Source organism: Mesocricetus auratus, unplaced genomic scaffold (assembly GCF_017639785.1).
Source record: "Mesocricetus auratus isolate SY011 unplaced genomic scaffold, BCM_Maur_2.0 Super-Scaffold_100004, whole genome shotgun sequence".
Lineage (NCBI taxonomy): Eukaryota > Metazoa > Chordata > Mammalia > Rodentia > Cricetidae > Mesocricetus > Mesocricetus auratus.
Genome location: NW_024429189.1, coordinates 54,237,863 through 54,382,041, shown reverse-complemented (window position 1 = coordinate 54,382,041; position 144,179 = coordinate 54,237,863). Strand labels below are relative to the sequence as shown.

Here is a 144,179-nt window from a genome sequence, read left to right as displayed (position 1 = left end):
AAGAAACATTACTAAAACTTAAACCACATATAAAGCCCCACACACTTATTGTGGGAGACTTCAACACCCCACTTTCACCACTAGATGGGAATACCAAACAGAAACTCAAGAAAGTAGCAAAGGTTCTAATAGAAGTTATGACCCAATTGCGATTAACAGACATCTATAGAATATTTCATCAACAAAAAATGGATGAACCCCTGGATAGCTATCACTTGCCAAAATTAAACCAAGAACAGATAAGCAATTTAAATAGACCTATAACCCCTATGGAAATAGAAGAAATCATAAAAAAATCTCCCAACCAAAAAAAAACCCTAGGTCCAGATGGCCTCAGTTCAGAATTCTACCAGAAATTCAAAGAAGAGCTTATAGAAATTATTCTCAAAGTATTCCATGCAATAGAAGCAGAAGGGACTTTGCCAAACTCTTTCTATGAGGCTTCAATAACCTTGATCCCCTTGAGCCACACAAAGACACAACTAAGAAAGAAAACTTCAGACCAATATCCCTCATGAACATAGATGCAAAAATACTCAACAAAATACTGGCAAATTGGATCCAAGAGCATATCAAAACAATAATTCACCATGATCAAATAGGTTTCATACCAGGGATGCAGGGATGGTTCAACATACGAAAATCCATCAATGCAATCCACCATATAAACAAGCTGAAAAACAAAAGTCACATGATCATCTCACTAGATGCAGAAAAAAGCCTTTGACAAAATCTAACACCCCTTCATGATAAATGTCTTGGAGAGATCTGGGATAACAGGAACATACCTAAACATAATAAACGCTTTATTCAGCAAACCAACAACCAATATCAAACTAAATGGACAGATCCTCAATGCAATTCCTATAAATCAGGAACAAGACAAGGCTGTCCACTCTCTCCATACCTTTTCAATATTGTTCTTGAAGTTCTAGCCAGAGCCATACAACAACAAAAGGAGATCAAGGGGATACAAATTGGAAAGGAAGAGGTTAAACTTTCACTATTTGCAAATGATATGATAATTTACATAAATGACCCAAAGAACTGTACTAGGGAATTTCTTACAGCTGATTAATACCTTCAGCAAAGTGGTAGGCTACAAGATCAACTTAAGAAAAGTAGTAGCCCTACTATATACAGATGATAAATGAGCTGAGAAAGAAATCAGAGAAACATCACCATTTACAATTGACACAAACAACATAAGATAACTTGGGGTACCGCTAACCAAACAAAAGAAAGAACTTGTATCACAAGAAATTTGAGTCTTTAAAGAAAGAAATTAAAGAAGCCCTCATGGAAAAATCTCCCATGCTCTTGGATAGGTAGGATCAATGTAGTAAAAATGGCAATCCTGCCAAAAGCAATCTATAAATTCAATGCAATGCCCATTAAAATGCCAGTACAATTCTTCACAGACCTTGAAAGAAGAATAATCAATTTTGCATGGAAAAACAAAAGACCCAGGATAGGCAAAACAACCTTAGTCAACAATGCAACATCTGCAGGCATCACCATCCCCGACCTCAAGCTGTATTATAGAGCTGTAGTCCTGAAAACAGTTTGGTATTGGCACAAAAATAGACAGGTAGACCAATGTGTTAGAATCGAACACGCTGATATTAACCCATACATCTATGAACATCTGATCTTAGACAAAGAAGCTAAAAATATACAATGGAAAAAAGAAAGCATGTTTAACAAATGGTGCTGGCATAACTGGATGCTGGCATGTAGAAGAATCCAGATCAATCCATGTCTATCATAGTGCATGAAACTTAAGTCCAAATGGATCAATGACCTCAACATAAATCCACCCACACTGAACCTCTTAGAAGAGAAAGTGGGTAGTACCCTTGAATGAATTGGTACAGGAGACTGCTTCCTGAACATAACACCAGTAGCAAAGACAGGGAGATCAACAATTAATAACTGGGACCTCCTGAAACTGAGAAGCTTCTGTAAGGCAAAGGACACAGTCAGCAAGGTAAAAAGAGAACCCACAAAATGGGAAAATATATTCAAAACCCCACATCTGACAGAGGGCTCATCTCCAATATTTACCAAAACTCAAAAAGCAAGTCTCCAAAACACCAAAGGATCTAATTAAAAAGTGGGCTTAGAGCTAAATAGACTTCTCAATAGAGGAGTCTAAAATGTCTGAGAGGCACTTGAAAAAGTGCTCAACATCCTTAGCCATTCAGGAAATGCAAATCAAAACAACTCTAAGATACCATCTTAATCCTGTCATAATGGCTAAAATCAAAAACACCAATGACAATTTATGCTGGAGAGGTTGTGGTGAAACGGGAACACTCCTCCATTGCTGATGGGAGTGCCAATTTGTACAGCCACTTTGGAAATCAGTATGGAGATTTCTCAGGAAAATGGGACTCTGTCTACCACAAGACCCAGCAACCCCACTCTTAGGCATATATCCAAAAGATGCACATTCATACAACAAGGATGTCTGTTCCACTATGTTCACAGCAGCATTATTGGTAATAGCCAGAACTTGGAAGCAACTGATATGCCCCTCAGCTGAAGAGTGGATAGAGAAAATGTGGTACATTTACACAATGGAGTATTTTTCAGCAGAAAAATAACAATGGAATCCTGAAATTTGCAGGCAAATGGATGGCACTAGAAGAAACCATCCTGAGTGAGGCAACCTAGCCACAAAAAGAGAAACATGGCATTTACTCTCTCTTATATGGATATTAGACATAGATCTGGGGAGTGCCATCCTACAATTCCATGGCCAGAGAGTTGGGGAAACAGAACCTTCATTTAGTGGCTGATGGAAGAAGATACAGACTCCCACAGCTAAGCACTGAGCTGAACTCAAGAAATTCAGTGACAGAGAGGGAGGACTGATGATCAAAGGGGTTAAGACTGGGCTGTTTTAACCCCCAGAAACAGCTGACCTGACAAGGGTTAGCACTTGAATCCCAAACTGATGCCTAGGAATCCAGCATGGGACTGATCAAGACCCCCAGAATTTGGGTGTCAGTGAGGAGGCCTAGGTAATCTATTGATCCTTGGGTAGTAGATCAGTATTTATCCTGGTTATACAAATGGACTTTGGGCTCTCATCCAACAGTGAGAGATGCACTCTCACCCTGGATGAAATGACAGACTATGGACACCCCCATGGAGGGCCTCATCCTCCTTGTGCAAATGAGGAGATATTGGGGGGCTTGGTGGAATGGCATGGGAGGAGGGGAGGGCGCGGGAGAGGGACCTGGTATTGACCTGTGAAGCAACCTTGTTTCTAATTTAAATTTAAATTTAAAATTTAAAATATAATAAAAAGACAAGAACTTATTTGGACCCATTTTTAAGAAGGTATATAGTTACCATGGAAGGAAGGCAGAAAGGTCAAAAGAGGCAGCTTGGTCATAGTGTGTTCACAATCAAAAGCGTGAGTTGAATGGCTTTGTCTCTGCCTTCCTCTGTGTTCATTTTTATCAGCTCATGACTGCAGTAAAAGGGATGATTGTGTTTCTTTTCAACAATGTATACTTTTTCATCAGGACAACCTCTGCAGAAGAGATCTACAGGCAGAGGAAGACATGAACCCCTTAACTGATTTTCAAGATAATCAAGCTGAATATGAACATTGAATATCACTGACCCAGGAAGTACAGGCTGCAAATTGGGACAGAAAATAAGGCCAGAAGACTTCTTTCAAAACATATAACTTCCAACTAGGACACCAAAAATATGGCCACAGAGAATGTTAAAAGGTCGTGTAAATACAAATGTTATTTGTCACAAAGCTATAGTTGCAGCTTATTGAAAAGATCAGGCATCATTGCTGTACTGATAACTTTTTACCTGAGGACTGTCTTCAAGGCCTGCTTTACATCTTTATTCCTCAGGCTATATATTAGTGGATTCAGCATTGGACTTACAAAAGTATAGAAGACAGCTATTACTTTGGATTCCTCAACAGTCTTGTCAGTGGGTGGTCTTACATACATGCAGAAGAGAGTACCATAAAACAATGTGACAGCCATCATGTGAGAACCACAGGTAGAGAATGCTTTGTGCCTTCCTTCAGCTGATTTGATCCTTAAAATGGCAGCAATAATGAGGGCATAAGACACCAGGATGATTGTGAGGGAACTGGAGAGGTTGAACCCAGCTGATATTAACATGGCATGTTCTTTTATATAAGTATCAGAACAAGACAGCTTAATGAGTGGTGGGTCAGCACAGTAGAAGTGGTTGATGACATTGGATTTACAGAAGGTCATGCTGAAGGTCAGGATGGCTTGGAATAAACCATCTGAGAAGCCATAAACATAAGGACATAGGGCCAAGCAGATGCAGACTCGTCTGGACATTTTCACACTGTAACGCAGAGGATTACATATGGCCACATAGCGGTCATAGGCCATGGCTGCCAGAATATAAAACTCTGTGAGGAGAAGTGCAATGAAAAGGTAGCACTGGATAAAGCAGCCAGTGAAGGAAATGGTCTTCTTGTCTGATAAGAAATTAGTTAACGTCTGTGGGGTCGCAGTTGAGGTGTAACACAGATCCACAAATGCCAAATTACTGAGGAAGAAGTACATGGGTGTGTGAAGGCGGGAGTTCAGGCTTATCAGGGCCACCATGCCCATGTTGCCTAAGACAGTGACAAGGTAAACAAACAGAAACAGCACAAAGAGGAGTGGCTGGAGTTCTGGGCGATCTGTGAGCCCCAGTAAAATGAATTCTGTAAATTCAGTGCTGTTTGTGAGTGGCATCTCCTGAGAGCTGGGTCTGTGATTCAGTCAGAAAACAAGGCGGCCATGGAGGTAGATAAAAATTTACAGTTAAAATCTAATGCAAATAATAAAATAATCCTTTTTGTATTTCTACTAAGCCCCTTCCACTTTTTTTCCTCTCAATTGTGTTTTGAAATATATAGTATACTTATCCATAGATCTACAAATAAATCTTTATAAATCTGATTTTTCTTTTTGCTTCCCAGTCTATTTATCCCGCAAATCTAAGCAGGCTAATGTTTCTTTGCGAGTCATTTCTCACATATTTCCCTCATATGTGAAACTTACAGTCTTTTTATTTTCATGATTCCAGGAGACCCCATAAACCTACATATTCACTTCCAGTTTTCATATTAGCATCATAGGCTAAGAGCAAAGTGTTGCTAATTACAGTACCATGAGCACTCAAAATGTATTTAAACTCTGGTAATAAGACAAAAAAAAACAAGCAAAAATATTTCTAAGAAGTAAGAAATACTACCAATTAAAAAATAATATTGGCTTTGGTTATGTATACAGTGCAGAAACAATTAAGAATTCTATGTACAATGGAATTTATTAGAAAGCTTATATTTTAATTAAATTCATAGTCATTTCAAAATGGTTAGCTGAAACCCTGTGCTCTTTGATGGCATTTTATTTCATCACATGGAAGGATTAAGTCATGTAGAATTTTTATGTAAAGAAAAATGAGCCAAATCAAGAGAAACAAAAGTAGCATGCAGATAATACTCTCTTCCAATCACTTAGAGATACGACTTTTCCATTACCACAGTAGTTTTAACAGAATAAATAAAATCTTAAGCTATTTTTTTCGTGATATTTTGATAGAAATATTCTGTGGGCACCAAGGAAAAAGTGCATGTGTGTGTGTACTCTTTCAACTGAAATTATTATGACAATACCAGCAGTCTGAGTAATTATAGTGTCTCTCCCTGCATGCTTATTTAGTGTATATTTTTAGTTCTTGACTGAATAATGAAAGATGTGAGTATAGTTATATGATTATTACAAATGCATAACTTTAATGAACTTTTAGCATTTTATGACTAATCTAAATTCTAAGCACATATTTATTGTATCTAGAAAATATCCAGGGCTAACATTAACACAGCTCTATTGATAAATATCCAAAATAATATAAAAGCAAAAGTGTGAACAAAGATGTCTTAATTTTATGCCTACCTTCCCTAGGAAAAATTCTTTCAGAGACACTAGTAACCTAATAAAGAAGCTGCCTTAAATTATTTATATTCAGTTCATAACATGGATATTTTACCTCCAAAATTATCTCTTCACATACCCCAAAGAATTAATTAAGGAAAAAGTAGTAATTGATGTAGATATTCACTCACTAGAACCTTGGGATTTGAACAATGGAATTGTTTATCACTGTAATCACCCTCATCTGGATGTTTCATGGATTTTTGTTTTATAAGTTAGTATTTCTTACAAGAAGACAAGTTGAAAAATCAGTCATGGTATAACATTATGACATAGTCCATGGACTTTGATGTTTTAGAGATTTCTCCCAAGTTTAAACGTGTGATCTAAAAACATCTCCAAAATAGCTTGGGCTAAGCTGTTAAATTATAAATGCAGAGTAAAATTATTGCTATATGGATGACACTATGCATGCAGTTATATTAAAATTAGTTTAATGCAATGATTCTTAATGTTCCTAATGCTGTGACCCATTAGTATAGTTCCTCATGCTGCCGTGACCAACCAACCTTAACATTATTTTCGTTGCTGCCTCATAAGTGTAATTTTGCTACTCTCATGAATTATAAATATCTAATATGTAGGATATCTGTTACTGGACAACCATGAAAGGTCATTCTACCCCAAAGAGTTCATGATTCACAGGTAGAGAACTATAGGTTTCATGTGTTAGGCTTTACATGTAGAGAATTCATATTATTTGAACAACAAAGGAGGAATAAAATTAGAAACATGTAATAAATAGAGTAATAGATGTAGAATGAATACATATCCCCTTCTTTATGGAGACTAGTATAATTCTTTTTTTTACTGTTTTTATTTTATTTTAGAAACTCTTATTTACATATTCATCCTCCTATTCCCTCAAATGCCCATGCACTCATGATTCCCACCAAACCCCCAACTTACCCCCCACCTACTCCCAGGGATAGTGAGGCCCTCTGTATGGATCATTAAAATCCATAACATCATTTGGGGGAGGGTCCAGGCCCTCCTTTCTGCATCTGGGCTGATATAGTAGCTTTGCATTGGGAATGGGCTCCCAAAGTCCATTTGTGACCTAGGAATAAATACTGGTTCCATAGACTGCCTTGGCCTCATAGCTGGCACCCACATTCAGAGGACTTGGTTCCTTTTAATGCTGGTTCCCCCACTTTAAGACTAGGGTTTGTCTGCATTCATTAGGTCAGCTCAACTGTTTCTGCAGGTATCTCCAGTACAGTCTTGGTTCGTTTGCTCATCTCTCCTCCCTCTCTGCAACTGGATTCTGGGAGTATGACTCAGTGTTTACTGTGGGTGCCTATTTCTGCTTCAATCAGCTAGTGGGTCAAGACTCTAGGAACAGTTGCTTTCCTGGGCAGATACCCAAAGAGTTCACATACATACAACAAGGACATATGTTCACCTCTTTTTCTAGCAGTATTGTTTGTAATAGCCAGAACCTGAAAGCAACCTAGATGTCCTTCAACTGAAGAATGGATAGAGAAAATGTGATAAACGTACACAATGGAGAACTACTCAGTGAAAAAAAATGGAATCCTGAAATTCACAGGCAAATGGACAGAACTAGAATAAATCATCCTGAGCTAGGTTAACCCAGTCACAAAAAGACAAACATGGTATTTACTCACTCATATATGGTTTTTAGACATAGAGCAAAGGATTACAAGCCTAGAATTCACACCACCAGAGGAGCTAGGAAACAAGGATGACCCCAAGAAAATAATGCAGGGTCCCCCAAAGAAGGGGAGGGGGACAAGAACCCCTGTGCAAATTGGGAGTAGGAGGGGAGAGAAGGGAGATGGAAAGGGGAGGGGGAAAAGGGGGCAGGAGTACAGGAGGACTGAGACAGGGGAGGAATGGAGAATCCAAGAAAGGAGATGCCTCGATAAAGGGAGCCAGTGCAGGTTTGGAGAGTGGTCTGGCGCAGAGGAAATGGTAGGGGATCCACAGGGATAACCCCAACTAAGAATCTAGGTAGTGGTAGAGAGGCTGTCTTCGATGTCCTTCCCCTATCATGAGATTGAGACTAGTGTAATTCTAACATTAAAACTAAAAACATGCTTACAACTAATGGAATTAATAGCCCATATACCTCCTACTGTACATAAAAATCTATTGTAAGTAAGTTTTCAAGACATGGTTAACGTCATTCTACTACTGGAAACTCAGGGAAGTTTCATAAGAGTTGCTGTATAAGCATCTTCTCTTATGGTTCTTATTCTCATTAATTTAAGTACATAAGAATAAACTTAATTAGAAATTTGAGGACAATTTTATGAAAGTTAACATAAAAAACAACCCAAGGACAGGCCAGCTCTAAATCCTAGCAGCTCCTTTGGGAAGGAGAACAAAAAGGAAAGGAGAAAAGGTCATGCTGTTTTAGTCATTCTATCATTTAAGCCAGCCACATGGTGCACAAACAGCCACGAAATAGGGAACGGAGCTCTAGAGAAAGAGAAAAAAATCTCCAGAGCAGCAGAAAAAGCAGGGTTGGCCTCTATCTCATCTCTACAAGAATATATGAAAGAAAAATAAGGAAAATGTACACTTTTCTGACTCAGAAAGGGGATCAGACACAAAAGGACTTCATAGAAGATTTTAGGGGTTTTAGTAGGGGCAGAAATTCTAGGGAGGAAAAGTACATTTTCTCATTAAGATATTAATTATTTCTACCATTTATTTAGAATTGCTAAGGTCACCAGTCTTTCCCGATCAATGACAATTCAATGCTACTATAATAATTTGCATTTGATTTTATATCACGAAGGCAAAATATATTAATTTTAACAGGGAGGTAAGCAATACTGTCAATGTACATCAACAATTTTACAAAAATGCCCTTTGTAACACAATATATTATGAACAATGAAAATATATAATAAATGATTTTTAAGTGTATATAGCATAGATAATGTGTGGCTATATAGTAAATATGAACCAACCATGACGAGGAATGAGAAATGTCAATCTGTCTTCTTCTCAACATTGTGTAATCACTCTAAAGATGTTCAATGGGGTAGGATAAAGATATGAAACCAATAAATGTGAAAAATGGATGAAAGCACACTCACAAGTGACAATGACAAATGTTAAGGCATCTAGAAAAATAAAAGTGCTTAGCAGAATTAGTAAGGAAGACTTCCTCATGTGAATGACAAAAGAAGTTTGTATTTAAGTGCACCTCTTATGATTCTAGTGTATAGTCATAGTTACCTAAGGTCTCAAATGATCTTAGATTCTTTTTTATATGTTTCTATTTAAATTAGAAACAATTCCATTTTACATACCAATCCTAGGTCCCTCTCCTTCCCATTGTCCCAAGTATCCCAACAACCCTCTATCCAACCCCCCATCCACTCCTCAGGGAGGATGAGGCCTACCATGAGGGATCATCAAAGTTGGTCATGTCACTTGGGGCAGGGCCCAGGTCTTTCCCCATGCATCCAGACTGAAAGAGCAACCCTGCATAGGGGATGGATTCCCAAAGTTCATTTGTGTACTAGGGATAAACACTGTTTCCACTGCCAGAGGTTCCATAGACCACCCAGGCCCCCTAAGTGACACCCACATTCAGGGTATTTGGCTGGTTCCCTCGCTGTTTCCCCAGCCGTCAGACAGGATTCTTGATTTTTATTTTAGCACTGCTTGACAATAATTCTGAAAAATGTTACCATATATTTGGGATGAATTCCCTGTTTCCTTCAGTCCAAATTGTAAACAAACAATATCAACAAAATCCACAGAGCTCTTAGCAATATAACAATTAATAAGCAAGGAGAAAGTATTAAATGAAGGTATTATTTTATCTTATGTTAAATACAGTGTCCTTTTGAATATATTTAGCACATTTGAACAGTAAGATATTTTGTGAAACTGATCTGTGTCTTTGCCTTGATTAATTTAGGCTAAAACATCAAAACGAAACAGTACAAATTTGTCTTCAGAAATTTTAACAAATTTGTACAGTTTAGTTTTGAAATTTATTTTTAGGCAAAGAAAAGTATTCCCTTGCTTGTGTAGTCTGCAAATACCATACTATATATAAGCATGACATGTGTTGTGTGTACTTATGAAAGATAAAACAAGAATTCTTACCCTAAATATAGTTTGGCATGGAAGAAATAGTAAATTCAAATCAATCACTATCTGTTATAACATTTGATTATTCAGTTTCTGTATTTACTCCTTTCTGATTTTAGTCTTTATTCCAAGGTCAACCTTCTCTAAATTGTGATATGAACCCAAAGTGATTATGCCAGCCTTGGGTCTTCAGAGAAAGCAGGCTTATAAAATACAGAGACAGCCGGGCGGTGGTGGTGCACGCCTTTAATCCCAGCACTCGGGAGGCAGAGGTAGGTGGATCTCTGTGAATTCTAGGCCGGGCTGGACTGACAGCTTCCAAAATAATACAGAGAAACCCTGTCTCGTAAAAACCAAAAAAAAAAAAAAAAAAAAAAAGACAGAGACTAGGACCAACAGTCTTACAACTACAAAAGCATAATCCATCAGTTCCATGCTTCTTAAATGACACCCTCTTTACTCAAGTACATCAAAAAGAAACAGAAAGGCACCATCAGGATCCATTTCTTCATTTTAACCAGTAAGCAGTTGGGTGAGTCCAGATGTTACCAATTTTTTTAAGTGTCCTTCATCAGAAAGGCTTATGACTCTATCAGTGGAAGGAACTGAACTAAGAGTTAAAGTTAACTCTTGTAAACCATTGTCCAGGAGGGTTGCAGGCAGACCCTTTGGCATAGCACTTGGAAGATTTCACTTAAACGAGTTATTCTCTAATTCTGATGTGTGCATCAGTCTCCTTGGGATCTGTCTACAATACAAATTTGAAATGTGAATGAAAATTTAACAGCTGCTTTTGTAATATCTATGTAACTAGTTTGTATCAACCACTGTGATGTTTTATGTGAGAAAATGCAGACACAAGGGAAGAAGGTCTTATTTGCACTCATGGTTTAAGGGGGTACCTATACCCCATGATGGAAAGCCACAGAGGCAGTGGAGAGGTGGGTAGGTCACTTTGTGTTCACATTCACTTAAGCTGAATGACTGTGTACATTCTTCCGTCTGTTTCTTTGCATTAAGTTCAGGATCTCAAGCCATTGGATAGGGCTGCCATCTCCTAGATATGTATTCTTGTCTCAGTTTAATTTCTCTGGAAACACCTAAAACTGGTAGACCAATAGGTGTTACTCTAAGGTGAGTCTCACTCTACACAAACAAAATATGTACACAGACTATCACTGATCTGTGAATAATATGGTTAAGATCAGCACAAAATAAGGAAATATAAATATTTTCCAAATAGCTATCTCTCAAGTTTTGCGTGTGTGTGTATATGTATGTAATATTATTTTGAAAATGACATGGGGGATTATGTAGGGAGCAGGTGAAAATAGGGGTTCGTGTAAAACTACTACATTGTATACATACAGAAAAATTTTAAAAAGACAACAAAAGATCTAAGCATAAAAATTACTTTTGACATAAAATTATAGTTGTGCTTTATTGGAAAATGGAGGCAGCACTCCTATGCTGATAACATTTTGCCTGAGGACTGTCTTCAAGGACTGCTTTACATCTTTATTCCTCAGGCTATATATTAGTGGATTCAGCATTGGGCTTACAAAAGTATAGAAGACAGCTATTATTTTGGATTCCTCAACAGTCTTGTCAGTGGGTGGTCTTACATACATGCAGAAGAGAGTACCATAAAACAATGTGACAGCCATCATGTGAGAACCACAGGTAGAGAATGCTTTGTGCCTTCCTTCAGCTGATTTGATCCTTAAAATGGCAGCAATAATGAGGGCATAAGACACCAGGATGATTGTGAGGGAACTGGAGAGGTTAAAGCTTGCTGATATTAACATGGCATGTTCTTTTATATAAGTATCAGAGCAAGACAGCTTAATGAGTGGTGGGTCAGCACAGTAGAAGTGGTTGATGACATTGGATTTACAGAAGGTCATGCTGAAGGTCAGGATGGCTTGGAATAAACCATCTGAGAAGCCATAAACATAAGGACATAGGGCCAAGCAGATGCAGACTCGTCTGGACATTTTCACACTGTAACGCAGAGGATTACATATGGCCACATAGCGGTCATAGGCCATGGCTGCCAGAATATAAAACTCTGTGAGGAGAAGTGCAATGAAAAGGTAGCACTGGATAAAGCAGCCAGTGAAGGAAATGGTCTTCTTGTCTGATAAGAAATTAGTTAACATCTGTGGGGTCGCAGTTGAGGTGTAACACAGATCCACAAATGCCAAATTACTGAGGAAGAAGTACATGGGTGTGTGAAGGCGGGAGTTCAGGCTTATCAGGGCCACCATGCCCATGTTGCCTAAGACAGTGACAAGGTAAACAAACAGAAACAGCACAAAGAGGAGTGGCTGGAGTTCTGGGCGATCTGTGAGCCCCAGTAAAATGAATTCTGTAAATTCAGTGCTGTTTGTGAGTGGCATCTCCTGAGAGCTGGGTCTATAATTCAACCTGTGAAAACCAAGCAGATATGGAGATACTTTTTTTTTCATTTTACATAGCAATCCCCCAGTTCTCCCTTCTTTCCCTTCTTGTGCCCGACCTCCTCTCCCATCCCACTTTCCCATGCACTACTCAGAGGAGTAAGGCCTCCTTTTGGCAGTCAACAGAGTCTGGCATACCAAGTTGAGCCAGGACCGTGCCCCTTCCCCTTGAATGGAAGCTGAGCAAGGTATCCCACCATAGGAAATAGGCTTCAGAATACCAGTTCATGCTCCTGCGATAAGTCCTGAGCCCACTGCTAGGTGCTCCCACAACAGATCAAGCCACATTACTGTCACTCATATCAGAGGGACTATTTGGTTCCCATACAGGTTCCTCTGCTGTCAATCTGGAGTCCCTGAGCTCAGGTCAGTTGTCTCCGGAGTTTCCCCAACCATAATCTTGTCTCCTCACTGACACCCCTGCTCAACCCTGTTCTAAGAAATACTGGAAACTAGCAAATGCTAAGAAGGGGAGAAATCATCTTTAACCTTGTTATAGCACATCAATTGGTTTTCTAAACCTGAAATCATAAATGCGATGCCATGTTACAGACTGAGGGAGCTATACATATGAATACAGCAAAGACACACATGCAGACCAGACACATCCACATGTATCCACATATGCATGCTCATACACATATGCTTTTAACAGTAATTTATGAAAAAAAGAGTCCATGAATTTCAAAAAAAGGTAGGAGGAATACATGATAGGTTCACTGAAGAAGAAAAGAAAGAAAGACATAGTATAATTGCCTTATAATCTAAAAAACTTAAAAAATTATTTTAAAAATAAATATTTTTAAAAGAAAATTTTAATGACAGATGAGACAAGTTTTTCTAAAGATTATGCCATCTATAATAGATTATATTTTATTTGTTCCAACACAAAACCCATGTTCACACTTATAATATTTATATCATACTTCATCTCTTTAGTGTTAGGAATTAAATTTTGTTAATTATTACACCATGAGAATTCTGAATACATATAATATATATTTTTAATTATGAAAAAGAAAATAATAATAGAATGTAATATTAATAATACAAAGCCATAGAGAGTTTGTGGTTTTATTTCCTGTAAAAAAAACCAATTCCATTTATGTAAATTATTTGTACAAAAGGACTGCTTGGAAACCTTAATATTCAGTTAAATTTGCCTACCACTTCAAAATACATTAGCATATTGGATTGATGAAGAAATTTTATTTTGTTATATTTAGGAAAAAAACATGCCTTTGGAAGACAAATAGTTTACACTAATGATCATATGTTATACGAAATGAGCCAAATGCTACAAAATTGTATCAGGCTTTCTCTCATATTTGTACACTTAAAATGATGGCGTGGAAATAGAGGGTTAACTTTTTGTGTGAAGAGAACATTGAATGAAGAATAGAGAGGAAGCATAAGATAACAAGTCCATGGAGTATATGTGGTAAAAACACAAAATATACATGTGTGTAAGTGCCCTTGTGAAATCCATAAAATTAAAAAAATAGTGTGATCAAAATAACCCACAAGAAATGCAAAAAATTACCCTGAAAAATCTACTAACAAATATTTGCAGAACAGACCTATAAAAGTCAAGGCCCTAGTGTCAAAATTCAGCTGCAATTAAGTCAGCAGTATAAGACTGGTATAGCATATATAATCATGTATGATACCCCAACTGTAATTCTCAGCACTTGCATTCTGCCATGTAGATATGTGTATGTATACATGTATAATATATATGCACATAACATATCAAATGAATTAATAGTAGTTTCTACTGTATGAGCGATAACATCATATTTTTAAGATAATTCCAAGAATAATAACTAGTACTTACAAAGAAGGAAAATTACAGTTCTTTCTGTAGCTAATATTTACAAAGTTGAGATGTTGTGTACTCAAATTTACTTTAAATTTCTCCTCCTATTACAACCAACAAACACTGAATTTCCTATTCATTTCATTTTACCTTCATACTCAGTACACTTTTTTAAATTAAAATTTTTATTTACTTTAGTGTGTGTGTGTGTGTGTGTTTGTGTGTGGTGTCTGCCTGTTTGTCTGTCTGTCTGTGTGTAGTAAAACAAGTTTTGGTGAGAGGACAACTCTGATCTTAAAAAATGCAATTCAGGTCATTAGGCTTGGTTGACTTTGCCCTTACCCACTGAGCCATCTTTCCAGCCCTCATACTTAAATATTTTATTGAAAAATTTTCACAAATCATGTTTCATCATAAAATTAGGGACCTCACATCACTATGTATTTAGAAAGTTGATAATCAACTAAGCTTCCTGTTCATTTACCCCAAAGTTCATGTATTTAATAGGTGCTGTTTGTATAGATTAGTGGCAGCAATAATGCTCCCATGCACTTTAAGCCAACACCAAGTTATTATTTTAAGCTATTTCTCTGCATATGATAACAGTTCTCACACCCACAAAATTCTCCTGGGTAAATACAAATGCAATCCTTCTGTTAGTCTTAGGAAAATTGAGATAATTGAGAGAACATATACCAGAGATTAGGATGCAATGTAAGAACACAAACTTATCTTGGTTTTTAAATCTCCATTATTAGATGCTATTCTGTAACCTGGGCCACATTATGAAACTCGAGATATATGTTGTGATATCCAGAAAATTCAAGTGCAAATCTTTGTAGAGGACAGGAACAGCCACAGCATTCGTATGTAGTCAACAAGGGAAAGAATTGTGTGGACATTTCCCTTAAGCACAAACATGCTTGATCATGGGACTATTTTGCGTCCTTCATTAATCTAGCCCTAATGTATCTCATGTAATTTTATAAACCACAACAAACTGGGGCTTTTGCCTCAATTCCTACAGCAGTTCTTACTCCCTCACAAACACAGACATAGCCATCTGAGATGTTGTGACAAGCTAGTTAGCAGACTTCTTTGTGCCATGTTTTTCACTTGGGGAAGTGAGTTTATATCAAAGGGAATATTGATGGTCACATTTTCTGTTCCTCAATAAGTACTCTGGTTCAGATTGTGTTATTAATTAATCAATTTCATCATGTAACTATAAAAAGATACTGACTTGAGCCCAATATGGCCTAACTTTGTCTTTTACAAGTTTTTCTGATGTGCTGGAGCCTAAACTCTCTTCAGAGCTTCCCAACATGTCCTTTTATATGCCCATGAGGCTAAAAGTTAGATAATAAACTTCTTATCATTATATATTATATCAAACGTAGAGAATATAACTGTGATTGACACCGGAGTGTGTGGGAATCTGCCTAAAATGTTGCTTCTTAAGCCTAAGGTCACAGCTGGATGAGTCACAATTTTCCCCAAATTTCAGGGTGCAAATGTTGCACAGAATAAGAGGTTCACAGGAAGGAAGCTGGGGAACAGCACCCCAAAAAGAGTCTCATTAAGAAAGTTTTAGGCTCAAGGTCATAAACACCTTTAAGATGCTGAAGTGGGAGAGTATTAGAAGAGAAAGATACCATGTTAACACGATTGGATCCTGGAAAGCAACAGCCCACCATTCAGTAAACAGAGTTTCCTGACTCTCCCAGGTTTTAAGGGTTGCAGGAGCTACATTTCACTAGTGGGTCTGTGGACTAGCATAAAGAGTGGTATCTGTCTCCTCTGTAATAAGACGGATTATGGACTGAAGAACTGAAATGAACATCTCTTTAAAAATTCATGCTTTTTCACAGCCTATCTAGTGGATAGAAATTTATAGGATTCTGAATAAATGAAAGTTCCTTCAAGTAGTCAAAAACAAGCTTAAGAAAATCGATCCTGTTTAAAGCCAGATGAAAGCAGGAGACAGTGGGGTACTTTAGGCAGAGCTTTCTAGGAAGGGGGATGAAATGGCAGAAATGCTGTTTACTTTCTTTAGCAGGGTTAGTGTTGTCACTGTACTTCAGCTTACAACCTTTGCACCACACCATGTTCGACCACTTATCATGAATAAGCCAATTTAAGATGTTAAATTTATAGTGGAAATCAGAAAAAGGAAATTTATTCACTACAGCCACTTTGAGAAGAAGAACAAGGAGTTACAATGAACACCCTAAATTTTCGTGGGGATGGTGAAATACAATTAAAGTTTAAACAGAGGGCCAAGGACATGCATATCTGAGCAGTCCTGGTCAAGATGTAGTCCTGCTCACCAATGAGCCATCCTTGTCTGGGATTCAGTCTCATCTGATAACGTAGTCTGATAAGCTGTAATAACTGTGTGAATCCCTTTACTAAAAACAAGTACCTCTCAGGTTAGGACATTTTTCTTCTCCCAGAATGAAATTCTTGGGAAAAATTCCCATTTCTTTGGGGTCCATTATTTCAGTATTCTGAGAACCAGGTTGAGAGACATGTATGTTTCTTTAGAATGTCTTAATTTCTCCCATTTAGAGTTTGAGCTTTGATTGCATAAAAGCAGATGTGGAAAATGTTAATTGAGTGTTTCCAGGAAGTAGAAGCACTTAGTCCCTAAAAGGTTGACAATTCTTTTCAGTTAACATACTAAATTTAAAGTCTGCCCTGGAAGCTGTAGAGTGGCCTTAATATGCTTTTAGATGACAATTCATTAAAGTTAAATTAGTCTGAGAGATCTGCAGGGGGAAAGACAATTGTGCCATTCTGTGCTCTTAAAAGAAGAGTTAAAGTTATGTTTCAGGTGAAAAAAAGAAACATAACTAGCTCCTCTTGAACAATCATTGTTAAGGTGGCCTAAAATCTGAATAGTCAGCACATAATAACTGTTGTTAGAAACACACTTTATACTGTTCAGAGCTAGTCTCCTTTCTAGACTTCTTTAGGTATGCCTTAATCCCAGTAAATGCCAAGACTCCTGTTTTCTACTGATTTGCCAATTAAAGAAAACCCTGTCTATCAAGGAATTAAAATTAATAGACATGAGTTATTGGCCTGAATTAGAGACCAGCTATTTTCACTTGAATAAACAGAGGGAGTAAAAACTCAAGACTTACTTGTGACACTGACATTCACCTTTGTTCTTGGTCTCTGTAGAAATTTCTTAATGCTTCTATAAACTAAAAAATATGCCCCCACTTATACTTGCATGAGGGAACTGGGCCACTGAAAGTCAACCTGCAGAGGGAGTGAGGGTTAGGAAGACAAGCTTCACACTGGGGACCACTTTAATAGGAGCATTTTGGGATCCAGAAACTAATTAGCCACCTCAGCCATCATATTTTATGCACTTTCATATTTAAAAGTACCTTTCCTCTGCACTCTGCAGAGGACATGGTTTGTTTTGATTGTCTTTTTTAATATGCTTAACATAAATGAGGTGATCTCAGTAATTGCTGTCAATATCTAAGAAAATATGAAATCCTAGGATTTGATAATTCCAAATAAGCAACAAAAAAGAACATTCAATATTGATTAAAATTCGAACAAACACAAAAACAATTATAATAATAGGTAACAATAGTGTACTATGTATGAGATGCTCAGCATGTGAAAGCACCTGCCTTCAATCCTGATGATCTGATTCTGATCCCTGGAACTCACAGAAGAAGGAGAGAACAGGCTTCTCAATGTTGTCCTCTGATTACAACAAACACCCCATGGCATGTATATGCCTATACATATCTACCCCATGTACATAAGTAAGTCTAATTAGAAATGTAAAATAAAATGACTAATTCAAAAACTGCAACCCTTCTTTAACACTCTTTGCTCTCCTCTTTATATGTATATACTTATTCAGAGATTAATTATTATTTCACTTGAATAAACAAAGGGAGTTTGTTCATTCAAATATATATATGTATATCATGAAAACACTCCCCGATACGATATATTATGTAATAAATATATACAAACACACACACATTTAAATATATGCATACATGCAAAAAAATCTAAATATATAACAGACATAAATGAAATAAACTTTATATAATATGTTTCTACATGTGTACAATATGTGAGTATGTAAAAGGAGTAAATATTGTATTGTTTTAGAGCTTCTTTTATATTGATTTTGTGTTGTATTTTGTCTAAACATGTCATTACAAGTTTAACTAGGTTCATGAAAGTCATAGCCATGTCTTACTAAGTTAAATAATACCATTGCTAAATATTAAGTCTGTTGAAAGTGAATGCACCTAAATTCTCAAGATTATGTCACTGCATGCAGGGGGCCCTGAATAGCTTTAACAGAATGTAAGCATGAGTATAGCATAACACTCTCCCTATATTTGCCCTTAGCATTTTTGCAAGCTCTGAAATCTGCAAGGTAAATGTTTTACAACCACAGTATCTAGTTGATGCTTAATGGTCCTGTAGATAATATAATAAAGCTTATTATACAGTTTAATTTGAAATTTTTCTTTCTGGCTAAAATTACCATCTATGAAACACTTAAGCACAACATTTCTGACTTATTTACACCCTTCGAAACCATAAAGGCTAATGAGTGTGTCAAAGATGAGCAACATTAGCAGTTGTTTTAGACTGAAGGAGGACAGAAGTCTTACCTATGTCCTTCCAGGGAGGCATGCCCTCCCTTCTCCCCCGACCTGACACAGAAGTCCAAATGGAGCTATGAGGTGGTCTTTATGTTTGCATGCAGAAATGAATGCAAAGTTTGGTTTAATATATCAGTACATTCCAGAAATTCCCCTTATTTTCCCATTTATTGTACAAAATCAATAATCATGCATACTACTGATTATATTATTTCTTTCTATTCATCCCCTTTTCTTCTCTCTTCTCTTTTCTCCCTCCCAATATCCTCTCTCTGCTTGCTGTTTTCATTCTCATCCTAGAACTCCACAATCTGCCCAACAGTAGATATAATAACATTTCTATTTAAATATACCATTAAGACTTTTCCATATTTCTTTTTGCTTTCTTAATAAATCAGTTGGAAACTCCTTCAAGATTAAGGGGCTAGAAGTATCTTTTTTCAAAATTTTATTTTTTATCTTTAATTATGTGTAGGCACTTGTGTCTGCATATGATCATGTGCACATGAGAACAGATGTTTTGGGATGTCCAGATACATGAGACATCCTGGAACTGAAGTTACAGTGTGAATCATCTGATGTGGGTCCTGGGAAACAATCTTTGGTGCTCTAGAAGAGCAGAAAGTATTCTTAACTGCTGAGCCATCTGTCAAGCCCAGCATCTTTTTTCAAACCAAACAAATTCCAAAATTCATTCCAACAAGCTTCTTTAATCCTGTGTGTTCAGATGCCTTACATTTTTAATTGAAAGATAAAATAATGCAGATGCTATTTGTTTATTAATAATTCATTTAATCTCTGAAATATGGAGACGTCAAGTGCCAGGTGTGAGTCATATCCCTTGAAGTTGTTGTTTTTGGAGAATTTACAGAACTTCAAAACAATATACATTTAGTTATACACTAGAACATGATTGTAAGATCCTGTTGTGGAAGAAATCACACACTGGGATCACAGGACATGGAGAAGTCAAGTTGATACTTACCTGGAAGTTTCTTCCTATTCTCCAGTTTTCATAGTGCCAGGAGGTATTATATATGCTGTAGATGGAGAAACTCACAAATAGTCTGACTCTGAGATGAACATTACAACCAATGTTAGCAATCGCCCTGGCTAGATACACATCTTGCAATGAATGTTATAAGGAATCAACTTCTGCCTTAATATAAGTCTTACTCCAAAGGACAGAACTCACACCTGATACTGTAAATGGATCCAATAGCCTATAACAAGATAAAAGTCATAGGCCCTAGGGAAGAATCTATTACTATTATTTGATAAATATACATAACATCAAAATATCTTCTAAATACACATCTTTACACTCATTAGTACATATCTCAATATTATTCATAGAAGCTGCCTCTTTGCAGTGGATGACATTTTATACAGTCTTGTAACTACATAAAGCCATCACCCATTTTTTTTTTTGGTTTTTATGAGACAGGGTTTCTCTGTATTGTTTTGGAGGCTATCGGTCCAGCCCAGCCTCGAACTCACAGAGATCCGCCTGCCTCTGCCTCCCGAGTGCTGGGATTAAAGGCGTGCGCCACCACCGCCCGGCACCATCACCCATTAATGTATGTGCTTTTCCAACAAATGCTTGATCAGTGTAAGCTATGAAATATGTACTATGTCTTGCACTTGTCAAAACACCAACAGAACCAATATCATGTCTTCATTTACCATGGTTAAAGTCTGTGTTTGGAGGAAGATGTTAATTATATCTTCCACTTACCTCCAAACACCTTCCCAATTGAAAATATTGTCTTCTGGTTCACACATGTTTATAGGCTAGACATTCATTTAGCAAATATTTGTCTCCTTTCTATCCAGAAGCAGTCCTTTTTTCCCTCTGTGACAAGACACCCTTCTCCCTTTCCCTTGTCCTCTTTCCCTTCTCCCATTGTCCCTCTTTCCTTTACCACATCATCCTAGCCTATTCTAACACAGGCCTCCCCTTTTTCTTCTCTTAAAATTGCACCTGCAAGGTCATTTTCTGCTGCTTTCTGCCTGAGTCAGAAAGCAGCCACTTTAACTTTTCTTCCCTGCTTAATAAAGGGTTTCTCTGTGAAAAGAGGTTTTTGGGTGTGGTTTATACCCAATCTTGTGAAGGAACCCTTGTTTTTGGGAGTTCCTCTTCACTTAATGTTCTTCCACAAATACTCTTATGGCTCTACTCTGACCTTGATCAAGTGTTATTTCCACTGAGAGCTGTAATATGATTACATCCAACACCTTCTTTGTCTTTTTGCAGTAAACCCTAACACTGTGAGAAACATACATCTCTTGTGGCTTAGGAACTGACTCTGGTTGGCTAGGAAAGAGCATGACCAAGGCACTCAGCAAGTATAGGACTACCTACTCAATAAATTATTACACATGCAGGGAATTCTGTGGTGGTGGCTATTAAAATAAACATGAGGACACAAGCTAAATTTAGGCTTCAATTCAGTTGTTATTCTCATTTTCTTATCTTCACTGCTATAAAAATGAAGTTGGAAGGATGTATTGAAGAAACAATGCCAATCAATCCTAAGACAACCCAGATGCTTCAATGCATTTTAAAGATGATTTCTTCCATGGACAGTTTTTTTTTAATTTCATATGAAATTCTAGATAGGGGTTGTAAAATCTGTTTTTGTTTTAAGATGACTTTTAGTAGTCAAGAGATTGACACAATACTGATACTACACAATAATGATACTACAATAAAGACCTTATGAGGAGACTGGCACACACATGGACACATGATGCATGAAAGGCTTTTCAAATTTAACTGTTTAGACAGCCATGTTAGTGAGAATATATGGGTGTAACCTCACAGAAAACTCCCTCGTCTCCTTGCTTTTACAACGTTCTGTCTACTCTTCCACAAAGATAAAATCAATAGACATGACAATGTAGACAAGGAAAAGCCCAAAGGGCCTCAACCTTACATAAAAAGAACTATAGGCAACTAAAGAATTCTGAGAGTAGGAGAAATAGTTTTTACTAGGTAAGAGCACACCAATTATGTATCTAATATCAAATGTCCAGGCCTGAAAATATACACACTAGTAAAATTATACAAACTGAACAGGTTAAATTGAGGACGGTATATGCATGCATATATACATATAGATATATGCAAACAATAACAATGAAAAAGAAGCCATTTGGAAGAGAGAAAGGACAGGGTATATAAGAGAGCTAAGGGGAAGGAAAAGGAAAGAAAAAATGTAATTATATTATAACATCAAAAAATTCAAGACACTTAAAATTTTACTTAAATATAAGAAATGTAGAACTATAAAAATGTTAATTTTGTTAAATATTAGAATCATATTCTGTTGTATAAGTATTGCAATAGCATGAAGTATAAAATCCTAAGTATATGCATATATATCTTTCCAAGAGGACATTTTTAGAGGAATTGAGAGAGGAAATTTGGAAATAAAGCTAAACAGGCAGGCATCTCCAGAAGCAGAATTGTTCTTTAATCTGAACAACTGAAAGGCCACAGTGTCTCTGAGGAGTAGAGGCTATGCATGCACACATGGATTGAGGGTCTTGAGGTCTTATAGAATGGAAAAGGAAGAAGTCTGGAGATGGAAGAGTACCCTGAAATTGGTAGACACCAGCAAGTTTGGTATTTGGACCTCCTTATCAGATGCTTCCATAGATGTCATCAGTCATGTCAACTCTCCTGTCCAAAGTTTCTCAGGTCACCAGTAGCTTTAGGTCATTAGACCCTTAGACACAATTGTTAGTCAGCATATAAAAGTGCCACTAAACAGAACAGTGAGATTGAACTCTGTTCAAATGAATACATTTCACCAATAAATTGCATCATGTAAAAAATGCAATATAAGTTGTGAAGAGTTTGTAAACATAACATTAAAATATCAATACTAAGTACAGTATATTGAGAAACTATTACAAATGAAGTAAACACAATAATATAACTGTCTGAAAAGTAGGCAAAGAGCATGAATAGCTAATTAAAACAAGACACAACTTGAATTAACACAAAAATATTAAAAAGTGTGTAACTTCATTTGTTATAATAATACAAAGAAATGAGAATGTAGATTTATTTAATCTTCCCAAGTGGAGGATATTTATGAAATTTGAAAACACCTGTGATTTCTGGAATGCTGTAGAAGAACATTTGCATATTCCTACTAGAATTCCGACGGTGAAGCACTTGAAGAACCATACATGAATTTGTCCTATGATGCAAAGTTAGCACTCACCTAAAAGAAAATCTATTCCTAGGGCATATTTAGACTTAAATAATTCAATTTATTATTTCTTTTACATATAATCAATAATGTGGAGAATGGATACATATATCATGTCTTGTATTGTCATAGGCTATATCAATGAAAACTAATGTTATATGAATCAATATGGATATGCCTAACAGTTTTAATTCAAAATAAAACAGTTTTCAGAGACACAGAATTATTTCATATCATCAAGATTTATCTAGCCAAATAACACTGTGTAATTATATAGATACATAAATAACTCACAACTGCAGTGACTCTACATAATGATAAGATACATTAAGTTATAAGAAACATTTATACAGAACTCTGAGTTTTTCATATCAAAATATATTAAATCAATGTGACATCACATAAAGATTAGATAGTGATAACAAAGGGCTCATTACCTTATTTCATATTTTGGTTAACGTTAAAAATTGTTCTTCTAAACAATTAATAAATTTCTAAAATTAATATAATAATATATGTAATAAAAATTCATTGCATTTAGGAAGCAATCTAACTCCTGAAGCCCAAACAATGAACCAATATAACAATATAACTTATTTGATAATACTCAATAATAAAAAGCCTTTCAAAATAAGACAATAAATGAGTTAAAATGGATACTATGCACATTTATAACTAAGTAATAAGAAAATGATAATATTTAGGATAAAAAATCTAAAATAAATTTAATAATATATAAATATAATAATAATAAACAGGCAAAACAATGCCTTAGACTTTATCACAAAAGAAACTGAAACAAGCAATGAGTAGGTTAAACTGTGATCATGAGGTCTGAATTTCACAGATACACAGGACTGGTAAGGTTAAAACTTTAAAAGCTGCTATTCACAAAGAACAGGCCAGGGCAAGTAACTGTCATGGCAGGAATGAAGATGTTCTAAAGAAACAGTTCTGCTCTCTTTGTTATCACTCTACTGAAACAGTGGATCACTGCCACTCCCACCCCCAGCCCCAATTAGATACTCTGTAGGAATCTCATGTTGGGTAAAGGAAAAAACCTAAGAATCTGGGGTCCAGCAGAAGAGGAGATTGTACCTTTATAAGTGACTGACAACTTAGTTCATTTTGAAGGAGAGACTAAAACTGAGTCGTTGAAGATTGACAGGTTTACACAGCACCTTGACCAAGATTTCACAAGAATGCATAACTTCTACATTGTATTTAAATTTAATACTCATTTTAAGATCACAAAGAAGGACTTGGAAAGCCACTTAACACTTTCATTCTTCTTCAAAATATGGCCTTATTGAATAAGTGGTGTTGCTTTTGATTGTTTGTTTTCTCTGCATTCCATTGATAGTTGTGTTTTAATTGAGCTACTGAGGTTGAGTTTACAAGTCTTGTTTATTAGAGTTGCCAGGATGCTCAGGCACAAACACCTTCTATAACTCTAATGAAGGAATGGAGAAGTTACAAATTGAGGGTCATAAACAACTATAAATAACATGTAGTACATCCAACAAAACTTGTATTTCAAATGAACATCCACATCCAATGATGTCTTTGGTTCAGTAATATCATTTCAAAGACACATTTTCAAGAAATGATATGATTAGCTACATATATATATGTATATATATCAAAAACATATTATCTTTCAATTTGTACTAAAATAAGCAAAAAATCTTTGCATGGATGAAAAAATATGCAAAAACTGAAGTAATCATAGCAGTGGATAATTACTTATTTTGCAACACCAAGTTAATATGAATACTATGGATTCAATCATGTTCTTTATTGATTAAAATAAGCACCATTCTGCTCCAGTCTCTGAATACTATGCTACAAAAAAATCACTGAGATTACTCTTTAATCCCCAGCTAACAAATTAATACAAATTCATAAATTCTACATGTCAGTTAATACATAAAAATAATCAGTAGCAGATAAAGGTTTGTTCATTTAAAACACACAGCACTTTGTCAGATATTAATAAGAATATTTTACAGAGCTGTGACCATGTCAACTTTACCCAACAATCATTTCAGCATAACTTTCCTTATTGCATTTTTCACATCTTTGTTCCTCAGACTGTAGATGAATGGGTTTAACATAGGACTTACAAAAATATAAAAAACAGCTACAATTTTCCCTTGTTCTACAGATGTCTCTGAAGGGGGTCTCAGATGCATGCAGAACAATGTTCCATAAAAGATGGTTACAGCTGTCAGATGGGACCCACAAGTGGAGAAGGCCTTGTGCCTCCCCTCTGCAGAGCGAATTCGCAGGATGGCTGAGAAGATGAAAATGTAGGAGATGAGGATGATGGTGAGAGAACAGGTGAGGTTGGATCCAGCCACCACAAACATGGCAGTTTTTTTAACATAGGTGTCTGAACAGGCAAGGACCATGAGAGGGGGGTCTGCACAGTAGAAGTGATTGATCTCATTGGGTCCACAAAAAGTCAAACGAAGCATCAGGACAGTCTGCACCAGACCATTTACAAAGCCATAAATGTACTGTGCAGTCACAAGGGAGAAACAGACACCTCTGGACATTTTGCTAGTGTATAACAAGGGTTTACATATGGCTACATAGCGGTCATAAGCCATCACTGCAAGCATGTAATAATCTGTGATCACTAGGGCAATAAAAAAGTGGAATTGAATAATGCAGCCAATAAAAGAAATGCTTTTTCTCTTGGATAAAAAGTTAACTAGCATCTGAGGGGCAACTGTGGTGGCATAACAGAGATCTACAAAGGAGAGATGGCTGAGGAAGAAGTACATGGGAGTGTGAAGCTTGGTGTCGCTTCTGATTAAGAAAATCATGGTCACATTGCCAACCACTGTGATGAGGTAGATGAGTAGGAAAACCACAAAGAGCACAGGCTGCAGCTCTGCTCGATCTGTCAGTCCTAGGAAAATAAACTCAGTCACTGCTGTGTAGTTTTTCTTTAGCATTTTGTTTTCTTAGCTCCAGACAAGGTCTAAGGAGAAAGAAATTTAAAGTATATGATTATTGTTGTACTAAATGCAGCATATCATCATTCTGTGTGCTACTGAGTCCTCTTCAGAGGTGACCAGTCCTTATTGCTCTTGAAGAATATTGGCTTCAGTTCCCAGCATCCATATAGTATGTCACACCCATCTCCAACTTCAGTGCCAAAGACTACAGTGCCCTTTTCTGGTCTCTGCAGGTGCAAGGTACACACATGCTGCACGTACAGGCATGCAAGCAAAATATAACGATACACAAAATAAAATGAATAAATCTAAAACAAATTAAAACAAAGTGGCTTAGGAATGTGTATTTAATGTTTTAAAACTCCACCAAATTAATATGGAGCTCTGTGTGTGTGTGTGTGTGTGTGAGTGTGTGTGTGTGTGTCCAGTCGTCTCCATCCATGTATACTGTTACCCCTGAACATGATATCTTTTTCCCTAAAAATGATTTTACCTAAAATGATCATTTTTTCCAAATACACTTTTGGGTGTGCTTCACAAAGTGTTAGCCATCGAAGTTTACCTCATTTTCCCTAACTAATTAAGTTGGGGACCTAAAATGAATCATGCAGATAGCCACGAAAGAATAAGATCTCTCTACAAACTTTTCTGAACCCAAGTATCTTCCAAGCCATTCCCTCATTCTTCAACTGAAGTTTCTCATCCCAAGTAGCCTACCTCATGAAGCTCTCATATCAACAAAACCCTTTTAAAAAACGAGCTCAGTGTCTGCATTTTTTTTTTGGTCTGGGTAGGAAATAATTGTTTTGGGGGAGACAGCACAAGTCATTATTAGGTATTTAAGTATACAAAATACTAATACATAAACATGAATGGCACACATGAGGGAATTAAACGCTGTATATATACATATACCTGTGTGCATAAATGTACATGTGCTTACATTGGTGGTGTCACATGCTCATGAGAGGCATTGAAAATTTCCTCCTAGTATGGCAGGAGATAATAGAAAAAATGAGAAACAAATCCTCAGACCATAAAAATTTGCTATATATTTATTTCTGTCTAACATTTGTAGAAAGTTTCAATCATGCTGAAACACAAATTTTATACAGGTCTTTAAAAGCATAAATTCTATATTCTTTTATAGTTTGCTGAAGCAATAATCATGTTATAAGTATACCTGAGGTGATACTTCTGGTGTTACTTCATAAATAAGGATCTCACAGACGCTATATCATGGAACACATACATTCTCCTTTGATGACGTTAGTCCACATATATAAGGATTGTAACCTGGCTTATTCATGATAAGAACAGTACCACTTACAGAAAGAAGTTACTTAGGCAGCCCATAAAGGCATCTTGTACGCTGCATTTTGTTGCTCTACAAATTAGGACTAAGGTTCTATTGGATACTGTATTAAAATTCAAAAGAAAAGTAATATTGGTAAATGAAGACTTACTTTGAGAAATATAGTAGAGTTTCAGTGGTGATGTTACCAAGACATTAGCGTAGAATTCAGGTCAACTTACTTTTATATATTAAAATGTGTATCTCTAGATTCTAAAACTAAGGAAGGATGATTGCTACTTCCACCTGTGAAAGGAGAATAACTTTGCAATGGCAGCACCAATGGGAAGAAGCTGAATTTTGTATAAGAGCAAGTTGTCATAGACCCAATTCCCTATAGTTTAATTATCACTTGCAGTAAATTGTTTGGATTATGAATAATCTCTAGCTTCTTGTTCTAAAACTCTAAATCCATTGAGAGCAGTTTTGCTCATTCTCCACAGTCATCAGAGATTCAAATCTTCCAAGAGTGGTAAACCAAAGAACACCTTGCTTATTTCACTTGTGCTAAACAACTTTATTGTTAATTGTTAATATACTAATGACTGCTGATAGGGGGACAAGCCCCCATTGTTTATCTAATACTAAGTGATCAGTCCTGAAGACACACACATATATATATACAAGCAACACTAAATTAACTCAGAAGGTTGCATTTGTATATTTCTGTTTAAATATTCATAAATAACAATAGTGATTAAGGTACAGGATGCCATTAATTGGAAAAGGAGTAATATGGCTCTCAGAGAGGGAGTTGAAAAGAGGAAATGGAAGAGTGGAAATTTATTTACTTTTATTATTTGTTTTTGATACAGAGCCCTGGCTACATAGCTCTGGCTCTCCTGAAGCTCCCTGTGAAGACCAGACTGGCATACCTCTCCTTAGAGTGCTGGGATAAGGGCATGCAGCATCACACCTGACCTGTAGTTATCATTAAAATAAAGATTAACAGATAAATACATTTTAAAAGTATATTTTTAACATATAAGGCTGCCCCCCCTATCTCCATACCTCATCAATATTTTACTTGAAGTTCTAGCTAGAGCAATAAGACAACAAAAGGAGATCAAGGGGATACAAATTAGAAAAAAAGAAGTAAATCATTCACTATTTGCAGATGATATGATAGTTTAAATAAGTGACCTGAAAAACTCTATCAGTTAACTCCTACAGCTGATAATCACCTTCAGAAAAGTGGCAGTATACAAGATTAGCTCAAAGAAAATGTAGCCGTACTATATTCAGACAATAAATGGGCTGAGAAACAAATCAGAGAAACATCAACCTTTGCAATTGCCTCACACAACATAAAATATCTTGGGGTAACGCTAACCAAACAAGGGAAAGGCATGTATAGCAAGAAATTTGAGTCTCTAAAGAAAGAAATTAAAGAGGATACCAGAAAATGGAAAGATCTCTCGTGCTCTTGAAGAAAAATAGAAACAACGCAGTAAAAATGACAATCTTGCCAAAAGCAGTCTATAAATTCAATGCAATCCCTATCAAAATCTGAGCATAAATATGCACACACCTTGAAAGGACAATTCTCAACTTTATATGGAAAACAAAAGGCCCAGGATAGCCAAAAACAACCCTGTACAATAAAGGAGTGTACAGAGGCATAACCATTCTTTTTTATTTATTTTTCTTCTTTTTTATTATTTATTTTTAAATTTAAATTTAAATTGGAAACAAGGTTGCTTCACAAGTCAGTTCTAGGTCCCTCTCTGTTTCCCTCCCCTCCTCCCGTGCCCTACCCCCAAACCCCCCAATATCCTCTCATTTCCCCAGGGAAGGTGAGGCCCTCCATGGGGGTGTCCATAGTCTGTCATTTCATCCAGGGCCGGGCCTAGACCCTCCCCCAAGAGTTCAGTGTGAGAGTGTATTTCACATTGTTAGATGGGAGTCCAAAGTCCGTGTGTATACTCGGGATGAGTACTGATCTGCTGCCCAAGGTTCAATAGATTACCTAGGCCTCCTCACTAACAGCCCTATTCAGGGGGGTCCCATGCTGGATTCCCAGGTATCAGCCTGGATTCAAGAGTTAACCCTTGTCAGGTCAGCTGTTTCTGAGGGTTAAACCAGCTCAGTCTTAATCCATTTGGTCATCAGTCCTCCCTCTCTGTTACTGGCTTTCTTGAGTTCAGCTTGGTGCTTAGCCATGGGAGTCTGCCTCTGCTTCCATCAGCCACTGAATGAAGGTTCTGTTTTCCAGACTCTCTGACAATGGGATTATAGGCTGGCACTCCCCAGATCTATGTCTAAATTCCATATATGAGAGAGTACATACCATGTTTCTCTTTTTGTGACTGGGTTACCTCACTCAGGATGGTTTCTTCTAGTATCATCCATTTCCCTGCAAATCTCAGGATTCCATTGTTTTTTTCTACTGAATAGTACTCCATTGTATAAATGTACCACATGTTCTCTAACCACTCTTCAGTTGAGGGGCATCTAGGTTGCTTCCAAGTTCTGGCTGTTACAAATAATGCTGCTATGAACATAGTGGAACAGACATCCTTGTTGTATGAATGTGCATCTTTTAGATATATGCCTAAGAGTGGAGTTGCTGGGTCTTGTGGTAGGTTTATTCCCATTTTTCTGAGGAATCTCCATACTGATTTTCAAAGTGGCAGAACAAGTTGGCACTCCCACCAGTAATGGAGGAGTGTTCCCCTTTTACCACATCGTCTCCAGCAAAAATTGTCATTGGTGTGTTTGATTTTAGCCATTCTGACAAGAGTGAGATGGTATCTCATAGTTGATTTGATTTGCATTTCCTGGATGGCTAAGAATGTTGGACACTTTCTCAAGTGCTTCTCAGGCATTTTAGACTCTCTATTGAAAATTCTCTATTTAGTTCTGCAGCCCACTTTTTAACTGGATCCTTTGGTGTTTTGGAGACTTGTTTCTTGAGTTCTTTGTAAATTTTGGAGATCAACCCTCTGTCAGATGTGGGGTTAGTGAATATTTTTTCCCATTCTGTGGGTTGCCTTTTTGTCTAGCTGACTGTGTCCTTTGCCTTACAGAAGCATCTCCATTTCAGGACGTCCCAGTTATTAATTGTTGATCTCACTGTATGTGCTACTGGTGTTATGTTCAGGAAGCTGTCTCCTGAACCAATTCGTTCAAGGGTACCACCCACTTTCTCTTCTAATAGGTTCAGTGTGGCTGGATTTATGTTGAGGTCTTTGATCCATTTGGACTTAAGTTTTGTGCATGGCAATAAACATGGATCGATCCGCATTCTTCTACATGCCAGCCTCCAGTTATGCCAGCATCATTTGTTGAAGGTGCTTTCTTTTTTCCATTCTATATTTTTAGATTCTTTGTCAAAGATCAGATGTTCATACATGTGTGGGTTAATATCAGGGTTTTCAATTCGATTCCGTTGGTCTATCTGTGTATTTTTGTGTCAATACCAAGCTGTTTTCAGGACTATAGCTCTATAATAGAGCTTGAAGTTAGGAATGGGAGGCATCACCATTCTTGACTTCAAGCTCTATTGTAGAGCTATACTACTGCAAACAGCTTGGTAAATCAATGGAATCAAACTGAAAACCCTGATATTAACCCACACACCTATGAACACCTGATTATTGACAAAGAAGCTAAAATTATACAATGGAAAAATCTTCAACAAATGGTGTTGGCATAACTGCATCCTGGCATGTGGAAGACTGCAGATAGATCCATATCTACCACCAGGTACAAAACTTAAGTCCAAATGGATTAAAGGTCTCAACATAAATCCAGTCACACTGAAGCTCTTACAAAAGAAAATAGGTGAGAGGTTACCTTAAATTCCCTTCCCTGAAAATGATATTGATGACTATCTTATATGCCATCCTAGAGCCTTTATCCAGTAGCTGGTGGAAGCAGAAGCAGACTAACTACAGTTAAATACTGAGGCAAACTTCTGGAAACCAGTTGCAGAGAGGGAAGAGTGATGAGAAAAGGGGTCAAGACCAGGTTAGAGAAACCCACAGAAACAGCTGACCTGAACAAGGGGGAGCTCATGGAACTCAGTCTGATAGCTGGGAAACCAGCATAGGACTGAACCAGTCCCCCTGAATGTGGGTGTCAGTGAGGAGGCCTCTGCAATCTATGGATCCTCTGGTAGTAGTTCAGTATTAATTCCTAGTATATGAATGAACTTTGGGAGCCCATTCCACATAGAGGAATACTCTCTCAGCCTAGATACATGGAGGAGGGCCTAGGTCCTGTTCCAAATGATATGACAGATTTGAAGATCCCCCATGGAAGTTCTCATGCTTCCTGGGGAAAAGAAAGAGGATGGGATAGGGAGCTAGTGGGGAGCAGGAGAGGAGTGGAGGGAGAGGTGACTGGGATTGACAAGAAAAACAAGCTTGTTTCTAATTTAATTTTAAAAATCTGAAAAAAAGAGTAGAGATGTTAATATATCTTAAACTCAAAATCAGCAGCACTTTATCAGAGATACATAATTATCATTGCATTAAGTATGTCAGCAGGATTTCATATCAACAGGAAAGCATAAATATAGAATTGTTCCTTCAGAAGAGAACAGAACAGATGCACATGCTGTAAATAAACACTATATAGACGTACTATATGAGTGAAAAATGCAACAAGATAAATTAGTGTAAGTCTAGTCATGTTAGTGAAAATACAATCAAAAAGAGAAGTGACCAGTTTCCTTGTTTGACATTGTAACTCTAGCAAAACCATGCTATAGTAACCCATGAATATATATAAACAACTAGCTACTGAGGTGATTCTACAGAGGATCTATAAACTTTCAAGTATTTCCTGTAATAAATGAGGACAGAAACAGAAACCATCAGGGAGAACTTCTACTTCAAATACCAAAAAGAACCGTGACATCATATGAAAATCTGATAAAATGCCTTAATTTACAAGGGGAGAAATTATAACATAGTTTTGGCTGTTAATGAGCTATAAATATGTTATTTCAAATTAAAAATGCAATGTTAAAATAATGGAACATTATCGGTGAATATCACCTTAATCATATGTGGACTACAATTTCTGAGGGACAAAAATGTAATAATATCACATATGAACCTGCTATATATGGAAAGTAGCAATACATTTGGCTGGAAAGATGCCTCAGCAGTTAATAGACTGATACTCATCCTGAGGACCTGAACACAATTCCTATCATTCACATGGCAGCCAACAGCCATCTATTAACTCCAGTTCCAGGGGATTCTTCTCTGGCCTGCACAGGATATACATACACCTGTTGCACAAACACCTATGTAGGTAAAGCACTCATTTACATAACATAACAAATAGATCTCAAAAAATTAAACCTTTAAAAATCATGCTAACACTTCAACATTATGACAGAAAGGATACAATGAAAACCTATGCCCTTGTGTAGAAAATATTTAGATATATAAGTAGGAGAAGAAATTGTTTAATAACTAATAATTTAAAATTAATAGATGTAGAGTGTAGTATTTTCCTTGCCAGCCGCTTTGGTTTTCCCCCCGCCAGCTGCCTGGGCCTAAATGACACACAAGACACTGTATTAATTATGAAGCTGTTGGCTGTTTACTTGGTTTCTTACTGGCTATCTCTGACTTAAGTATTTAACCCAAAATTGTTAACCTAAGTATTTCTCATACTGGAGAAAAGGATCCGGAACTCTTACCCCTATGGTGGCTACATCGTTGCTGACTCTGTCTCTCTTTGCCAGAGTCATCCTTGACTTCTAGGACCACCTATCTTGCTTCCCTATTGGCCAACAGTGCTTTATTGACATATGCACAGGACTTCCCCATCAAATAGGAAAATTAAGAATATTATATTATTAACATAATCAAAGGATGGAGACATGCCACAAGAGAAATCTAAAATAGACACACAAATGAGAATGTTAAAATCTGATGTGTTTTATGAATAATATGGCTATACATCAATATGACTAAAGAATCAAATTGCTGTTTATTTGCAATCACTAGACAATTGAGTAGAAGGAAGCAGAGGCACACTGAAGGGAATGCTTGCTCAATACCAGAAGAATACCAAGCTCCGCTAAGGGAAATTTGGCATTTCCATCAAGATCATGGGTATAAAGATTCCATCAGATCAAAAATATAATTTGAAACATCTACTTGCAGTAATAATCTGATATATATCACTGAAAATTTTATGAGTTATCATATAAAACAATCTTTAAAGGGAATAACTGACCTAGTATAGTTAGAAAATTTCAGGAAAGTGTTTTAAAGAACACACACACACTCATAAATAAAGGAACTTCCTGCCAGAGCATTGGACAATTCTACCTTTGATAAGATATCTGTCCACTTCCATATTGACTTTATGGAGTAATGACAACATCTCCAGTTTGGTTTTAGAATTCTTCTTTGTCATTCATAAAGATGGACTTAATAGGTAACTTACAAAACATCAGACATTACTTTACTAGATGTCACTTGTAAGAGACAGATATTAAAACTAATTAGGAGTCAAAAGTGATTTAGTAATTTGAAATGCTTGTTGGCTTAGAGAGCAATGGGGCTGGATATCTCTCAATTTACTTTATGAACATTTCCTTCTCAACCATTTTCCTTATTGCTCTTTTCACATCTTTGTTTCTCAGGCTATAGATCAAGGGGTTTAACATTGGACTTACAAAGATATAAAAGACAGCCACAATTTTCCCCTGCTCTACAGACTTCTCAGAAGGAGGCCTGAGGTACATACAAAACAAAGTCCCATAAAATACGGTGACAGCCACCAAATGGGATCCACAAGTGGAGAAGGCCTTGCGTCTCCCCTCTGATGAACGGATTCTCAGGATGGCTGAAAAGATGAAAATGTAGGAGATGAGGATGATGGTGAGAGAACAGGTGAGGTTGGATCCAGCCACCACAAACATGGCAGTTTCCTTGACATAGGTGTCTGAACAGGCAAGGACCATGAGAGGGGGGTCTGCACAGTAGAAGTGATTGATCTCATTGGGTCCACAAAAAGTCAAACGAAGCATCAAGATCGTCTGTGCTAGACCATTTGCAAAGCCGTAAATATACGGGGCAGCAACAAGAGATAGACAGACACTTCTGGACATTTTGCTGGTGTATAACAAAGGTTTGCAAATTGCCATGTAGCGGTCATAAGCCATCACTGTGAGCATATAGTAATCTGTGATTACCAGGGCAATAAAAAAGTGGAATTGTATGAAGCATCCAATAAAGGAAATGGTCTTTCTCTTTGATAAAAAATTAACCAACATCTGAGGAGTGACATTGGTGGCATAACAGAGATCTACAAAGGAGAGATGGCTGAGGAAGAAGTACATGGGAGTGTGAAGCTTGGTGTCACTTCTGATTAAGAAAATCATGGTCACATTGCCAATCACTGTGATGAGGTAGATGAGTAGGAAAACCACAAAGAGCACAGGCTGCAGCTCTGCTCGATCTGTCAGTCCTAGGAGAATAAACTCAGTCACTGCTGTGTAGTTTTTCTCTAGCATTTTGTCTTACTGACATCAAACAAGACCTGAAAAATGAAATATCATTCTGTTTGTTTTTTTTCACTTATGCATTTTTCCAATTATATTATATGATGTAGATTTTCACCTTTCTCAAACTGTTAACATATGTAGCTTCATGAAGAAATAGCCTAGTAATAATTTTACTGATGTTCTAAACATCTAAATTAATAAAGAAATATTGAAAGATAGAAGATAGGAGGATGATATATCAATAGATAAATAGTAGGTAGATAGATGTTAGATTGATCGATAGGCAGACACTAGTTAGATCATTGGTTGTCAGTCTTCCTAGTGCTGCAAAACATTAAAAAATTCCTCATGTTGTGGTGACCTCAACCATAGAATTATTTTTGTTGCTACTTCATAAACATAATTTTGCTGCTGTTATGAATTTTAATGTAAATATCTGTGTTTTCTGATGTTATTAGACTACCTCTGCAAAATGGTTGTTTGACCCCCCAAAAGTGTTGTGACACACAGGTTGAAAACCACTGAGTTACATGGACACATAGAATAACATATTATAAGTAGTAGACGATAGGTGGGTTGTAGAAAATGTAAATATATTTTAATGTTCATATTGTTAAATTTTGTCTGCAAATCTTTTCATATCTCAAGTGTCGTTTGGTTAACAAGTGTTTATCACATTTCTTTATTATTTCCCTGAACACAGAGATGTAAAAGTTTTTGTTTTGTTATACAATCCTACTTTTCTAATGGATTTGAATCTTTTCTGTGTTTCTCACAGTTAAATGAGTTTCAGAAGGTGAGACTATAAAAGCAGCTTATAGCTTCATGAAATAAAAATTGCTTCACCTTCCTGGCTTCATTCCCATAATGTTTTTTAAGCTATAATTTTCCCCACTCTCATCCACCTCAAGTAACCTTTTAGCATCAAATACTTCTTCAAATATTTCTTGACTTTTCATGCTCTGTTCAAATTCTCACTAGCTCAGTGCATTTTGCTCATATGGAAATAGTTGGTGTGGAACAACTAAAAGTGGCTTACCTACTATGAGTTTACAAAATATATGCATGATTACACTCCATGAGCAATGAACACATAAGCTATGGACAAACCTTCGTGATATTTACTGTCCATGACAGGCTGGAGTCAAAGGCAAACACAGTGTGTCCACAGCATCTGGGGAAACAGCAGGAGACAATTTCACAATTTATATAAGGGAATCATTAAACTATAATGACTGTGCCATGCTACTACTGATTCTAATTCTTAAATGTTTTAATAAAATAACAAGCTAAATACAGATTCCCTTCTATAAGTCGTTAGAAATAGCAGCCATATTAACCACTAAATTAGGTAGCAGGCATGCTGTTCTGGATTATATCTCATCATTTAGGCAGATTGAAAGTGACCATGGAGTCCATTTACAAATATTGGCATCCTGCTTCTGTGACCTACACACACTTATGATGCTGTAAGTCACTGCTTCTTATTTATACGTACAGTAGCAACAAAAGAAAGTTAGTTTGCAATGTATTTTGTGATTGGACATTAAAGGTTATTATTTGTTACTGTATTCCACTCTGCACTTGGGGACTTAAACTGTTGATTAGGACAGTAAAACACACAAAAAACATTTAATCTAACTAAAATTTTCTAATTATTTTATGCTTTCCTTATTTGATGATTATAGGTACAACCTAGACAAGTATTTTGGGGTGCTATGATGGTATTTTACTGTATTTATATATTAAATATTGAGATTCAAAATATTAAGTATTTTACCAATTTTCTATTTACTATAGGGGGAAAAGAAGCAATAAACGCTATGAGAAGTCTGCATTATATGCTCAGTACTTTAGGGATAGGACCTTGCACACAATACCCTACATGTAGGCTTAATCCAAAATATCTGAATATTTGTGAATAGCGTAAGTGCCCCTGAGTATGCCAAGCTTGGCAATCTTGAAATTCACTGTATAGTGAAAATCTCTCCTATGTGTGCTTCCTGCATGAATCAGTCCTCCAAAGTGTCTGAATCATTGATCTTTGACTTGTGATTAATTGACTTACATTAAGTTTCATTTTCAAGCGAGAAAGGTAAATAGGCAATGTACTTTCATGGAATGTGCCTCTGGTTAATTTTTAATAACTAACAAAGACTAGAAATGTAAATGTGTCAATTTTTTCAGGCAAGTGATCATAGAAATTATGACACTAGGTTTTCATTATAGAGTAACATTGTGGACTTAAAAAGAATCACAAAAATTACTAATTACCATTTATGATAAAGCAAATGAGAATAAACTTATAATTACAGTGAGTCAGCAGGATGCAACCACACCGAAATATCTGCTCATCACTCCCTGAGTTGAAATCTTAGTTCCTCATTTCTACTTGTATGACTTGAGTGTACCATTAACATAATCGTGTCTTATTTTCTAATCCATAAAATCTTTTCATGCATAAATCAATTCTAGGTGAGAAAATTAACTCTTCAAATACATCTGACATGTAGAAAATGGGAGAGGGAACTGGGATTGATATGTCCACATAGAGGGACACTCTCTAAGCCTAGACACACAAGAGAGGGACTAGGCCCTGCTCCAAATGAAATGACAGACTTTGAAGATCTCCCATGGAAGACATCACCCTCCCTGGGGAGCAGAAAGGGAATTAGATACAGAGTCAGTTGGGGGCAGGGGAGAAGGGGAGGGAGAGGGAACTAGGATTGACATGTAAAATAAGCTTATTTCTAATTTAAACAAAAAAAGTAAAAAAAAAAAGATTGTTTCTAAATCAAATAAATTAATTAAAATACGTTTTAGTGACTAGAATTGAAATAAAGATGAGAGTCAGATTATAAGCAAGACTTAAAGCAAGGATTTTTTCAGGATTAAGACTCTGACTTTTGAGCCGGGCAGTGGTGGTGCATACCTTTAATCCCAGCACTCAGGAGGCAGAGGCAGGCAGATATCTGTGAGTTTGAGGCTGGGCTGGACCGACAGACTCGAAAACAATACAGAGAAACCCTGTCTCGTAGAAACCAAAAAAAAAAAAAAAAAAAAAAAAAAAGACTCTGACTTTTGTATAAGATACATCAGCATCTAGATATGTGTTTTTCCTATTGAAAGTAGTCAATTATATTAATAGGTATTAATGTTCTCTTTCGTCTGTTGTCCCAGTCATTTATCTGTGAGTACTTTAGCCTAAGAAATGTCGCATTTCAATAAAATTGATTCTTAATTCAAAATTAATTTATTTTATTAATTAAAATATCTGCTTCAATTCCAAACTTTAAATGAATCATGGATAGCCTACCTGAAAAAGCAGAGTAAGTTCACAATGGTAGCACTGATATGCGGACATTCAGAATTTTATAAGAGAATTGTTTCAGTGGGACCAAATCCCTGTGGTTCTATTATTTCTTGAGAGTAGTGATCTCTATTATAAACGACTCTGACAATTATAAACTCATTGATGACTTGAGTTTGACTGATCAAATCATAGAGGAATCAAATCTCCAAAGAATGGTAAATCAGTGGGACTTATCATTTATCTTTTGTTGATGATTTTTTTTTATAATTTTGTCTTGGGAAAACCTTATTTCTCTTGCTTGCAGTTGCTGAAATATGATCAGGCACGGAAGAAGAGAGTTTAAGAGTCTGAAAAACCTGAACATCAGTTAAATTTTCTTACATTTGGGCTACCTATTCATTCCAAAACTTTCATTTACCTTTTCAGTGAAAATAGAGAATGAGGTATCTTTATAGATTGTATAGTTGTTGTGACAATTTAGACTATGGTCTTTGAACCTGGCTTCACCTTTCCCCCTTTTCCCTATCAGCAGTTAGTTTGTAACTGTTCTGGAGGTATTCCTTTGGTGTTTAGCTTTACTCTGGCTTTTCTAATGGGAGGAATCCATAAGATGTCACTATGGGGAAGGAAAGAGAAGTAGCTCCATGTTTCCTCTCATTGTATTCCTGGTCCAACATTAGCATGCTAATGCACTCACAAACTTCTAAGATCTCAGTACTGCCGTTCATCATAGAAAAAGGTGGCATGAGATTATTTTTTGATCCAGCTCTCAAAAAGTATTGGAAATAATATCCTCTGGATTTCCTTCAGGCATCTGTTAATTCAATTTGTTTTGATGACATTTTAATCCTATCATAAGTAATTTTTGTTAGATTTATTTAAACTAAATGACTTCAGAAGAATTTTTTGTCATACTGTGTTCTTGTCCCAGGCCAGAGTGACACTCAATAATTCCTCAGCAAATATCGTAGTGGAGACAATGACAGTCATAATAATAATAATAACAATAATAATAATAACAATAACAATAATTTTAGTGTTGAAGTTTTAGGATATTTCTTTGTACATACTGGTTGAGTTTAAAAAAGATTTTTTAAAATATATATTTTAATGTGAATGGGTGTGTTGCCTGAATGTATGTCTGTATACCATAGGTCTTCCTGGTATTCCTAGAGGTGAGAAGAGAACTTTAATACACAAGCATCTTCAAATCTCATTCTTGTTACGGTAGACACATGATGAGTTCTGAGGGAAAATTCAGGACTAGTTTAAAGTGTTCTTCTCAAAGTCACTTAATCCTCTATATTAACCCTTTTGTCATGCTATTAACTTACTTGTGATTATGTAGCTTTCCAAGAAAAATTTAAATTATAATGATTTCCTTGTCCTTTTCCTCCATGACCATATATCACCTCCATGATACTTTAAATGCTTCACAAATCAAATTTTCTACAAATAAAAAAGGATGCAATTTTTCAAATGTCATGAAACTCAAAGTAGATATCACTGATGCCTTGGAAAATATAAGGAGAAACATTTTATTAAAATTGTGAAAAAGTTTTATTATTTGTTTTAGAATTTACTTTAGAGAAATGTGAATAGAAATTCATGAGTCAACAAAATCAAGTTGTTTTCCTACTCTCTGTCTATCTGTACAACTCTCAGTCTGGTATTAGGTCCCATATTTCATGCCTGTTATCTTTAATGGTTTCTGAATGCCAACTCCTTATGAGTGTTCTCCATATGGATATTAATGCCTTCTTTTGTCAGGGTGATTTCAGAGTTACCCAAGGAATATCTAAGAAGATAATATTTTTATTTGAATCCTATCTCTAGTTATGCCATTTACAAAAGTATTTAATTACTCTGAATTCTTTTTATCTGTGAAAAAACAAAATATGCTATTTCTGTCATATTATAGTGCTAATATTATACTTTCTGTACCAAGTACACACACACACACACTCACACGCACGCATGCACACACACACGCACATGCACTCACACATGCACAGGAATATATACTACATCCATTTTAAGTGCCTAGTGCCTTAGCCATGGGTATATACTACTTGTCACACTAATTTCAAATATTCATCACAGTTAGTTACACAGACAGTGTGAAAATAATATGCACCACTATTTGTTTGTTCTTCCTGCTGAAAAGCAACAGCAGTTGGTAAAAACTGTTGATCCTTCATCACACAAGTGTATCAATACCCACCCAGCAAAGCAAAAGAGCAGCAGTGAAATTGGAAGGTTAGATGATTTATGCAATCTGTTTTTCCAAAATAAAATTAGAATTAGCAGAATTCACAGATATTTTTAAATAATTGCATACTTGTTGTATAAAACAGAAGATTTCATGGCATTTGTTCAAATGTATCACGTAGTGAGCTCATTCACACTTCACTGCTCTCTTCTGTTCCACCTTTCCTTTGTAATTAATTCCCATATTCTTCCAAAATAACAACTTTCTAATTCGATGTCATAGATGTGTGTGTGTGTTTGTGTGTGTGTGTGTGAGAGAGAGAGAGAGTGTGTGTGTGTAGATAATATCACCTTATGAAAAGCATGTTAATATTTAAAATGTTGGAATTGACCATTTTTTCAAAATCATCCACAATAGTCCATTTAGTATAAAGTTCATGAGAAAATTCATTGCAAGAATTTAGCAGTTAAAGATGCAAGTGCTGGTCAAGAGAACTTGTTCTTGCAGAGGACCCAGGTTTGATTCCCAGAATCCACACAGCATCCCACAACTACCCATAATTTCAGTTTCAGGGGATCTGATTCTGATTCTGGCCATCACAGGCACCACTTGGTGCACAGATGTATATATGAACAAAACATAGCTACACATAAAATAAATCCTTAAAAAGTAGAATGCATGTATGCACTAATATGTGTATACCTGTTCAATATGTATAATGCTACCTGCATGCATATTTGTAGGGCTGACAGTTTGGCATTAGACAACCAAATGATGTTGTCTTTCCTGGGGAATACCACCTTCCTTGTTCCCAGCATTCCTCAGTTATCTTTAGTTCTTTGTGTGAGGTGATTTTACCTATATGCTTGCAATAATAATTAGTAAAATGGAGGTCATAAATTTGAAAGTTTATGAGAGCAGGGTATATGGGAGAATTTGAGGGGAAGGAAGTGAAGGGAGACATGTTATTTTTTTTATATTATAAACTCAAAAATCAGTGAGGAGGCCTAGATAATCTATTGAGCCTTGGGCAGAAGATCAGTATTCATCCCTAGTATACACATGGACTTTGGACTCCTATCCAACAATGTGAGATGTACTCTCACCCTGACAGACTGTGGACAACCCCATGGAGAGTCTCACTCTCCCTGGGGAAATGAGGGGATATTGGGGGGGGAGGAAGTTGGGGGGAAGGACATGGGAGGAGGGGAGGGAACTGGAACTGACTTGTGAAGAAACCTTGTTTCTAATCTAAATTTAAACTTAAAAATAAATAATAAAAAAATTTTTAAAAGTAAAAAGTGCCTTTAAAAAAAAAGGACTTAGAAGTTGAATTTGAGAAGGGCTGGGCATGAAGTAAAAGGAAGAAATATAATTGAATTATAATCTCAAAGTTTAAAAATAAAATGTGTCATAATAAATCGTAACAATTACCTTAGAGGAATAAATATAACTAATTAACTAATTTTTTAAATGCAATTTCTGGGATTAATAATCTCAGTCAGTAAGTCACCTGTCTCACAAGCATGAAGACCTAAGATTGGATTGCCAGGACTCACATAAAATATCAGTCATGGTGATGTGTGTTTATCCCTCAGCAATAGCTCAATGAGAGACTAATACAGGAAGACTCCTAGAAACTAAGTTTGCCTAGCCTAACTAAAGAACTTCAGGTTAGAGCTTAGAGCCTGTCTCAACGAAGTAACATCTGATATGCTAAGGCATATTCAATTATACACACACATATAAACATACCAAAAAGACATTACGTAATTACAGAATTTGGGAGATACTGTAATATTCCATTTGGTCTTGCCAGTATTCCAACATCTAAATAGACTGACAGAATATGTCAATACAAAGATGAGAGGAAGAATTTTTATCAACTTTTTATCCATTCTTAAATAGAGAGAAAGACTCCATCATTGTTAGGAAAGCACAATATTCAAGAAGGAAAATGTTATATTTCATCTAATTCAGGAAGAGAGTGGGACCAGCCTATGCACCCTCAAATTTCTCCCTAGGTAATATGCTGCCTCCAGTTTTGTTCCCCTTCCTAAAAGGTCTATAATGCTTTCAAACAGTACCACCAACTGGGAACCATGTGTTCAAATCCACATGCTTATGGGTCAAATTTCATGTTCAAACCACCACAGTGATTATACCCTTGCTTAGCACTGCTTTCTTTGTAGTGTGAACAGCTTCATTCTCATCCTTAGCAATTAAGAAAGAAAAGTCTGTAAGTGTCTATCAAGAATACAGAAAAAAAGGGATTGAGCATGAGAAACTGTAAAACAATTGTTTAGCACTGAACTTAGTCATATATGTAAAAGGTATATGTACATCCTGACTATGATTTTAAAAGTCTATTTAAAAAGCTAACAAAAATGGAAATATGGAAAATGGTAACTACTGTTTCTAGGATGGATAAGATCTTTGTTAACTCTTGTTATTTATCAAAATCATTGAGCTGATGTTTTCTTGAAAGGTAAAAACAAGTAGGTGTCAAAAATAATTGTTGCCACCACACATGTCTTTAATGCCAGCACATGGGAGGCAGAGGCAGGGGGAGCTCTGTAAGTTCAAGGCCGTCATGGTCTACAGAGCTACACAGAGAAACCCTGTCTTGAAGAAAGAAAAAAATCTTGTTCAATATCTTTCTAACCACACTCCCAAATATTATATTTCATTATTTTATCGGGAATATTTACCCTGATTTCATATCCTACCCATTCATTAGAATAAATCTTTTAAAGTGTTTTCAGATTTAACAAATATTTGTGGACTGGAGAGTCAGCACAACAGTTCAGAGGTCATCCTTGTCTTGTACAGGATATAATTTAATCCCCAGCTTCTCAATTTGATACCTCACAACTTCCTGTGACTCCAGCTCCAGGGCCTATGATGCCATATTTTGACCTCCACAGGTACCAGAAATACACAACACACACACACACACACACACACACACACACACAAACACACACACACACACGACTTTTAAAATTAATTTATTTCGATAATGCAGCCGTGTTGACTCTTTTACATTTCATTATATTTGTAAGCATAATTTAAAAGGATATTATGTAGGGACTTGAGAGACTGCTCAGTGGTTAAGATCACTATCTGTGCTTTCACAGTACCCAGATTTGATTCTCAACACCTACATGGCTTTTAAAGTCATCTTTTCTAAGGAAGCTTTTAGATTAAAATAGACAATGATTACAATAATCTTCTTGGTTTTTCTTTTTAGATGCATTTCCAGTCATTGAAATGCTAGCTTGTTCCTCTTTCTGTGATTTTTGGAGATTCTCGGGCATGTAGAATATTGGTTTAATATGTACCCATTGTCTTCCAATCCATTCTAGCTACCTTTACATTTTTAAATCCACCTCTCTTACTTTACATACTTACTGAAGTTTCCCATCAGTCTACTCCCAGTCCTTCTTCACAGTCTCCTCTCTTGCGCATGCACTCCTCCCCCTCCTCCATTTCCCTTAAGAAGAGAGCAGGATTCCCAAGAGTGGGTATCAACCAAAAACGGCATTAACAAGTTGCAAAAAGACTTGATACATATCAAGCCTGGATGAGGATGTCAGTTGGAGAAGAAGTGCCCCAAGAGAGGTAAAAATTGTCAGAGAAATACCCAACTTCCACTGTTAGAAGTCTCACAGGAACACCAAGCTCACAGCCATAACATATACACAGAGGACCTTTTATGGATCTATGAAGGCTCTGCACTTGCTCTTTCCATCTCTGTGAGCCCCTATGAACCCTGCTTAGTTGAATCTGTGGGCCTTGTTCTCCTGGTGTCCGCAAACCCTCCGGCTCCTACAATGTTCTTCCCCCTCTTCTGGAGTGTTCCCCAAGCTCCACCTGTCATTTGGCTGTGGGTTTCTGCATCTGCTCCCATCATTTGCTGCATGAAGCCTCTCTGATGACAACTAGGCAAGGCACTGATCTATTAGTATAGCAGAATATCATTAGGAACCATTTCATTGGCTTTTTTGTGGTTGTTGTTGCTGTTTGCCTGTTCCTTTTGTTTGGTTTTTGGCTAGTCATGTTTTATTCTTTCCTAGGTCTCTGACTTATCCAGCCTCTGGTTCCTGGATATCCAGGCAGTGTCAGTCATGTGCTCTCCTTAACACATGCCACCCAAGATGAAGCAGTCATTAGTTGGCCACTCCTACAAATTTGACTTCAACGTTACCCCCAGCACATCTTGCAGGAGAAACAAATGGAAGTCAAAGATTTTAGAGCTGGGTTGATGTCTCAGTCAAATCCCTAGAAGCCATGCCTGGTTAGAGAAGATAGCAAGTTCAGGTTCTGTATCCTCCAATACTAAAAGTATTCGGTAGGCTCATCCTAGTACGTTCCAGGGAGTTTCCATTGCGCGAGGTTTAGATATTGCCCAACAAATTTCCCTCAATTTCAGTGATCTCTTCCAAAACTCTTTCCGATCCACCCCACACACCTGATGCTTCCTATTCACATCCCCACCTAACCCCAGTCCCCTGATAAATGTATATTCTATTTGTCCTTCCCAGGGAGATTCATTTATTCCCCCACTGAATCCTCATTACTTAGTCTGTCTGGATCTGTGTGCATACTTTAATCGCAGCACTAAAATGAAAGATGCAGGCAGATCTCTATGAGTAAGAGGCCATCCTGGTCTCCTGGATAGTAAAAACTACACAGAGAAACCCTGACTCAAAAGCAAAACAAAAGAAAACCAAAACAAAACGCTACCATTCTGACTTCTAATGTACCTGACTTTTGTTCGCCCTAACAAGAACATCTCAAGTCATCTCCTTTGGGTAGATATACTTGTTATCATTCCTGGCCACCCAGCTCTACCAAAGTCATCACAGGGGCCATAGGTTTAAGGAGTCTACTAAGTAAAGTTTAGGTATAAGCTCATTTTCTTCCTCATATATGAAATTTGGTAATTTGCACACAGAGTACCATCAATGACACAAGTACAATTATGATTACCCAACACGTTGATACTTTGGGATATATTGTCCTTAGACAAATACTACTATAGAAGCCTACTAAAAATATATATGCACATTGACATGTTCATCGTAAGACTTTACGGGAGTATCTTGTGACATGACTAGGAGACACAATTTCACAACAAGCTCCCTGATCCTCTGGTCCTTATAGTCTTTCTGCCCCTGCTTCTACAATGTACTCTGAGCCTTAAATGCAGGAGGATTTTATAGATGTAGATTTTGGACTGGGATCTATAGCTCTGCACATTGATTGGTTGTGCTTTTCTGTAATCATCACTGTCCGTTTCAAGACCTCAACACAATACAAAGAACTACAAGCAGCTAAGAAATGCTGAGAGTAGGAGAAATAGCCTTTTCCAGGAATAGCTAATTGATTGGTTGCCTAATACATAATGGCCAGACCTGAAAACATGCATTCAAGTAACATTCTACAAACTGCTCAGGTTATATTTAGGAATATATATACACATGCAATAACAGCTAGTGAAAAAAGCAGCCATGAATTTGATAAAAAAAAAAGCAAGAACGCATATACAGGGGGGTTTGGAGGGAAAAAAGGGAAGGGAAAAATGATGTAATTATATCATAGTCCCAAAACCAAAAGAAAGAATACACACACTATTTTATATGCATACAGTATTATATAATATATATATATACATATTATAATATATGTACCAAGAGTTAAAATGGAGTTGCTCTGTAACAGGACAAAAACACCTCTAGTAGAAATCAGACGCTAACAAAGAAAAGTCGAAAAGCCAAGTCCCAGGAATTGAGTATTTTCTTTTGTAATTGTTGAACATTGAGGTTCCATAGACCTCCAACAAGTGCATGCTATTGCTATTGATCTAGTTACTATCTAAAACTTATTTAAGAAGATACCACGTCCTTGAATCACAGAACACAGAAAAATCAAGTTGACATCCACCTGGAAGCATCAACCATGTTTTGCATTTCCTTCCCTACTCATTAGTATCTTTGTGCTAAAAGAACAGTGTAAGTAATTAAACCAGGAAAGAACCTAAAAGATATACATGGTACCCAAGAGAAGAGATTTAATTATTCTATCTAACTGTAACTGGAGTGTTTTAATGAAACTGTAATAATGTATGCATTTAATTATTATATTTTATTGTAATGTTATCTATTACATTTTTCTCATTCATCTCTACACATAACGAAAAAATCACACTGAATGAAGAGTGTCTTAACAGAGCAATTTATTCATGTCCTGGTGGCCCATACCAAAGTATATCCAAAGAATTCTCCATTCAAACATTCTAGAAGAAACAGAGTACTATAGGATATTTTGGAAGTTTTTATTTTGCTATTTCTGAATTCAGGGAGAATATTAGAATATTTTTTGTGCATTGATGAAAGAAAATGTTGTATTTGTGGAGATTTTCTAACATTAAACTGTATGTTACAATACACTAAAATATAAAAAAATCAACTTTCAGAATAAAGGCACCTGATGTTAAAACTGTATTTTTTTTTTTTTGGTTTTTCGAGACAGGGTTTCTCTGTGGCTTTGGAGGCTGTCCTGGAACTCACTTGGTAGTCCAGGCTGGTCTCGAACTCACAGAGATCCGCCTGCCTCTGCCTCCCGAGTGCTGGGATTAAAGGCGTGCGCCACCAACGCCCAGCTAAAACTGTATTTATTTAAATGGGTATCTTAACTACGTAAATCAACTTTTGACCTATTCTTATGCAACACAATCACACAGAAACTTGCTAAGGATATCATTCTTTGTTGGTGTCCACCATGGATGGGGCTGGGACTCAGCTCTGGACCTGCTAACTGGTAGCCACTGCTATAAAAATGAATATGTGATTTTATTGAAATAAGAGAGTATTTATAGTTGAAAAATGTGTATTTAGTCTGTCCTCCTAAAATTCTTATATGTGATACAGTGACAAGAGATAGACCACATTTTCAATCCAGACTCAGCTTTAATTTCTTTCTGGCAGTCTAACATGAAAACAATAAGGATTAGCTAAAAGGATTAGATCAAGCCCCACCAGAACTAGCTTTATTATTTAGGTAAATTCCTAGTTGCTTCTTCCTTTAATTTTGATTCCTTCTACTATGTTCTTTGTTTGGTAGCAAGTGTTTGTAGTTATTCATGTCCAAGCAATGTCAGAGAGATAAGAACTCAAAAAAAATCAGTCTACCATGCCAGCAAATTACCTCATTGATTCAAATAATAATCTATGAAATACACGTTATGATCCTGACATTTGTTCGTACTTGAGGTAATATAATACAAACTAAACTTTTGTCACTATACAACTAATAGCTGGATAGCAAATCATAGATATAAAAAATACAATTTCAGCTAAAGTGGAACTTAGAATATGTGGATGGTGGACTCTAAACAGCTGCTTGGTTTTCACAGATTCCAGAAGTTTACATTTGCTGTCAGGAACCACTTGGTCTCTGGATGTACATCCAATGACCCCATTCCTTACTTGCCTATGGAAGGAAGTATATTGGAGGAGTAGGAGTCCTAGTTACTCATTGGCAACACCAACAGTGAAGCCAAGTTCCTTGTATTATAGCAAAGTTCAGGAAAAAGTTGTGTAACAGCCATAACAGCATAGTACAAAGTCTATAAACTCTACCATATTGCATATAATAATCAGCACAGCAAACCAACTGATAAGAATAGGTCAGTTCTTCAATTTTGGAATTAATTTTTACTTTGTCTTTTCTTTCACACACAGCTAAATATACATATATGTATGTATGTATGCGTGTATTTATTCAGTTTTCAAATATAATGTCCAACATAGAAGCAGCTTCATGGTGTTTTCAGAGTGTCAAAACAAAGGAAGTTATATGTCAAAGCGTTTTTAAAATACATTGGTGCAAGCATACAGGGGCAGTTATATCAGCCATAGGAATCTCATCTGTAGGCCTCAGATGCTGTCTGAAACATTCCTAACTTTTCATTGGTAGAAAACAAGTTTATAAGTCATACATTAAAAGGGTTTTATCAGTTTATAAGGATATTTCATATGATGCAGAGTTGGGTAAGGGATAGATTTTTAGGGGCTAAAGGTATGCCACATGAAATTGCCATCAGATTATATTCCATGGAAGGTTTTATCAATCCATCAGTTATTCAGACAGTTTCTTTTAATAATTCACATACATACTTCTAAGGATAATTTCATTTGAGTGGGAACTGATGTGGGTTTTTACAAATAATTGAATTAATATTTCATACTCATTTCTCTATTAAGGAATATGAAGGTATACTCAGACACAAAACGCAATGGCACTGAAGCAACCGAGTTTATTCTTCTGGGACTAAGTTGATTCTTTTCGTGGTGTTTCTCATGATTTACCTTATCAAGCTAACAGGGAACTTTGGTATGATCTTATTAATCAGGTTCACTCCCTGCAAACCCCCATGTATTTTTTTCTGACACACTTGGCATGTGTGGATATTTTTTATTCCACCAATGTCTCTCCTCAGATGCTTGTTAATATTCTAGCTGAGAAGAAAACCATTACTTACACTGGGTGTCTGGCTTTTGTTTTCGTCACTCTGCTCCTAACTGAATATTACATGCTTGGTGCCATGGACTATGACAGGTACATGGCAATTTGCAACCCCCTACATTATAGCACAAAAATGTCCCGGCCATTTTGCATTTGCCTGGTCCCTTTCCCTTACTGTTGGGGCTCTATAGTGGGCACAATGCAGGTGATATTGACCCCACGTCTATCCTTTTGTGGACCCAACACCATCAATCATTTCTACCTTGCTGACCCTCCCCTCTTGATGTTAACATGTTCTGACACTTATATCAAGCAAACTGTACTGTTTGTGTCAGCTGGGATTAATCTTACAGGTTCGCTCCTCATCATTCTCATTTCCTACATTTTTATCTTCATCACAATCATGAGGATCCATTCGAGTGAAGGGCAGCAAAAGGCCTTCTCCACTTGTTACTGTTACTATGCTCTATGGGTCCCTTTTCTGCATGTTTCTGAGACCAGCAAATGAGAGGTCTGTTGAGCAAGGCAAAATCGTGGCAGTATTTTGTATTTTTGTGAGTCCCATGGCAAATCCATTTATCTACAGCCTGAGGAACAAGGATGTGAAACAGGCTCCGAGAAGAGTGTTTATAAGAAGCTTCTGCAAAGTGGAGAAAAATTCAGCACTAATAGTCTCCCATTAAAGTAAAATCACCTCCAATTTTAACAGAAACTATTAATTTGAGAAGGAGGGAAGGAGAAGAAAGGTGGAAACTTATTTTGGCAGCGGTGGTGGCGCATGCCTTTAATCCCAGCACTCAGGAGACAGAGGCAGGCAGATCTCTGTGAGTTCGAGAACACCCTAGTTCCAGTACAGCCTCCAAAGTCACAGAGAAACCCTGTCTCAAAAAAAAACACAAATAAAAACAATAAACTATAAAACAAACAAACAAAAAGGCCTCCCAATTTAAATTAAAGATGTGTCTAATAATTCTCTGATTTGCTTTGATTGAATGTGGTTCTTTGGAATGACCCGAATATGTTTTAGATTTCATAACATGGGACAAAATGGGAATATAATTGCAAATACATATCTGAAAGTTGTTGGAAGAGCTGGTGGACAGAAAACGCAATTCCAGACATCGTATCTCATGGTTAGATATTATCCCGAGTTTATTCTTGCTTGATAACATCTCTCTGCCTCTTTCACTAGCACCTAGACTCTTCCTTTCACTTTTTGAATCTGTATTGAGTGACGCTGTTTTCCACCCAAGGTGAGTTAAAATGTATCTCCTAAACTTTAAAAATATGATTTATATTTAGATGATAACTATATAACATATTTTAGCATATAATTTCCTTTTAACATTTAGGAGGTACCATTTTCTCAACTTCACAAAGATCTCTATAAATATGTTTTTGCTTCTAACCAGTTACTAAACAAATTGTCTGTAAAAGACAATTTAAGTAGTATTCCCTGATGTTGATGAAAGGCAGAAGAGCAATTACCATCAAACATTACTAATAATTGTTAGTCATTTTCTGAAGATAATTTCCTCCAGAAGAAATCAGCAAGGATTTTAAAAATATTCAAAGTATTTATTTATTTGCTTTCTACATTGACTTTATTTTTTCCTCTATTTTTCCTTTGTTTAAAATATATTTGGGTCGGGTGTTGGTGGTGTACGCCTTTAATCCCAGCACTCTGGAAGCAAAGGCAGGGGGATCTCCGTGAGTTCAAGGCCAGCCTGGTCTACAGAGTGAGTTCCAGGACAGCCTCAAAACAATACAGAGAAACCCTGTCTCGAAAAACAAACAAACAAAAAAATATGTATATATACACATATTTGGAAGGATTCTAGTAGGCCCAAGTATAATAGCAAGTCTTGCTATCCCCACTTTCGTCTCCCTTACTAAATTATTAGGTTACATTCTTAGAGCTAGCCACCAAGGTCTGTTCCCTTCTTTGGCCACTAACATACCAGAGGCTGATTACTAAGATCTAACTGTCAAAGAATCAGGGCTAAGCATTCAAAAATCTCCATTTGACTACACTAAATAACATGCCCAGTCAGAATTTACCAAGCCATCATAGCTCATTCCTACAAGAACTCTTCCTTTTTGCCTCTGAAAACTACATCTGTAATGCTACTGGCTGCTGCTTCTGCCTGACTCAGTTTTAGTCATTTGGTTTCTTTGCCTTGTTTAATAATTTCATTGTGTAGGAAATTGGTGTTTAAGTGTGGTCCGTATCTAATCCATGCCCAGAGGGGAGCATTCTTTATGCAATATATTCTGATTAGGTTTCCCCAGATCCTTTGAGATCTTCCTGTCCTATTTGAATTCACACTCTTTCTATTTATCCTCACAAAAGAAACAGGCATCTGAAAACTAATAATAATATAAAACAAGAACAAACATACCAGAATACAACAAAACAAAGAAAAAATCAAAGCAAAAGGATAGGAAACACACATAGTCATATATGTTCATATACTATTTAATCCAGAAATTCGGCTCTTTGTAATATACCTAAATCACTGGTTCTCCACATTCCTAGTGTTGCAACTCTTTAATACAGTGTCTCATGCTGTGGTGACCCCAAACATAATATTATTATTTTCATTGTTATTTCATATGTGTAATTTTGTCACTGCTATAAAACATAATGTCAGTATCTGGTATTCAGGATATCTGATATGTAACCCCCACATGGTTTCAATCCACATGTTGAGAATTACTGTTGTAAATAGAAAGCCAAAGCTGCATGAACAAAGCAATATGAGTTAAACACAAGCTTCATTGAAACTTGATTTCAAAGATTTTCTTTCCAAAAAATCAATTTATTCTATCTTCCTGTCTTCAAATATTAAGAATAAAAATATTTATGTTTTTAATATTTCAATTAATGGTTCAAAGAAATAGTAATGTGAGAAGCAACAACTATATTACTAAATTTCACAAATATTTTCATGTGTAATGATACACATTTTATCAGATTTTAAAAGAACTTCTGAAATGGCGTTAACCTAACACACTATGTAATGAAACAAATTTTCACTTATAAATGTAAATAAAACACATATAAAGACTAAAGCTAGGTCAACCACTTGTACTAAGAAAAGTAACTTGTCTGGAAGAATTTGGTTTCTCTAAGACATAGAGGATGACAAAACTTTTAAAAATGGTTGTACAATATCAAATAGCCTGACAACGCATACTTACTAATAATTATACAGATTTACCAGGTTATATTTAGGGAGGGTGTGTGTGTGTGTGTGTGTGTGTGTATGTGTGTGTGTATGTGTGTGTGTGTGTGTGTGTGCGTGTGTGTGTGTAACAGTAAAAAAAGAGGACACAAATTTGAAAAGGATCAAGGAGTGGATTCATGGGGAGCTTTGTAAAGTGAAATGGGGAGAAGTAAATTATGCAATTATATTATAATATCAAACAACTAAAGATTATATGAAAATAGGCATAAAATTCCTTAGGTAACTCAATGTGTATTTGCAATGATTATAAAATATACATATGAATAGAAGTATAATCTGGACATCAAATCATTTTCATGGCAACATTTGACAGTTTGATGTAAGTGAAAATCTCTCAGAGTAAACAACTTAGATCATGAAAATGAAGTAGGACCAGTGTTCACATTACAAAATGAGTCTTTGTCACTGTATTAGTATTCTAAACACTTGTTATCACAGATAACCTTTTTAAATCCACTGGGTCATAATATTAAAGATGAATCACGTGTCTCTTTTAATGATACAAATCACCTCCCTTTTCTTAGAGTATTGCTTCTGAAAGATAAATATGACAGAACTTTAAACTTATCCAGTGAGCCAAGAACCCAAAATGTCAAGTTTACAAAAACTACACATGATTTATTTTCTTCAAAAATCAGTTATACGTTTTGCAGAATAGAGTCCTAAAAATTCCTGTGTTTACATAAGAAAAATTTTAAAGAATAAAAAAACTCAAGAAAATTTAACTTAAGTTAACTATATATACTTTTTTTTATAAAAAATCTAGTTATCCAATAATGAATGATTTAAGATTAATGGAGAAAATAGCTTTTTACTTTGTTTTTTTCTGCTATTGAGTCTGTCACTAAAAGTTTTTAGTACTAAAACAATTTTATCTAGTATCTAAGACTTCATTGACTCTGGCTCTTTTGTATTTATATTTATCGAATTATAATATTCAACAATAAAGTGGCTATGAATTTGAGAGGGGGTCAAGGATATGGCATAGAAGGGTTTGGAGGGAGAAAATGAAGAGGGGAAAGTGTATGACTGTATTTTCACTAAAAAGTTATCACAAACATTAAGATTTCACTAACTGTAAATTATACTCACTCCCACAGACATTTTTCCATCAGAGTATAACTGGGTACACAAAAGTCAATAGATACCACCTATAGTTCCAAATTACCAAGTTCTAAATGTGATTGTATTGAAATGCAAAATGCATGATTAAATGAACCTAATACTCTTAGTAATATATACATAGATTCATATCAATAGGATGTTTCCAAACATGGAAGAGATCCATAGTACTATTCAATAGATGGGATGATTTATGAATGCTATGTTTTGAGAAAAATAGCAGAAATCTTAAGATGATGAGCTATATCTTTAATGTCTGTAAGAATTCTCAACTAATTATTTAGACATTGGACCAAGTTCTTTATCCTAAATATTGTATCAGAAATGTTCTAATGCTCAAACATTATAAAATATTTTTGGCATATGTTTTAACCACATTCTTCAAAGGAGATGTACTGCAAGGGTTAAAAAGATCATAAATTTGTGATCATACAGACCTACATGAAAGAAAGACATTGCATGGAATAATTGAGTACTAAGTGAAGCCTATTTGCAGTTTTTCTGAAAAAGGAGATGTTTCTCAATATCAGTATCACAGAATTTTACCAAATATTTTCTCTAAAGGTATTAATTTCAACACTAAATGAGTTAACAAATGAGAGTTCAGATTGAAAATATTCATGTCACAGAGGCAAATGGGTCCCTTAAAATGATGAAGTTAAGTAAACACAGAGTGATTTCAACTAAATACGTGCATAAACTGACATTTATTAAAAGAGTTTTCCCTTAATTACCTGTTTCATGGCATTAATGACATCTTTGTTCCTTAAGCTATAGATCAGGGGGTTCAGCATTGGACTCAAAAAAGTGTAAAACACAGCAATTACTTTGGATTCCTCCACAGATTTCTCTGATGGAGGTCTTAAGTACATGCAGAAAAGTGTTCCATAAAATATGGTGACTGTTGTCATGTGGGAACCACAGGTAGAAAAGGCTTTTTGCCTGCCTTCAGCAGAACGGATCCTCAAGATGGCTGCAAAAATATAAAGGTAAGACAGAAGAATGATAGTGAGAGAACTTGAGAGAGTAAAGCCAGCTACCAGGAACATGGCCATCTTTTTGACTTGAGTATCAGAGCAGGCCAGCATGATGAGAGGAGGGTCTGCACAGTAGAAGTGGTTGATTTCACGGGAACCACAGAAAGACAAATGGAAAGTAAGCAGAGTCTGAGAGAGCCCATTCAGGAAGCCAAACACATACGGGAATGTGACTAGAGAGACACAAACGTTCTTGGACATCCTGGTACTGTAATGCAAAGGACTACAAATGGCCACATAGCGGTCCAGTGCCATTGAAGCAAGGATATAAAACTCAGTGATCACCAGAGCAATGAAGAGTAGACATTGTGTGAAGCATCCACCATAGGAGATTGCCTTGTTGTCTGAGATGAAACCATGCAGCATGTTTGGAGTAACATTGGAAGAATAGCAAATGTCTACAAAGGAGAGGTGTCCGAGGAAGAAGTACATGGGCGTGTGCAGGTGGGAATTGGTCCTGATCAGCACAATCATGCACAGGTTTCCTGCCAGTGTGATGACAAAGATGAGCAGAAACACCACAAAGAGGATCCTCGCCAGAACTGGGCTGTCTGTCAGTCCCACAAGAATGAAATCCATGCCTGCAGTGTGGTTTAGGGAGGCCATGTTCTTACACCTTGCAAGTTGAAAGTGACAGGAAATGGGATCAGTGCCTTCTTTTCTATATTGCCCATCAAATTCCATTCATTTCCTCAGGTCCTTCTTTTTACCTGTGGAACAGGTTTTCTTCTCAGTATAGACCCACCTTTCCTGTGTTGTTCTGTTCCCCTGCATCTTTGTGTTATATCACCTCTGTCCCTCTCTCTCTCTCTCTCTCTCTCTCTCTCTCTCTCTCTCTCTCTCTCTCTCTGTCTCTCTCTCTCTCTCTCTGTCTCTCTCTCTGTCTCTCTCTCTGTCTCTCTCTCTCTCTCTCCCACACATATAAAATCATACACACGAGTTTCAATTCATTTCTTCCAAACTTTCTTCCTTACACACACACACACACACACACACACACACACACACACACACACACACACCAACTTGTATTTGGCATACATCTCTGTTTTGAAAGTACCTACTTTTATTATAATTTTTCCCCAAAATTTCTGCAAAAATAAACACAACAGATAAAAATTAGAAATGCAGCTAGTTGCTAATTACTTCTATCATGTAACTTGATCAGTAATATATGTTGGGTTTCTCACTTTTCTCATCAGTGAAAATGTCACACTTCAGATTTTAAAAAATGAGTATTAACTGCTTCTTTTCAGTTACAACCCATAGATATCTCTTATAACTTTAGCTACCTACAGAGAACTTAATATATAATTTGTCATTTACAAAAGAATCATCATCAAAAATTAGTCTTTCTTTTGGCAACTCAACCATTAACTCAAGTGCACATACAAGTGGCATTTATTTATTCTGCTCCATTATTGGAGCTTATAGCAATAAATTAATTGTTCCCATTCCTACAGCACACATAACACTATGTAAATGAAATGAGCCATTTTGTGATGTTAGAAAGTCTCTTCCTGTGAAGATAGCAAATATACAGTCAATAAAAATACAACTATCAGGCCAAGTGTTGGTGGTACAAGTCTTTAATCCCAGCACTCTGGAGGCAGAAGCAGGCAGATCTTTGTGAGTTTGAGGAGAGCATGGTCAACAGAGTGAGTGCCAGGACTCACTGCAAAGCTACACAGAGAAACCCTGTCTCGAAAAAAAATGCAACTATCTTAGAACAAATGTGAATTTTTAGATCTCAATTTTATGTTAATAAATCATTCATGAAAATATTTGCTTCTAGAACCATAGGGCCTTGCACAGTGGCCTCTCTGTCATAAAACCGCAAATCATAGACTTCAGGTATCACACACTCAGTCAACTCTATGCTTGTTCTCCAAGTATACATTTGAGGAACAGGCATATGATGTGGATTCATTAGTGAAACATAAATAACAAAATTTGAATAGAATGGTCATGGGCACCTCAGAAAACAAATATTCTTTCTAAAGTGATAAGACAATATAAACACATTCAAGCTGAATCTTTACTTACCAAATACATAAAATAACTCCCTGTGTATATGTATGTACCATACATTATAGAAACAACGTAGAAAGATTTATAATGTGTTGATTTAAAATAGCCTCATGGGTTTCAAAAGTAATTCATATGTTCTAATTAAGATATTCTATGATACTCAGGGGCAGAACATTAATTTAATTGTTTGAGGGACCAATTTTCCTTTGGGGCCAAAATCTCAACTGAGTTTCCACAGCTTTCCATAGTATGCATAAAATATCAGCATGGTTAGAAACGTATACTAGTATATTAGTTACTTGGGTAAGATCAAGTAGAGTATCTCTTATCAGTTTAATACCTGTTACATACTTAGTATGAAGAAAATATATTAAATGATCTTTTAGAATTATGTTTTGACAAAGGACATTGTACCATTCCAATCACATGTCAACCTGATACTGCAACAAAGCCTGAGCCAATTCACAGAAAGGAATAAAAATAAGTTGTGTCCTAGAAATTTCAATATGTAAGCAAATAACATGAGAAGTTTATTTGCTTGTTTATAACAAGTACACTAAGTATACAACTGTTTCTTCTTCTGGACACAGAGTGAGGTCATGGGGAGAAAGTTCTGCTGCTTGAGAGGTATGAAAAAATAGTTGAAAGGAGATTTCAGCAAATCCATTAAGCTGGTATGAAAGAACCAATCGAGTCTGGTGAATTTTTAGAGCAGGGCTTCAGGACTAAGGCTGGTATTAATTTGATCCATGAAGTTATGTTTTCAAGATACTGAGAAGCACATATGTGTATGAAAAAAGTGATAATTTACATACAAGATGGCTTACAACTTATAATTGAGGAGGAAGTTTAATAATAGACTCAAAAAGGCTTAATTTATTTGGCAAAGCATCCATTAGTTGGTGAAGGCAATGTCATGTGGCAAATGTTTTCTTTGGCACATGTCTTTCAATGGGGAAGTAAATACAAAGCAAACAATTTGAATATGCCAAAATAAAGAATGATGACTACAGAGAGGCATCCTCAATTTCTATAACTATTCAATAAATCTATGACCACTAGCACACTTCTGAGTCAAAATATATTTCTTTTTATTGTGAACTAGAAAATTCAGCATCTGCCAGGTGAATCCTTTTGCAACCTGAGTAAGAAAACTTTCTCTACTTACATTTAATGTGAAACAAAATTAGTATAAAACAGTAAAACTTAGTTCTGGGTTCCAGTATCCTACTGTAGATGGGGAGATTTGAGCCTAATATCCCTAATGACATGCCTCCCAAATTATAATGGAAATCTCAGATGATGAGAATACCAAGGAGTAAGTTGATACAGAATGATTGCATAGGAATTATGACTCACTTCAGACTTTCATTTTGGTGCTATTTCCACTCTGTTGTGGGATTTCACTCCGCTAATAGTTTTGTGGTACCAGCCTTAGAGTGTGCCTTCTGTGTGCAAAAAGGATTTTTACAATGAGTATGAGGAGTCTCTTTCTCTTGGGAGGTCAGAGCAGAAGCAAGCCTTGTGGTCATTCACATCTCCCCTGAGCAGAACAGCAGGACACAGCAGCTGAACTCAAAGCAGCTTCCACATTGTCCTGTATTTGTAAGTCTGTGTTTAAGAATGAATCTCCATAATAATTTTGTAAATGTCTGCATTACACATAGACTAAATATTGTAACTGTAATTCTTGATTGATAGCTATTACGTTATATGTAATTTTACTATGTTAAAATTAATACCTTCATTTTTTGACAGATATTTTCCTGGATGCTGCAAATAAGCATTGATTAATGGGCTTATGAATAAAGCTACTTCAGCCAATAACCAGGAAAAATGTTGGTAGTCAGGAAATCCAAACAAAGATGCGTAGAGAAGAAAGGCAGAGTCAGGGAGATGCCATGTGGCTGCCTGGTAAACAAGATGTAAGGTTACAGTCCACAAGCCTCAAAGTAAAATGTAAAGTGATAAAAATGGGTTAATGTATAGTTGTAGTTAACCAGTAAAAAGACCGAGAATTAGCCAAATAATTATATGTAATATATTAGTCTATGAGTAATTTTTCCATAAGTGTCTATGGGGATGCAGCAGGTGGGATAAAAGCTTATGCAGTGAGAATGGGTGAGACAGAGAAAAAAGATTCAACTACACCACTGTGCTGTGTTCTTTTTCTCTCAGCAATGTCTTATTTATCTACTTAACTGATCACTACTTAACTGATACCAACTTAGCTACTGTTATCCTTATAATGTAATTGGCTCCCATAAACTCATAGGAAGTGGCACTATTAGAAGGTGTAGTTTTATTGGAGAAGGTATGGCCTCATTGGAAGAAGTACATCACTGTGCAGCTGGGCTTTGAGAATTTCTTTGCTCAAGCTCTAATCAGTGTGGCGTGCAGACCACTTCCTGTTGCCTAAGGGTCAAGATGTAGGATCAGCTCCTTTTCCAGCACCATGTCTGCCTGAACACCACCAATTCCCACCAAGATGATAATGGACTAAACTTCAGAAACTGTAAGCCACCCCCAATTAAATGTTTTTCCTGTATAAGATTTAACATGGCAATGGTGTGTCTTCACAGCAATAGAAACTGGAACTTACAGTCTTACTTAATAAAATGAACATCTACAGAGGAAGAGATCCAAAGGCAATATCAAGTACACAAACACACAAACACACACACAGAGTAGCATGAATTAAACACATTTAGCAATACATCCTTAGTGTTCAATAATGCATCAGTATCACATTAACAAAGACACCAACTGGCATTAAGGCTAACTTAAATGCCCTTTCCTGATAATGAGATTGATGACTACCTTATATGCTATCCTGGAACCCTCATACAATGTCTGATAGAAGCAGAGGCAGACACACACAGCTATTTTCAGAACTGAAATCCTGGAACCCAGTTGCAAATAGGAGTGATGAGCAAAGGAATCAAGACCAACCAGGCTGGGGAAAACCACAGAGGCAGCTGACCTAAACAAGGGGGAACACGTGGACCCAGACTGATGACTGAGAGGTTAGCATGGGTCTGATATTGACACTGCCCTCCCTGAACCTGGGTGTCAGAGAAGAGGCCTTGGCATCTATAGGTGCTTGGAGAGTAGATTTATTTATTTATTTATTTATTTATTTATTTATTTATTTATTTATTCCTGGCATACAAATAGACTCTGGGAGTCCATATCACATGGAGGGATGCTCTCTCAGCCTGGACACATGGGGGAGAACCTAGGCCCTGCCAGGGATGATATGACAGACTTTGAAAATCCCACATGAAACCCTTACTCTCCCTGAGAAGCTAAAAGGGGATGGAGTGGGGTGGGCCAGGGTAGGAAAGGAGGGAGAGGGAAATGAGAGTAGTGTTGTAAAAAGATAAATAAAAAATTATTTTAAAAAAGAAAGACATAAAAGCTTAGCTTGTAATATCATTACCTGGTAAATTCAAGACAAGTAAAGTAGATTGTTGATGTCATTCTATTAAAGACTGGTTAAATAAGGAAACTGAGTACAGAGTAGGGTACCAGTCTCAAATATTAAGTTTATGTCATTGATTTTATTTCAATTAATTGTTGTATTAATTTTAATAAAATATAATGTAACAGACTTTATTATGAAATTTAAGAAAGAGTAAGTCATTCACCTTGTGTCTTCCATCCCATCTGTCTCTTGTAGGAGTCTGAATCTGTTTCTTCTTGAAAGCTGACTTAATTATGTGTCATGTGTATGTGGGTTTCATTATGTTTCCATTAATACGATTTCACTCTGATGTTACTGAATAGCACAAAAAGCATAACATTGGGTACGAATGTTACAGTAATTTTTAACTGAATTTTACAAAGGATTAAGTCACTGGCTCCAACTGATCCCCAATGACCCAGACAACAAGTAGCACTAGAAAAACCATCATTGTTTGTCAACCTGTATCCATAAATGTTGCTTTCAAACTTTATTGTAGATTTTAGAAGGTTCTCTATAGTTGATGCTAATGATATACATGCACTGATTTTGTTCAAGGACATAGAAGCATGTGAAATTTAAGGTTACAGCTATGCATTAGCTTAGATTATAAACTGAATAACATGAAGAATTCAAGGCAAGTAAGTTTGACTCTTATGGCATTTTTTTCTTTTTATGACATTTTTATTTTTAAATTTAAATTAGAAACAAGGTTGCTTCACATGTCAGTCCCAGGTCCCTCTGTGTCTCCCTCCCCTTGTCCCACACCCTCCCACCAACCCCACTCCTCCCTTCCCCAAGCCCCACTCCTTTATCCTGGGTGGGTGAGGCCCTGCAAGGGGGGGTGTCCATAGTCTGCCATTTCATCCAGGGCAGGGCCTAGGCCCTCCCCCCAAGTGTCCAGGCTAAGAGACAAACTCTCACTGTGGGATGGGCAGACATGGTCCATTTGTATGCCAAGGACAAATATTGATTTAGTACCCATGGCCCCATAGATTACCTAGGCCTTCTCACTGACACCACATTCAGGGGATCTGATCATTCCCATGCTGGAATCCCAGCCATCAGTCTGGAGTTCAAGAGCTACCCCTTCTTCAGTTATGTCATTTTTTTAAAACCAGGTTAAAAAAAACAGGCTGAGCACACACTAGAATAATTTCAGATGTTTTTCTGACATTACTTGAGCCTTATCATGGGGAGCATCTTGATTTTAAAATTCCATTATTCCAAACATCCAGCAAAGTATGTAATGTTTTAGATTGCTTTGTCACTATTCAGTTAATTTCATTTCATCAAAATTAATTGGTTCTGTATTAATATTTTAATAACATGTAAAATAATAAAATTTATCATGAAATTTAAATCATGTATGTCACTGTTCTTTCTTCATCCTCACCCTCTATTTGCTTCCCCATCTCTACTCACTATTCTTACTGTCCTGCCATGCCAAAATAATTCCCCATATACTACCGCGGTGTGTGTATGTGTGTGTGTATGTGTTAAATTCAGACTATCCTGTCTTTATGAAACTCATAGGTTGCCTTTATCAGAGATGATAACTATGTACATGTGTCTGTTTCACAAGTTTCCTTTTTGTATTCTTTGAGATAATTTAGAAAACAAACAATTCACCACTGAAAGTGTATCATGCAACACCCATTAATATTGTACAGATATTACAATTAACTAATTTTAGGATAATTTAAAAATCCTTTATCGATCTTTTGAGGTCTTCACATCCTACTTCTCAAACTCATTCATCTACAAGTCCCTTCATATCCATCCTCTACACTTGCAATCCCTTGCCACCAAATGAAATAAAATAAAATTTGAAAGGTAAAAAAACATCATGGAAGCTGTAACATGGCCCAGTGAGCCATACAGTTTGCCCTTTAGTCAGTACATCTTTACTTACAAGTGTTAATTGTTATGAGTTTTTGGTCTGGTTTGAGGTCTCTGTCTTCTGTTACACTATGGATGCTGGACTGTCACTGGGGCACCTCTTGGATATCCTGTTGTTGTTGTGTAGTGGAGATCTTGCACCCTTGTATTTGCAGGATCAGTCAATTTGCATGCTCCAATGTGCTTCATTTTCATGTTTGGGGTGAGCTAATTCATAGCCCTGGAGGGTCATTGGGTTCTCAGACAACAAGCTCTTCTTCTTCCTCACCATCAGAATGAGATGTCCAGCACTTCCCTGGCTATCTTACCCAGTGCAGCAGGAAGCATGGGGGTGGGGACAGTTTTCCAGCTCTCACACCCTTGGGACCCACTCCCCTGCATCCACACAAACAGTGCAGTCTCTACTGTATTGTCTTCACACTCCATTCTTTGTCAGCATTCAGACCCTTCAATTATTTCTAGGTACACAAGATATTTACCAAAACATAATAATTGAGAGATTTAAAATATTTCAAAATAGAACTAGTGAGATGGTTCAAAAAATGTAATTATGTATTTGAGATAAATCATTGTGACTCAAAGAATGAAGGAGGAGAATCACCTCCTGAGACCCATCTTCTGACCTCTGCCTGCCAGCTCTTGGACAATTGTGATTCTCTACCCTACACACAAGCACAATATAAACCAAAGGAAATATATTTTAAAATATGCAAATTGTCTTTATCTGGGTCTCTTGCTTTGTATTCATGCTGAGGGAATCCATTTGGAAAGAGGGAAGAGGGATTGATAACATGAGCAAGGGTGGTCAAGATCATGACAGGAAAACCCACAGTCACCCCTGACTCATGCTCCTGGGAGATCACAGACTCTTTACCATCAACTGGGAAGCCTACATGGGACCTAACTAGGCACTCTGCATGTGGAGACAGTTGTGTACCTTGATATGTCTATGAGACCCCTGTTAGTGGGACCAGGATCTATCCCTGATGCATGAGTGGGTTTTTGGAGCCCATTTACTATGGTAGGATGACTTGCTCAGTCTTGATATCAAGGGGAGGGACGTGGCCCTGGCTCACCTGAATGTGCCAGACTTTGTTGACTCCCCATGGGAAGATTTACCCTTTCTGAAGTGTGGATAAGAGATGGGTTGGGGAGAGTAGGACGAAGGGGGAGGAGGAAATACAGTAAATATACAAAATGAATTAAAAAATAAAGCATATATATATACTCATAATATTTACTTCAGAAATACTGATTCCACGAACGCATAGTAAATGAAGAGAAGATTTAAACAGCAATAGAAAAATAAAATTATTTTGTACATGGATGTCATAGTAAAATTATTTTTATATCACTTTGTAATATGTCTTTTAGTGAAACCTACAAGTAAATATTGTTTTGATTGCTTATGTCTTTCAATAGTTTTACATTTGTTATTCCATATTCATTATGTGTTTTCTTGAATACCAAATGACAGTTATAAGTATAAAACAATCAATTATTTATGTATTTAAGTGTACACATGGTACTTTCTTCTGAAAATCAATGTTGATTTTCATGTATGACATAAGATTTCTATTTCATTTTATAAGCTTTATTGAAACATATGAACATGAATTTATTTAAAACCATTATAGAGCATAATCTATGTCACTCATAGTGTTAGATGTAAAGATCATAAAGTTTTTCTTCACATTTATCCTGCATTCCTAGTTAAAATTTCTCTAATTTAATATGAACAAATAAAATATTTCCTTTCATTTTTTATTTAAATTAGAAGCAAGTTTGCTTCACAATCCCAGCTGCTTCTCCCTCACCTGGTCCACCTCCCGCTCACCAGGCGCCCCCCTCTCCCTCCCAATCCCCAATATGAACCCCATAAACAAAATTATCATGTTACCTGGAAACATCAGAAAACAAGGTCTTATATATTTCTAAAATGTAATCACAGACAGCATAGCCATCTATAAATGTTCCTTCACATAAGTACACAAAGGTTTAACCTTATGAAACATTATTTTCAATATCCAATCCAGCATTCTGGTGCATTGAAACTAATAGGTCCCAAAGTTATGATAACAGAGGGGGAAAGAGAAAATACAGGATTTTTATTTATACTATTGTACTATTGATAGACTCTATGTAAGTCTACTTACTTCTGTGCCAAAGATTCCATGTAACATAAACAGACACAATGACTCCTACATTGTATCATTAAGAATATATAAGTGACCCCCTGAATGTGGGTGTCAGTGAGGAGGCCAAGTAATCTATTGAGCCTTGGGCAGCAGATCAGTACCCATCCCAAGTATACACACGGACTTTGGACTCCATTAGAACAATGTGAGGTGCACTCTCACCCTGAACTCTTGGGGAAGGGTCTACGCCCTGCCCTATATGAAATGACAGACTATGGACACCCCCATGGAGGGCCTCACCCTCCCTGGGGGAATGAGGGGATAACGGGGGGGTTGTGGGGGGCGGGCACGGGAGGAGGGGAGGGAAAGGGAGAGGGACCTGGAACTGACTTATGAAGCAACCTTGTTTCTTATCTAAATTTTAACTGGAAAATAAAATATAAAAAAAGAATATATAAGTGAAATGGTCATATAAAATGGGAATTAAATATTGTTTTGAGTAATGATTCATTATTTGCTTTACACGATTTGATTGAAGAGTCACACATTAAAAATAATTTTGTAGTGTTCCTAATACTAGAAAAAAAATTCAACACTTGAAAAAAAACCAACAAAATCATTTATTATTTTGGTACTTTTTCATCCCTGAAAGCATGTCCTCATTCCTAGAGTGTTAGATTCCCTTGTTCTCTTTAGAACATGTTGATTAGAAACTAAATTGCTTATAATTTTGGACAATGTTTTTATATGTGAACTTGAATAGAAAGTAAAGAATACTATGAAATTTTTTCATTTCATAATGCCAATAAGGTAGATTGATCTAAAAAAAAAAACAAGAAGGTGTAAACTACAAAAGAAAATTGTTTAAAAAGATGGCTATTATTGATATGTGATAGTAAAAGAGAAGTCTGAAATACTTACCAAGTACTAACACATAATCATCTTGCTAAACTAAAATTTTCTGACAGAAGTTTCCCTTAATCAACTGCTTCATAGCATTGATGACATCCTTATTCCTTAGGCTATAGATCAAGGGGTTTAACAATGGGCTCAAAAAGGTGTAAAAAACTGCAATCACTTTGGACTCCTCTATAGATTTCTCAGATGGGGGCTTTAAATACATGCAGAAAAGTGTTCCGTAAAATACAGTTACAGTTGTCAGGTGGGAACCACAGGTAGAAAAGGCTTTTTGTCTACCTTCAGCAGAATGGATCCTCAAGATGGCTGCAAAAATGCAAAAGTAGGACGTAAGAATGATAAAGAGAGAGCTTATGAGAGTAAAGCCAGCTACCAGAAACATGGCCATCTTTTTAAAAAAAGACTTGAGTATCAGAGCAGGCCAGCATGATGAGAGGAGGGTCTGCACAGTAGAAGTGGTTGATTTCACGGGAACCACAGAAAGACAACTGGAAAGTAAGCAGAGTCTGAGAGAGCCCATTCAGGAAGCCAAACACATACGGGAATGTGACTAGAAAGACACAAATGTTCTTGGACATCCTAGTACTGTAATGCAAAGGACTGCAAATGGCCACATAGCGGTCCAGTGCCATTGAAGCAAGGATATAAAACTCAGTGATCACCAGAGCAATGAAGAGTAGACATTGTGTGAAGCATCCACCATAGGAGATTGCCTTGTTGTCTGAGATGAAACCATGCAGCATGTTTGGAGTAACATTGGAAGAATAGCAAATGTCTACAAAGGAGAGGTGTCCAAGGAAGAAGTACATGGGCGTGTGCAGGTGGGAATTGGTCCTTATCAGCACAATCATGCACAGGTTTCCTGCCAGTGTGATGACAAAGATGAGCAGAAACACCACAAAGAGGATCCTCGCCAGAACTGGGCTGTCTGTCAGTCCCACAAGAATGAAATCCATGCCTGCAGTGTGGTTTACGGAGGCCATTTCTTATACCTTGCCAGTTGAATGTGACAGGAAATGGGATTAGTGCTTTCTTTTCTATATTCCCATCAAATTCCATTCATTTCTTCAAGTCCTTCTTTTCATCTGTGGAACAGATTTTCTTTTCAGTATACACCCACCTTTCCTGTGTGTTTTTTTTATTCTAAGTCTTATTCAAGTGCACATACAAGTGACATTTATTTATTCTGCCCCATTATAGGAGCTTATAGCAGTAAACAAACACTTACCATTCCTACAGCATACATAACACGGTATATATTAATCATTGCTAAAATATGCAAGTGAAATTTGCTGTTTTATGATGTTATGAAGTTTCCTCCTATGAAGATAGGATATACAGAGTCAATAAAATACAACTGTCAGCTCAAGGGTTTGCTGGTGCAATCACCAGACACTCTAGAGGTAGAAGCAGCTAGATATATGTGAGTTTGAGGCCTGCCTGTCATACAGAGTGCCAGGAAAGGCTCCAAAGCTACACAGAGAAACTGTATCTCGAAAAAACAAGAAACAAAGCAAACAAACAAACAAAACCAATACAACTATCTTAGAACAAATGAGGATTTTTGATTCTCCTTTTCATGTTACTATATCATTCATGAAAATATTAGCTTATGAAACCACAGGGGTTTGAACAATGTCCTCCTTATCGCTGTGTAGGAAGGGATGAATATATAAAACCACACATCTTATTCTTCATGCATCACACACTCAGATAACTGCATGTTTGTTCTCCAAGCATATATTTAAAGAACATGCATATGATGTGGAGTCGTCAGTAACATGTTAATGTCAAAATATGAATAGAATAGTCATGGGCACCTTAGCAAACAAATACATTTTATAAAGTGATAAGAAAATAGACAAACATTCAAGATAAATTTTTACTCACCAAAATACAAAAAATAACCACCGTTGGATATGTATGTACCATATATTATAGTATCAAGGTAGAGAGATCTATAACGTAATGATTTAAAATAACCCCATGGGTTACAAAAGTAATTCTGAAGATCCAATTAATATATTCTCTGATTCTCAGAGGCAGAAATTTAATTCAATGATTTCAGGAACTGACTTTCCTTTGGGGCCAAATTCTCAACTGAGTTTCTGTGTACACAGCTTTCCATAGTGTGCATATAACACAAGTATGGTTAGAAAAATATATTGGCATCATATTAGCTTTTTACCAAAGATCAAGTAGAGTATCTCTTCTTATCAGTTTAATACCTGGTACCCCCTTAATATGAAGAAAATATGTTAAACCAACTTTTAAAATTATAGTTTGTCAAAGAATATTATACCATTCCAATCACATGTCAACCTGATACTGCAGCACAGACTGAGCCAATTGACAGAAAGAACCAAAAATAAATAGTGTGCTAGAAATTTCAATGTGTAAACAAATAACCTGAGAATTATACTTGCTTGATTTAACAAGTGCACTAAGTATACAACTATTTCTTTTTCAGAACACAGAGTGAAGTCATGGGGAAGAAGTTTTGCTTTTGGAGAGGTGTGAAAAAATAGTTGAGAGGAAATTTCAGCAAATCCATTTAACTGTTATGAAAGAACTAATCTAGCCTGGGGGTTTTTACAGCAGGGCTTCAAGACATATGCTGGCATTAATTTGACCAATGAAGTTATGTTTTCAAGACACTAAGAAGCACAGGTGTGTCTGAAAAACATAATAATTTGTGTTTCGATGTGGATATAAATAACAATCAAATGATTTGAATGTGTGAAAATATAGATGGTGACTGCAGGAAGGCATCCTCAAATTCCATGGGCATCCTTTAACTCTATATTTGTAAATCAAAATGTATTACTTTACATTGTAAAACTGGAAAATTTGGCATTTTCCAGGTGAATCACCTCTCAACCTGAATATCAAAACTTTCTCTACTTACATTTAATGTGAAGGAAAATTAATATAAAACAGTATAACTTAGTTACTGGATTCCAGAATCCTACTGTGGATGGGGAGATTTGAACCTAATATTCCTAATGACTTGCCTTCCAAGTTCTAACTGTAATCTCCGATGATGAGAATACTAAGGAGAAAGTTGACACAGAATCATTGCATAGGAATTGTGACTCACTTCGGGCTTCCATCTTGGTGCTTTTTCCACTCTGTTGTGAGATTTCATTCCACTAATAGTTTTGTGGTACCAGCCTTAGGGTGTGGCTTCTGTGTGCAGAAAGGATTTTTACAGTGAGTATGAGGAGTCTCACTCTTTCTCTTGGGAGGTCAGAGCAGAAGCAAGCCTTGTGGTCATTCACATCTCCCCTGAGCAGAACAGCAGGACACAGCAGCTTAACTCACAGCGGCTTCCACATTGTCCTGTATTTGTGAGTCCGTGTTTTCCAATGAATCTCCATAATAATATTGTAAATGTCTGCATTATACATAGACTAAATATTGTAACTGTAATTCTTGATTGATAGCTGTTATATGTAATTTTACTATGTTAAAATTAGTAATTTCCTTTTTTATTTTGACAGATATTTTCCTGTATGCTGAAAATATGCATTGATTTATGGGCTTATGAATAAAGCTACTTCAGCCAATAACCAGGAAAAATGTTGGTGGTCAGGAAATCCAAACAAAGATGCGTAGAGAAGAAAGGCAGAGTCAGTGAGGTGCCTGGTAAACAAGATGTAAAGTAACAGGCCACAAACCTCTAAGAGAAATGTAAGCTATTAAAAATGTGTTAATGTATAGTTGCAGTTATCCAGTAAAAAGCCTGAGAATTAGCCAAAAAATTATATGTAATATATTAGTCTCTGAGTAATTTTTCCATAAGTGACTATGGGGATGCAGCAGGTGGGAGAAAAGCTTATGCAGTGAGAATGGGTGAGACAGAGAAATAAGATTCAACTACACCGCTGTGCTGTGTTCTTTTTCTCTCAGCAATGTCTTATTTATCTACTTAACTGATCACTACTTAACTGATACCCACTTAGCTGCTGTTATCCTTATAATGTAATTGGTTCCCATAAACACATAGGAAGTGGCACTACTAGAAGGTCTAGTTTTATTGGAGTAGGTATAGCCTCATTGGAAGAAGTATATCACTGTGCAGCTGGGCTTTGAGAATTTCTTTGCTCAAGCTCTAATCAGTGTGGCGTGCAGACCACTTCCTGTTGCCTAAGGGTCAAGATGTAGGATCAGCTCCTTTTCCAGCACCATGTCTGCCTGTATACCACCAATTCCCACCAAGATGATAATGGACTAAATCTCAGAAACTGTAAGCCACCCACAATTAAATGTTTATCCTGTATAAGATTTAACATGGCAATGGTGTGTCTTCACAGCAATAGAAACTGGAACTTACAGTCTTACTTAATAAAATGAACATCTACAGAAGAACAGATCCAGTGGCAACATCAAATACACACACACACACACACACACACACAGAGTAGCATGAATTAAACACATTTAGCAATACATTCTTAGTGTTCAATAATGCATCAGTATCACATTAACAAAGACACCAACAGCATTAAGGCTAACTTAAATGCCCTTCCCTGATAATGAGATTGATGACTACCTTATATGCTATCCTGGAACCCTCATACAGTGGCTGATAGAAGCAGAGGCAGACACACACTGCTAAAATCAGAACTGAAATCCTGGAACCCAGTTGCAAATAGGAGTGATGAGCAAAGGAATCAAGTCCAACCAGGCTGGGGAAAACCACAGAGGCAGCTGACCTAAACAAGGGGGAACACGTGGACCCAGACTGATGACTGAGAGGTTAGCATGGGTCTGATCTTGACACTGCCCTCCCAGAACCTGGGTGTCAGAGAAGAGGCCTTGGCATCTATAGGTCCTTGGAGAGTAGATTTATTTATTTATTTATTCCTGGCATACAAATAGAATCTGGGAGTCCATACCACATGGAGGGATGCTCTCTCGGCCTAGACATATGGGGGAGAACCTAGGCCCTGCCAGCAATGATATGACAGACTTTGAAAATCCCACATGAAGCCCTTACTCTCCCTGAGAAGCTAAAAGGGGATGGAGTGGGATAGGACATTGGTAGAATTAGGAGGCCAGGGTAGGAAAGGAGGGAGAGGGAAATGAGAGTAGCATTGTAAAAAGATACATAAAAATTATTTAAAAAAGAAAGACATAAAAGCTTAGCTTGTAATATGATTACCTGGTAAATCCAAGGCAAGTAAAGTAGATTGTTGATGTCATTCTATTAAAGGCTGGTTAAACAAACAAACTGAGTACAGAGTAGGGTAGCAGTCTCAAATCTTAAGTTTATGTCATTGATTTTATTTTAACAAAATATCTTTTGTATTAGTTTTAAGAAAATATAATATAACAGACTTTATTATGAAATTTAAGAAAGAGTAAGTCATTCACCTTGTGTCTTCCATCCCATCTGTCTCTTGTAGGAGTTGAATCTGTTCCTTCTTGAAAGCTGACTTAATTATGTGTCATGTGTATGTGGGTTTCTTTGTTTTTCTATCAACAGGATTTCATTCTGTTGTTACTGAATAGCACAAAAAGCATAACATTGTGTACGAATGTTACAGTAATTTTTAACTGAATTTTACAAAGGATTAAGTCACTGGCTCCAACTGATCCCCAATGACCCAGACAACAAGCAGCACTAGAAAAACCATCATTGTTTGTCAACCTGTATCCATAAATGTTGCTTTCAAACTTTATTGTAGATTTTAGAAGGTTCTCTATAGTTGATGCTAATGATATACATGCACTGATTTTGTTCAAGGACATAGAAGCATGTGAAATTTAAGGTTACAGCTATGCATTAGCTTAGATTATAAACTGAATAACATGAAGAATTCAAGGCAAGTAAGTTTGACTCTTATGGCATTTTTTTTTCTTTTTATGACATTTTTATTTTTAAATTTAAATTAGAAACAAGGTTGCTTCACATGTCAGTCCCAGGTCCCTCTGTGTCTCCCTCCCCTTGTCCCACACCCTCCCACCAACCCCACTCCTCCCTTCCCCAAGCCCCACTCCTTTATCCTGGGTGGGTGAGGCCCTGCAAGGGGGGGTGTCCATAGTCTGCCATTTCATCCAGGGCAGGGCCTAGGCCCTCCCCCAAGTGTCTAGGCTAAGAGACAAACTCTCATTGTGGGATGGGCAGACATGGTCCATTTGTATGCCAAGGACAAATATTGATTTAGTACCCAGGGCTCCATAAATTGCCTAGGCCTCCTCACTGATACCACATTCAGGGGATCTGGATCATTCCCATGCTGCATTCCCAGCCATCAGTCTGGAGTTCAAGAGCTTCCCCCTTCTTCAGTTATGTCATTTTTTAAAGCAGGTTAAAAAAAATAGGCTGAACACACACTAGAATAATTTCAGATGTTTTTCTGACATTACTTAAGCCTTATCATGGGGAGCAGCTTGATTTTAAAACTCCTTTATTCCAAATATCCAGAAAAGTATGTAATGTTTTAGATTGCTTTGTCACTATTCAGTTAATTTCATTTCATCAAAATTAATTGGTTCTCAATTAATATTTTAATAACATGTAAAATAATAAAATTTATCATGAAATTTAAATCATGTATGTCACTGTTCTTTCTTCATCCTCACCCTCTATTTGCTTCCCCATCTCTATTCACTATTCTTACTGTTCTGCCATGCCAAAATAATTCCCCATATACTACCACGGTGTGCGTGTGTGTGTATGTGTGTGTGTGTGTGTGTGTGTGTGTGTGTGTGTGTGTGTGTTAAATTCAGACTATCCTGTCTTTATGAGACTCATATGTTCCCTTTATCAGAGATGATAACTATGTACATGTATCTGTTTCACAAGTTTCCTTTTTGTATGTTTTGAGATAATTTATAAAACATACAATTCACCACTGAAAGTGTATAAATCAACACCCATTAATATTGTACAGATATTACAATTAACTAATTTTAGGATAATTTAAAAATACTTTATTGATCCTTTGAGGTCTGCACATCCTACTTCTCAATCTTATTTATATCCAAGTGCCTTCATATCCATCCTCTACACTTGCAATCCCCTGCCACCAAATGAAATAAAATAAAATAAAATTTAAAAGGTAAAAGAACATCATGGAAGCTGTAGCGTAGCCCAGTGAGCCATACAGTATGGTCTTTTGTCAGTACATCTTTAATTACAAGTGTTAATTGTTATGAGTTTTTGGTCTGGTTTGAGGTCTCTGTCTTACGTTATACTATGGATGCGGGACTCTCACTGGGGCACCTCTTGGATATCCTGTTATCATGTGTAATGGAGATCTTGCAGCTTTGTATTTGCAGGATCAGTTGATTTGCATGCTCCAATGTGTTTCATTTTCAGTTTTGGGGTGAGCTAATTCATATCCCCGGAGGGTCACTGAGTTCTCAGTCAACAAGCTCTTCTTCTTCCTCACCATCAGAATGAGATGTCCAGCACTTCCCTTGCTATCTTACCAAGTGCAGCAGGAAGCAAGGGGGTGGGGACAGTTTTCCTGCTCTCACACCCTTGGGACCCACTCACCTGCATCCACACAAACATTGCAGGCTCTACTGTATTGTTCTTACACAGTGCAGAGCCCACTCTCCTGAATACTGCACACAGTGATCATGGACAGGGCTGGATCTCCTACTCTCATGCCCTTGACTCCAGCTCTCTCACTTGCCACAAGTGTTGAAGGGCAAGGGGAAGAGCATCTTCCTCTCCCCCATGCCACCACATAGCAAATGAGGGGGCACAGGGACATCTCTCCCACTTTTATGGCTAGCTCATGTGAATCTTCACCAACAAGCTCAGGTTTTCTGTGCTGCCAATGCAAGGGGCAGGGCCCAGTTTCTGGAATGCTGTAGTGAACAGAGACAATACCAGCTTTCCTGTTTTCTTTAACTCTGGATCAGCGCTCCTAACTACCATAGGCAGTAAGATGTAGGGAAGGCATCTTTCCATCACTACCACATATAAGACGATTGGTGGCGACAGCTCTCCCACACTCATGCTCTTAGGGCCTTCTCACCCATGCTCTATCAGTAGAGACAGCTGTACCATACTACCCAGAGAGGTGCAGTGCCTGCTTTCTTGAGTACTGCAGGCAATGAAGGATGGAGACACTTATGTGCAGCCTTATCTTCACTACAGTAAACTTGTAGGAGCCACAGCCATCAATATAGACTGTGGTTGCAGCAGGGCCATGGGCACAGACAGGGTACTTGGCAACAGCCTAGGATCAGATGGTATCATGGACCCAGGGAGTAAGCAGGTCACCCATTTCAGTTTGTTCCTCATTGCCTTCCCTAATTAAGATCTGCCTTTCTTCATAGAATATGAATAATTTTTCCTCTTCTGTCTCCCGTAATTCACCATACACTTGTTAACAATAATGACATTTGACCTCTTGACACCTCAAGGTGCCTGGCAGGCATGTGATTTCTTCTTCCCACTCTGAGCGAGGGATCCCAGATACATGTGTGTGTCTCCTTCATTCTCTAGGTTCTAATCAAATTTCCATTTTAAAAGTGTTTTTTCTGCATATTAGATAAAAAATTCTGCATATTAATCACCAGTGTCAATTTATAAATTATAAATTATAAATTTTTTCTAGGTACACAAGATATTTACCAAAACATAATAATTGAGAGAATTAAAATATTTCAAAATAGAACTAGTGCGATGGCTCAAAAAATTTAATTATGTATTTTGAGATAAATCATTGTGACTCAAAGAATGAAGGAAGAGAATCACCTCCTGTGACCCATCTTCTAACCTCTGCCTGCCAGCTCTTGGACAATTGTGATTCCCTACCCTACACACAAGCACAATATAAACCAAAGGAAATATATTTTAAAATATACAAATTGTCTTTATTTGGGCCTCTTGGTTTGTATTCATGCTGAGAGAGTCCATGTGGAAAGAAGGAAGTGTGGTTGATAACATGAGCAAGGGTGGTCAAGATCATGACAGGAAAACCCACAGTCACCCCTGACTCATGCTCCTGGGAGATCACAGACTCTTTACCATCAACTGGGAAGCCTACATGGGGCCTAACTAGGCACTCTGCATGTGGAGACAGTTGTGTACCTTGATATGTCTATGAGACCCCTGTTAGTGGGACCAGGATCTATCCCTGATGCATTAGTTGGTTTTTGGAGCCCATTTACTATGGTAGGATGACTTGCTCAGTCTTGATATCAAGAGGAGAGACTTGGCCCTGGCTCACCTGAATGTGCCAGACTTTGTTGACTCCCCAGGGGAAGACTTACCCTTTCTGAAGAGTCGATAAGAGATGGGTTGGGGAGAGTAGGATGAGGGGGGAGGAGGAAATACAGTAAATATACAAAATTAATTAAAAATAAAGCAAGAGGAGCCAGGGATTCCAGGGAAGCAGCTGTTCTGGCAGCAGCATCAGGTAAACAGGCTGGCTTCTGGGCCTGTGTTTCAGTGCCTGCGGATCACCTGGGAACTGCACAGAGCTTCCAATCCCGGTGGGAGCCAAGCACCCCAGACTCCAGGACTTCTCTCCCACCAACGAGACCAGGAAACCAGAGGAGCCAGGGAGTCCAGGGAAGCAGCTGTTCCAGAGGCAGCATCAGGTAAACTGGCCCTGCTTCTGGGCCTGTGTTATAGTGCCTGGGGATCGCCTGGGAACTGCACAGAACTTCCAATCCCAGTGGGAGCCAAACACGCCAGACTCCAGGACTTCTCTCCCACCAACGAGACCAGGAAACCAGAGGTGCCAGGGATACCAGGGGAGCAGCTGTTCCGGCCACAGGATCAGGTACAACAGGATCCAGCATTGGGTCCAGGGGACCAGGTAGGAGGCTAAGCGCCCCAGATTCCTGTTCTTCTTCTCCACCCACGGGACCAGAATGAGGACAAGGAATAGAAGAACCACCAGATTATTGGACTTGCTAGCACCCACCAAAAGGGAACTCTGGTCACCTAACTACCACACCAGTAAGGGGCTCTTTCTGCACCCACTAGTAGAAGAGATGGGAAAGAGACGATACAAAAACACACTCAGCAACAGAAAAACAAATATGACACCACCAGATTCTAGAGACTCCACACCAGCAAGACCCCACCATTCCAATGCGAAAGAAGCAGAAGAGAACGACCTTAAAACCACTTTCATGAAAATGATAGAGGCCCTAAAAGAGGATATAGGATAATCCCTCAAAGAAATGGAAGAAAAAACAAACCAAAAAATGCAAGAAATGGAAGAAAAAAACAAAGCAAAAAATGCAAGAATTGGAAGAAGAAACATACCAAAAAAGGTAGGAAATGGAAGAAGAAACAAAGCAAAAAATGCAAGAAATGGTAGAAAAAAAACAAAGCAAAAAATGAAAGAAATGGAAGAAGAAACAAACCAAAAAAGACAGGAAATGGAAGAAGAAACAAAGCAAAAAATGCAAGAAATGCAACAAAAAGCAAACCAAAAAATGCAAGAAATGGAAGAAAGAACAAACCAAAAAATTCATAAAAGGCAACAAATGAACGAATAGATAAACTGAAAATTGCAAGAAGCAATGCAAACACTGCAAGGGTTGAAAACTGAAATACAGACAATAAAAAAACACAATCTGAAGAAAGGCAGAAAATAGAAAAGCTGGGCAAACAGTCAGGTACTACTGATACAAGAATTACCAACAGAATAGAAGAGATGGAAGAGAGAATCTCAAGTGTTGAAGATACACTAGGAGAAATGGATTCATCAACCAAAGAAAACCTTAAGTCCAACAAATCCTTAACACAAAACATCCAGGAAATATGGGACACCATGAAAAGACCAAACCTAAGAATTTTAGGTATAGAAGAAGGAGAACAAAACCACCTCAAAGGGGCAAAAGACATATTCAACAAAATCATAGAAGAAAACTTTCCCAACCTTAAGAAAGGCATGCCAGTGAAGGTACAAGAAGCTTACAGAACACCAAATAGAGTGGACCACAAAAAAATCCCTCGCCACATAATAATCAAAACGCCAAATATACAGAATAAAGAAAGAATATTAAGAGCAGCTAAGGAAAAACATCAAGTAACATATAAAGGCAGACCTATCCGAATTACACCTGACTACTCCATGGAAACTCTGAAAGCCAGAAGGTCCTGGATAGATATTCTACCAACAATAAGAGACCATGGATGCCAGCCCAGACTACTATACCCGGCAAAGCACTCAATCACTATAGATGAAGAAAACAAGATATTCCATGACAAAACTAGATTCAAGCAATTCGTATCCACTAACCCAGCCCTACAGCAATTTTTGGAAGGAAAACTCCAACCCAAGGAGGCTAACTACAACGAGAAAAACATGGCATTAGAGAATCCTCTCTATCAACAGCCAAAAGGACAAAAGGGTGAAATTCCACACAAAATTCCACCATCAACAACCATTGCAAATTGACCAAGGATGAGCAATAAATGGTAATTAATATCCCTCAACATTAATGGCCTTAACTCACCCATAAAAAGACACAGGCTACCAGAATGGATTCGAAGACAGAACCCTTTCTTCTGCTGCATACAAGAAACACACCTCACTCTCAAAGACAGACATTACCTGAGAGTTAAAGGTTGGGAAAATTTTTTTCAATCAAATGGACCCAAGAAACAAGCAGGGGTAGCAATCCTAATATCTAACAAACTAGACTTTAAAATAAAATCAATCAAAAGAGATGAAGGAGGTCATTACATACTCATCACAGGTGAAACCCATCAAGATGAAGTGTCTATCCTGAACATTTATGCCCCAAATACAAAGGCATCCACATTTGTTAAAGAAACATTATTAGAACTTAAATCTCATCTAAAGCCCCACACAGTTATAGTGGGAGATTTCAACACACCACTCGCACCACTAGACAGGAATACCAGACAGAACTCAACAAAGAAGCAAAGGGTCTAATAGAAGTAATGACCCAACTGGGATTAACAGACATCTATAGAACATTTCATCCACATAAAAAAGAATATACCTTCTTCTCACCACCACATGGAACCTTCTCAAAAATCGACCACATACTTGACAACATATCCAAACCTCAGCAGCTACAAAAAAATTGGAATAACTCCATGCATCTTATCAGACCACCATGCTTTAAAATTAGAATTCAACAACAACACAAATTGCAGAAAACCTACAAATTCATGGAAATTGAATAATGCTCAACTGCACCATCCCTGGGTCAAAGAGTAAATAAAAAAAGAAATTAAAGACTTCCTCGAATTCAATGAGAATGAAGACACAACATACCCAAACCTATGGGACACTTTGAAAGCAGTGCTATGGGGGAAGTTCATAGCACTAAGTGCCCACATGAAGAAACTGGAGAACAGTTATACTAGAGAATTAACAGCAGAGCTGACAACTCTAGAACAAAAAGAAGCAAACTCCCCCAGAAGGAGTAGATGCCAGGAAATGATCAAATTGAGGGCTGAAATCAATAAAGTAGAAACTAGGAAAACAATACAAAAAATCAATGCAAGGAAGAGTTGGTTCTTTGAGAAAATCAACAGGATAGACAAACCTTTGTTCAAACTTACCAAACAGCAGAGAATGAAAATTCAAATTAACAAAATCAGAAATGAAAAGGGGGGCATAACAACGGACTCTGAGGAAATCCAGAGAATCATCAGGTCATACTTTGAAAACCTGTACTCCACACAATTCGAAAATTTAAAGGAAATGGACGACTTCCTGGATAGCTATCACTTGCCAAAACTAAATCAAGAACAGATAAGCAATGTATAACCCCTATGAAAATAGAAGCAGTCATCAAAAGTCCCCCAACCAAAAAAAGTCCAGGTCCAGATGGCCTCAGTGCAGAATTCTACCAGAAATTCAAAGAACAATTTATACCAATTCTTCTCAATGCATTCCACACAATAGAAGCAGAAGGGTCTTTGCCAAACTCTTGCTATGAGGCTTCAATAACCTTGATCCCCAAAACACACAAAGGCACAACTAAGAAACAGAACTTCAGACCAATATCCCTCATGAACATTGATGCAAAAATACTCAATAAAATACTGGCAAATCAGATCCAAGAACACATCAAAACAATCATTCACCACGATCAAGTAGGTTTCATCCCAGGGATGCAGGGATGGTTCAACATACAAAAATCCATCAACGTAATCCACCATATAAGCAAGCTGAAAAACAAAAATCACATGATCATCTCACTAGATGCTGAAAAAGCCTATGACAAAATCCAACACCCCTTCATGATAAAGGTCTTGGAGAGATCTAGGATAACAGGGACATACTTAAACATAATAAAAGCTATATACAGTAAACCAACAGCCAACATCAAACTAAATGGACAGAAACTCAATGAAATTCCTCTAAAATCAGGAACAAAACAAGGCTGTCCACTCTCCATACCTTTCCACATGGTCCTTGAAGTTCTAGCCATTGCCATACGACAACAAAGGTGGATCAAGGGGATACAAATTGGGAAGGAAGAGGTCAAACTTTCACTGTTTGCAGATGATATGATAGTTTACATAAATGGCCCAAAGAACTCTACCAGGGAACTCTTACAGCTGATTAACACCTTCAGCAAAGTGGCAGGCTACAAGATCAACTCAAGAAAATCAGTAGCTCTACTATATACAGATGATAAAAGGGTTGAAAAAGTAATCAGAGAAACATCACCCTTTACAATTGCCACAAACAACATAAAATACCTTGGGGTAACCCTAACCAAACAAGTGAAAGACCTGTATCGCAAGAACTTTGAATCTTTAAAGAAAGAAATTAAAGAAGCCCTCAGAAAATGGGAAGATCTCCCATGCTCTTGGATAGGTAGGATCAATGTAGTTAAAATGGCAATCCTGCCAAAAAGCAATCTACAGATTCAATGCAATCCCCATTAAAATCCCAGCACAATTCTTCACACACCTTGAAAGAACAATAATCAATTTCGTATGGAAAAACAAAAGACCCAGGATAGCCAAAACAACCCTGTTCAACAAGGCAACGTCCGGAGGCATCACCATCCCTGACCTCAAGCTCTATTATAGAGCTATAATCCTGAAAACAGCTTGGTATTGGCACAAAAATAGACAGGTAGACCAATGGAATTGAATTGAAAACACAGATATGAACCCGCACATGTATGAACATCTGATCTTTGACAAAGAAGCTAAAAATATACAATGGATTAAAGAAAGCATCTTCAACAAATGGTGCTGGCATAACTGGAGGCTGGCATGTAGAAGAATGCGGATCAATCCATGGTTATCGCCATGCACAAAACTTAAGTCCAAATGGATCAAAGACCTCAACATAAATCCAGCCACACTGAATCTCTTAGAAGAGAAAGTGGGTGGTACCCTTGAATGAATTGGTACAGGAGACAGCGTCCTGAACATAACATCACTAGCACAAACAGTGAGATCAACAATTAATAAATGAGACCTCCTGAAACTGAGAAGCTTCTGTAAGGTAAAGGACACAGTCAGCAAGACAAAAAGGCAGCCTACAGAATGGGAAAAATATTCACTAATCCCACATCTGACAGAGGGTTGATCTCCAAAATTTACAAAGAACTCAAGAAGCATGTCTCCAAAACAGCAAAGGACCCAATTAAAAAGTGGGCTGCAGAACTAGAGAGTTTTCAATAGAGGAGTCTAAAATGGCTGAGAGGCACTTGAGAAAGTGCTCAACATCCTTTGCCATCTGGGAAATACAAATCAAAACAACTCTGAGAATCCATCCCACTCCTGTCAGAATGGCTAAAATCAAAAACACCAACGACAATTTATGCTGGAGAGGATGTGGTGAAAGTGGGACACTCCTCCATTGCTGGTGGAAGTGCCAACTGCTTCAGCCACTTTGGAAATCAGTATTGAGATTCCTCAGAAAAATGGGAATAAACCTACCACAAGACCCAGCAACTCCACTCTTAGGCATACATCCAAAAGATGCCCATTCATACAACAAAGATGTCTGCTCCACTATGTTCATAGCAGCATTATTTGTAATAGCCAGGACTTGGAAGCAACCTAGATGTCCCTCAACCGAAGAGTGGATAGATAAAATGTGGTAATTTACACAATGGAGTACTATTCAGCAGAAAAAAACAATGGAATCCTGAGATTCACAGGCAAATGGATGACACTAGAAACCACCCTGAGTGAGGTAACCCAGTCACAAAAAGAGAAACATGGCATGTATTCTCTCATATATGGATTTTAGACATAGATCTGGGGAGTGCCAACCTACAATCCCATGGACAGAGAGTCTGGGAAACAGAAACTTCATTCAGTGGCTGATCAAAGAAAAGGCAGCTCCCTCGGTTAAGTACTGAGCTGAACTCAAGAAAGCCAGTAACAGAGAGGGAGGACTGATGACCAAAGGGATTAAGACTGGGCTGGTTTAACCCCCAGAAACAGCTGACCTGACAAAGGTTAACTCTTGAATCCCAGGCATCAGCCTGGAAAATCCAGCATGAGACTGATCAAGACCCCCTGTATGTGGGTGTCAGTGAGGAGGCCTATGTAATCTATGGAGCCTTGGGCAGCAGATCAGTACCCATCCCGAGTATACACACGGACTTTGGACTCCCATCCAACAATGTGAGGAGCACTCTCACCCTGAACTCTTGGGGAAGGGTCTAGGCCCTGCCCTATATGAAATGACAGACTATGGACTCCCCCATGGAGGGCCTCACCCTCCCTGGGGAAATGAGGGGATAAGGGGGGGGTTGGGGGCAGGGCACGGGAGGAGGGGAGTGAAAGGGAGAGGGACCTGGAACTGACTTGTGAAGCAACCTTGTTTCTTATCTAAGTTTAAACTGAAAAATAAATTAAAAAAAAATAAAGCATATATATATACATATATATATATATACTCATAATATTTACTTAAGAAATACTGATTCCACGAACACATACTAAATGAAGAGAAGATTTAAACAGCTATAGAAAAATAAAATTATTTTGGACATGGATGGAATAGTAAAATTATTTAACAAAAATATGCATGCACTATCTTAGGACATAACAACTTCACTTTGTTTGATAATATTTAATAAGACCTTTGATCAAGTTTGTATAATAAAATTGAATATTTATATAATATTTTTAACATACCACACCACTGATATATATTCAGTATTTCTCCCACCTTTAGAAAAGTCTTTGTAAATACAAGTCAGCAATTCTAACACATTGCTACATTGAGAGAGAAAGTAGACACCCCATTCCAGTGCATCTTTGTCAGCATTCAGAAACTTCTATTTTTCTAGGTACACAAGATATATACCAAAACATAATAATTGAGAGATTTAAAATATTTCAAAATAGAACTAGTGAGATGGTTCAAAAAATTTAATGATGTATTCTGAGATCAATCATTGTGACTCAAAGAATGCAAGGAGAAAATCACCTCCTGTGACCCATCTTCTGACCTCTGCCTGCCAGCTCTTGGACAATTGTGATTCCCTACACTACACACAAGCACAACATAAACCAAAGGAAATATATTTTAAAATATACAAATTGTCTTTATCTGGGTCTCTTGCTTTGTATTCATGCTGAGGGAATCCATTTGGAAAGAGGGAAGAGGGATTGATAACATGAGCAAGGGTGGTCAAGATCATGACAGGAAAACCCACAGTCACCCCTGACTCATGCTCCTGGGAGATCACAGACTCTTTACCATCAACTGGGAAGCCTACATGGGACCTAACTAGGCACTCTGCATGTGGAGACAGTTGTGTACCTTGATATGTCTATGAGACCCCTGTTAGTGGGACCAGGATCTATCCCTGATGCTTGAGTTGGTTTTTGGAGCCCATTTACTATGGTAGGATGACTTGCTCAGTCTTGATATCAAGAGGAGTGACTTAGCCCTAGCTCACCTGAATGTGCCAGAATTTGTAGACTCCCCATTGGAAGACTTACCCTTTCTGAAGTGTGGATAGGAGATGGGTTGGAGCTGGGTGGTGGTGGTGCACGCCTTTAATCCCAGCACTCAGGTGGCAGAGGCAGGCGGGGGCAGGCTGATCTCTGTGAGTTCGAGGCCAGGCTGGACCAATAGCCTCCAAAACAATACAGAGAAACCCTGTCTCGTAAAAACCAAACAAACAAACAAAAAAAAAGAGATGGGTTGGGGAGAGTAGGATGAGGGGAAGGAGGAGGAAATACATTAAATATACAAAATGAATTTAAAAATAAAGTATATATATACTCAAAATATTTACTTCAGAAATACTGATTCCAAGAACGCATACTAAAGGAAGAGAAGATTTAAACAGCGATAGAAAAATAAAATTATTTTGTGCATGGATGAAATATTAAAATTATTTTTATATCACTTTGTAACATGTCTTTTAGTGAAACCTACAAGTAAATATTGTTTTGATTGCTTATGTCTTTCAATAATTTTACATTTGTTATTCCATATTCATTATGTGTTTTCTTGGATACCAAATTACAGTTACAAGTATAAAACAATGAATTATTTATGTATTTAGGTGTATACATGGTAATTTCTTCTGAAAATCTATGTTGATTTTCATGTATGACATAAGATTTCAATTTCATTTCATAAGCTTTATTGAAACATATGACCATGAATATGTTTAAACCCATTATAAATAGTATAATCTACCTCACTCATAGTGTTAGATGTAAAGATCATAAAGTTTTTCTTTACATTTATCCTGCCTTCCTAGTTAAAATTTCTCTACTTTCATATGAACCAGTAAAATATTTTCTTTCATTTTTTATTTAAATTGGAAACAAGTTTGCTTCACATGTCAATCCCAGCTGCCTCTCCCTCATCTCCTCCACCTCCTCCTTACCAGGCACCCCCTCCCCTTCCCAATCCACAACCCGATTCCCATAAACAAAATTATCATGTTACCTAGAAACATCAGAACAAGGTTTTAGATATTTCTAAAATGAAATCACAGACAGGATAGTCATCTATAAATGTTCCTTCACATCTGTACACAAAGGTTCAACCTTATGAAAACATAATCGTCAATACCCCATCCAGCATTCTGGTGCATTGAGAACTAATAGATCCCAAATTTACGATAACAGAGAGGGAAACAGAAAATACAGGATTTTTATTTATACTATTGTACTATTGATAGACTCTATGTAAGTCTATTTACTTCTGTGCCAAAAATTCCATGTGCCATAAACAGACACAATGATTCCTTCATTGCATCATTAAGAATATATAAGTGAAACGGTCTTACAAAAATGATAATTGAATATTGTTTTGAGTAATGATTCTGTATTTGCTTTACACCATTTGATTGATGAGTTCAGCATTAAAAAATAATTTGTAGTGTTCCTAATACTAGAAAAAATCCAACACTTGAAGAAAACCTACAAAATCATTAATTATTTTGGAACCTTTTTGTCCCTCAAAGCATGTCATCATTCCTAGGGTGTGAGATTTCCTTGTTCTCTTTACGACATGTTGATTAGAAATTAAATTTCATATAAATTAAGACTATGTTTTATATGTGAACTTGAATAATAAGTAAAGAATACTATGAATTTTTTCATTTCATAATGTCAATAAGGTAGATTGATTTAAAAAGTAGAACTAGAAGGTGTGAACTATAAAAGAAAATTGCTTAAAAAGATGCTACTATGCATATGTGCTAGTAAATTAGAAGTCTGAAATACTTACCAACTACTAACACATAATCATCTTGCTAAACTAAAATTTTCTGACAGAAGTTTCCCTTAATCAACTGCTTCATAGCATTGATGACATCCTTATTCCTTAGGCTATAGATCAAGGGGTTCAACAATGGGCTCAAAAAGGTGTAAAAAACTGCAATCACTTTGGACTCCTCTATAGATTTCTCAGATGGGGGCTTTAAATACATGCAGAAAAGTGTTCCGTAAAATACAGTTACAGTTGTCAGGTGGGAACCACAGGTAGAAAAGGCTTTTTGTCTACCTTCAGCAGAATGGATCCTCAAGATGGCTGCAAAAATGCAAAAGTAGGACGTAAGAATGATAAAGAGAGAGCTTATGAGAGTAAAGCCAGCTACCAGGAACATGGCCATCTTTTTGACTTGAGTATCAGAGCAGGCCAGCATGATGAGAGGAGGGTCTGCACAGTAGAAGTGGTTGATTTCACGGGAACCACAGAAAGACAACTGGAAAGTAAGCAGAGTCTGAGAGAGCCCATTCAGGAAGCCAAACACATACGGGAATGTGACTAGAGAGACACAAATGTTCTTGGACATCCTAGTTCTGTAATGCAAAGGACTGCAAATGGCCACATAGCGGTCCAGTGCCATTGAAGCAAGGATATACAACTCAGTGATTACCAGAGCAATGAAGAGTAGACATTGTGTGAAACATCCACCATAGGAGATTGTCTTGTTGTCTGAGATGAAACCATGCAGCATGTTTGGAGTAACATTGGAAGAATAGCAAATGTCTACAAAGGAGAGGTGTCCAAGGAAGAAGTACATGGGCGTGTGCAGGTGGGAATTGGTCCTTATCAGCACAATCATGCACAGGTTTCCTGCCAGTGTGATGACAAAGATGAGCAGAAACACCACGAAGAGGATCCTCGCCAGAACTGGGCTGTCTGTCAGTCCCACAAGAATGAAATCCATGCCTGCAGTGTGGTTTAGGGAGGCCATTTACTTACACCTCGCCAGTTGAAAATGACAGGAAATCGGATCAGTGCCTTGTTTTTTATATTGCCCATCAAATTCCATTCACTTCTTCAGGTCCTTTTCATCTGTGGAACAGGTTTTCTTCTCAGTATATACCCACCTTTCCTGTGTTTGTTTGTTTTTTCACTCTGAATCTTATTCAAGTGCACTTACAAGTGACATTTATTTATTCTACCCCATTATGGGAGCTTATAGCAGTAAACAAACTCTTAACCATTCCTAGAGCACACATTACACTGTAGATATTAATCATTGCTACACTATGCAAGTGAAATTTGCTATTTTATGATTTTAGGAAGTTTCTTCCTATGAAGATAGGATATACACAGTCAATAAAATACAACTGTTAGCTCATGTGTTTGCTCGTGCAATCTCCAGACACTCTAGAGGTAGAAGCAGCTAGATATATGTGAGCTTGAGGCCTGCCTGTTCTACAGAGTGAGTGCCAGGAAAGGCTCCAAAGCTACACAGAGAAACTGTGTCTTGAAAAAACAAAAAACAAAACAAACAAACAAACAAAACAAATACAACTATCTTAGAACAAATGAGGATTTTTCATGAAAATATTAGCTTATGGAACCACAGGGGTTTGAACAATGTCCTCTTTATCACTGTGTAGGAAGGGATGAATATATAAAACCACAAATCTTATTCTTCATGCATCACACTCAGACAACTGTGTGTTTGTTCTCCAAATATATATTTGAAGAACATGCATATGATGTGGATTCATCAGTAACATGTCAATGTCAAAATATTAATAGAATGGTCATGGGCACCTTAGCAAACAAATACATTTTATAAAGTGATAAGACAATAGACAAACATTCAAGATAAATTTTTACTTACCAAATACAGAAAATATCCACTGTTGGATATGTATGTACCATATATTATAGCAACAAGGTAGAGAAATCTATAACATAATTATTTAAAATAACCCCATGGGTTTCAAAAGTAATTCTAAAGATCCAATTAATATATTCTCTGATTCTCAGAGGCAGAAATTTAATTCAATGGTTTGAGGAACTGATTTTCCTTTGGGGCCAAATTCTCAACTGAGTTTCTGTGTATATAGCTTTCCAGAGTGTTCATATAATGCAAGTATGGTTAGAAAAATATATTGGCATCATATTAGCTTTTTGCCAAAGATCAAGTAGAGTATCTCTTCGTATCAATTTAACACCTGTTACACACTTAATATGAAGAAAATATGTTAAATCAACTTTTAGAATTATGGTTTGACAATTCCAATCAAATGTCAACCTGATACTGCAGCATAGCCTGAGCCAATTGACAGAAAGAACTAAAATTAAATAAATTGTGTGCTAGAAATTTCAATGTGTAAGCAAATAACCTGAGAATTATACTTGCTTGATTTAATAAGTCATGGGGAAGAAGTTTTGCTTTTGGAGAGGTGTGAAAAAATAGTTTAGAGGAAATTTCAGCAAATCCATTTAACTGTTATGAAAGAACCAATCTAGCCTGGGGGTTTTTACAGCAGGGCTTCAAAACATAGGCTGGCATTAATTTGACCAGTAAAGTTATATTTTCAAGACACTAAGAAGCACAGATGTGTCTGAAAAACGTAATCATTTGTCTTTCAATGTGGATATAAATAGCAATCAAATGATTTGAATGTGTCAAAATATAGATGGTGACTGCAGGAAGGCATCCTCAATTTCCATAGGCATCCATTAAATCTATATTTGTAAATCAAAGTGTATTACTTTTCATTGTAAAACTGGAAAATTTGGCATTTTCCAGGTGAATCCTTTTCAACCTAAGTATCAAAACTTTCTCTACTCCCATTTAATGTGAAGGAAAATTAATATAAAACAGTATAACTTAGTTCCCGGATTCCAGCATCCTACTCTGCATGGAGAGATTTGAACCTAATATCTCTAATGACATGCCTCCCATGTTCTAACTGAAATCTCAGATGACGAGAATACCAAGGATTATGATGAAACAGAATGATTGCATAGGAGTTATGACTCACATCGGACTTCATCTTGGTACTATTTCCACTCTGTTGTGGGATTTCATTCCACTAATAGTTTGTGGTACCAGCCTTAGGGTGTGGCTTCTGTGTGCAGACATGATTTTTGCAAGGAGTATGAGGGGTCTCACTCTTTGTCTTGGGAGGTCAGAGCAGAAGCAATCCTTGTGGTCATTCACATCTCCCCTGAACAGAACAGCAGGACACAGCAGCTGAACTCACAGCGGCTTCCACATTGTCCTGTATTTGTGAGTCTGTATTTTCCATTGAATCCCTATAATATTTTTTCAAATTCCCTCATCACACAAGGCTAAATATTGTAATTGTAATTCTTGCTTGATAGCTGCTACGTTATATGTAATTTTACTATGTTAATATTAAAACCTTTATTATTTTGACAGATTTTTTCTCTATGCTGTGAATATTCATTGTTTTTATTGGTTGATGGAGAAAGCTGTTTCAGCCAATGGCCATGAAAAATATAGATAGTCAGGAAATCCATACAAAGGCACAGAAATAAGGGAGATACCATGTAGCTGCTGAGGAAGCAAGATGTGAGGTAAGAGGTCACAAGCCTCATGGTAAAATATAAACCATTAGAAATGGGTTAATGAACAGGTATAGCTAACCAGTGAAAAGCCCAAGCATTGTTCAAACAATTATATTTAATAGATTAGCCTCTGAGTAATTATTTCATAAGTTGTTATGGAGACTTAGTGGGTAGGAGAAAAACTGGTTCAGTGATAATGTGTGAGACATAGAAGAAACATTCAACTACTCCACTGTGCTGTGTTCTTTTTCTCTCAGCAATGCCTTATTTGTCTACTTAACTAATTACTACTTTAACTGATGTCTACCTAGCTACTGTTGTCGTTTGAATGTAATTGTCACCTGTAATTTCACAAGGAGAGGCACTACTAGAAGGTATAGTTTTGTAGGAATAGGTATGGCCTTGTTAAGTATGTCACTGTGCAGGTGGGCTTTGAGAATTTCTTTGCTCGAGCTTCACTCAGTGTGACACTCAGACTACTTCCTGTTGCCTAAGGGTCAAGATGTAGGATTTTCAGTTCCTTTTCCAGCACCATGTTTGCCTGCACACCACCATGTCTCACCAAGATGATAATAGACTAAACCTCTGACACTGTAATCCACCCCTTTATAAGGGTTGCCATGGCCATGGTGTGTCTTCACAGCAATAGAAACTGGAACTTACAGCCTTCATAATAAAATGAAGACCTATGGAGGAAGAGATCCAATTTCAACCTCAAGTATGCACATACACACACACACACACACACACACACACACACATGCATACACACAAGCATACACACACATACACTTGTATGAATTAAAAACATTTAGCAATCAATTCTGAGTCTTTAATAGTGCATCAGTGTCATATTAATAAAGAAATAAAAGCTTAGCTTGTCATACGATTAACTGTGAAATCCAAGGCAAGTAAATTGTTGATGTTATTCTATTAAAGACGGGTTAAAGAAAGAAGCTGAGTACACAGTAGGGCAGCAGTCTCACATCTTAAGATTATGTCATTAATTTTATTTCAACAAAATTGTTTTTGTATTAATTGTTGATAAAATACAAAATAACAAATCTTATAAAAGTTAACAAAGAATGAGTCATGCTCCCTATGTCTGTCTGTTGTAGGAGTCTAAATCTGCTGCTGCCTGAAAGCTGATTTATGTGTGTGTCATGTGTATGTGGGTTTCCTTGTGGTTATTTATAACAAAAGGACTTCACTCTGTTGTTACTTAAAAGCAAATAAAGCATAATATGGGATAGGAATGTTATCTATTACAGAAATTTAAACTAAATTTTACAAAGGATTAAGTCACTGGGTCCAGCTGATCCCCACTGACCCAAACAACAAGCAGCACTAGAAGAACACCATTGTTTGTCAACCTTTATCCATAAATGCTGCTTTCAAACTTTATTGTAGATTTTAGAAGGCTGTTTTGAATCTCTGCATTTGATGCAAATGATATACATGCACTGATTTTGGTTAAGGGCAAAGAAGCACATGAAATTTAAGATTACATCTATGCATTATCTTAGATTATAAACTGAATAACCTAAGAAAATCAAGGCAAGTAAGTTTGACTGTTATGTCATTTCTTTAAAAGCAGTTAAAAAGAAGACTGAGCACACACTAGAATAGGACTCTTTTCCCCATTTTTTAAATTTAAATTAGAAACAAGTTTGCTTGACATGTCAATCTCAGGTCTCTCACCCTTCCCTCCAACAATCCTCCAATCCCCCACCTGATTCCACTTAAGCTCCACAGGGAGAGTGAGGCCCTCCATGGAGAATCTCCAAATTCTGTCATTTTATTCTGCGCAGGATCTAGGCCTTCCCCCATGTGTCCAGGATGAGACAGCATCCCTCCAAGTGCAATGGGCTCCCAAAATTGATTTGTACACCATGGCTAAATATTGGTCTACTATCCAAGGACCCATAGATTGCGGAGGCCTCCTTGCTGACACCCACATTTAGGGGGTCTGGATCAGTCCCATGCTGGCCTTTCAGTCCAGTCTGGGGTTCAAGGGCTTCCCCTTGTTCAGGTCAGCTACTTCTGTGGGTTTTACCAGCCATGTCCTGACTCCTTTGCTCATCACTCCTCCCTCTCTGCAACTGGTTTCTCAGAGTATGGCTCAGTGTTTAGATGTGGGTGTCTGCCTCTGCTTCCATCAGTCACTGGATGGACACTCTAGTATGGCATATAAGGTAGTCATCATTTTCATTATCAAGGGAGGGCATTTAAGGTAGTCTCTCCACTAATGGTTAGTTTGCCAGTTGGTGTCATCTTGTAGCTCTCTGAAAATTTCCCTAGTGCCAGATAGAAAAGGACTCTTAGATGTTAAGTCAAGATGTATTTTTAATTCTGTCTGTGAGGTGAAGCAAAAGTTCCATTCTCTAAGATGTAACAGACAACAGAATATTGCATTGCTATAGAAAGGGATTTACACCATGTAAATGCATAACAGATTATTGCTGTAGAAGATGATTTTATTCTTAAAACATATATTCCTCTAATTTCAGATGCTTTTCACACTTTATTTGAGCCTTATCATGGGGATAGCTTGTTTTTAAAACTCCTTTGCTCCAAACATTCAGCAGCGTATGTAATATTTTAGGATGTTTTGACACTATTCAGTTAATTTCACTAATTTTATTTCATAAAATTAATTGTTTTTGTATTAATATTTAAGTAATATGCAAAATAGTAAAACTTATTATGAAATTTGAATCATGCATGTCACTGTTCTAGCTTCATATTCATGCTCTCACCGTCCGTATGCTCCTCTCATATCTACTCTGTATTCTTACTGTTCTGCCATCTCAAAAAAAGTCCCTATCAACAACCATGGTATTTGTGTATGTGTATGCATTTGTGTGTCTATGTTTGTTTGTCTCTCTCTGTGTGTCTATGTCTCTCTCTCTCTCTCTCATGTGTGTTTTTGTGTGTGGGTGTGTGGGTGGGAGGGTGAGTGGGTGCGGGTATGTGTGTGTGGGGGGTGTGTGTTAATCCAGACTATCCTGCCTTTCTGAGACTGTCTTAGTTTGCCTTTTTCAGAGATGATAACTCTGTACAGGTGTCTGATAACAATTTTCCTTTTTGTAATCTTTGAGATAATTTATTAACCATACAATTCACCACTGAAAGTGCAAAATTCAACACTCTATAGTATTGTACAGATATTAAAATAAACTAATTTTAGGATAATTGAAAAAAACTTTATTGATCCTTTGAGGACTTCACATCATACTTCTCAATCACATTTATCTCCAAGTCCAATCATATCCACCCTCAACAATTGCAAGCTCCCCACCACAAAATGAAATAAAATAAAATAAAATTGAAAAGGAAAAAAATCATGGAAGCTGTGGCATGGCTCAGTGAGCCATCAGTATACCCATTAGTCCATAAAGTTTTCTTACAAGTGTTAATTGTTATTAGTTACTGGTCTGGTTTGAGGCCTCTGTCTTCTGTTACACTATGGATACTGGACTGTCACTGGGGCACCTCTTGGATATCCTGTTGTGTTGTCCTGTGTAGTGGAGATCTTGCAGCTTTGTATTTGCAGGATCAGTCCATTTGCATGCTCCAATGTGCTTCATTTTCATTTTTGGGGTGAGCTAATTCATAGCCCTGGAGGGTCACTGGGTTCTCAGTCAACAAGCTCTCCCTCTTCCTCACCATCAGAAAGAGATGTCCAGCACTTCTCTGGCTATCTTACCCAGTACAGCAGGAAGCAAGAGGGTGGGGACAGTTCTCCTGCTCTCACACCCTTGGGGCCCACTCACCTGCATCCACACAAACAGTGCAGGCTCTACTGTATTGTCCTCACACATTGCAGAGCCCACTCTCCTGCATGCTGCACATGGTGATTATAGTCAGGGCTACCTCTTCTACTTTCTTGCCCCTGACTCCAGCTCTCTTACCTGCCACAAGTGTTGAAGGGCAAGAGGAAGAGCATCTTCCTCTCCCCCATGTCATCACATAGCAGATGAGGGGGCACAGGGACATCTCTCCCATTTGTATGGCCAGCTCATCTGCATCTTCACCAACAGACTCAGCTTTACTGTGCTGCCCATGCAAGGGGAAGGGCCCAGTCTCTAGAATGCTGCAATGAATAGAGACAAGACCAGCTCTCCTGCTTTAAAGACCTCAGGGTCAGCTCACCTATCTGCCATAGGCATCTTTCCCTCATCACCACATGTAAGACGATGGGTGGGGACAGCTCTCCCACACTGAACCTCTTGGGGCCTTCTCACCCAAGCTCTATCAGTAGAGACAGCTCTATTGTGCTCCCCAGGAGAGTATGCAGTGCTTGTTCTCCTGAGTACTGCAGACAATGAAGGATGGGGCCAACTCTGTGTATCCATATCCTCACCACAGTGAACTAGCTAGAGCCACAGACATCAAGATAGACTGTGGCTACAGAAGGGTCATGGGTATAATATATAATATTGGTATAATATAATTTAGTATGCCATACCACTGATATGCAGACCCTATTTCTCCCATCTCCAGGAAAGTCTCTGCAAATACAAGTCAACAACTCCACCGCAATTCTACTTTGAGATAGAAAGTAGACAATCCATTATTTTGCATCCTCCTTAGCATTGAGAACCTTCTGATTTTTTTCAGGTAGACATAGTGTATATTAAAACATAATAATTGAGATTTAAAATCATTCAAAATGTAACAAATGAGATGGTTAAAGAGATTTAATAATGTATTCTGAGATCAATTCCTGGGAATCAAAGAATGGAAGGAGAGAATCACCTCCTGTGACCCATCTTCTGACCTCTGCATACCAGCTTTTGGACACTTGTGATTCTCTACCCTCCACACAAGCACAAAATAAATCAAAGAAAAAGTATTTTAAAATATATAAAATATCTTCATCTAGGCCTCCTGCTTTGTATTCCTGCTGAGGGAGACAAATTGGAGAAAGGGAAGAGTGATTGATTATATGAGCAAGGGTGGTCAAGATTGTGACAGCAAAACCCACAGAGACAGATGACTCAAGTTCCTGGGAGCTCTTAGACTATATGAAGCCTACATGTCACCTAACTAGGCACTCTGCATGTGGAGACAGTTGTGTAGCTTGATCTGTCTGTGAAATCCCTGTTAGTGGGATCAGGATCTATCCCTGGTGCATGAGCTGGTTTTTGGAGCTCATTCTCTATGGTAGAATGACTTGCTCAGTCTTGATATAGAGGGGAGGGACTTCGTCCCGGCTCGCCTGACTGTGCCAAACTTTGTTGACTCCCCATAGGAAGATTTACCCTTTCTGAAGAGTGGATGGGAGGTGGGTTGGGGAAAGTTGGATGAGGGGAGGGAGGAAGAACAGCAGTAAATAAACAAAATGCATTTAAAATCATATATATATATGTAAATTCAAAATATTTAATTCAGAAATTCTGGTTCCAAGAATGCATCCTAAATGAAGAGAAGATTTAAACAGAGATTGTATGACTAAATAAATTTTACATGGATGTCACAATAAAATGATTTTTACATAACTTTAGAAGATGTCTTTTAGTGTAAACTACAAGTAAATATTGTTTTGGTTGCTTATGTCTTTCAATAGTTATATTTTTGTTATTCCATATTTGGAATATATTTTTATGAAGACCAAATGAAAATTACTGGATATAAATCAATGAATTGTTTATGTATTTAAGTATACACATGATACTTTCCTCTGAAAATCATGTATCACATAAGATTTCAATTTCATTTTACAAGTGTTTTCAAAAACTATGAAAATTAATTTATTTAAAACAAATATAAAGTGTATAATTTACATCACTCAAAGTGTTAGATGTAAAGATCATAAGTTTTTTCTTCAGATTTATCCTGCCTTCATAGTTCAAATTCCTCTAATTCCATATGAATCAGTAAAATAATTTTAAAATAAACAAAATTATCATGTTACCCAGAAACATCAGAAAACTCATTCTTAGATATTTCTAAAAAATCATAAACAGCATAGACTTCTTTAAATTTTCATTCACATCAGTACATGAATGGTTTAACATTATGAAAACATTATCTTCAATATCCCATTCAGCATTCTGATGAGTTGAGAATTGATGGGTCCCAAAGTTAGGATAACAGAGCAGGAAAGAGAAAATATAGGATTTTCATTTTTACTTTTGTGTTATTGATAGAAGCTGTGTAAGACTATTAACTTCTGTGTCAAGATTCCATATGCCATAAACAAATGCAATGATTCCTTCACTGTGAAATTAATAATATAAGTGAAACAGTTATACAAAATGAGAATTAAAAATTGTTTTGAGTAATAATTTTTTATTTGCTTCACACCATTAGATTGATGAGAGAGGCATTAAAGCAATCAATGTGTAGTGTTCCTAATAGTAGAAAAAATTCAACAATAGTAAACTAAAAACCTACCAAATCATTCACTGTTTTTTGCAATTTTTTTATACCTTCAAGCATGTCATCATTCCTAGGGTATGATTTTACCTTGTTCTCTTTAGGACAAGTTGGATGGAAACTAAATTTCATATAAATTTAAACAATATCATTATATTGAATCATTAATAGTAAGTAAATAATACTTTGAAATTTTTACTAATTTCAATATGGTAGTTTTATTGGAAAAGTGGAACTAGAAGGTATAAAGCACAAAACAAAATTGTAAGAAAAAATGTCTATAACAGGTATATGCTGTTATACAAGTCATAAGTCTGAAATACTAGCTTTGTCCTACAAGGTTACTATGTCATCAGAGATACAACTAACGATACATAAACATCATCCTAAACTAAATTTTTCTGACAGAAATTTCCCTTAATCAACTGCGTCATAGCATTGATGACATCCTTATTCCTTAGACTATAGATCAAGGGGTTCAACAATGGGCTCAAAAAAGTGTAAAACACTGCAATCACTTTCGATTCCCCTATAGTTTTCTCAGATGGGGGCTTTAAATACATGCAGAAAAGTGTTCCATAATATATAGTGACTGTGGTCAGGTGGGAACCACAGGTAGAAAAGGCTTTTTGTCTACCTTCAGCAGAATGGATCCTCAAGATGGCTGCAAAAATGCAAAAGTAGGATGTAAGAATGATAAAGAGAGAGCTTATGAGAGTAAAGCCAGCTACCAGGAACATGGCCATCTTTTTGACTTGAGTATCAGAGCAGGCCAGCATGATGAAAGGAGGGTCTGCACAGTAGAAGTGGTTGATTTCACGGGAACCACAGAAAGACAATTGGAAAGTAAGCAGAGTCTGAGAGAGCCCATTCAGGAAGCCAAACACATACGGGAATGTGACTAGAGAGACACATACGTTCTTGGACATCCTAGTACTGTAATGCAAAGGACTGCAAATGGCCACATAGCGATCCAGTGCCATTGAAGCAAGGATATACAACTCAATGGTCACCAGAGCAATGAAGAATAGACATTGTGTGAAGCATCCACCATAGGAGATTGCCTTGTCTGAGATGAAACCATGCATGCAGCATGTTTGGAGTAACATTGGAAGAATAGCAAATGTCTACAAAGGAGAGGTGTCCGAGGAAGAAGTACATGGGCGTGTGCAGGTGGGAATTGGTCCTGATCAGCACAATCATGCACAGGTTTCCTGCCAGTGTGATGACAAAGATGAGCAGAAACACCACAAAGAGGATCCTCGCCAGAACTGGGCTGTCTGTCAGTCCCACAAGAATGAAATCCATGCCTGCAGTGTGGTTTAGGGAGGCCATTTTCTTACACTTGGCAAGTTGAAAATGACAAAAAATGTGAGCAGTACCTTCTCATTTAATGATGAATTGAGTATTCATGAATGACTGATTATTTGTTCATCTGCAGCTCAATTACCTTTCTCACCAAATACTTCCAAATACCTACATATCATACACAACCTGTATTTTTTTGGTAATCTGTTTCTGATTTTTCTTTTCATTGTATCTATCTTAAACACAGAGCAGACAAGCAAAGAAAATTGAAGTCTCACTGTCTTTCTTCTTTGTCAGAATTGTATGCTTATTCATCATAGATGTATACTTTTACATCCATATTTATACATATATACCTATTTTTTAGCAATGTCCATGTGAAATTAATTTATATATATTTTAACAATTCATCTTAAGGAAAAATTTTAAATGTATGTCACTTAATCATTTTATCATGCATATGGGAAATGAAGAAATATGTGTTTCCAGTTTCTGAAGCTCCCATGTCCTGTATATTTGAAGGTGGAATAAAATATAAACATTCAATGCAGCATGTAACTCTCCACCCACAATAAGAGAATGAAGAGTTCATGCAGTTCTGAAAATCGTCTCTTAAAAATTTATTATAGTCTTTTATAATCAAAGCAAATTTTCAACAGACCATGGTGCTAGTTGCATGAATCCTCAGTAACCTGGGTGGTTACAGAAGGAAGATTGGCAATATCTGGTTAGCCTTGGGATAATTAATCAACATAAAAAAACTGTGATTCCAAAATCCAAACCTCCACCAGCACCATCACTAACATCAAAGAAATAATGCAAAGAAACCAAGAATTGTTTCCATCTGGGATGTTTATTAAAATATTAACTCCTGTGCACTGCAAACTCCATTTTTTGACATTACTCAACAATATATGATTATAGCCATCATTCTATTTTATCGTGATAGCCCTCCATTATATTAGAGTCCTCATGGAATGTATGTTGCAGAGCAAAATGAATAGATATTAATTAATACAAAAAGCTATGCAACAAATTTTCAAAGGAAAACAAGTTATGATATAAAAAACAAAGGTGGGAAGGTTTCAGATGGAATTTAAACCCTCCATGACAGGATATTTGAACTGTCAAAAGGATATTCAAGTGTCTAGAATAAGATCCATCTTTACAGTGTGAATTTCTGTGTGTGTATATATTCTAACCCATTCATAAGCTAATTTGTTTGGGAAAGCACAGATTCTTAATGATGATGTCAATTTCAATATGATCTATCATTTGAGATGTCTATGTATTTATAATATTATGATAAAATCGTCTTTATTTAAATGCATTGTTTATCTGCTTCTTACACACACATATAATAATGGATATTTTGAGTCACTAAGATATACTGACATATGTATAAAACGGTCAAGAGCAATAGACAATATATTTATCCACAATGATAGATACTAGTCTATACATAACACACAAATATATTATAGCCATCAAATACCAAACCTAACCTACCTGTAAATATTGAGCTCTTACACATCATACAAAGAAGGAAGATTTATAATATATTTTCTTAGTATAATCCCGTAAGTGTTCAACACAACTTTAAAGATCCAATTTAAATGTTCTTTGATCCTCAAGAGAATAATCTTAATTACATATTTTGAGGAGTTGTATTTACCTATGAGGCCAAACTCTTCATAACATGTGTAAACAACTATGCCTCTCTGCCTCTCTCTGTCTTTTTCTCTGACTGTGTGCGCATTTATTTATCTATTAATTTCAGTAATAAAAGACAAGGAAATATAGGTAGATACTATTTTGTATATTTACTATACAAATGTAAAAGAGACGCTTCCTGTAATCTCTCATATTTCTCTGTTCACACTAAGAAGAAATCATTCAATGAGATTGAGAGATAAGGTGTAAGAAGGCAGTTTGGAGGACAGATTATTGAAAGAGTAAAGTACAAATACAATCCTTCACTTGTTCCCCATTTTTTGAATTTCAATGAACTCTATGATTTAGTTTCTTTTGTTTTTTCAAATTAATTCTATTTATACAATTTTGGTATAAAAGTACATTTTGCTTCCTTAGCGTCAAACAAATAAAATTATCCATTGGATATTTAGAAGAAGAAAGCTAATCATTTGCAAAATATATTTTTTCTCCGAAAAAAGAACTAATATTGTTTGCCAAAAGAAACTTAAATAAAATGGCACAAAGAAATTGTCAGTATGCAGAGCACAGGAAATTATTGTTTTGTAAATAGTGACATGAATGTTCTGGCAGAAACCAAACACTTTCTGATTTGATTAAGAACCTTCTTCACAAAATGGCTACTGCTTATGGGACCAATAACCCATGACTGAAAAACGCATAAACCAAGGACATAACCTGATACTTTTTCTCTGCTAAATGAACATATTGTTAAAGTTCTCCCTAAGTTCTTATCATTAAATTCATATATCAATGAACAACTGAATTCTTATCAGAGAAGCTTACTTTTTGTAGTAGATGGAGAATAATAAATATTCTTAACTGGTCAATGTGTTAGAGTAAGATACTGTGAATGCTACTATAAATGGAATATTTATTTCACAGTCCCTCCCTTCAAGACTCAGGCATCATTGGATGAGGAAATGGGAGACTGCAAGAGTCAGAGGTCCTGAGAATCTGCAGCAAAGTATGTTTTGTTGGACATAATAGGACTGTTGAAGAGATGAATTCGCAGTGGCTGTGTCTGTAACCCCAAACCTGCAAAAGTTCAAGCCAGATGTTTTTATTGCATGGAATACTAGAAATATCACAAAATCAGATACTGTAGCTCTAGTTGAGTTTTAATTATAGGGAATGAGTATAATTCCAATTGTATCACAGATCATGTCAAATTTAAGGAAATAACGTATAAAAAATTCTTTCTGTTGAAAGAATTTTCTATGATGATCTGATATTTTTTATTTCTTCTTGAAGAAAGAAATCTTGTCTAATTGTTAAAACTAGACATTAAGAGAGTTTAGAAAACTGTGAAAGATTGTCTGGATGAGATAAATGTCATCAGTCCTCCCTAAATTTATTTTCAGAGATACCATGGTAGCATTTGGATCATATAGCATAGCACTGTTGTTTTGTTTTGCTTTGCTTTGCTTTTTATTCTGTTTGTCGTTTTTTCATGATCTGAGGCAGATGATATAGTGGAAAGAAGCAAGCAAGGCACATTTCTTTGGTTTAAAATCTTTAAAATCTTCTACAAATATTAGATGTCACATTTGCTCCAAAATTGATTTTCTCCTACCCCAATGAAAAACATAATACACATGTCTAAATTAACAAGTGTTTGATAACAACTCCATGTTATTATAGAAGGAATAGAAAATAAAATATTGAAATACTTTGAATTCTGCCTTCAACATGTTTCAAATAATTCAAAAAGAACCAAATATTTTCATGTTATTGCTCCTGTTCACATTCTGTGATATCTGGTAAGACTTTTGTATTCTATATTGTATTCTTGAGAGCAATGATATTGGTAATTCATTTCTGATAAATTAGTCAAATGTGCCTATCATAGATGAATATTGATTCATCATATACCTGATGCTTTGGCAACTCTAAATGCATAGTTAATTTCCATGTATGACATTGATCATACTGAAAAAATTGTCTTGGCAAGATTTCTGATTCTACTAGACAGTGCAGACTCAATCTATGATGTGTATTTCTCAGCTGGGTCCAATAGACCTCTTTTTGACATGAGGGAAATTAAGAAGTACCTGTAATTTTAACACATTGACTTTAATATGTAGAAACAACTTAAAACTCAGATAGCAAATTTTAAAATCTATGATACACTGCATAACACAATCAAGGAAAGCATAGCTTATAACACACGTTTCTGTAAGATTTTTTTCACTGCTTCTTTCACATCTTTATTTTTTAAACAGTAGATGAGAGGGTTAAGCATGGGAATCACTACTGTATAAAACACGGAGTCAATGTTATCCTGCTCCATTGAGTAGCTAGAAGTAGGTCGTAAGTACATATGATTCATTGGTTAATTACAACATACCCTTAACAGGTGTTTATGTTTACTATTTATTATAATTAAACTAATATTTTTCTGGAGAAAAGGTCACATTTTTTAAACCACAGAATATTCCTTCACGGTGCTCAGGGAACAATTAAAAAAAAAAACAAAGTTGACAAAAAATAATCAGCAGTGAGAAAGAGAGCAACTAGTTGAATAGTTGAAGGATAGAATGGATTATGAGTTGTTATAGCCAAGGAAAGAAATTAGGGATATTATGATATAGCCATTAGGATTTTAGTGTCACCCTAGTTTTAGATAACTACAAACTATAATATACTTGTCTATTCAATATTTAGGAATTTTAGTAACTGAAGAATCAGATTGTAAAATTGTCATGAAAGCCTTGAAAATAAGACATTCCAGAAGAGTGCAAGCCACTAACTGAGAATCACAGAATCATAACTACCCTTCCATAGGTTGAGAATATATAGCTATTATGTACTGAATATCTTAATGACCTTAAATAAAGCACTCTGCATGTTTTCCAGTTAATGAATAATAAACTGTGAAAAGACAAATATGTTAACCTCATTTATATATTATATAACATGTATGTATCAAGTGCTCACTCACTAGCTCCTTAGAACATATAGTTGAACATTTTAGGTATCAGTAAAAACAAATATATAATAATAATGATGATTACGATGATGAATAAACACAAAAACACCAGAGATAGCATAAGTTTTCTAGTACCACATTGGATCAACATAACTTAATAGCTTACAATTTAAATGGCAAACCACTATACTCTTGCAAATAGCAATGGAGATGGATATAGTACCGCAAGTAAAAAGTAAAACTTAATACTGAACCACTTTCCAAGAGAAAGTGGAAGGTACCCTTGAATGAATTGGTACAGGAGACTGAAGATAACACCAGTAGCACAGACACTGAGATCGACAATTAATAAATGGGATCTCCTGAAACTGAGAAGCTTCTGTAAGGCAAAGGAAACAGTCAACAGAACAAAAGGGCAGCCCATAGAATGGGAAAAGACATTCTCCAACCCCACATCTGATACAAGGCTGATCTCTGAAATTTACAAAGAACTCAAGAAGCAAGTCTCCAAAAACACCAAACGTCCAATTAAAAATTGGGATACAGAACTAAATAGATAATCCTCAATAGAAGAGTCTAAAATGCCTCAGAGACACTTAAGAAAGTACTCAACATCCTTAGTCATTAGGAAAATGCAAATCAAAACAATCTCACTACTGTCAGAATGGTTAAAATCAAAAACACCAATGCAAGTTTATGCTGTAGAAGATATGGAGAAAAGGGAATACTCCTTGACTGTTGGTGTGACTGCCAACTTGTACAGCCACTTTGGAAATCAGTATGGAGATTCCTCAGGAAAATGGGAATCAGTCTACCACAAGATCCAGTAATTCCACTATTAGGCATAGAACCAAAAGATCCACATTCATACCACAAGGATGTCTGTTCCACTATGTTTATTGCAGCATTATTTGTAATAGCCAGAACCTGGAAGCAACCTAGATGCCCCTCAGCTGAATAATGGATAGAGAAAATTTGGTATATTTACACAATGGAGTACTACTCAGAGGAAAAAAATACTGGAATCTTGACATTTACAGGCAAAGGATGGCACTAGAATAAACCATACTGAGTGAGGTAACCCAGCCACAAAAAGACTAACATGGCATGTACTCACTCATATATGGATTTTAGACATGGATCAGGGGAATACCAACCTACAATTCCACTGCCAGGGAGTCTGGGAAACAGGTAGGACCCTAAGAGAGAGATGAATGGTACCCCAGAGAAGGTGAATGGGACAGGATCTCTTGATCAGATTAGAAGCATGGGGGAGGGGAGAGGGAGCTGAATAAGAGAGAGAGGGAGAAGAGGAGAGGACTTGAGGACATGGGGGAGCAGGAAGGTTGAGTCGCGGAAGAACAGAGGAGAACAGGATGAGAGATACCATAATAGAGGGAATCATTATAGGTTTGAGGAGAGACCTGGCACTAGGGTGATTTCCAGAGATCTACAAGGATGACATCAACTGGAAAACGAAGCAATAGTGGAGAAGGTACCTTAAAAGCCCTTCCCCAATAATGAGATTGAGGACTACCTTGTATGTCATCCTAGAGCCTTCATCCAGTAGCTGATAGAAGCAGATGCAGACACCCACAGTTAAACACTGAACTGAACTCCTGGAAACCAGTTGTAGAGAGGGAGGAGTGATAAGCAAAGGGGTCAAGACTTGGCTGGTGAAACCTAAAGAAACAGCTGACCTGAACAAGGAGAAGCTTATAGACCCCAGACTGATGGTGAGAAGCCAGAATTGAACTTATCCAGACTCCCTAAGTCTGGGTGTCAGTGAGGAGGCCTCCACAATCTCTGAGACCTTGGGTAGTAGATCACTATTTATCCCTGGCATATGAATGGACTTTGGGAGCCCATTCACATGGGGGGGGGATGCTCCCTCACCGTGGACACATGGGGGAGGGCCTAGGCCCTGCCAGGATGATATGACAGACTCTGAAGATCCCCCATGGATGGCCACCCCCTTCCTGGGAAGCAAAGTGGGGATTGGGTGGGAGTTTGGAGGGGTTGGAGTGGGGCAGGGGAGGGAGAGGGAGCTGGTATTGACATGTGAAACAAGCTTGTTTCTAATTTAAATAAAAAACAAAGCAAAAAAACCAAAGCAAAACAAAAAAAGTAAAATCTAGAATAGATTGCCAGTCTACTTATTCTTAATAAAACTTAGATAGCAATAACTATTAATAATTTTTAATTATTAACAAACATTGATATTGTTAAATAGTAAAAATAATGTACTAGAATAAATGTAAACCCATGTCTTAAAGTAGGAAACAAAGACTGAATTCTACATCACTCAAAGGAGATGAATAATTCCAATACTGTAACATGCTCTGTTCTATTCTATCTAGTTTCCATTGAATATAGGTCTTAAGAACTAATAAAACATTCTATTTTCATTGAGGCATATAACATGATGAAAGTATCATTACACCTACATGTCCAATATGAGTCTCTCCACAATTCAGTGGTGGAGAATTAGCAGATATTGTCAAAAGACTGTACTCTATATCATCTTCCTGGACTGAGGTTAAGGAAGTGTGGAGGCAATCACTAGTCAGTGTTGCATACAAAGGCATAACATAGGCTTTGTGATGCAACAAAATTTTCCCATATTCAACACCATATTGAACTATACATATGGGTCCCTGACACAAATGGATACCCTGCACCTTTTTTAATAGAAGAACAGTCACTGGTGAACTTCAATAATGACTTCAGAAGCAAGGAAAAGAATAATAGATCTTTCTGCTTTCTCATTCCCAAAATGTTCCCCTGAGAGTATATGTATAATAAAATACATGAAATAAAAAATTCCTCAGTATGGTAAACATAAAAATAATAATTAGTAGAAAAACCCACATACTTGATGCATAAAATTTTTATTATTATTATTTTAATTTTAAATAGCTTGTTTTACATGTCAATCCCAGTTCCATCTCCCTCTCCTCCCCCCGCACCCTCCCCACTATCCCTCCCAGCCTCCCACCCTATCGCCATTCCTTTCTACAGAGGGGATATCTAGAGTCTGTCATTTCACTTAGGGCAGGGTCCATGGTACCCCAGAGAAGAGGAATGAGGCAAGATATTCTGAACAGATGGGGAACATGGCAAGGGGTTGGGGGAGTGGGAGCTGGGAAGAAGAGAGGGGGAGAAGAGAGTAGGTCATGGGGGGATACAGGAAAGTTGATTGGGGGATAGAATAGGGGGAAGAGGGAATCATAGGTTAATTAATTTTAATGACATTAGGTGCCTTGAATGCTTGTTAAGTGTTCACTGTGTTCTTGCTTTGTTTTTATTTTTGTTTTTATTGTTTTAATTTTTATAATTCCATGAGGTTAAACAGTGTTACCTACTTTTGATAAAGAAGAAATGTAACTTACGAATCATCACCTTTCTGTGAATAACCAACTTAGCCTAATGGCATCTACGTAAATACTCAAAGTCTCATTCCATTAACATTCAAAACTGTAAACAACTTATGTAAACAGTTGTAGAAAGAACAGCCATAGTTAATGCTCTGTATGTCCTTAACTCCCTAGAAAATATTTAGTTACATAAAAAGTTAGCATGTTATTTGACAAGAACATATAATTGCTGAAAAATGTTTTGTTAGAATTCCCAGTAATGAATAACCTTTTATTACCCAAACACAGCACGAGTTGTGTCTCATAGAATGAACACCAAGCTTCCACCTCTAGTATTGAACTAATTAGCGTTCCATTTCCCTTCAATCGCCATCTTTGTGCTGTTTAAATTTCTAACTGGTATCTCAGGGATAATGGTTTTTAGTTTTAAATTTCCAAGAGTCTTTTAGCAGTTAGATTTCATTAGCTGTTTCTTACAATCAAAAAATGCTGCAAGTTAAGCTGGGCAACATTCCACATACCTTTAAGCCTAGAACTCTGGAGGCAGAAGCAGGAAGATCTCTGAGTTTTAGGCCAGCCTGATCTATGTTGAGAAACCCTGTCTCAAAAATGACTCCAAATCATAGCATCTATAGTATATTTCCCTCCTGATAATCTGAAATGTTTTAGTAATGAAAATGAGTGTAGCATTTATATCACCTAATGATGATGCTGGGACTCTTCAGTTAGTGGCTGAGGAAATTCATTGTTAATTTCCTTCATTTCAGGAAGTTAGAAAACTACAATTATTTACATTGTTTCATTACCTTTTTAAGTTTCCTGACTGCAATAAGATCTGTCTGCTTTCTTCTTTTTCTTGCCCAAATTCCTACAAAGCAATTTAGAAAGAAAAAACAAGACAAAACAAAAACCAAAGGTCCTTCTTTATAAGGATGGCAGGCTCTTTGATTATAAAGAATGTTAATACTTCAGAGAGACTCAAGAGACTTGTTAGTACAAGGAGAGGAAAACAGAAATACTTTTCTCTGCAATTAACAGCTGATTGATTCTGCCCTTCACTTATCAAGTTAGGATACAGTACCTTTCAAACTGCAATATCACTAATACAGCTGCTGAATGGTGGGCAATTATCACCAATTAGAGTCTTAGGACATACTGGACTACTCTCATTTATCTTAAGTAGGATATATATCATGTTCTTTCATCTCTAATGACTGTACCTCCTATTTTACCTTATTGTAATTTACCGTTTTTCCCATCTGAAATTAATAAAATCTCAATTCTCTTTTGTATTTCTTTGCTCTACTCTTGGGACACCTAAGCCCAATGGAGAATGATCTAGGATTCTGGATTCCTAACCTGTACTCACTATCTTTTTTATTTAAAGTGATAACTTGAGTTTGTGTGATTAGAAATATCAAGTCCTCATAATGTCAGGGTCCTGCCACCTTTGCTCACCTACCTGTGGTGCTGAACTTTGCTGCATAGATAATAGTTATGGAGCATCATGGAGGAGAGGACACCAGCAGTGGAGAACAAGCACTGCATAGGCTTGAGCTCTGCCTCTCTAAATCACAGGTCATATGACTGAGTCTTTAACTAAATTCCTTGCCCCTTACCATCTCCATTTCTGTTGCCTACATCATCAGTATTTCCAGAAATCAAATAATGAATAGGAGGAGCAACAATCAATATATGCAAAAGATAGATATGCTAGAGATTTCATAGGCTTAATCCTTCCTCTTTTTAGAGTAAGACACCATTATCGGCTTATATTTTCTTGATTGAGAACTTTAAATTTTGTACTGTCCAAATACTCCTATTCTACAGATGACACATATGTGAAATAAATTTATCAAAATCAGATGATGAGTTCTTTGTGAGTGTTATTTGTGAAAGTGCTATCGGTGATTTCTCTGAGTATCATTTAATTCAGGAGATGTATTATTTAATCTACAAAATATCAAACGAGGAATTGTTACATTGTTTGCCCTCCATTTTAGTAATCTACTACCTTACTGTACTGATGTTGTGCAGTAAAAAGAGATATTATGCAACTTTCAATACAAACCCTGAAATACATCTGGCAGGTGACAAAGATTTACTTACTACATAAACAAATAAACCATGTCTAAATGCAGACCATCTGATTTTTTAGGTACACTCCTTCCTAAATTACACAAAATGAGGCATGTGAAACTAAAGCATTTGTAGGAGAAAGACTTCAAAAATTTGAGTGAATCGTAAGTAATACAGGAGTGCTTTGTGAGTGTTATTGTGAAAGTGCTATCAGTCAATAATGAAGTAGTAAAAGATCAACTGGACAATAAAAGAATGTCATGAACATGAAAGATGGTGGAATGCAGTCAATTGCAGGTTATGAAAGAACATCAAAAAACAGTTTGAGTATTATTTATAAAGTACCTGGGGTTACTGTAGCTTTCTCCTGCAGTTCAAGAATCAACCCCATGAAGTGTGACACCTATGTAATTTTCTGAGAATTCACACTAGGTACAAAATAATATAAATGATTAAGGTGATATATTGTGGACATTTAAATTATAATAAACTTTATGAAGAAATATAGGGTTCTAAAATCCATAATCAATCAGCAAGCAATACTGAATAAAAAATAGGCAAAATTAAGAAATATATCTCCTACAAGTTAGAAAGTCAAATACCATTATATAAAAAAACACAAAAAATTTGAATGTAAATTTTTACATTCAAGCTTTTACTAACTTGTACACAAAAACTCCATACATGTTTAATTAACAAATGCAGACGAGAGGAAACCTGAGAGAGAGAAGAGTATTGCTTCAATTTAGGTGAATATATTGAACAGACATAATTATATATTTAAAACATAGATTCTAAAATAAGAGTGAAAATTGAGGAGGTCAATTAAAAAATTAATGCATATGATAGCATGTTAAGAATACTGTGTCTGCTCAGCCAAGCACTGGGCTGATTTCCTGGAGTTCAACTGAAGAGAGGGGAGAGGGATGATATGAACAAGGTGGTTGAGACCATGATGGGGAAAACCACAGACACAGCTAACCAGAGCTAGTAGGAGTCCGTGAACTATGAACTGACAGCCGGGTTTCCTGCATGGAACCAAAATGGATCCTCTGAATGCGGATGTTAGTTAGGAAACCAGGGCAGTCTATGGGACCTCTGGCAGTGGAACAAGTATTTCTCCCCAGTACATGGACATTGGAAACCCATTGCCTATGGAATGATATCTCTCAGCCTAGATACATGGAGGAGGACCTAGGCCCTGCCCCAAGTGATGTGATATACTTGGATGATCCCCAATGGGAGGTCTCACCCTCCCTAGTGGATGGGCAGAATGGGAGGATTGGAAAGAGCTGGAACTGGGATTGGTATATAAAATAAGATTATTTCTCATTTAAATTTTAAAAATCTCTGAAAAAAGAAAATAACTTACCTCTAAATATTGGCTAATAATATTTAATATAAAAATGTGGAAAAATTTGAAATGTCCTTATGTGATATAATTCTTTCAATATTTTCAAAATCAATTCTAAAGTGTGATTTTATAGTTACATATATTTGAATTTATTGTATATTTGTGTGTGTGTGTGTGTGTGTGTGTGTGTGTGTGTACATGCAGGCTAAGGCTTGTCACAAAAAAATTATAGGTAAGGACATTTAAGGTAGCACCAGTATTGTTTATTACTTAGAGTCCTCCCTGGCCAATATAGCTCATAAGGGCATACTCCCTTGTTTAAGAAGTCATGACTTTCTGCAGCAGCAGCATCCATTCATACAAAATCTCTCTCTTGTAATCTAAAGTTCTTAACTAGTTTAAAAAGTAGTGGGTAGTTGCATCACATTTTTTCAAGGGGGTTGATGTTGACTTTTCTTTATACTTTTATTCTTCTTTTTTATTTAAACTAGAAACAAGCTTGTTTTACATATCAATCCCAGTTCCCTCTCCCTTAATTCCTTCCATGCCCCTACCAACCCCCTATCCCATGACTTTTCTGCTCTCTGCATTAGCATGAGGCCTTTCATGGGGGATCTTCAAAGTCTGTCACATCATTTGGAGCAGGGTCTAGGCATCCCCCGTGTGTCTAAGATGGGTGAGTATGCCTCTATGTGGAGTGGGCTGTCAAAGTCCATTCCTATACTAGGGATAAATATTAATCCACTACCAGAGGCCCCACAAATTGCTCATGCCTCCTAACTGACACCCACGTTCAGAGGTTCTCTGTCAGTACTATGCTGGTTTCCCAGCTCACAGTCTGGGGCCCAGGAGCTCACACTTGTTCAGGTCAGCTGTTTCTGTAGGCTGCCCCAGAATGGTCTTAACCCCTTTGCTCATCACTCCTTCCTTTCTGCAACTGGATTTCAGGAGTTTGTATCACCGTTTAGCTGGGTGTCTGCTTCTGCTTCCATCAGCTACTGGATGAAGGCACTAGGATGGTATATAAGGTAGTCATCAATATCATTATTGGGGAAGGACATTTAAGGTAGCCTCTCCACTGATGCTTAGATTGTTAGTTAGTGTCATCCTTGTAGATCTCTGGACATTTTCCTAGTGCCAGATTTCTCTTTAAACCTATAATGTCTCCCTCTATCATGGTATCTCTTTTCCTGCTCTCCTCTATTCTTCCCCTGACTCAATCTTCCTGCTCACACATGTCCTCCTCTCCTTTCCTCTTCTCCCCTTGCATTTCTCCTAACTCTCTCTGCCCTTTCTGCCATGCTCCCAATTATTTCAGGAGACCTTGTCTGTTTCCCTTTCTCCAGGGGACTATGTATGTCTCTCCTAGGGCCCTCCTTGTTTCTTAGCTTCTCAGGAAGTATGAATTGTAGGCTGGTAATCCTTTGCTCTAGGTCTAAAATACAGAGTGAGTACATATAATGTTTGTCTTTTTGTGATTAGGTTACCTCACTCAGGATGGTTTCTTCTAGTTCCATCCATTTGCCTGTGAATTTCAAGATCCCGTTGAGTTTTTTTGTTTGTTTTTTCTGTTGAGTAGTACTCCATTGTGTAAATGTATCTCATTTTCTTTATCCATCCTTCAATTGAGGGGCATCTAGGTTGCTCCCAGATTCTAGATATTACAAATAAAGCTACTATGAACATAGATGAGCAAATATCTTTGTTGTATGAATATGAATCTTCTGGGTATATGCCTAAGAGTGGAATTGCTGAATCTTGTGATAGACTGATTCCCATTTACCCGAGGAACCACCATACTGATTTTCAAAGTGGCTGTATGAGTTTGCACTCCCACCAGCAGTGGAGGACTGTTTCTCTTTCTCCACATTCTCTAAAATATAAACTGTAGCTGGAGTTTTTTATTTTAACCATTCTGACAGAACCAAGATGACATCTCATAGTCATTTTGATTTGCTTTTCCGTGATGGTTAAGGATGTTGAGTACTTTCTTAAGTTTCTATCAGCCATTTTAGATTCCTCTATTAATAATTCTCTATTTAATTCTCTACCCCATATTTTAATTGGATTATTTGGTGTTTTGGTGCCTAAATTCTTCAGTTCTTCGCATATTTTGGAAATCAGCCCTCTGTCAGATGGCTCCCTCTACTTTGGTATCTCTTTTCTTGCTCACCTCTATTCTTCCCCTGACTCAATCTTCCTGCTCCCTCATGCCCTCACCCCTCTTTTTCTCTCTTTCTCTTTCTCCTCACTCTCTCTCAACTCAGAAAGGGAGGGGTGATGAACAAAGAGGTCAAGACCAGGCTGGAGAATACCACAGAAACAGCTGACCTGAACAAGAGGGAGCTCATGAACCCCAGAGTGATAGCTAGTAAACCAGGATAGGACCAATCCTGGGCAATCTATGGAGCCTCTGGTAGTGGATCAGTATTTACGCCTAGTATACAAATGGACCATGGGGGCCCATTCCACATAGAAGGATACTCACTCAGCCTAGACACACAGGGAAGGGCCTAGGCTCTTCTCCAAATGATATGACAGACTTTGAAGTTCCCCTATGGAAAGTCTTACCCTCCCTGGGGAACAGAAAGGGAAAGGGATAGGGGGATCAGTGGGGGGCAGGAAGAAGGGAGGGGGGAGGGAACTGGGATTGACATGTAAAACAAGCTTGTTTCTAATTTAAATTTTAAAAAGGAATAAACAAAGTTAAAAAAAAAGGATCACTCATTCTTACTCAAGCCCTTCATTAACATGATACCTGCCAAGATTCCTTGTTGTGTTGTGTAGGATATCTGACAGCAGAATGGCTACAAGGTGCAATTGACAGTCTATAGCTGTTCTCTTTGATGTTAGGATCTATGCTGTGCTGAAAGGGCTATCTTGTTTCAAATTTTGGGCCTTCCTACTGCCCAAACCATGGACAAACAGGTCATTGCAGAATTAGTTTGAGACAAGAAAGAAGTAGGAGAGTTCCAGAACAGAACTCCATGTAGGATCCACTGAGTTCTTTTTGCTCCTCACCATGTTTCAATCAAGGCCCTCATTCTGTTTTCTTCCTGATACTGCATTCCAGTCAATATACTGAGAGGAAAGTCTCTTTATTTCAGACTTAGTAAAAGACACTAAAATAAATAATTTGTAAGAAAGGAATATTTCATATACACAGAGAGAATTGTAAAGACGTATTTCCACACATGCATATCGCAACAAATTGAGTAATTGGAATTGTCTAAATATGCAAATTGGATGTTGAGCCCACGCCAAATAATTTCCAATATTTTGGTACACTCATCTCCTTCAAGTGTTGTTTTGATTCATCATAGTGATATGTGGTGACACATATAATACAATAGGAAATGAAGACAAATGTTATCTCATATCATCTATGCTGCTCCACAGAAAGTTTTAAGCAAGTATGTTATTTTAAAAAGCATTAAAAAGCCGGGCAGTGGTGGTGCACGCCTTTAATCCCAGCACTCAGGAGGCAGAGGCAGGAGGATCTCTGTGAGTTCGAGGCCAGGCTGGACCGATAGCCTCCAAAACAATACCGAGAAACCCTCTCGTAAAAAACAAACAAACAAAAAAAAGCATTAAAAAATACAATATAATCAACAAAAGGTGAAGACATGTAGACTGGCCTCAAAGCATACATTTCTGTAATATTTTCTTCACTGCCTCTTTCACATCTTTATTTTTTAAACTGTAGATGAGAGGGTTAAGCATGGGAATCACTACTGTATAAAACACAGAGACAATCTTGTCTTGCTCCATTGAGTAGCTAGAGGTGGGGCGCAAATACATGAAAAGAATTGTTCCAAAGAAGATGGTGACTGCCATGAGGTGGGAGGCACAGGTGGAGAAGGCTTTGTGCCTTCCTTCTGCAGAAGGCATCTTCAATATGGCAATGAGGATGCACAGATAAGAAATGAGAACAATCAGAACACAGCTGATGACATTGAAACTGGAGAAAGCCATGATCACAATGCCATTGATGTGAGTGTCAGAGCAAGAGAGCTTGAGCAGGGGAGGGGTGTCACAATAGAAATGGTTGATTTTATTAGAGCCACAAAAGGACAATCTGAAAGTCATCCCTGTGTGGATGGCTGCATTGCCAAAGCCTGCTAGGAATGAAGTAGTCACCAACATGAAACAAATTCTCCCAGACATGAGAACTGGGTACAGTAGGGGACTCCAAATGGCTGCATAGCGGTCATATGCCATCATGGCTAACAAGAAGCATTCAGTTCCCAAGAAGGAGCCAAAGAAGAAGAACTGGGCAGCACACCCATTGAAAGAAATACTTTTATCCTCAACCATGAGGTTCACCAGCATCTTTGGAGTGACTGAAGAAGAATAAGAAGCATCAACAAAGGAAAGGCTGCTGAGAAAGAAGTACATAGGTGTGTGTAGACAGCGGTCAATCTTAATCAGTGTTATCATGCCCAAGTTACCCACCAGGGTCATCATGTAGATCACCAGAAACAATGCAAAGAGGACACCCTGCAGGTCTGCATTGTCTGAGAGCCCCAGTAGGATAAACTCTGTCACTTCTGTGTCATTTTTTTCTTGAACTCTTTTCCCGTTTCTGACCATCTGTTCTGCAACATAGGAAGTTGGAGTATCTTGATAATTAAGATGAATGTAGAGTACAGATGATACAAGTATTAACAAAATGTAATGGTAAAAACACAAATACATATCTATTGATTTTTGATGCAAATTTTTACGGAATAATGAAATATTGATTCCATAGTCAAAAGTATCTTGTAACTGACATCATATCAAAACCCTTACATCTGAACTTTATGTACTAGGCCCTAAGGTCCTTAAACAGATTTAAAATTTATTGACTTCATTGCTGTCATTAACTATTTTTGAGATATGAGTTTTTCATTATTAATGATAAGGAAATTTATAAATACATATACTTACAACTGAAGAAACATGGCATATGTTACCTAAACCATTGATTTCTCTTTGTTGGTATTTATACATTAATTGAAAATATTAAAATTTAGCAATGTGATTCAAAAGTAGCAAGGACAATCTTTGAAACACTGTGTACTTTATGTTTTTATGGACATTGAGAGAAATTGAGGCTAACTTCATGCAGTCACAGAATTTAAGTGAACTATACATCAAGAAAGTATACTAATACACTCTGATATGTAAACACGATGAAGAACAAAAGCATTAGCAGCCAGTGTAGTTCAAATCATTACACTGAAAGTCCCAAGATCACAGGAGACTTATTATACAGCAGGTTAACTATGGATAACAATTATGTTCTAGATTGCTCAGGCTTGAAGAAAGGATTTAATATTTTCACCAAAATAAAAGACCAATGTGCAAGTATATATACATACATACATATATTTTTTAAACTAGATTTAACAGTTACATGGTTACTAAAAAAGAGCATGTTATTCCTGGTTTTGATATTTGCATTATCAGTTAAAATAAATTTAGTTAGCAGTACTAACAAATAACAGGACCATAACATCACAATGAAATGCCTAATGACAATAATGAATCAAAAGAATTACTTTAATATCGAAAAACACGAATGTAAGTAAAATTAACACCTATCAAATGTAGAGTGAATTCAAATAAAGGAGGAAATAATAAAATGAAAATAACAGGTCAGAAGAAATGCCAGCCTTATCCTCCAAACAACAACTTAGACAACACTGCCAACCAGAAGGTCTCTTCATACCTGTTCCAGGACTCCACAGTTTTCATTATCTCCTATTATTTACCAATAAACTAAATTGACATAGCCTACTCAGGAAATTATGGTTCACTATGCCAGACAACCTACTTATTACTCATAGAAAGAAGTTACTTGATACTTTCTAAAATTGAAGCACAGGGTTAATATTACCCAACACTTTGGTCACAATGATAATGAAGACGATATTAAATGCTTGCATCTCGTTAGAAGACAGCTACAGATAGATATTGATAGATAGTTTCCATTGAGACAGAAACTCAAAAGCTAAACAATGTAAACCCTCATATTTTCATATTTATTATGACATTCTAGAGGTGTCATTGCTTCTGTTACTATTTATGAACCTCACCAACCAGTGATGGAGTTTTGGAAGGCACTATTCCAAAAACATCCATTAGAATATGGGGGTGCACAGACAACTAGTGGTACATTTTGTGTCATAACATATATATTGTATTGCTATAATATTTGTCCTTTCTCAACATGATATTTTCCTTGTCAGTGAGTCACTGGCACAGAAAAATTTTGAGATTGGAATCATTTGGCTCTGGAGAGATGGCTCAGTGGTTTAAAGGGTTTGATTACCAGCACCCACATAGTAACTCACAACCATGTATCACACCAGTTCAAGGGGATCCAACATGCCATGGATACTGCACATGTGTGGTGCAAAGCCATATATGCAGATGAAACATTCATGCACATATAATAAAACTAGATATTAAAAACCATTTCATCTTCAGAAAATAAGAATAAATACTTTTTGTCACCTTTCCAGCATAATTACCATGTGAACAGAAGTCTAACAAAAGTAGTGAAAATTAGATGCCTCAAAAGTACTACTAATAATGAATAGAAAGTAATTATTGGTAAAAGAGTTACAATGTGCTAAATATGCTTTAAATCATGTCTATATTCAACAAGCCCTGTGTTAAATGATTTAGCTATTTTATTTGGAATGTCTAAAGTATAATCAGAGAGCAAATATAAGGTGCAAATTATGAACTTGCCGAGAGTCATATGAAGCACAAATATAGACTCCATTAAATCTCATTTAGTCAGCACTCAAGATCATTTACAATAACACCATCAATGTTGAAGCATGCACTTGTGCACAGAGGATTGACATCTCAATTCTATGAGCTCCATTCATTCTGCTGCATTGACTTATTTACAGTGAAGTCACAAGTCAGTGGGAGATGCAGCTCAGTGGTCGAGCACTGACCTAACATGTGTGAGTTTTGAGTTAACCCCAACTGCCGCCCCAAAAGACTATATGTCCTCCCAAGAAACTGTGACTTCATATATTTATAGCAAAATGTGAACTATTTTACAATTTTACCTGTGAATCATGCTCTTGAGTCTTTTGTCATTGCTTTGCTTCCTTCTTATGCATGTACTCTCTGTGTCTAAATTGAAATGGAGACTCTCCTACAACAGCCTCTCTATGGCTGTGATTGCAGGGGTGAGCCACCAATCCTCAAATTTCTCCTCTATTTTAATATAGATATGTCCCATTTCTCTTCAATATGCTTCACACACACCTTGCTGAGATTTTTGCAGTCAAACCCACAGCCCAGACAATACTGAACTGCCCTGTGCACATCTACACGTATCTGAAAATAATTTTAAGATTTACTAAGGTATATCTTGCATTTAAATGACATGGAGGGATAAATTGGAAGGCTTAAAGTAAAGGAGAAGAAGGATAATGATGTAATTTTATTACAATCTCAAATATAAAATAAAGAAAAAACTGAATTTCTAAAAAGTCATAGAATCATATTTCTTATTGCTATTTATCTTCGATCTAACAACTACAAATTTCTGAGCAATATAAATGGGTGTGCTGCTAATTTAATATACTTTCTTCCTTCCTAGTAGATTTTAGATTTTTGAGTCACTAACTTTTGATTCAGGTCAGTCCTCTAACCAGGCAGAATATTGAAAGTATTTGCCTTACCTTGTGTAACTGCTTACCCTCTTTTGATTCTGCTGTTTCTGTTCTATACCTAAATTCACTAACAACCACTGCTTCAGGTATGACACGACTTCTTTCTTGAAGGAGTTATTGAAACACTTGACTCCATACAGAGAAGAAACTGAGACTTATTTCTTTCACCTTTCCTTAAAGGAGAACAATGAAGTTCCTTCCAAAGACAAGCATCTGTCACTATGGTAGAGTTGTGTGCAGTCCACTGTTGCCAGAGACTTCAGAACACACTGGATAGTATTCATCCTCATTTTAAGTAGGATGTGGTTCTCATTCTATGGTCTCTGGGGAATGATTCTCTCTTGTGACATCCATGAAATATATTTGTTTCCTCTCTGAAATTTAGAAAATATCAAGTCTCCTTTGTGTTTCTTTGCTTCTCCCTTGGGAATCCAAACGTGTTGGAGAATGGCATTTGAGCACTATGCTCCTAAGCACTATTATACATCCTTCCTCTGTCTCCTCCAAAAGCTGACTGGAAATTTTGAGTCTACAAAACAGCAGGTTAGGCCTATCTCTAGTGCCACTTTCTACAAGAAAGCTATATACACACTGAAGTTATGTTATTAGATAATGGTTAGGGGTGGAAAGGGGAGACACTGAGAATGCATGGGTTGTTTTGGGGGATGACACCTCTATTCCGTGCTTCAGTGACTCTGTCACTTTGGAATGTTTCCTAAGTCTTTCTTAGCTTTATCTTTTCTGATGGCTTTGGAGATGAGTCTGAATTGCTGCATTTAGTACACAGAGATAATCAGTGAATAAGAGTTTACACACACTCAACTATAGAAGAAGAAGCATATTATTTGTGGGGGACACAAGTAGTGTTGGATGGGGGAAATGAAGGGGTGGAAAAGTTGTAAATACAGATGTTTGAACATCTACAAAAATTTAAATTTAAAAATCATTTTCTTACCCTTACACTCATTTTATACACATATCTAAAATCCCCCAAAACAAAATTATTAAGTTACAGGATGGGGTGAGGTTTCCTTGTAAGATTCTGAAGTCATATTGTACATACCTTAAAGCTGACTTGATTGCTCCAGGGGATAAGCACAACCTGGCCTTCATTGAGAAACCCTTCCTCAATATACTGTTTTTAAGGTTTTTGTAGTACTCATGGATGATATACTAAAAACCTTCATTTCTGCATTGTGTACTTTTGGATGTGTTTGAAAACACTGAAGTTATACAGAAAGTTCGAATTAATAAACATACACCTCTGATAGTTTTCTTGGTTCCCTTTCTTTTCTAATTACTCATAACACCTTTTCTTTAATACATTAATATCATTCTATAGGATTCATTCAAAGGACTTTCAGGCATAAACATAAAGTCTTCTCATTCATCAGTTAAATCATGCCACACAAGAGTCTTTAGCCTAAACAGCAACAACAAAAAAGTCTGTATGTGCAGGAGGATATGATGAGGGACAACATGGAATGGAAAGTCAGAGGTAGGCAGGTCTTGGTGAATTCAAGGCTAGCCTGGTTTACATAGGGTATTCCATTCCATCCAGGGTATCATAGTGAGACTCTGTATATAAAAAAAGGAGGAATGAAATGAAATAATAAAAGAAAATGAAATGAATGAGTTTATAACAGATCATCTTTACAGCATCATATCTTCAAATAAACATGTACATCTTTCTGATTATTAATCTCAATAGACAGAGAAAGTAAAATTCCTCAGGGGATGACATTCAGCGTATCTCTGCGTCTCTAGTGGATACAGAAAATCATTTCATGGTATTTCTTCTGGGAAACAGTGTATGACTCTGAGAATTAAATACTTCCTCCAGTGAAGGAGGAGCAAGGGGCTCTGAAACAAATGCCAGGGCAAATCACACGCTGTGGGCTAGTTGCAGAATATTCACTCAACAGGACCCATCCAAGGGGAGAAGAGCTCCAGCCCACTACTAACAGGTAAAACAGGTCAACTCTCTATTGGAACAGGACAGGGAAGAGATGTGACCTGCTCAGCACAAGCTGTCATTGACCAGTGCTCCTCTGAGTACGGGTTCTTCTTGACACCAGGTCCTAAAAACCGCATTTCAACAAAAGCAACAACTGTCATGCCTGATTTTAACTTTCAGTTGTTGCTGGAAGTCAGAATTCAGTAGTTGATATTATCAAAATTCTTCTCCACCACATCCAATTCACAGATGAGAAATTCACACTGAAAGGAGCAGTTCACAGGGTTGAGACAGTCACGGCAAGAGCTGCAGCGGCATAGCCAGATTCTTAATCTTTGTTCTTCTCGTAGGAACTTCAAATTCTGTTAAAGCTTATAAATCTGAATTGGTTGTCTAACATTTACTTAAACAGGACAGTGCTGTTTCTTGAATTTTCGTAAGTAGTGCTGTTTGTGGCTAACAAGTTATCAGCTCTTTTTGTCCAATGCTCTATAATTTCTTCATAGGGGTTGAACATTCATTACTTGAAACTAAAAGGAAAACTCGTGTGTGTGTGTGTGTGTGTGTGTGTGTGTGTGTTTATTTTGCCTTACTAAATCTCTGAGTCTGAATATTACAGCCTAGTTTGTACTCATTTTTTTAAAGCTTAGTTGCCTTAGAATTAAAATACTCTCTGTCTTGAAGTGAAGATGGAAGGTGATGTGTCTCTGAGATATTCATTTAATACTTTTTAAAGATTCATGAATATGAAATTATATACTGAATTAAACATTAATCCTAGTATACAATGGCAAAATGCATTTAATACTCAACACAAAACAATCATTTCATCCAGAAGTTTAGATATAGTCTAGCTGAATTTTCTGCAGTATGGTAAGCTAAATATTCCTCATATTTAATAAGTGAAACTCATCAAGACAAATACTGGGCTGAGAACTAATATAAACAAATGGCAATGGATGAATTTTTCTGTCCACAAAACAAGAGAGTAATAAGCAGGGTATTTGTGATGTGTGAAGCCTTTTCTCATATTCTGCTGCTTTTTTAATCAAATCTTGAATCTCTAAGGAAGGAGAGATGCATTGCTAATCACATTGTTCATCTAAGTGACACATAGCCAGCTGTGGATTTGAAACCTAACACATTCCAAAGTAGCTCTTACTCCTGTAAATACTACAGTTCAGTGTCATACCTGCAATTCAGAAATAATGTCTTGGTCTGGCCTTCATCTACAAAAGTATAACACTGATTTCCTTTTGCAATAATAGTATTTGCTCTCTTGCTGAAAGAGAAGACATCATATCAAGGGATAAACTATTTCTTCAAGGGTGTATATGTGCTCAAGTGTGTGTGTGTGTGTGTGTGTGTGTGTGTGTGTACATATAAATGTATGGAAGTGGGCACATAATTGCCACAATTCATGTGTGAATGTGAAAAGACAACCTCAAATATTGGTCCTTGACTTCTGCCTCCTTCAAAAAGGTATATTTTTATTGTTTAACACTGCAGATGAGATGCCAGGGATTCACCTGTCTACTTCACAGCTCTCCTGGAAACATTGACATCATATACATGTATTACTACTCCTGGTCTTATATGAGTTCTGAGGATTGAAACTCAGATCCTTACTTTTATGTGAAAACCACTTTACCTACTGAGTTTATTCTAAAGCCTTTCTTTCCTCATCCTTGCTATTAGTGAATTGTTTTCAAATTTCTGCATGATGCATCAAGGATAATGAAGAACCACAATCTAGAAAATCAGCCAACATGCATTCTAATATTATTTAACTTATAGTGTGACTTTGCACATTCTCTTAGTGAAGGTTGCTATTTCCTAAGGAAACTAGTCTGTGAAATAATACATATACTCAAATGAGATGAGAGTAAAAAAGACAGTGTCATCTAATTTGTTTCAGGTTTTCTTCTTGATTTTAGACAGCTATATTCAAGTACAACTGACATAGAGTACACCTGAAGCACGTAATACATGGTGTATTTCAATATTATACAGGTATGGACTCATAGTGACAAACAGTATCATAAGCCATGCATCACAGGCAAAGGGTTTCCTGGGGCTCCATCACTGCTGCCTGTTATCATATTTATATATACTATAAACAGTCATATACCTGTTTTCCATCACTATTAATTAATCACTCATTTTGTACACTTTTGTAAATGGGATAATTAAAGTATCCAATTTTTATGTTTGTGTTCTCTGAGTATAATTATTTTGTGCTAACCCTCATAGTAAATAAATCAATAGTTTGAAATTCTGTTTTTAGTTGAACAATGTTGTTTCGTGTGCCCACACTGTAGTCTGTTTGGTTTTTCTTTTATGCACTGACTCTTAGGCTTGTTTACATTTTTGATGGATGAATCATAAAATCACTGCATATAGGTTTATTTATAAGAGGCTAAGCACTTTTACAATTTAAATCTCTACTAACAATTGTAAGAACTTTAATTCCCCTTGTTAGCATTTCTATATTATAAAAATTATTTTAATACACATTTATTAATAGTTCAATATTTAATTTATATTCCACTAATATTAGTATCTGACTATTTTCTTTTCTAATTATTAAATTCATTTAACACCAAGCTCTATGTTCTGTGTAACCAGTAGTGATACAATTTTCTAATCATGTTTTTAGCCTTGTTGAAGATTTTAAGTTTATCTTAAATTCTAGTAATGAGTGAGACAGAGAGAAAGTCTGAGAGAAAGAGAGAAAGAGAGAGAGAGAGAGCACACATTCCCTTGTGTGCAAGTTTATACAGATGTCGAAAGATGTCTTTAGATGTACAGGAACTAAAGTTAAAGGTGCTTGTGAGTTGCTGATATTGGTGCTAGGAGCCAAACTCCACACCTCATTGATACAGACGAGTATTCTTAGAAGTTGAGTTATCTTTCCTGAACCTCAATTAGAATATCTTTTTAAAAAAAGAAATTATGGTTTAAAAATGAGAAACACATGGTAAATGTAACAGACAACTACCATAACTGTCTTTGCATTTTTACTCAGGCATCACATCTCTGGAAACCTCTGGCCCAATCTATGCTGACTGTCATTTCTTACTGAATTCTCAGGTTTCTTGACATGTAAAACAAGCTTGTTTCTAATTTAAATAAAAATTAAAAATAAAAAAATGTAAAAGAAAGAATTCTCAGGTTTCTTTGTTAAGTACAGATATAAACCTTTGTCAGAAATGTGCTTTCCAAGTAATTTCTTCCAGGCATGTTTTTTCCATTCTGTTTCCTGACTGATCTAATGGACTTAACAATGTGCACAATGGACTAAGAATAAGTTGACAGATATGTGCCTGGGGGAAAAAGAAACTAGTAGGGTAATGTATTCCTGTAAAAGCTAAGAGTATAACTTGTAGCTGTTTCTAACCTTAGGATTTAGTCTTCTTTACGAATGTCTACAACCCCATAAATGTGTTACTCCTTCTGCTTCCTCTCCCTTGTTAAGCAGCAAGGGGAATGAAGCATCACAAATGGGTATTCCTGTGTTTTATTTCAGAGAGAAGAACATTAAACCTTGTCTTTGTTGCTAGTGAATACAGCATATAATCACAAAGATCATCAAATTTCTGATGTGTTGTTTAAATGATCTCAAGTTTCCAAGCCTGTTGAAGAGGCAGAACTTGCTCTCTCAGGAAGCTCAATGTCTCCAACATAGGTGTGCAACTATAAAGGATTTACAACATTGACAAAACTTCCATGAGTCACTATAATAGTCACTAAATTGAGTAAGGGGACAGAGCTTTGAGTCTCATCTGAAAAAAAAGCCTCACTTTATTATTAAAAGATAGTCTATAATACGCTGAGAATATAATTGCTTAAGTTTATTTTTAGTGTTTCCAGAGGCAGGAAATACATTGAACTCATTAATAAGCTAAACTTGAACACACACACACACACACACACACACACACACAAACTCACACACACACACACACACTTCTTGGAACAATGGATATGGAAAATCACTCAATTGTGACTGAGTTTATTTTTGTGGGCATCACTCAAGACCCTCAGTTGCAGATCATCTTTTTTGTGGTCTTCCTCATTGTCTATCTGGTCAATGTGGTAGGGAATGTTGGCATGATCATCCTGATCATAACAGACAATCGGCTTCATACTCCCATGTACTTTTTCCTCTGCAACCTCTCCTTTGTTGACCTGGGCTACTCCTCAGCCATTGCTCCCAGGATGCTGGCTGATTGTCTAACAAAGCACAAAGTTATCTCTTTCTCTAGCTGTGCCACCCAATTTGCTTTCTTTGTAGGTTTTGTGGATGCTGAGTGCTATGTCCTGGCTACCATGGCCTATGACCGATTTGTGGCCATCTGCAGACCTCTTCACTATAGCACTCTCATGTCCAAGAAAGTCTGCTTGACCCTGATGGTGGGCTCTTATATGGCTGGCCTAGTGAGTTTAGTGGCCCACACTTCCCTCACTTTCAGCCTCAGTTACTGCGGTTCTAATATCATCAACCATTTCTTCTGTGAAATCCCACCACTCCTGGCTCTATCTTGCTCAGATACCTACATCAGTGAGATATTGCTGTTCAGTCTGTGTGGTTTCATTGAGTTCAGCACCATCCTCATCATCTTCATCTCCTATGCTTTCATCCTCACTGCAATCATCAGAATGCGATCGGCTGAAGGTCGCCTAAAGGCTTTTTCCACCTGTGGGTCTCACCTTACTGGTGTTACCCTGTTTTATGGTACAGTCATGTTCATGTACCTGAGGCCAACATCCAGCTACTCCCTAGACCAAGACAAGTGGGCCTCTGTGTTCTATACCATTATCATTCCTATGCTGAACCCCTTGATCTACAGCTTGAGGAATAAGGATGTAAAAGCTGCCTTCAAAAAACTGATTGGAAAGAAACCTCAATAATCACAAGAAATTAAAATCTGATTTTCTAGAGGCAAATGAAATTGACAGAAGTACATTGTCAGGATATGTTGAATGTAAAATGTCACTCAAGTTACCATATTCTTGATGAACAAACTTGGAAGAATTTTCTAGAATTTTTTGCAACCTGAATCTCAATCAAGTTTCTACAGCTACTATGGCAGACAAAAATCATCTCATTTTACAAATAATACAATTAAGGTATCAGTAGGTCAATGAACTTGTCAAAATTTATAATAGAATATAAAACTTATCCAAGGGACACACGTCCCATGGCAAACATTCAGGTCATGAATTATCTAGAAAACAACCCACATACAGACTCTGTGACTTTTTAGCTGTGTATCTTAGTCAAGTTATTTGATACCTCTAAAACAAAGTTACCTTTTATCATCAAAATTGTAAAGTTTTGTTCTACACCTTCTTGTAATGTGTTTCATTCAAATCCAATGCCCTTTCCTCCCCTCCCATTCCTTCCATATCTGTTTCCCATCAAAATTCATATACACTATTTAAAATTGCTGAGTACATTTAGTGATGCCTATATGTGCAGTTGTATAGGAACATCTACTGGACTATGGCGTTGTCTAGAAACATCTACCAGAGCATGGGTAACCACTGAGGAGCTGCATTCCTAGAGAAAACTTATACCCCTCCCCCCAGCAGCCATTGATTGCTAATAGCACCTGGTTTGGGAAGGATATTTCATGACCCACTTTCCCCATTCACACTGGGATTCTGTCTGGCTTGATCATGTGCATGTCTTATATGCAAAATCACAGCCACTATGAATCAATGTCTGCATTTGCCCTGTCATAGCCAACAAACAGTGTTTCACTGTGGATGTCAGCTACCTCAGAGTTTTAGAATCCTTATGCCTTATTCTGTGACAATACCTAAGCCTTGAGAAGAGTGGGTGTTTGGAAAATAAGACATGGGAATGCTCAGCACTAAATGGGAAGCCTTATAGCATTTTAAAGCCTATACCGCTCCACTACTAGGTTTCTATCGTATAAAATATACCAGTAAGATGAGACCCACAAGTGGAAAAGCAGTCATATTTCTTTATAATTTATTAGTTTTCTATGCATAATTATGACTATCCAGAATCACACCATCAATGCGAAGATGAATTGTTATGGTTTTTATGCTGTAGCTTCAGATAGAAGTGTTTCAATAAAGTTGTAAGTACCAGAGAATTGTGGATATAAATTCAATCATCATATTTTTGATCCCAGTCTTACCATCTCTGTCAGTTAAATCACTTGGTATCTGTGTAGTTCAGTTTCCTCATCTATAGAATGAAGACTATATTTATATTTTATTGAAACTATCAATGGGGTTTACTCCTACAGCATAGTTAATAGTTCAACAAATCCCTTATGTTTGAAAGGACTGAGCTCTCTTTTGCCTCTTGAAATTTCAAAAATAATCATAAAAATGGTAAATAAATCAATCATTTTCCCCTAATAGGTTGTAAAATTCATGATCATGGGTATCCTTAATATGAAAAGAGAGTATATATCACTTCCTTAGTGCAGTAAAGAAAAAAAATTGGAGGAAGTGTATAGAAGTAAAGACAGCAACATAACATAAAGGTGAGATTTGGTTGTATTTGCTCTATATTTGAACTATATAAACTGAGGTGAGAATGTTCAAACAATCAATTGTTAAGATTGATGGAAAATATAAGATACACAATTTTATGGAGTTTATCCTTTTAGGAAAATACAACAACAGATGTGAATATCTTATATCACAAGAAAAATAATGATAAATATTAAGAATCACAAAGTTCTACTTTGATTCACAAAAATAGTGCACTTTCTCCATAAATAAGAAAAAATTATAAAGATTTAGGTATTTGAATCATCTTAAAAGCTTGAGCAAAATTTCAGGAGAAGAAAATGAGGCAGGAAATTTATACTAGTGGGATAAGGTACAGTGTTAGAAACACTTACTTGGACCTGAATGTGCACCTTCATTATCTGGTAATAATTTAAAGACGTGGAGGTTATTCTTTTGGAAAAGGAGTTTATATCTTGGGCATAATAAAGAACATATTTGCTGCTGTCTGAAATCATGTCAAATAGTCACGTTCACAGTACTCTGCCCTCCAGAAGTCTGTGCTTATCTTCATCTGGCTTTATTACAGAATGGAATTTTTGCTCTCTATAAATGTTTGCTTATTCCAGCACCTGTTCTCCAAACTGTACAAATCCACTTGTAACACACAAAGTTCTATTATATGTGACACATCCATCATCACTTCTTCACAAATCATTACCAGACACACTCTCCAGGACATTCCCATCTGTAACTAAATGAAAACTAGCTATGACAATGTCCTTTAAGGAAGGTATCCCTCACATTGAAATTGGTTTTGGTTGTCACCAATTATTCTATAGAAAATATTGATAATGCTGCCTTGCTTCCATTTGGATAGCTGAAATCTAGTATGTTTAAGTAATTCCAAATTAATAGATGGTGACCTTCCAGTGTGCTACAGAAGTGCTGTTGGTATAATTCTGCTATAATATGAAGCATCTATACCTTAACATGAAGGCATCCTTGGGAAACTGAGAAACATATGGGGCGGATTAAGGACTGACAAATATCAGTTATGTAATAAAGGTACATCAAACAAATGAATAGTCATGCCTCATTGGAACAGAAGAAAGCCAATGAAATCCAAGCCAAATTTTCAGACTAGAGAAAGACATGAACTCCTAAAGAAGTGTCTCAGGCTCAGCCTCTTTCTTTGCTAAGTGAGACTGAGGTGTTGGGGGGAGGTCCATCTTTTCAACATAGCAATGTTTCAGAGTTGATTGATTGATTGTCCTAGAAACTGAACTCTGAATTACATTCATACTCTACATCCTCTCCCCACAGTAGCTCCTCTTCATGAAATGATGAAACTGGAGTTAAGGGAATAGAATGGCTCTTATGGTAATATAGGTAGAATTAAAAGAAACTAAAATTTTAATCATGTGCAGATCTTCTGTGATAGCCATAGTTTCTGTGAGTTTAGATGTGTGGTAGCCATGTCTTCCTTGTGTTCTGCCTCCCCATCTTCTAGCAGTCCTCTGTGTGTCTCTTCTTCCCAGATGTCCCCTAGCCTGAAGACAGGATGCCTATTCAAGATAATAATAGAAACATCATAACATTAGCTTCATAATATTGACCTTAATATTAATCAGATATGAATGTTGTTCAGGATAAATTTTAAGAGGTTTACAGTAAATTTACTTTCAATGATGATATATGATCCACAGGCAGAAAGATAAATAAATAAATAGATAAGTTATCATAAAATATACTTTATTTTATAATTGAAAAGGCTAAGGTCATTAGCATAAATGATATCAAGATATCATGACAAAGTTATAATCTAGAAATTATGATTTTTGTCTTTTTAAAAAATAGTCTCCTGCTCTCTTCAAGATTTTATCATGAAGGGGTGTTGGATTTTGTCAAAGACTTTTTCAGCATCAAATGAGATGATGGTGTGTAATTTTCTTCCATTTTGTTTACATGGTAGATTACATTGACTGATTTTTGTATGCTGAACCATCCCTCCATCTCTGGGATGAGTATAGCAGAGTATCATTAGACTTCATTACATTGATATTTTTTCCCCAGTAGTGTTTAGTTCTATTCTAGGTCTCTGGGTCATCCAGCCTTTGCGTCCTGGCACACAAGTCAGTGTCAATGGTGGGCTTACTCTTGTGGCATGGGTCTCAGGCTAGACAAGTCATTGTTTGGCCACTTCCTTAATCTCTGGGTCACCCTTAGCTGAGCACATCCCATAGGCAGGATAGACTGTAGATAAAACATTTTATGACTGGTTTGGTGTCCCAGTCACTCCACTTTAAGTCTTGCCTGGTCATAGGAGATGGCCAGTTGAGATTATGTATCCACTATTGTTAGGAATCTTACCTGAGGTTATCCTTATAAATTCCTACCTGACCTGTGCCTTGAACACCTTGGCATAGGGGAAAAACTTCCTGAACAGAACACCAGTAGCAAAAGCACTAAGATCTACAACTAGTAAATGGGACCTCATGAAAGCAAAAAGCTTCTGAAAGGCAAAGAACATTGTCTATAGGACAAAACGGCAGCCTACAGAATGGGAAAAGGTTTTCACCAGCTCCACATCTCACAGAAGGCTAGTATCCAAAATATATAAAGAACTCAAGAACCTAGACATCAACAAATAAAATAATACATTTTAAAAATAGGTTACAGATCTAAACAGAGAATTCTCAATGGAGAAATATCAAATGGCCAAGAAACACTTTTAAAAAAATTCAACATCCTTAGTCATCAAGGTAACACAAATCAAAATGACTCTGAGGTTCCCAATTTATACCTTTCAGAATACCTAAGACAAAAACAAAACCAAACACACTAACAAACAGACAAAAAAACCCAAACTAGCAACAGCTCATGCTGGCAAGGATGTGAAGCAAGGGAAACACTCCTCCATTGCTGGTGGGAATACAAATTTATGCAGCCACTGTGGGAATCATTTTCGCAGTTTCGTGGAGCACTGGGAGTAGATTCACTTCAAGACCCACCTATACTGCCCCCTTGTTCTTTGATCGTACTATTTGCGTTGATATCACTGGTCTCTGATACCACTGAAGGTGATACAAATGCTGGTGGTCTGGGTCACTACCTGAGGCCATGTTAATCTGTGAGGGCCTCCTTGTTACCAGGGCCATAATGATATGAGTGACTTGTGCTGCCACCCAGGGCCATGGTGAAGTCTAAGACAAAGTTGCAGTTGAGAGCCATGTTTGGATCCATGGTCTACTATAGTCAGGAAATGTGTTGATTTCTGTGGCCTGTGTTATTATTATGGCCATGGGAGAGCTTGTCCCAACCCTCACCATTCAAGTGGTAGAGCAGGCCCTAGTTCTTTGTCTAAGAGGGAGAAGCCATGGTGCTGTCCCAGACTGACCAACTCAGCTACCACCCAGTTCCACATCTGGGGCTTTGGAACAAGCATACGATCAAACCAGGTTTCCTGAACAAGGATGTCAGTTGAGGGGCCTGGGCAGTCTATGGGGCCTCTGGCAGTGGAGTCAGTATTGATCCCTAGTGCATGAATGGGATTTGGGAGCCCATTCCCTATGGAAGGATACTCTCTCAGCCTAGATACACAGGGCAAGGCATAGGTCCTGTCCCAAATGATGTGACAGTCTTTGCTGATCCCCCATGGAGGCTTCACCATCCCTGAGGAGTGGATAGGGTATGGGATGGGGAAATAGTAGGGGGCATGGAAGGATGGGAGGGAGAGGGAATTGGGATTGATATGTAAAATATAATAGTTTATAGTTTAAATAAAATTAATTTAAAAAAAGAAGTTGGCAATGACCCTTCTGTTTCTATAGTGTGGAACAAATTGAATAGTATTGGTATTAGCTCTTCTTTGAATTTCTGGTAGAATTCTGCACTGAAACCGTCTGGCCCTAGGTTTATTTTGGTTGGGAGATTTTGATGACTGCATATATTTCATTAAGAGTTATAGGTGTATTTAAATTGCTTATCTGTTCTTGGTTTGATTTTGGTATGTGATACCTATCCAGAAAATTTTTTCATTTCCTTTAAATTTTCTAAGTTTTTGGAGTACAGGTTTTCAAAGTATGACTTGATAATTCCCTGGATTTACTCAGTGTCCACTATTCTGTCCCCCTTTTCATTTCTTCTTTTGCTAATTTTGATATTCTCTCTGCCTTTTTGTTAGTTTAGATAAAGGTTTGTCTATCTTGTTAATTTTCTCAAAGAACTAACTCTTTGTTTCATTGGTTCTTTGCATTGTTTTCTTTGTTTCTACTCTATTGATTTCATCCTTCAATTTGATTATTTGCTAGTGTGTACTTCCCCTGGCAGAGTATACTTACTTTTGTTTCAGAGCTTTTAGGTGAGCTATTAAGTCTCTAGTGTGATTATTCTCCAGTTTCTTTATGTAGGCACTCAGTGCTATGAAATTTTCTCTTAGCACCAATTTCAATGTGTCCCATAAGTTTCAGTATACTGTGAATTCAATCTCATTGAATTCTAGGAAGTCTTTAAATTCTTCATTTCTTCTTTGATTCAGGAATTGTGCAATTGAGCATTATTCAATTTCCTTGTGTTTGTAGGCTTTCTGCAATTTGCATTTTGTTGAATTCTAACATTAAACCATGGTGATCTGATAAGATACAGGGGATTATTCCAATTTCTTTCTATCTGTTGAGGTTTATTTTGTTGCTGAGTATGTGTTTGGTTTTAGACTGGGTTCCATCTGGTGCTGAGAAAGTATATTCTTTTGTGTTTGGATGGAATGTTCTATAGATGTCTGTTAATCCCAATTGAGTAATAACTTATGCTACTTCCTTTATTTCTCTGTTATGCCTCTGTCTGGAATTCCTGTCCAGTGGAGAGAATGGGGTATTGAAGTCTCCCACTATAAGTATGTGGAGTCTTATGTGTGATTTAAGTTTTAATAATATTTATTTTACAAATGTGGGTGCCTTTTTATTTGGGACATAGATGTTCAGAATTGTGACTTCATCCTGATGGATTTTTCCTGTGATGAATATGAAACAACCTTCATCTCAATTTTGATTAATTTTAGTTTAAATTTTAATTTGTTAGATATTAGGATAGCTACACCAGCTTGCTTCACAGGTACATTTGCTTGGAAAAATCTTTTCCCAACACTTTATTCTGAGGTAATGCCTGTCTTTGAAGTTGAGGTGTCCTTTTTACATGCAGCAGAAGGATGGACTCTGTCTTCATATCTATTCTGTTAGTCTGTGTCCTTTTAAATAAATTGAGACCGTTGGTATTAAGAGATATTTATGACCATTGATTGTTGATTCCTGTTATTTTTTAATTTGTTGTGGTGGTGGTATTGTGTGTGTGTGAAACTCCCAAAGAGTTGATAATAAATAAAAAGTAGCTTTCTAAAATACACTGTAACACTGATACAACTAAGCTTGGAAGAAATATAGTTCATGACAACAAACTGTATTTTGCTAATGCTAGGCTTTGTCAAAATATCCATTCTCACAAACACAGTATAACATTTTCTCAATCCCTTACATGGAATAAGGGGTGGTGGAATAAGGTGAAATTAAATGCTTGTTATAAATTCAGAAGAATAGGAGAGAGGAGGATAAAAATGTGTAATAGAGGGGGAATATAAAAGTGCTACAGTCAAACTCATTATTATGTAAATCAGTACTAGAAAATAAAAATTGACACCTAAAACACAAAATAAATAAATAAAATGTTAACATTTTAAATACTCGACATATTTGAATGCTGTATATTTCCTATATATGCAGTCTGTGTGTTACTACAGTAATAGACAAATATGGGGAAATTACACATTTGGAAACTGGATGTAGAGACTGTTCAAACATCCATCATTTTTGTCAGCTTTAAAATGACTTCCTTTTTGTTCAATGCCCAAAATTTTGTGAGTAGATTTATTCATGTAACATTTCTAAAATATTTTATTCCTCTTTCATGTCAGTAGAATCAAACATAAGTGGGACAAAACATTTGCTTGGCAAGATATATATGAGACCCAGTTTAGATTGTTTAAGTGTCTGGATTATTTTGTTTTCTTGGTTGTTCTTCATCACAAACTGTTGTGCATGTAAAAACCTAAAACAAGGGGGCTGTGGTGGCATACACCTTTAATCCCAGCTTTTAGGAGGCAGAGTCAGGTGAATCTCTTGTCTACAAAAGTTAGTTCCAGGACAGGCTCCAAAGCTACACAGTGAAATACTATCTTGAAAAAACAAACACCAAAACAAAAAAAATCCCTAATACCTAATAATAGATTCAGAAAGATTGCAATTCTTTGTCTTCAGTTGTTTATCCATTACTTTTGAGTCCAGAAACTGCCTTTGGAAGATTTGGGAATATTTAATTCAGAACTTTTAGGGTTATGAGGCAATTTTTTGGTAATTAGAAAGGAAAACTTTGGAAGTGTACATATCATTGGTATGTTTGAGTTTCTTTTTCAAAATTAGAAAATTAGTAAAGTTCTTTCTAAATTATCAACTATGAAATAAGCATATATGTGTCTTATTTTGTGATATTTGGAAGAATTTAAAATGCCATCCTTTCCATTCAACAAGTGATTCTAAAGAAAACTTATCAAGCATGTATATTACTAAACCTTATATGTGTATTGGTAAATATATAACATATTTCTAAATCAAGATAAATGCTAAAACATTAAAACTACTGTGTAGTGAATTGTACTCTTCATTATTAACTTTGCCTTTTTGTTTTGCTTCCTAAATATTTAAATTTTATGTTTATAGTAACTACCTTGTCATCAGAAGTGTCTTACACTGATTGAATGTGGTTCCTTAGGTAGAAGAAATGTTTGTATTTTATATGCCAGATAGTACTAAAAATGAATTTCAGTCTTTTATTTTTAGTCTAAAGTGTAGACTAAAGAAGTAAAATGTATCAGGAATTCTAGTTGTTATTAATAATAAAAACTCAGAGGCAGCTATTGGGGTATGAAAGGTGAAGGATCAGACAAGAGCCGCTAGCCACTAGAGTTCTTACCTCTACCAATGCTCAGACAAAGGGGTAATCCTGTCCTGACTGTCCTGCCTTACATTCCTCTCTCTGCACAGTCATAGTCCTTCCTATCTCCACCTCCTTTGGGATTAAAGGCCTGTGTCTCCCAAGAACTGGGATTAAAATTGTGAGTCCCCACCACTTGACTCTATTTCTCTTTTAGGCTAGATCAGTATCCTCTAGACCAGGGTGGCTTTGAACTAACGAGATCTGTCTGCCTCTTGTCTCCCAAGTGTTGAACTTAAAGTTATGTGCCACCACTGCCTGGCCTCTATGGCTAACTAGTGTGGCTAGCTCTGTACTCTGGTATTCAGGCACACTTTATTTGTTAGACCACAAACAAAATACCACCACTGTAAGAAACTCTTTTAGAAGAAGTTTATCTCTACATCAGCAGAAAGCTAAAGGTAGGCCTTATTATTAGTTATAATACTAAGCTATATGTGAATAGTAAGCTATATTTGACTAGTCTCGTAATTCAGATAATAATTACCTTTAGAAATGCTACTGACTCAAACTCTCCAAATTAAAGAAAACTCTAGTTTCACCAATATGCAAATTTGGAGGTGTGAATGTATGTGTCCTTCACATATCATAGAAAAAATTCAAACCTTTGTATTTTGTCAAATGAGCCTTCAGAATATTGTAGTAAATGTCAGTCACTGCTCACCATGGCCAGCTTGTTCACAGCTTGGCAGTTCTCTGCCTTCTGGCCACCTCTGGCTGCTCTTCTCATTGGTTTCTTGTTTTTTTTTTTCTCGAGACAGGGTTTCTCTGTATTGCTTTGGAGGTTGTCCTGGCACTTACTCTATAGACCAGGCTGGCCTTGAACTCACAGAGATCCGTCTGCTTCTGCCTCCCAAGTGCTGGGATTAAAGGTGTGCGCCACCAATGCCCAGCTCATTGGTTCCTTTTACTGAGCTTTTTCTTACTCTCCTCTCTCTCTCTCTCTCTCTCTCTCTCTCTCTCTCTCTCTCTCTCTCTCTCTCTCTCTCTCTCTCTCTCTCTCCTGAGGTTCTATTCCACCAGCAGCCTGGCATTCTTCCTTCTGGTATTTATGTGAAACTCAGAGGAGGATGCCCTGCCTAATGTTGTGTGTCATTGTCTCTGATGATCACTTTCTCAAAATTTTATACATTCCAGTGTGATGGGTGTAACACAAAAAATAAAAACTTAGAGACTGGTATTGAGGTTCAAGCTTCAAATTGAAGATCAAAAAAGCAAAGCACCCAAGCCACTAGCTCTTACCTCTGCCTCAAGCACATAGGCTGATCTTGTCTCAACAACACCTCGTCAAGACTGAGATTGCTGCTTCTCCTAAGTATGACAGGAGAATTTATCTCCATATGAGACCCTTTGCTTTTTATACCTTCCTAGTACTGGGATTAAAGGTGTGTGATCCCAAGTGCTGAGATTATCTTTATGTGAGCCATTTCTCTTTAGGACTGAATCAACTTTGTGTAGCTCAGCGTGGCCTTGAATTAACAGAGTTCTGTCTACCTCTACCTCCTGAGTGGTGGCACTGAAGGTGTATAACAAAACCACCTGGCTTCTATAGCTAGCTAGTGTGGCTGGCTTTGCTTTCTGTACCCTTAGTCAAGCTTTAATAAGTCATAAATACCACCACAGATAGTTGTCAGTACACACACACACACACACACATATATATATATATACATATAAATGTATATATACATGTAAGTATTATAAATGATTATAAAATATTTTATTTTAACCAATATTGTATTATGTAGTCATTAAACAATAGGTTATAAAGGAATGAAGTTATTAGTTAGTATAATAGATTTGTAAAAATATTTACGTTTTTATTGAAAATAGACTTTCATAGATTATATCCTGATTAGTGTTCACTTCCCCCAAACCTTCCCAGTTCTTTCTATCTGCCTTCCCACCCAGATCCAAATTATCTCTGCCTCTCATTAGAAAACAAACAGACATCTAAGGAAAAATAATGAAATAAAAATAGAAGAAAACAAGGCAGAATAGGACAAAATACACAGATGTAAAAAAGCCAAAGAAAAAGCAAAAGAAACACATATAGACAGAGACATACATTTCCACACACAGTAATCCCATAAAAACACAAAACTAGAAGCAATAGTATATATTCAAAGGACCTGTAAGCAAAAATCCCTGACAGAACATTATGAGATGAAGAACTTCCAAACAGGTGGTTGAATTTGATTTATATCTGTCATTTACTGCTAGACATGGGGCCTACCTTAAGAGTGGGTTGTTTCCCTTGTAAAATGCCCTTGAAGAAAACTATTTCTCATTTGCAAGTGGGTATCAATTAGAACTAGCTTTATTGTGCAGAGCGGTGGTGGCACACGCCTTTAATCCCAGCACTCAGGAGGCAGAGGCAGGCGGATCTCTGTGAGTTTGAGGCCAGGATGGACCGACAGCCTCCAAAACAATACAGAGAAACCCTGTCTCATAAAACCAAAAAATAAAAAGAACTAGCTTTATTGTTAGAGTTTCCACTTCTGTCAGCTCTAGAATCCCAACTAGTGCAGACTTGTGCAGGCCATGTGCACTCTGCCTCAATCCTTTGGAGTTCATATGTTCATGGGGTAATGACTGTATTCAGGAGGACTCATTTTCTTGGTATCCTCCATTCTCTGTGGCTCTGAATCTCTTACTGCCTTCTCTTCTGTAGGGTTCCCTAAACCTGCTACTGAGAAAGATAGAGGCATTCCATTAAGCAATGTCAGTGTAATGAGATCAGCATGAAGTCTGAACCAAAATGTAGAATATGGACTCCTGTCTCCAGGGAGACTATAAGACTGTCAAAATGTAGAAAGTTACATCACAAAAGACTTAACTTGCAATTCTAAGTGCATTGAGAATTTTCATTTCCCTTATCAAAATTATTTACATTATCTAGGCACAAGTAATAAATTTCATGCCAATAAATTAGGTCAGGATGATATGGAGGAGGAGTATTGAGTCCTGTGAAGTAAAATACCACCTGGAGAAGGCTAAGGTTAAGGAAGTTGGCCATTAAGAATTTGTAAGTGAGCTGAGATTGTTATGAGACACAAACTGCTCTAAAATGTCCTCTCTACATACCTGGTGTAGTAGTCAGGGCTCTATAGAGGAACAGATGCTATAAAATGAATTATTCAATATATTTAATGGGAATTTGCTAGCTCTAGCTAATCCAATAATGGCTGGCTATGAATGGTAACTTCAAAAATCCAGTAGTTGCTCAATCCACAATGCTGGATGTCTCAGCTGTCTGCTGTATATGCTTCAATCTGAAAGAAGTAGGCTCTAATGACAGTGGAGGAATGAATATTCTAACAAGGCATGAGCAAGCAAAGGAGGAGTAAATGCTTCCTTCTTCCATGCCCTTATATAGACATACAGCAGTAGGATTGGTCCAGATTATATCTGGATTAAAGATCTGAATTAAAGGTATGATTTCCTACCTCAAAAAGGAGTTTCATTTTGCTGACAATTTCAAATAATTCATTTTCCAACCTGATCCAGGAGACACTTTACCAGTGAGTAACAAAATACATTCACTCAGTAAAGGCATTTATTTAAACATATTAAAGCTTGACTGTATACTTGGAAGAAAGGCATTTTATGCCATAAACAACTGATGATCTAAGTATTTTTCATTCTATCTCCAGACTTAGCTGGTAATTATCTTAGATTAACATTTAAGCTTATGGTCCCTTCATAATTTACATATTTTGTTTTGTGATAGCTCTCCTCAGTGACCCTTTTACATCCTGGTTCCTTAGACTGTATATTAATGGGTTGAGCATAGGTGTCACTACAGTGTAGAATACAGCAATGACTTTGCCACCAGCCCTGGAAGACTTCGACTGCGGTCTCATGTACATAAAGATGGCAGTTCCGTAGAATAAGGTCACAACTGTCAGATGGGAGGCACAGGTAGACAGAGCCTTGTGCCTCCCAGAGGTTGACCTCATTCTGAGAACAGACAGAAGGATGCGGGCGTAGGAAACAATAATAAGAAGGAAAGGAATAAACACAATGATAATACTGAATACAAAAACCACCAGCTCAGTGAGTGACGTATCAGTGCAAGCCAGCCTCAGTACTGAAGGAACCTCACAGAAAAAGTGATTCAGGACATTTGGTCCACAGTAGGGCAAACTCAAAGTGAGAACATTGATAACCATGGAACTCAGGAAGCTACTGGACCAAGAAATAACTGCCAGCTGTACACAGGTGTTTTGATCCATAATAACAGTATAATGAAGAGGGTGACAAATGGCTACATATCTGTCATAAGCCATGACACCAAGAAGAACACATTCAATCATTCCAAAGGAGAGTGAGAAGTACATCTGGGTAGCACAGCTAGCAAATGGTATTGTCTTCTTATTCCCCACCATGTTGGAGAGCATCTGTGGGACATTGGTAGATGTGTAACAGATATCCAGAAAGGACAAGTTAGTGAGGAAGAAGTACATTGGAGTTTGCAGGCGAGGTTCTATCTGGATAATAGTGATGATGATGACATTTCCCACCACTGACAATATGTAGAAAAACAAGAATACAAAAAAGAGAACCAGCTGTATCTTGGGATCAGATGAAAGCCCCAGAAACACAAACTCAGTCACCGTGAAGTTTATTTTCATATGATCCATCTTTTCAAGCCACCTTCCTTTTGCAGAATGAGGAACTCGGCTGAAAAGTAAGTTCCCAATTGAGCAGTATTTTAGATCAGAGATTTAAGAAAACAGTTAAAGATCTTAGTGATGAATTGGATCTTAGGTTCTGAACTTTAGTGCAATTGGGAAGCTGCCTTCAGCTTCTGGAGAGGGTTTTCAGATGAGATCACAATGCTAAATTCATGTAATTAATTAATTAATGTAATTAATCAGAATTATTGCCATTTCTAAAAGAGAATTTTATTTTGCCAGCCAAAAATCAACCAATGTTCTATTCATTCTCCAAATACTTTGTCATAAATCACCAACTTTAAGGAGATCTGATTCTGGTTTTGTTACACAGCTAACAGACAGGCAGGAGAGAATAGCATTCACAGAGATAATAATGAATGTCAATTCTCTGTTCATGCCCTACTAAAAAGTAAGAAAAACCAAGGTGGCAGATTACACCACCCCAGAGTTGCCTTGGAATGTCTTATGCTGCATAGCCATGCAGCAACAGACAAGAACAAAGGCTGAAAAACAGATAAAGTAGGCATAAAGCACACTAATAATTCATTCTCTTTTCCACACTTTCATGCTATGTTAGGAATGTTATTATTATGTGTAAATGATGATGATAATAATAAAACAATTTATGAGAAATTTAATTATTAAAAATGTATGAATAAATTAATTTAGCAATAAGAACATTGAAAAATATATCTAATTCTAGTAGTGCTAATAAAAGTGATGATGCTACCTTTACATGGAATTCACATCTATGCTTATAATCACTGGAAATAAATAACTTTATTGAAAAGGATCAAACATTTTAAGGTTAGTAGGACATTTTACTGAGAGTTCCCTAGATTCTTCTTATTTGCCTCAAGGATATGTAGTATTATATTTGGGTCACCTCATTCCAGCTCATCTAAAAGGACCAACCTAGAGATACAAGAAATAGCAACGATCTTGAACACAGACACATTTCTGAGAAGTATCTGCCAATCATTCATCCATTTCTCTATTCTGTTTTCATTTTCTCATCTTCTTTTTCATTTCATTCTGTATTATTTTAATACTTACTTTGTATCAGAAGATGTCTGTACACTGATAGATGTAATAAACAGTCTTGATTCTCTATATCTGTGTGCTGTTCATGGAAAGATGTAAAAAAATGAAGTTTTCTGGTGCCTGAGGAAGCTGAACGCATGCTCAAGAAGCTTCCTCACAAAAATATATTTACAGGTCATGAAATAACCATAGCCTGCAAAATACCCTTTTGCATGCAGTGTTCTTTAGACATATTTCAAACACTTGGAATTAAGTAAATGTTTGCAGGTAAAATAGTGATTTGAAGTGATGTTAAGATACCCTAGACTGTGAAATCCAGGAACTAAATTAAGGATGGTTTTAGAAAGTGCTAAGCTGCAGGTTTCTTTTCAACTTAAGCAACAAATGAAAGGATAGCAGGGGGAGTCTTCCAAGTTCCTTTGCACAACCTCCAAAAAAATGCTTAGACCTTATATTATGAATGTTATTGTGGTTGTTAGAAGTGATTATAATGGCAACAGATGGTGTCCATGGTTTCTCCAGTAGATCAGATTTCTCTATGTATAGCAGCATGGTGATGCACAATCAGGATAGTGGATGTCTAGAGGTGCAGATTTCTAGAGGGCATGCTTTAGAAGCCTTCCCCATGTGCCTGGCTCCTTCACTCACTGAATGAAAGTCCTTGCATATTCCTATCACGGGTCTGTGCCATGTTAAGCTCACCTGTAGAACAAGACAAAACTATCAACAATTTCAAATATTTGATGTATGACAGATAAAATAAATGAGATAATGAATACAAACATAAGCAAAGTAGGCATTGATCATAATTGTTCAATACATGAAAACTAACTATGAAATCATTATGTCAAATGGTATATATTAAAGAACTCTTATACATACAAAAATAATTATTGCCAATCCTAAAATTATAAAGAAAAACTAAGTCTTTGATACATGAAACACTTTTATATTATTTGTATTTATGATTTTATTATTTATTAAAATCTGAGGGTTTTTTGATACTTACAGAATATTTGTCAGGACCCATAGAATACACATGTATAGGCATAGGCACACCACTGTCAATGTATATTAATAAAATTGTATCAGACTTGTAGTTTCTGATTTGTTGATATGTGTGTTCACAAAATTATGTAAATGTAAAGGACATAAATATTTTGGGTAACCTTCTGAACACTCTATTTTTCAAAATGCCAAATAGAATAATCCCTTAATTGCTTCTTGTGCACTTTTGCCCCAAAGAGCATGTTTAGTCACTTAATGTCTTCAACTGCTATAAATATCTATAAACCATGCAAATGTAGAACTATTATTGATGTAAACCAACTCTTTTATTATCTGAATACACAGTTGTGTCACTTTCACAAAGGAAAAGGAGGAAATACTTTTAGAAATAAGCAAAAATCCAAAGTATGGAGCAAATCCAAAGTGTAAGTATGAAGTTTTAGGAGAGTTTGTGTAATTCCATGTGGATTTCATATAGGCATCACTGTAAATACCTAGTTAGCTATATGACCTCCATCTGCTTCACAAATCAATGACCACCATTGCCAAAATCTGCTTTCAACATGACTGCTTTGAAAACTTTTCATACAATAGGCCTTCCTTCTTGCATTAAACAAGTTTTTTCTGTCAAACTTCTCAATGTCTACTCTTTGGATGATCTCGTGTGTGTGTGTGTGTGTGTGTGTGTGTGTGTGTGTGTGTGTGTGTGTGCGTGCGTGCGCGTGCGTGCGTGCGTAAGTGTCCATCAGTGATTAGCTTTGGATTTCTCAGGACCCATTCTTGTTTGCTTATCTTTGTCCAGTCTATGGCTTATAATAAACACTATTAAATTACACTAAACTCCAATAAATCCTTGCTTTGCCTATATTTGTCATGATCTTAGGTGAAGAGTAAACCTGTTTCACAATAGCCAAGATTTAGTAAAAAAAATATGTTCTCAAGAAAAAGAATTTACTTATCAGGGACAGCTTTCTCAAGGCTCAATAGCTCCTTAATTCCATTAAAAAGCAGTGGGATGGCATCATGTTTAGAAGTCAGAATGTGTGGCTAAATTATGCTTTTTTTCCTAAGTATGGTTCATTTGGAGTCATATACACAAAACATCTATAAACTACCAAGATAAGACCAGGTAACAGAAAACCTTAGTATCTTTACAATAATGTAGAAATGTCTTGGGTTCCATCATAAATTCAATAACAAAATCCAATGTTCAAATATAGATGAAGATTACGCATGAAATTCAAATACACATGAATTCAATATGTTTCCTGATATAATAAAGTTGTTTATCACTTTCAATTTGATTGTTAGATTTGGTGGACATTAATGTTACTTTTGATTTTTTTGTAACTACTTCTTTCCAGGAATAATTTTTCAAAATAATATATTGTAGGGATAAAAAGAGAAAATTCTGGAAAAGATGATAGGATATGAAAGATGATCCCAATACTTTGTACCACATCATTTGGGCAGGCTGAGTTTATATTTTTCCTATGATAAGTGAGAGTTATGCCAACATTAATCTATGAGATGATGTAGACATTGTTTCAGAATATGTCCAGAAGTTTAGTATAGATTTAATGTATGACTTTAGAAATCACAGCAAATAATATGTTATAGACGCCAGGTTGACTCATTTTGCTACAAATATTGTTGTTCATTTTACAATTATTTGTTTAAAGACAGAATCTCATGTGAATCAGTCTACCCTTAAGCATAATATGTAACTGAGGTTGGCCTTTAACCACAGATCTCTGTCTCTCTAGCTCTAAAGTGCTGTGGTTACAAGCACACATTACTGCATGAAGATTACCAAAATATGAATTCACTATAAGCATATTATTAATGTTAGTGTATTTCTGCAAAGGCATTTAAAGCCTGCTTTAGTTCATATGAACCTTGTTGCCAAAAATGTATGCTTTCTTTTCTGGAGCCATCAAATCCTCAAAACTAAAATTTATTGTTAGAAGTAAAATAGAAGGCATAAAGTAGCTTAAGGACTAAGAATCAATAGAGATTACCTCATAAAATATTCATGAATGTAAGGAAAGTTAATCAATGTATTTTAAAACCAACTTTCTAATGAATTTATCATTGACATGAAAATTATGCTGGAAAAATTACCATTTGAACAAATAAGAATGCCATTAGTAGTGATTAAAAGCTATCTATGGATGCTAGACTGCCACTTGTCTGGAAATGATTTCATGACTATCTTGAATGAATGTCACAGAGTGGGAAGGAAAATGTGGACATGAAGAGCTCTGAGGAAGGAAAATCTTAAATCAACAAAAATGTCTATGAAATACCATGAACACTTAAACAACTTTTGATGTTGAATAAAAGAGAGTGTATAACTTTCCCCATGACAGACATTTTCTTTACTGCAAAGAAAGAAAATCTGACATTATTACTGCCTACTAAGATCCTTTTTTATAGTTGTAAATACATAAATTTTATCTCCATGATACCTCACTTTAATGTAATAATATTGAAGATCAGAGAGTCTGTGAAATTTCCTTAGAGGATTATCTAAACATACTTCATAATATATACATACATACATATAAATTCCTAAAAATTATAGTAATTACTGATTATTATTATTAATTTTATATCTCAAAATCTACTGCAATTAAAACTATAGATAAAATGTACTCTAAATCAGAAGAAATGCATGGAAATAATCTATGTTGTACCTGTCCTCTCCACCTATAAATGCAAACAAAAGCCTTCAAGGGACAAAGCTGTTGAAATTCATGTAGAAGTATGTACAATTTCACAGAAATTAATTTGTAATGATACTACTGCTAGAATGCAGCTTAGCCATTTTATATAAAGAAAGAAAAAGATTATGTGCACACAATAAGACTTCTAAATGATCTGAGTTCTATATCATGTTAGACATCTGACTGAAATTCAAATTCTTAAGGGAAAATGTCCCAGCCCAATAATTAAAATTTAATTACTTATACTGAGGAAATCCTGGTTGATTTATTTAGCTATTGCCCATCTCTTAGAGATTTGCTCACATAATTTTAATACATTTCCTTTATTGAAATATGATTGTTAATCCTTCAATCTATATTGTTCTAGGACAAGAGAACTAGTTAAAATTCAAAAATTCAATACTGTTTCAGTGTCAGAGATATGTTACATAGCCATGAACTAATCTAGATGTGCGAAACAGGCTATCCAAGAAATAAGTAATCTGAAATGTTCAGAATTCTCTTTCTATGCTGTTCAGCACCACGTCAGGAAACAGGTGATTGTGTATTGCATACAGTAATGAAAATGTCAAAAAAAGAAACCCATCATTTTGCATAGTGGCCATAAGATAATTTTAAAACTTGAGTGCACACACAGAACCAGCAATAACTAAAAAGCACATCCTCACATATCAAAGTGAAAATCAACTTTAAGATGTCTATGACCCTAATATTCTTTCAATTTGTATACATAATAGAAGCTAAATTATGTTCACTTCTTAGCACAGTAATTCTACCTACATTCATTTCTCATTGCACAGCAGCTGAAGAGTGTTTAAGCAAACACCAGGGCTTTCATTCAAACGTACAAGCCATAAGGCCTCAGACAGCATTCTGCTTTCAAGAAAGCCAGCTTCTTTTGGCTATGTATTCCTTCCATAATAATTGTTTTTATAAAGTACAATGCAATGTATATTTGTTCAACCATACGTTCTAACATACTGATCCACTTAGAACTTGTTTGTGTTGTGTGAAAGGAATATTAGAATCTGATTATTTTATCAATTTTAGTTATATAGTCCATTATTATCTACCTGGAAATCCTAAAATGAAATATATCACTAAAATTTATTTTCTTCTCTATAGGAAATTTCTTAATCATTGATCAGTACCTCCTCGCCTCCATATCTCCTCCCTTTCCTTTGCTGAATGGTTCAAGATGGGTAAAAATAGAATGAAGGAAACATCTTGGAAGCTTCTGGAATAACAAAAGTGGTGGCTTTTTCAGTGGAGGAAATTGAAGTTGTCAAAAACTGTACAAGATCAACTTAGAGTTTAAAGGTAGAAGTTATTAGATGCTGTTACTCCATCAGAGACACTGAAATCTAGGTAGAGAACTATAGTAGACTACTCTTTCTATAAAATGTAATAATGTTGCTGGCTATACTGAATAAATGATGAGGGCAAGGTGAAAAAGGAGTCTTGGAAACTCAACTTTCCAGAAGTCTCCAGCTATTTTTCTGTCAGAGATACCAAGCAGGTATTTGAATCTGCGGATCCAGAAAAAGGCCTTCTAAGTTAAGGATCAAAGTTTACAGCAGGGATGAGATTACCAGGGACTAATTACTACAACTCAAAGAGCAAGAAGAACAAGAACTGGTTATGAAGACAAGGAAAATAACCAAAGGCAGAAGCAATAACCCTGACAGCATCCAGTAAGGAAAGAAGAATGCCAATCATGTGACCTTCCTGATGACCTGGAAACCAGAGACTATCAGGAAGAAGCAATAGGCTATCTGTCTCAAAGCCACTGCTTTATTCTCAGAGTTGACTTTGAAACCGTGTGCATTTTTTGTTTGCTGTTTTTGTTGTTATGACCTCTTACATGGTCACCTTATTAACCCTTTCTTCATCAAAAAGACACATTTTACCTCTGACTCCTGTAATAACAACATTCTTAATGAGATTTTCTAAGACTTGATTCTCTTGGGGAAACTGACCTGTGGTAGAAAGCAAACATATGAGACCCTGGTGTATACTTCCTCTTGGCTTTAATGTCATAATACCTCTTTCCCTCATTGTGGCCTCATATCATTCCTTATTGATATTACAAGAACTATGATTGATATTTAACAACTGTACTTTTAAACACATTTTTCAAAAAGGCCTTCTTTATGATTACAGAAAAAGTGTTTCAACTACTCTTGGAAACTCTGTGCCAGTCATTTTAGATATTACTATACCACAGTCCAGTGGACCAGCTCAAGTTCTTCACCCAGGGTTGCAGAAAGAATGCTTTCAGAGTAGTGTGACTTTGGAAAAATTCTTCTCTATCTGAGGACTAGACTTTTCTATCTGAAAATAAATAAGGAAATGCACACTCTTTCCAGTGGTAACCTTCTCTATTACTTCATTTTTTAAAAAATATTCCTTTCTCAGCCTGGACTCTTGGGGGAAGGCCTAAGCCCTGCCTGGGAATGAAATGACAGACTATGGAAACCCTCCATGGAGGGCCTCACCCTTCCTGGGAAAAGGAGTAGGGTTGGAGAGGGAAAGGTGGGGGTTGGTGAGAGGGAATCAGAGGAGGGGAGGGAGAGGGAGAGGGACCTAGGATTGACATGTGAAACAACCTTGTTTCTAATTTAAATTTAAAAATAAAAAAGACATAAAAATCCTTTTCTAAAAGTCTCTCCATTTCCACACAGCTACATATCTTTACATAACACTTCTCTATCCATCTCTCATGCTTCTCCTACAACAGCAAAGCCCCTGAATATGAATCACATTTTAAAGGGCACACAGCACATCATGAGTAAAAAAATAAGCAATTGAGCCACAACAAAGTTTCTCACAGACTAGGGATGTCATATTGACTGTCCAGTGAGAAATGCTTGACTGTGTACATGACTCTAAGATGTTAGGGTTCCAAGACAAAATGTTACATTGAAATTTAAGGGTTTTTTTGGACTTGTTTTTATTTAAATTTGAAACAATCTTATTTTACGTATCAATCCCAGTTCCTTCTCCCTCTAATCCTCCCATGTTCCCCAAGGAGACCCCACCAACCCTCATCCATACCCATCCTCTCCCCAAGGAGAGTGAGGCCTTTCATGGGATCTACAAAGTCTCTCACATCATTTGGGACAGAGCCTAGGCCATTCCCCATGTAAGGAGGCTGAGAGAATATCCCTCCACAACAAATGGGCTCCCAAAGTCCATTAGTGCACTAGGGATAAATAATGGCTTTCCTGCCAGAGGCCTTATATACTGCCAGTGTTCAGGGGTCTGGTTCAGTCCTATGCTGGTACCCCAGCTGTCTGACTGGGGTCCATGAGCTCCTACTTTCTCAGATCAGCTATTTCTGTGGGTTTCTCAAGCATGGTCTTGACGCCTTTGCTCATGATTTTTCCCTCTCTAAAACTGGACTGCAGGAGTTCTGCCCAGTGTTTAGCTGTGGAACTCTGTTTCTGCTTCCATCAGCTACTGGATGAAGGCTCAAGGATGACATTTAGGGTAGTCATCAATGCCATTATAGGAGAAGGGCATTTAAGGTAGCATCTCCACTATTGTTTAGATTCTTAGTTGGGGTTATCCTGTGGATCTCTGGAAATTTCACTAGTGCAAAATTTTCTATTAAACCTATGATAGTTCCCTCTATTAAGGTATCTCTTTTGTTGCTCTCTTATATTCTTTCCCTGACTCAATATTCCTGATCCCTCATGTTTTCCTCCCCCTCCTCTTCTCCCATCCTCTTTCTCCTACATTCCTTCCTCTTCCCACCTCTCCCATGGTCCCAATTTATTAAGCAGCTCTTGTCTCTTTCCCCTTCTCCAGGGCATCATGTATGTCTCTCTCAGGGTCCTCCTTGTTTCCTAACTTCTCTGGAGGTGTAGATTATAGGCTGGTAATCCTTTGCTCTATGTCTACTATCTATATATGAGTAAGTACATACCATGCTTGTCTTTATGTGACTGTGTTAACTCACTCAGAATGGTTTCTTATAGTTCTATCCATTTACCTTTGAATTTCAAGATTTCATTGTTTTTTCCTGCTGAGTAGTACTCCATTGTGCAAATGTACCACATTATATTTTAATCCATTTTTTGGTTGAGGGCCATCTAGGCTGCTTTCAGATACTAGATATTACAAATAATTCTGCTATGAACTTAGATAAGCAGATGTCCTTGTTGTATGAATTTGCATCCTTTGGGCATTTGCTAGATCTTGAGGTAGACTGGTTCCCATTTTCCAGGGAAACTGCCATACTGATTTCCAAAGTAGCTGTACAAGTTTGCACTCCCACCAGCATTGGAGGAGTCTTCCCCTTTCTCCACATCCTCTCCAGCATAAACTGTAGTTGATGTTTTTATTTAGCCATTCTGACAGGTGTACCATGATTTCAGGGTTGTTTTGATTTGCATTTCCCTGACAGCTAAGGATGTTAAGCAATTTCTTAGGTGCCTTTCAGCCATTTTAGATTCCTCTATTGAGAATTCTCTATTTAGTTCTGTACCCCACTTCTTAATTAGATTATTAGGTGCTTTGGTTGCTAGCTTCTTGGGTTATTTGTATTTTTGGAAATTAGCCCTCTGTCAGATGTAGGGTTGGTGAAGATTGTTTCCCATTGTGTGGGCTGCCGTTTTGTCTTGCTGAATGTGTCCTTTGCCTTACAGAAGCTTCTCAGTTTCAGGAGGTCCCATTTATTAATTTTTATCTCAGTGTCTATGCTACTGGTGCTATGTTCAGGAAGTGGTCTCCTGTACCAATTCATTCAAGGGTACCTCCCACTTTCTCTTCTAAGAGGTTCAGTATGGCTGGATTTATTTTGAGGTCTTTAATCCTTTTGGACTTAAGTTTTGTGCATGGTGATAGATACTGATCTATATGAAGTCTTCTACATGCCAGCATCCAGCTATTCCAGCACCATTTGTTGAAGATGCTATTTTTTTCATTGCATAATTTTAGCTTCTTTTTCAAAGATCAGGTGTTCATATGTGTGTGGGTTAGTATCAGGGTCTTCAATTCAATTCCATTGATCTGCCTGTCTATTTTTGTGCCAATACCAAGCTGTATTCATTATTATAGCTTTATATTAGGGCTTGAAATCAGGGATGGTGATGCCTCCTGAAGTTCCTTTATTGTACAGGGTTGTTTTGGCTATCATAGGTTTATTGTTTTTCTATATAAATTTGAGTATTGTTCTTTCAAGGTCTGTGA

General features: G+C 36.8%; 10 protein-coding genes, 1 non-coding gene and 1 pseudogene across 11 annotated transcripts; 3 read left to right on the top strand and 9 right to left on the bottom strand.

The window, feature by feature from the left end:
• Positions 1–3,839: 3,839 nt before the first annotated feature.
• Positions 3,840–4,760, bottom strand: LOC101824221 (olfactory receptor 5M11). The gene has a single exon (XM_013120456.1). It carries the CDS (start codon positions 4,758–4,760, stop codon positions 3,840–3,842), a length of 921 nt encoding a protein of 306 aa, XP_012975910.1.
• A 6,755-nt stretch (positions 4,761–11,515) lies between these two features.
• Positions 11,516–12,490, bottom strand: LOC101836412 (olfactory receptor 5M11-like). Its single transcript, XM_005065057.1, has one exon. The coding sequence runs from the start codon at positions 12,488–12,490 to the stop codon at positions 11,516–11,518; it is 975 nt and encodes a 324-aa protein (XP_005065114.1).
• A 12,805-nt stretch (positions 12,491–25,295) lies between these two features.
• Positions 25,296–26,219, bottom strand: LOC101824488 (olfactory receptor 1030-like). Its single transcript, XM_013120517.2, has one exon. It carries the CDS (start codon positions 26,217–26,219, stop codon positions 25,296–25,298), a length of 924 nt encoding a protein of 307 aa, XP_012975971.2.
• A 7,907-nt stretch (positions 26,220–34,126) lies between these two features.
• Positions 34,127–35,065, bottom strand: LOC101824750 (olfactory receptor 1030-like). The gene has a single exon (XM_005064613.1). It carries the CDS (start codon positions 35,063–35,065, stop codon positions 34,127–34,129), a length of 939 nt encoding a protein of 312 aa, XP_005064670.1.
• A 13,790-nt stretch (positions 35,066–48,855) lies between these two features.
• On the top strand, positions 48,856–49,796 carry LOC101825014 (annotated as a pseudogene).
• A 4,400-nt stretch (positions 49,797–54,196) lies between these two features.
• LOC101825278 (olfactory receptor 5M10) lies at positions 54,197–55,129 on the bottom strand. Its single transcript, XM_005064614.2, has one exon. The coding sequence runs from the start codon at positions 55,127–55,129 to the stop codon at positions 54,197–54,199; it is 933 nt and encodes a 310-aa protein (XP_005064671.2).
• Positions 55,130–65,006: 9,877 nt separating this feature from the next.
• LOC121140194 (olfactory receptor 5M10-like) lies at positions 65,007–84,601 on the bottom strand. The gene is given in 3 exon segments (XM_040744891.1): positions 65,007–65,378; positions 65,380–65,970; positions 84,023–84,601. Coding segments are annotated over 3 exon segments (1,542 nt in total).
• On the top strand, positions 67,147–67,341 carry LOC121140622. Its single transcript, XR_005877543.1, has one exon. It is a non-coding gene; the product is annotated as a U2 spliceosomal RNA (small nuclear RNA).
• Positions 84,602–93,959: 9,358 nt separating the features above from the next.
• Positions 93,960–94,908, bottom strand: LOC101836668 (olfactory receptor 5M10-like). The gene is given in 2 exon segments (XM_005065058.2): positions 93,960–94,661; positions 94,663–94,908. Coding segments are annotated over 2 exon segments (948 nt in total).
• A 15,067-nt stretch (positions 94,909–109,975) lies between these two features.
• Positions 109,976–110,929, bottom strand: LOC101836942 (olfactory receptor 1020). The gene has a single exon (XM_005065059.2). It carries the CDS (start codon positions 110,927–110,929, stop codon positions 109,976–109,978), a length of 954 nt encoding a protein of 317 aa, XP_005065116.1.
• Positions 110,930–119,962: 9,033 nt separating this feature from the next.
• LOC101837209 (olfactory receptor 1019) lies at positions 119,963–120,895 on the top strand. The gene has a single exon (XM_005065060.2). It carries the CDS (start codon positions 119,963–119,965, stop codon positions 120,893–120,895), a length of 933 nt encoding a protein of 310 aa, XP_005065117.1.
• A 12,335-nt stretch (positions 120,896–133,230) lies between these two features.
• LOC101837483 (olfactory receptor 2G3-like) lies at positions 133,231–134,166 on the bottom strand. The gene has a single exon (XM_005065061.1). It carries the CDS (start codon positions 134,164–134,166, stop codon positions 133,231–133,233), a length of 936 nt encoding a protein of 311 aa, XP_005065118.1.
• Positions 134,167–144,179: the final 10,013 nt, after the last annotated feature.

Excerpts from the sequence above, each read along its gene's own strand:
- LOC101824221 (XM_013120456.1), bottom strand. The coding sequence starts at position 4,760 with ATGCCACTCACAAACAGCACTGAATTTACAGAATTCATTTTACTGGGG.
- LOC101836412 (XM_005065057.1), bottom strand. The coding sequence starts at position 12,490 with ATGCCACTCACAAACAGCACTGAATTTACAGAATTCATTTTACTGGGG.
- LOC101824488 (XM_013120517.2), bottom strand. The coding sequence starts at position 26,219 with ATGCTAAAGAAAAACTACACAGCAGTGACTGAGTTTATTTTCCTAGGA.
- LOC101824750 (XM_005064613.1), bottom strand. The coding sequence starts at position 35,065 with ATGCTAGAGAAAAACTACACAGCAGTGACTGAGTTTATTCTCCTAGGA.
- LOC101825278 (XM_005064614.2), bottom strand. The coding sequence starts at position 55,129 with ATGGCCTCCCTAAACCACACTGCAGGCATGGATTTCATTCTTGTGGGA.
- LOC101836942 (XM_005065059.2), bottom strand. The coding sequence starts at position 110,929 with ATGGTCAGAAACGGGAAAAGAGTTCAAGAAAAAAATGACACAGAAGTG.
- LOC101837209 (XM_005065060.2), top strand. The coding sequence starts at position 119,963 with ATGGATATGGAAAATCACTCAATTGTGACTGAGTTTATTTTTGTGGGC.
- LOC101837483 (XM_005065061.1), bottom strand. The coding sequence starts at position 134,166 with ATGGATCATATGAAAATAAACTTCACGGTGACTGAGTTTGTGTTTCTG.